We start from the raw sequence: 121,026 nt of genomic DNA on the forward strand, positions 1-121,026 counted from the left end.
CGATATCTGTCAACTTTGAATTTTGCCAAAATAAAATTAAAAATTTACCCGACTATCCTATAGGTCATATTGCACAAAAGGAAGGACTTTTAACAGCAAACAAAGGACAGACCTTGCAAGCCTCTCTATATATCCAGATGGGATAGCAAATTTTTTTGTTTGAGAGAGAGGGAGAGAGAGAGTGCGCAAGCAGGGGGAGCAGGAGAGGGAGAAGTAGGTTCCCCACTGAGGTCATGACCTGAGCTGAAGGCAGACGCTTAGCCAACTGAGCCACCCAGACGCCCCTGGGATGGCAAATTTTAACAATAAGCCTGGAGAATTCAGAAAGGGAAGCAGCATGCATTATTTGATCATCTCTGTTGTCCTCCAAAAAGTAACAAAATTGACTCCTTACTTGTTACAGTTTTAAGATGTGCTATGTGAAAAAGCTTTCAAAATAAAGAACAAGGAAGACGGGGCGCCTGGGTGGCTCAGTCAGTTAAGCATCCGCCTCCGGCTCAGGTCATGATCCTGGGGTCCTAGGATCGAGCGCCGCTGAGCCAGGAGTCTGCTTCTCCCCCTCCGTCCGCCTGTTGCTTCCCCTGCTCATGCCCTCTGTCAAATAAATAAATCAAACTTAAAAAAAGAAAGAAGAGAAAAAAGAAGGTAGCTGGCAGAGCATCCATGGGCTCATGATGCTGCTTTCTGTTTTCATGAAGTCCAAGTTCAAAATTTTCTCGAATAAAAAGCATCGTTCTTTAGGAAATATGACCCAGTGTTAAGATTTGATAAAGCTGCGTATTGTGTACGCAAGTGTCTATTCTGTACCTTTTGAATGTACTTTTTGTCCTTGCCATCCCTGCTTGGAAGTTTTTGTGGGCTACATCCAACATCTGGGCCCACACAGTTTCTTCTGATGGCTTTTTTCCTGAGCCTGGGTCACACCTTCTTCTTTGCCTTACAATTTTTTCTTGAAATCTGGACAATTTGGATGATACTGGAGCAAGTACGGTATTCCGCTGTAAAAAAAAAAACCTGATTCGATTTAAAAACTGAGGAAACCGGTCTCCGCCGTGGGAGAGAGCAGCTCCTGGCGTCTCTGGTGTTTTTATATTCTTTTTTTTCTTTTCATCCTGTGCTCTGGCTTCTCAGAGGTTGCGGCTGCGTGGCCTAACGGCCCGCAGAGCCCGTGCGGCTTCCATCCCCGGCCCGCGGCCCTGGGCGCAGACCGAGAAACGCTCTAAGGCCAGTCCTTCCTTGGCTTTCTCAGTTCAGAGTCTCCCCGCTTCGTTCCCACGGGTCGGCCCCTCGCCCTATCTGGAACTGCGATCCGAAGAAGGGCAGACTGTCTTTTCGCCATGTTTCCTTCCAAGTTCAGCACTTTTAATGGACAAAGTCGCAGTTTGTGCATAGTCTACTCCCGCGCACCCCCCCCCAATGCAGCCCACCCCCTCGGGCAACAAAGCTGCTGGTTTGCATGATTAGCTTTTGCTAGCTTTTCATGATGGGCTTGGTGCGAGGAAAACTGGGAGGTTTGGGGAGCCCCAGGCAGGAAGGCCTACAGACTCCAGTGGTTCTTACCGGAAGCTCTAGGTGTTTTTCAAAAAACAATTTTCAGTTTCTTGCCTGTTTCTGGTCAATTACCAGGGCCCCCAAAAGGTTGTTTTTGACCATTTTAGTTTCCTACTTTTTTTTTTCTTTCCAGGGAGGGATGGGCTGACCTCGTCAGTTTCTTGCCTGTTTCTGGTCAATTACCAGGACCCCCAAAAGGTTGTTTTTGACCATTTTAGTTTCTTTTTTTTTTTCTTTCCAGGGAGGGATGGGCTGACCTGTCCCACTGCTATAGCCAGATGTCTCTAAATATCCTTAAGGTCTATTCTTGAAATATCTGACACACAAACACACACACACATTAAAGGATGACAGCAGAAAATTATTTTTCACCAAGTCAAACTAATGGCCCAAGAAGGGGGGTAAATAAAAGGGGAAAGACTTCTAAAAACTGAAGTCTTCGTTTCTCCAGTGGCAGTTCTGTGGAGAATTGATGTTTACCCTCTTGAATATTTTCCAGCACAGGAGCTGCAATGGGCAAGGGCAAGCGTGGAGAGAGCAGCCCAGGTTGAGCCCGCGCCTCGGCTGCCTCTAGGAGCACATCTACACGTGGTGTGGTAAATGCTTTAGGGAGACGACTTTGAAATGATCCCAAAAATTCCAAAAGACTACACATTCCATGTAAGTTTTCAAAAATAAAAAATTACCTCATTAGTCTAGAACTTGTGACTCCATCACCGTCACCCTCTTTATTCACAGAGTGCCTGAAAATCTTTTTTTTTTTTAAGAGTTTATTTATTTGACAGAGACATAGCGAGAGAGAGAACACAAGCAGGGGGAGTGGGAGAGGGAGAAGCAGGCTTCCTGCCGAGCGGGGAGCCCGATGCGGGGCTTGATCCCAGGACCCTGGGATCATGACCTGAGCTGAAGGCAGACGCTTAACGACTGAGCCACCCAGGCGCCCCTGAAAATCCCTTTTTTGAAGGGATTAATGTGCTACCTCACAGATGACAGCACGGGTTCTTTAGAAACACACCTCAGTGGAAGGAGCTGCGCAGGAAACCTGAAGCAAGTATTTAGGACTCTGGTTTCCAAGTCTTTTCTTGAAAGGAAATCATGTTTCCCTTTCACCATCTGGGATGGACTGGCCTCTGGGAAGTGTTTGCACTTGCCCTGGGTCAGGAAGGGCTTGAGGCTGATTGCCCATTGCTAGAGGAAAGTGTCTCACAATACAAGGTCCTTCAACATCTAATTGCTGTGTATTTTATTTTATTTTATTTTAATTTTATTTTATTTTATTATTTTTAAAGATTCCATCCATCTACTTGAGAGAGAGTACATGAGAGGGGGGAAGGTCAGAGGGAGAAGCAGACTCCCCGCCAAGCAGGGAGCCTGACACAGGACTCGATCCCGGGACCCCAGGACCATGACCCGAGCCGAAGGCAGCCGCTCAACCAACTGAGGCACCCAGGCACCCGTATTTTATTTTTTTAAAGATTTTATTTTTAAAGTCATCTCTCCACCCAACGTGGGGCTCAAACGCACGACCCCGAGATCAAGAATCGAACGCTCCCCAGACTGAGGCAGCCAGGCATCCCCAAATGCCACATATTTTAGAAAAAATGATGTCGCTTACATTTCTAACAGGCCAAAGATATCTGGGAAACAACCTTACGAAACTCTTAAGTTCACAGTATTTTCAATCGAGACTTAATTTCTGAGGGTCAGAGGACGCTGGAGTTGAACAGGAGAGGATCTTGTGAAAACAGCCACAGATGAAAATGATCACAGTTATGGTATCATGATAGAGCAAATCATTCATTTCTTAACCCCAGGAGGGCTGAAAGCCTGATGCAAAGAAGAACCAAGGCAGAAAACCAACTAAGGGTTCAAATATTTGCCTTAAGTTTTTATTTATTTACATTCTTGAATTTTTATCTCCAAAGCAAACACTGTTGTAATTATAATGGACGATTAATTCACTAGATGTATTAATTATGGCAAAGGCGTGCTGTAAACCCCGCAGATATATCCTATGTTCACATGACCTAAGTCCCAAAGACAGGAAAACAAGGTTCAGGTTCGTAACATTTTATATCCCATGATTGCTGGTTAAGGGCAAGAACTGTTTGCCTCTTCTGACATTTCATTTGCTAGCTTGCTTCCTTCTAGAGTGCTCAAATCTTGCTCTAACATGTGCTTAACCACCATTCCCCCTGGCCCCATTTGGCCCCTGCCCATGAGGCCTCCAAGTGCTTGGCACGTCTCACATTCCTCCAATGATCTGCACACGTCTCTCTCCCACTTGACTGGGTTTCTCCTGCCTCAGACCCTCCCCACCCCCTCATTTTTAGCAGATAAACTCCCTGCCAACGTCACCGAATTAAATTCCCACAACTTCCCTCCACCTCAATCCACCCGCCACCTGCCCTCCTTTCCCTCACTCCCGTCCCAAGAAAGGCAGCCTTCCTCTCTCAGGCCAACCCTCCGTGTTCCTTTTTTTTTTTTTTTTTTTAAGATTTTGTGAGAGAGCGAGCGAGCGAGCGCACAAGCGAGCACAAGCAGGGGGAGCAGGAGGCAGAGGGAGAAGCAGGCTCCCCGCCACGCAAGGAGCCCAATGTGGTATTCAATCCCAGGACCCCGGGATCATGATCTGAGCTGAAGGCAGACGCCCAACGGCTGAGCCACCCAGGCGCCCCCCACCCCCCGCCGTGTTCTGCTTCTATCAGCTCCCCCTTCTCAGAAACTCTCTGCATGGTCTTCAGCCTCTTGGTCTGGCCTAAGCTGTGTCCTCCCAGAAGCACTCACACAGGCTTCAGCCTCCCATCCTAACACAGCTTTCCCTCCACCCAACTCATCTACTCAAGTCCTCTTTCCCCCTCACAGCCTGATTTCTCAGAGTCGCCTACAAACACATCTTTACTTGCTCATAACCCACTTGACAATATGGCCTTTGCTTCCGCCATTCCATGAACGCGGCTCAAGCTCAAAGCCAACAACTTCCCAGTCCCTAAATCCAATGGATTCTTCTCAAAACATACCTTGCCAGGGCAGCAAGTACTTCCACACTTTTGACCTCTTCCTACCCTCTTGAACAGCCCTTGGCTTCAGTAACACCCCCACCCCTGACATTCTTACCCCCTTTTTGGCAGTAATAATCACAACTTCTAAAATCCGTGTAGAAGTATAGGCTTTATAAATAAAGCACTTCCACAAGTGATACGTTTATTCATTTAATATTGTGAATGAATATGTTATCTGACCATTTACTATGTGGGGGTTCGAAGATGAAAGAAATCAGTCTCATAGTCAAGGCAATTTTGTTAAAGATCACAGAGAAAGGATCTATCAAAATCAGTACTCCATCTCCCAACTCTAAAAACCATGCTCCTTCCAATACCACCATCACATAAACTGTTAAAAATATTCAAGTTCCATATCTCAGAAAAAAATGGAAGACATAACTGATTATCTTGTTGAAAAACCAAGAGCCCAATGATGCATATTACCTCTGAAAAAAAATTAAAAGGCTGACTAAAACCTCTCAGATCCTCTTTTCATACAAAATCTTCGGCATCTATTAAATTGTTCATATTTAACATTTCCAAGGCTCACACGGCATCCTAACAGCAACATCCGGTGAACACTTGAAGACGTTAGCTTCCGTAGCTCAACTGCTGCTATAAACAACATGTGTAAGTCATTTCTCCCCCTCCTAAAGAAAAAGTCAGCAGCTGTTTGCTAAAAAAACTTTTTTATTGTGGATAAAGACATTGCCAACTTACATATATCATTTTTATTTGGAGTATTTTTTTGCCTTGCAGTGCTCCTGAGAAATTCAGAAATGCATTGACTTTAGCTCTATAAAACACAACCCAGTATTAAGGTTGGGTTGTAAATTTCCCACATTTAGATATTTCCCTAAAAACCAAAAGACAACTTATCAAGTTTAATTAGAGAAACCTTAATAAGTTAAAAAGTAAAGACTGGCAAATAATCACAAATGTCAGAACATTAAAATACCATTACTTTTTCCATAGGAATATATAAAATAAATATCAGTTATACTTACTTGATATTTACAAAATTAAAGGAAATTTTTGTGGATGGGAAACATTTTAAATACGTTGATGTATGAAAAACTTCATTGGTGTTGAAAAATCAGATTCAAATGCTTTAAATCTGACGCATAATGGCACTCTCCCATTAATTCTTTATCACTCCCCTATCCCTGAAGACAAAGTTTGTTTTCCATCTACTAATTGGATAAGTATTTTGAGTCTTTTCCCCCTTTTTCAATTAACCATTAAAAGGTTAAAATAAAGGGGAGGCTTTGTTTGCAAAGGATAGTTAATGTTTTAATTGGCTGGTTTTAAGAAAGTCATTCCTTTTTCCCCAAGTTTTTGTTATTTTAGTTTTGTTTCCTTTTTTTTTTCTTTGAAAAATCGATAATGGCAGGGTCAAAAACTCAACCAACCATGATATGGGATTATATTAAAATCAAATTCAATGGCTGGATGGCTTTTCTACTATATTATAGCAGTTGAAAACCATTAGGAATGTTGTGAAAAACTGGCAGCTAAAGCAAAATTCAACCACAAATTCTAGTAAGTTTAGAAAGAAGTAAACAGTAAAAGTACTGTAGTTAAAATATTGCAGTAAAAATACTGTTTGCCATGTCCTATTGCTAACATAACAATTATATGCTTCATCACTGTATGGTTACCAAGATTCCTTAGGCAGATGGCTCATCTCTGACACAACTTGGTTTCAGAAAAGTAGATGAGTTATGTCTGGTTTAGATCAACACACACTTAGTATGCATACCAGTGAGCTATAGTTTCAACCATGATACAACTGAAACATTAGGTACCACAGCTTGAAGACAAAGTCACATACTTAAATAGCAGCCATGAAAGGTCATGCTGTATGTTAGATATGCAATCCACCCATAACCGCTTTCAAACTTGGAGGGGAGGAAATGCTCAAAATGTCCTCAAAGGCCTTTAAAATATGATGATATGCTACTTAAATATGTAGCATGCATCTCCTTTTCAAATTAAAAGATGAAACTTTTTTGCATGTTCTCTTTCTTCAAAATGAAGGATCATGTGTCTTTTTTTTTTAACTTAGAAACTTTTATTTCAGATGCTCCACACTGAAATGAAACTTCAATGGCAAGCAGCACATAATTTAGGATGGCCAGTGAAAGCATCTTTGGAAGGATCATATAAAACCTAAAGGTAATAATTTCATAGAGAAATAATAATGGGCAAAACGGACAAGAGGCAGTTTGACAGTTCTAATATAGAACCTGTACAACAGCTTCCTTTAAAGTGGAATGAACAAAGAACGGCGATATAAATACATTAGCTCGGGAGACAGATGATGTTCTGAAGCAGCGATGTCTCGGCTACTAAACATTTCAGAAAAACGAGCTTTACCCATCCACACATGAAGACTTCTAATCTTCCAATCTAAACACAGTAGACAGTAGACAGTTAATCACAGCAAAATTTACAAACAACCAAACTGAGCCCTGGCCAGGGCCAGGCCTATTTACATATTTGAATTAATATTATTTTCACCTTTCCTTGTTATACAGATGTTTCTATTTTCAAGGTATACTGAAATTTACAAAATTCGCAAGAAATGTCTTCAAATGTACAACTCCAACGACTAATACAAACACAAACATCCCGATATAATTAAGTTCCAGGTCAAGATTTTTTAGGATGGGTTTGTGAAAAATTAAAGAACTACTCCCTTCTTCTTTAGTTGCAAACACCCGGTGCTGGTGCTGTTGACGTCACTACCCTCAGTGACCATGAGGATGAGAACCGGGGACTCCTGGACCAAGGCGCCTCTTCTACCCCTCCGCAGAAAGGGCAGGAGGTATCCCGTTCCGTGATATTGCCAACTGTAGGTACGTAAATGCAGCTGTTCAACTTAACACTTACCCAAAAGCTGTGTGCATGTGTGTGAGCAAACGTTTTTGAGATGTTACCTTTAAAAAGATACCTTGGCTCTTAAAACTAAATCATATCTCCACCGTATGTAACTCAGCATTAAAAAGGAACAAATCATGATACATGTAACAACTTGGAAAGGTCTCAAGGGAATTATGTTGAGTGAAAAAAGCCAATCCCAAAGGTTACATACTGCACGAGTCCATTTACACAGCACTCTTGAAGTGACCAAATTACAGAGCTTGAGAGCAGTCAGTGGTTGCCAGAGATGAGGCGGGCACGGGAAGGGAAGGAGGCCGCGATTATAAAATACAATAGGGCAGCTCGAGAGAGCCTTGATGAAACTGTTGGGTATCTGCACTGCACTGTAGTGCTGATCACAGTGATCGACAACGTGTGATAAAATTGCATAGAACCAAACACACACACATTCCACGTCTGGACACCTATGATCTCCGAGGCACAACCCTGTTGTTGGCCTGTCTATACACAAAGTCCTCTCCAGAGGACTAATGAAAAAAAAAAAAAGACGACCAATATATGCTTCAGATCAATTGTTTGCACTATACAGATAAGCCACCATTATTTTCTCCTTTTTTGTAAATTTGATTATCTTTAAAAGATAAACCACATGTCTCTAGCTTAAATGAGCTTGAAAATCATAGAAATAAAGAGCTGATCTATAGCTACTAGAAATTTTTATCTCTCTTTATATTTTTCTTATTTTTTGTAAATTAAGATGAAAAATCAAATGTTTCTAGCTTAAATTTGGCCAACCAGAGAAGAAAAAAAGCATATACTACAGCAAACACTTCCCCCTGTGACATCTGCAATCTCTAAAAGCAAAAAGAATATTTTTATTAAGTTTAGAGAATGTACAACTGCAAACAAATACATGACTGTTTCTGAAAGGCCACTTTGTGGTAAAGTACATACATATAGTGTTCATGGTTTCTTTAAAGTGCTACATATGTTGTCTCTGGCTTGAGAATCACCTATTGCTTTAAAAGGTCTTTCAACACAACTCCAGCGCTGTTGTCAGGTGACACTGGCAAAGGTGTAAATGTGGGCAACACATCTGAGATGGGTTTCAAAAGAAGATGCCCAGGCCCCCCAGGTCCAAGTCCAGCCGGGTTAATGAGAGGCACAGCCGCAGAGCGGGGAGCCAAGAATGGGTTCACATCTGTTCTGCTCCCAGATCTGGATTCTGTGGTATCTAGATGATAAAATACAAGTTAGTCAACCTCCTATATATTATTTAGTTAACACTATACTTGTGTTTTGGGTTCCTAGATTTGGCCCCCGAATAAATTTAATTCCTATGCTGCTGGGTTCTGGTTCCCCTAAGCTGGGTCTATGACATATAAAGGGTAAAAAAAGACAAGACAGGAAGCAAGAGGAATGGACAAAGAACTGGGGAGGGAGGAATATCTGTATGCACAGATAATACTTTATTAAACACATTAATATTGTTTGATATCCAAATAACAGTTATATAACTGATGAACTTCATTTACTTTAATAACGGCTTCTCAGAGGGTGTTTTCTAGGTTACAATGCAAATTTTCTACCTATTCACCTGAAACATGGAAAGATTTGAGAACTCCTTACCCCCAATAATTATGAGGGCCACGAAAAAAACCGGCACCAATTCCACAATGATAACAAATTTAATATTATTTACCCAAAGAAAAACAATTTTTTCGCATTACATTACCTGATCCTCCTTTTTTAGACATTCAGAGGTTTGAAACAATTCTCCATTAGGTTATTTCTCTATCAAGTTACGTTAAAACTAGTTTTTTACTGGAATAGGTATCTGTTAATTCCCTAATGTCCTGGTGGATAGAATTCTGCTTTATTACCCAAGACGACTAACAACTTTCTTGTTAAGAGACAAGCACCACTCAAGCAATGGGAAACTCAAAATAAAAAGAAGCCTCTAATACAAAGAAAGCATTGAGACAAATTCATCCAATCAACTTAACTGGTTTACTGGGTCCCCAAGCTTTACTTCTCCATGAATGACAACTTTCCAAACTCTGGAAAAGCTTCTGGTGCTCCTTAGTAAGCTCTGACCCTTGTCACACACTTCCAAATCCAGCATTAAAGACTAAGCTTGTCTTTTGTTGTTGTTTTTAAATGTAAACCCTGTACCAGCTCAGAATATCACTGGCTTTTTGTCTCTGATCAATCCAAACCAAGCTGGGCACATGTCTTGATAAGTGAAGAGAGGGAGAAAAGGGAAGAAGAGCGGGAAGAAGGGGAAGGGATGGAGGGGGTAGAGATGGAGACGGAAGGGAGGACAGGGAGCAGGAGACATTGCCATCATGAATTCTGGAATCCACTTGAAGATGCTACAACCTAGTGTAGCAAGAAAAAAAGTATGGTTTTGTTTTGTTTTTAAGGATTTTATTTATTTATTTGACAGAGGGGGAGAGAAAGAGTACAAGCAGGCGGAGCAGCAGGCAGAGGGAGAGGGAGACGCAGGGAGAGCCCGATGTGGGACTCGATCCCAGGACACTGGGATCATGACCTGAGTGGAAGGCAGATGCTTAACCGACTGAGCCACCCACGCGCCCCAAGAAAAAAGTGTTTTCAGTATAGTCTGTGGCTGTTAAAGTGAAGACTCTTTATTACATTTAGGAACCACACCTTTTATCCAAACAAATTTTACCATTTCTTTTTATATAAAAGTTCAGGAAAATAAAAATATTCAGCTAAATTAGACTTTAAGAGAGTTTTTTAAAATTTCAAAATATAAATTCTTCAATATTTTATCCAAATTTAAGTATCTGATGTGATATAAACTTGAGGGTATATAATAACACACTTTTACAGTCCAACTAGTGAACATTTTAGTCTGTATTAAAATACGAAGATTTCAGATAAAAGAGAGACTTTCTAATAAACAATCCGTTCATAGTCTAATGGACTATACTGCAATTTCAACTCAAGAAAATTTACTGCATGCCTGTAATATTGGGACATAAATATAAGTAAGGCCCTTTTGACCTAGTGGGATAGAAAACCATACATACAAATCACAGAACCACCAAACCATTTGTTTCTAGGCAGACCTTTTAACATACAAGAATGCTTCAATACATTCTTGGATGTCTAAGCCAGTTTACTAAACCGCTCTTATAAATTATATTACTAACATACCAAGGTTTGGTTATTGAATGTTCACACTTAGATGTGTGAGGGAGAAAAACCTTTCTCTAACTATAAACTACACTTTTTTTTTTGAGGGTAATTTGCCATTATATTTTAATTCTTAAGAAATGTCTACATGTAGGTATTATACTTACAAAAATTAATCTTAAGGGAAACATTAAGGACGTGTGCAAAAATTTATCAAGGATGTTCATCACAGCAATATTTATAAGAGAAACTGAAACAATCTGAATATAAACTACACTTTTAACTCTAATTTAGCAATAAGCACCTTTAGTGTGAAAGAAAAACAGATGACCAAGCAAAGGTTTACTGGTTCACCAGCACTTCCAAGAATAATTCAAAGTGGCTTATGCAGAGAGAAGAGTTATTTCAATATACAAAGGAAAAATATTTCATATTGTGTAGGTTAATCTAAGCTAATTAAGTATCAGATTGCTACAGAATATATGAAGCCAAAATCTAATGCCTTACTGGAATTTTGGAAGAAGTCACTGCACGTTTTCAAAAACACTAAAAATTTAGTTAAGATCACGGTAAAACATAATTATAAATTAAACATTCAATTTTTTAAATTGTAGAAAAAATAAATATCTGGTTTTACCTTTAAAACTTTCTGGTACATTTGTGACTACTTTTCTCCTTCCTGGTGAATCCAGAGGTTTCATATCATGAACAGAAAGCTTTGGTGGTGGAACAGATGGATGAGATTCTGTTTCTAGAAATTTAACAAAAAGTTCTGAAAAAGACTAAGGAAATAATATTTGGGTTATATATTAGGCAGATATTAAATTATACTTATTACAAGCAAAAAAATGTACCAGCTACTCTAATTAAATATCAAAAACTAATCATGCCTTCTGAATCATTTCTTTATAATTAAGCTTTATGAACCATTAAAACTACTAGTGCTTTAGTTATGTTTATCAATTAAAACCTTTAGCAATATAATCAATAATGTTTGATGATAACATTTGTTACAAACCTTAGTCATAATTAGCTACCTGATGACAAATTTCTTGCCACTGATGTCACTTAAGACATCATCTTAAATCATTTTAGTTCTATTTACATGGACATGAAACACAGCATCAAAAACAAGTATTAAAAGTCATATTTAATCAATGAATATAGCAAAAGCTCACCAGTAATATTATCAGATTAAAATAATGTAGTGTAAACCTTTCCTTTGTTTTTATAAGATTTTATTTTTAAGTAATCTCTACACCCAACATGGGGCACAAACCCACAACCCCTGCTCCACCGACTGAGTCAGCCAGGCACCCCTAGCCCTCTCCTTTAAAATAAATTTCATGCCATCCGATTTAAACTAGGGTATTTTTTTATCTTCAGCCAGCTCTGGGTATGTTACCTATCCTCAGTTTCTTCTTTATTAAAAAACAAAGTAAAATAAAGAAGCAAACTCCACATTATAATTCACAGCTACTCAATTTATTTATTTTTAGTTTAGTTTTTATTTATTTATTTAAGTAATCTCTACACCCAATGTGGGGCTTGAACTCATGGCCCCAAAATCAAGAGTCAATGCTCTTCCAAATGAGCCAGCCAGGTGTCCCGAGCTACTCAGTTTATTAATGTTCATTCAGACTACTAGGCACTGTGTTCTCATGTTTATTAACTTCTTCCTCCTGCCAAGATGTAAGTTTACTGAGGGCAGGCACTTTGTCTTCTGGTTTGCTGCTGCATCCCCAAAGTTGAGAACAGTCTGGTACACAGCAGGCGCTCAGTGCTGAATGACCAGGTAGATAAAAACATGCATAAAATAAAGCCTCTGTCTTTAAGAATCTCGTAATTTAGTAGTAAGACAAATGATGCTGTGCCTATAGCAGCATGATCAAATACAAAAATACTTAATACTTTGAAAAACAAAAGTACTGTATAAATAAAAAGCTAAAATAAAACATATATGCAATAAATTTATTTAAACTGGCTTAATGGGGCGCCTGGGTGGTTCAGTCAGTTAAGCGTCTGCCTTCAGCTCAGGTCATGATCCCAGGGTCCTGGGATTGAGTCCCATATCGGGCTCCCTGCTCAGCGAGGAGCCTGCTTCTCCCTCTCCCTCTGCCACTCTCCCTGCTTGTGCTCTCTGTCAAATAAATAAATAAAATCTTTAAAAATAAATAAACAAGTAAAATAAATAAACTGGCTTATTATCCTTAAGCTAATCACCTCTCTGGATCTCAAGTTTCCACAACTCCAAAATAAAAGGGCTGTATAATGAAATAATCTAAAAAAGAAATCTGATTTTCACAAATGAATGTGAAGCACAACCATTTCACCACTCATATTCAAAGCAAGAATAAAACTGGCTCTTACACTATTAAGCACAGATTGTTGATTTGGTCTCAGAGGCGTGTTGGGGACACTTTTTGATCCTCCTCCAAGCCACCCAGTCATCCACCTGGTAACACCACCCTGATCTTCATGAAGCAACTAAAAGATTATTTTAAAACAGAAAAGTTTTATCAATACAAGAAAAGAAAAAAGTAAGAACTATTTTTACTTGATTTCAGATGGTAGCACACTATGCTTTTCAAGTCCAATTCCTAGTAAATGTTTCTTACTGGGAGAGGCTACACATACAATAAAATGTCATCCTAAGCACTATCTCAAATCAGAGCTGGGGCTTGTCATGTCTCAAAATTTAGCATTTTGACAGGAGACGTGACTTATAAGTGACAAAACTAGTATTACACAAGTTGAACAAATCCACCTCTTCATGGTAGTATGAACTGGTCCATTTCCCCATTACTGAGAAAAAGGAAAAGCTGTATAATATAGAGTAAAAGAAGACACTTTTATATGATGCCACTATCTGAGTTATAAAAATATTGAGAATGGCTTTCCATTGTTCAGTTACCTGCTCCATTTCCTCCCTCTTGATACCCAGGATGCTTCCCATTAATCGTAGCACCTCCTGGCGCTGATGTTTTGGTGTGTGGAAATGTCCAATGAAGAGGTTTCTCATTAGGACTCTGTGAAAATAAAGGCAGAAACAACTCAGGCTAACTCAATAGTTATCCCCATATTTAGTGTACCCACACAATAAACACTAAACATATATTATACTTTAAAAAGTTACCAAGAAACCACTAACCAACAAAAGATTTTGAAGTACTTAAAAAAAAAAAAAACAACACAAAAAAACCTCTTGACAAGTCTAATCAAAGACATTTCAAACAATCTAAAAATGCATACCTTTTAAAACATCAATTATTACCCACTTACTTTCTCCAACCGAATCAATCAACTGAGATGGTGCTCAGTGACTCTCAGTGTCTGTCTGGCTTCTGCCTTAAGATACTCCCGATGTCTCCCTCCCCACCTCAAATGGTGAGGACAGCTCTTGTGCTTCACACGTATGCTTCTACTCCCACACTCACATTTATTAAAAATTTGCTAATAATATCAAAATCTTTAAAATATTAATGATATATTACATATATACCTAGGTTTCAGACCTAATGCACTGAAGCAAGGTATGTTCTTTAAGGACAGCTAGAGAGAGTTAAGAAGAATGCTAAGAATAAAACTTTTTATTTTCTACACACTTCCTATTATGGTGATGTTTTAACTCTTCCACATGGTTTTAAGAAAAAGAATTTGAGCTGGGAAAAATCCATTTAAAAACCAAGAGAAGTTATTCTACTGACTCCTCATGAAAACAACCTACATCTCATCACCATACAAGAAAAGCCTTTTTAAAAACTTAATCACATATAAACATCTACATGTAGAAGTTCTTTTTACTGTAAAGGTAATCTCCATAAAATACATAAAAGTTAAAAGGCAGAGCATACTTGTCCACTTTTCCTTCTGTGCTGTTTACTAAGTTCATCAATTTCTTTTGTACATCATCCAGCATTTCTTGTCGGAGTTCATCTGTTTTAAAACGTGAATAAAGATAGTCATTAACTGATTAAAATAGCCTGGATGAATATATAATGAGATTTATAACATCTTTCCTATAAATTTTGAATATATACACTTATTCTAATTAGTAATATTTAATAACTTCCATCTCTTCTTTGGTTCAGGAACTGGGCTTTCTGGTATAGAAATTACCTGGCAGCCAGACTATGCCTTTATTCACACAGTTTATCCCCAATTAAGTAATCGATTCTTCAACAGAAAATTTAAAAACCGAAAAAGGGTTTTCATTCTCTTCAGAAACTTAATAGCAAAAAAGAGATTTTTCACCACTGCTTCCGTGCATAAAACATTTCCAGAGCCACTCTTTAATGGGGGAGAAATGGAAAGGACAATTTTAGATTTTCCTTTTCCATTTTCCTGGCTGGACTCTGGTTTTTGGTGAGCTAAGAAGGATATTTAATACAACTAAGAGCACGGCTCGGGGTGCAGCTCATAGGACAAAGTATTCTGAGGTATATAGGTTGCAAAACCCAATTCAGATCACTGGTTCTGAACTACTAATCAAAATAACGATAGCTTATGTGACTAATTCAGAAGAATGCTGGACTTTTATAATTCTTATTTAAATCTGTAAAATCTTGGTGGAACAGCTGGAATCCAAGCAGTATTACAGGCAAAGTCTAGAATTACAACAGGAGATACCCTGTTCATAAATCCAACTGTGCCACAGGGCCAACAATTCCCAGAGTGAAGGAACTCTCAGCCAGACCCAGGGAGCTTTGATACCTGTCACCTCAGGAATGGATAATTTGAGCTGAAGGAGATGCTTACCCAAGCTAGATTACAAGTTTGGTTCTGAAAGAAATGAAGAGATTGCTCTGCAGCAGCACTCTACTTTTCAAATCAAGAAACACTCCAATCCAAACACTAGACTCTGACCTCTTTCCACAAAACTATTCTGAATTATGCTGCATTTTCCTGGTGGTAGCTGAACACAAGTCCCCTTGTCAGATATAGGACTCACTAATATTTTCTCCCATTCCGTGGGTTGTCACTTTGCTTTCTTGATGCTATCCTTTGAAGTACAAGAGTTTTTAATTTTGATGAGGTCCAACTTTTTTCTTTTGTTACCTGTGCTTTTAGAGTCACATCAAAGAAATCAATGCCTAATTCAACTAAGATTTATTCCTGTGTATTCTTCTAAAAGTTTTATAATTTTAACTCTAAAATGCAGGTCTGTGATCCATTTTGAGTTAATTTTCACGCATGGTGTGAGGTAAGGATCAATTTTGTTCTTGTGCACGCAGATATCCAGTTGTTCCAGCACCGTATGTTGAAAAAACTGTTTTTTTGGTACCCTTGTTGAAAACCAACTGATGAGATATGTATGGTTTATTTCTGGACTCTCAATTCCTACTACAAGACTTCTGCAGATATTTTTTCTTCTACCTGAGAAGCTCTTTTCCATCAGGACCGCCTATTAACTTTTATTCACCTTTACATCTAAGTTTGTAGGTCACTTCCTCAAAGTTTTCTCTAAACCCTACAGATTAGGCCAGATCCATCTGCTTTATGTTTTCAATCTGCCTTGCACAATGCCTAATAATTCTGATTTAAAGTACTAAGTGTATATACAAAAATGTCCAGTTTAATTGTTTGCAATGGCTTGTGGTTCTTCTAAATTGCAAAAATCTAAATTGCAAAATGTAATTCATGTAACAGGCTAACTTTACCAAAATAGAGATGGTTGCCATAACCATATTATAAAAGCAAGATTTGTGTTTGGAAAATCTACTACAAACGTTTCCTTTCCTGTCTTTCCAGTAAGGAATTTAAGCTTGGACATTAAGAAAAAAGAGAGAGAACAAGATTACTATTAAAGTCTGAGTCAGTAAAAGACATTTTAGATTCTTAATGTGCACATATATACTACGAACACATGGTGCTATTTGGGCCCTTTCTATTACTACATTCTGAATGTAAATAGAATTCTCAACTATTCAGAGGAAGAACAGCAAATAAATTAATATTTTGTTGATGTTCTGAATTAACCATTCCACTCATGGACTACAGTAAGAGCCAGAGTAACGATGGGCACAGTCCTCTGTTTCATCCTCCCCCACTATGGAAAGGCAGCAGAGAAAGAGAGGTCAAATTTACCTCCACCTTCCCTTTCTCTCAGATCTCCATCTACTTTCTTCTAAAATTAGTGATGTTTTATATTGATTATATATCAAAATAATAATATTCTGAGCTATATAAAATGTTACTAAAATTAACTTCACCTGTATCTTTTTATTTTTAACATGGCTACTAAACATTAATAATTATACATGTGGCCTGCATTATATTTTTATTGGACAGCACCGCTTTGGAGCATAACCAGAATGTAACCACTACAGTATACTGTCTCTTATTAAAAAAAAGAAAAGAAAGATAAAACTGAATGATAGACATCTTCAGAGTAAAATTCATAGAGCAAAGAGTTGATTTTGCTCTGATTAAAATTTTAATAAAATAAATTAGAAAAATTTAATTTTGCTCTATAAAAAAACAGATCAAGAAATCTATATTAATAAAGTTCAAATCAAGGGGCGCCTGGGTGGCTCAGTCAGTTTAGCGTCTGACTCTTGATTTTGGCTCAGATCATGATCCTGGGGTCCTGGGACTGAGTCCCGCATCCAGCTCTACACTCAGCAGGGAGTCTGAGATTCTCTCCCTCTGCCCCTCCCCTCCCCTGCCCCGGACCCCCCATTCTCTCTCTCACAAAATAAATAAATCTTTAAAAAAAAAATAAAGTTCGGGGTGCCTGGGTGGCTCAATGAGTTAAGCGTCTGCCTCTGGCTCAGGGCGCGATCCCAGGGTCCTGAGCCCTGTATCGAGCTCCCTGCTCAGCGGGGAGCCTGCTTCTCCCTCTCCTGCTCCTGCTCCCCCTGCCTGTGCACTCTGTCAAATAAATAAAACCGTAAAATAAATAAATAGATAGATAGATAGATAGATAGATAAATAAAATAAAGTTCAAGTCAAAGATATCTTCTTAATGAAATTAATATTAGTATAATTTTGATTAAAATCTCTGTTCTGAAAGGTAGGGTCAAAACAGCCTTATGGCCAAAATTATAGAATAAAAATTTCTTAAACTCATCAGAATACAAGTTAGTCCTAAACTATAATGTGATAGAGAACTGATAACTCTGCATATCCTTGCAGGCATGCAGAGGGCTGTTTCAATTTCAAGTAGTAGTTTAAACATATTCTGATACTGAAGTCTATGAAAAAACCCTCAGAATTTGGAGGGAAGGCTTGGAAGAACGGTATTAACTAGGAAAGGTTTAGAAAAGAAAGTCAAATACTGACTTCAAAGGTCCCTACAGACTTCTCTTTTTCTCCAGGCACCCTTATTTTCCTCCCATCAGAGATTCTGAATATTTCTCCACAAAAACCGAACACTAACTCAAACCACAATTTGAAATCAGAACTGTATTTATATGGGTAGACAAAATAACGGTTATTCAGAAATGGGTCTTTAGCCAAATATAATATCCCTGTGAAATAATCTAACATGCCAAAATAATTCTTTGGAAGTTAAAAAAAGAAAATAAAAGGCATGGGGATATGCTTTAAAGTTGAGCAATAAAGCAACTGAGAGTTAGTCTAGTTTAGGGGAAGAGTTACTCTAAATATATGCCATCCTAAAACCTGCCATATCACAGCCTCTTCTCCATAATGCCTAGAGAGGACACTGCGGACCTCACCACTTGATTTAAAATCAAAACTGAACATTAAAATGTACTGACTACAACAAATAAGTCCATCATAACTTTACATTTTATTTGTGATTAGTAACACTGCATTATCATACTGTCTTCAGAGCACATCGTAAAATTAAGTCACACTCCTTACAAAGTCATCTGGCTGTTGCATGACTTAGCTCCCTTGGACAAGACTCAAGTCAGATTTATTTAACAGTCACCTGACAGAGAAAAGAAAGGTGATTGGAACATGACTTGAGAGTCAGAAGACCTGCATATGAGTCACAGTCCTTTCACCAGGGCCAGACGCTGTTGCCTATTTTGTAAAATATGCATGCTTAATCTCAAAGGATTTTCAATCTACTGATTAAATGTGACTTTTCTAAACAGTGAAGTGCTGTATTAAGCAGTAGTACTCACTCATCTGATCTCTTAAAATAACTAAAGAATTCATCTTTTACCCCTAACCAATACCAATAATGCATCATTTCAGCTACTATTAACACTGATAATTTTGCCTCCATTTTCTCTTGTCCTCTTTACGAACCAAGGAGCCAAGAGAAGGAAGAAAAAAATGTTAGAAGATGATTTCATTTATAGATATGTTGGTAAATAAACTGGGTCTAGTGTCTTACTTGCACAAGCGACCTAAAAAATAAATGTGAATCTTAATACATTAAATCCAATATAAGGAAACTTAGCCTCTTCATTTAATTAAATGTAATCTAAGCAAAGGCTAGAAATTAGATGATCTTTTTATCACAGAATTTCAACTTCTACAAGATCAATTTCTTTATAAACACCAAATAATACTTTTTAAAGGCATTTTATATTTAACATTTGAAGTTAAGACATACTGGCATCTGCTTTGTCTTTTAACTCAATTCTTTTCAACCATATCATAGAATTTTAAGGTCTGAAGTACATGGTGAGTGCTTTCTCATTCCCTAACTGTAATTAATAATTGATGAATGAAAAGTAATTTTTGAAATTCCACTTCCTAGCAATGAACTCACATGAAAAGACTTTATTAATACAATATAAGCTCATTAATTTGAATTTCACTAGGTCCGAATCTGTGACTCCATTAAAATAGCAACACTGAGGTCTCTTGGATTATTTGTACAATTAAGTTAGAGTTACTATATGCATTTACAACAGGTCTTATATAAATATCTTTAATGTAACCAGATCAAATTTATTTTCCCTCTCCACCCTCCTCCTCCCTCAATCCTTTAGTATGAATTCAGATAATTTGTACTGCATTTTTCCATATCAAAACAAAAATTTTTTAAAAGACTGAATACTGTGAATCAAATTACGTATTTAATTTTAAAAGGTGCACACAGACCAGCCATACCCCAAAAGGGCTGCAATTTTGTCAGAGAAAAGTAAAGCCATTATAATAATTTTGCCACTTACTGAATATCATCACCACTATAGAAAATAATGACAAAAGGCTTTCTAGGCTTATGACTGAACCTCAACTCATTTCTGAAAGCTCCCTGTTGCAAATGGCATGGACTAAATCTGGCCCAAAGAAATGTTTTTTCAGCCCACACAGGGTGTTTTAGATTTGGTATCACATAAAAAAATTGGAATATTTCACATAAAAGTCTACATTTCCCGTGTCTCTTGAAAGATCTGGAGATTTGGCAACATTGGGCCCCACAGGCCTGCATGGCAACAGTCGAATGGAGCCGAGAATTTGCTGCCTCCCTAAGAAACTCTTCAATTCACCACTCTCTCTACTTGGTCCGATTTGTTCTCTTATATTATTTCTTGGGCCCCAGTTTATAATTTATGTTTGTGATCCATACTTATAGTTTCATTTCTCCACATAACAACCCACTTCCACCACCACCTCCCTTTGGTCACTACCAGTCCACCAGATCCGCCAGTTTCCGGATTAAGCTGCATAGATTTATATGAATTTCTCCCTCTATCTAGAATGCTGTTTCCCCAACTCCCTGCCTGCTTAGCTGTACCTATTCATAGCTCAAGTGAGGTCAAGTATTCCGTTCACTAGCCTTCTCTACCCTTCCATGTCACCATCACCAAGTAGAATGAATTGTTCCTCCTTTTCAAACAACTGGTTGCATGTATGTGATTACATGTACTCTTCCCCTTCTTGTCTGACTCTAAGCCTCCTGAAAGCACCAGTCCCCTATATCTCTGTATCTCCAGTGCCTATTTTAGTGCTGGGTACATAGCAGGAAACAATGCATTTTTGATAAGTAAATGAAAGAATGATTTTTCTCTAGGAAGGGAGAGTATCTGGGAAGAACAGAACACAGGACAAAAAGAATAAATGATTTATGTTCTGACTCTGTCCATATGAGGGAAAATACACAAAACATAATAACTCAAAACATTCCCATCTCTACATAATTTATTTTTTCCTTTGTACTTTAGAAGAATTAATAAAACACACATTTAAAATATAACTATTAAGTTTAAAAGGGCTTAGTTATTCATCTAATTGATATAAACTTTTTTCTTAACTAAAGTCCTGGCATTGTCTAGTATACCCAGATGTTTATATCATCACAAATAATTTTTTAACCATTTATGGCAATTCAGAAAACTGCATCTGGTATTTCTTATATGTTTCCTCTAAAATCACCACTTCTGCCAAAAACATCTATAAAGAAATCCCTCAAAAGGTTTGGGTAACAAAGCGTCTGGGAATGTATTTGGCCTATGTTCAACAGGACATTATATGTTTTCTTGTATAAATCATGTCCTGGAAAACGGAATGTCTTTATTTAAAATAAAAACTCTACCATCCAGCACCATAAAGGTAGTTCCATGGAAAACATTTTAAACCTCTTTTATATGTGTAGTTTTAAAACATATTTTTATGCTTCATATTACACTAGGTTTACTGGGGCTTATTTTATATGCTCTTCTAGATTTTCTTCAAAAAAACAAAACAAAACAAAAAAAAAACACTGTAAGGAAACTTTCCATTCTCAACTTATAGACTTTTTAAAAAGCAGTCACCTTCTTTAAAAAAAAATTTTTTTTAAATGGGCCAAAAACCTTAACCTCACCAAAGAAGATATACAGATGGCAAATACGCACATGAAAAGATGTTCCACATCATATGTCATCAGGGAACTGCAAATTAAAACAAGCTATCACTACACACCTATTAGAATGGTGCACTGGAGCTCCAGCACCAGCAAATGCTGGTGGGGATGAGCAACAGGGACTCTCATACATTGCTGGCAGGGATACAAAATGGGACAGCCACTTTGGAAGCCAGTTTGGCACTTTCTTACAAAACTACCATACGTTCCAGCAATTGCACTCCTTGGTATTTACACCAAGGAGTTGAAAACTTATGTCCACACAAAAACCTGCACATAGATGTTTACAGGAGCTTTACTCATAACTGCCAAAACCTGGAAGCCCCAGCCAAGAAGTCCTTCAGCAGATCAATGGATAAATAAACTGTGGTCCATCCAGATAATGGAATGTTATTCAGCACTACAAAGAAATGAGCTAACAACCTATGAAAAAGACACGGTGGAACCCTGAATGCATATTACAAAGGGAAAGAAGCTACTCTGAAAAAGCTCCATCCTGTCTGATTCCAACTCTATGATGTTTTGGAAAAGGCAAAACTATGGAGACAGTAAAAAGATCAGTAGTTTCCAGAGGTGACGGTGGAGGGGGGGTGAGGAAAAGATGAAGGGACACAGAGGATTTTTAGGGCAGTGAAAACACTCTGCATGATACTCTAATTTTGTAATTCATTATAATCTGCCCAAACCCATAGAATATATAACACCCAAGAGTAAACCCTAAGGTAAACTGTGGACTTTGCATGATGATGATGTATCACTGTAGGTTCATCCTTGGTTAAAAATTAAAAAAAAAAAGTACCATTCTGGTAAGTGATGTTAATAACAGGGGGAAAGGGGCTATATAGGAAATGTCTATACCTCCCTCTCAACTTTGTCACAAACCTAAAACTGCTCTGAAAAGTCTTAAAAAACTAACAACAAAAACAAAACAAAAAATCAGTTATGGGATCCTTCAAGGTGCAGCTCTGTACTGGCAGACATACCAAAAGATACTCCCAATGCTAGAATCGAAATTTGTATTGTTTATGAAAGCTTATTTCTGTGTATCATAAAATAATTGGTATCAAAATGAGAACTATTTTGTGCTATTTCCAATTTTATCCAATCATTTTCATTTAGGCAGGAATTTATCTCAAGGACGATGGTAGAGAACAAGAAGTGAAAGAAGTAAAACGTCAAGTCTGGCCATAAATACAGCAAGATGACACATCTTTTAATGGTTCAGCTGTAGTCTAGGTTTCCACAGGTGTGTATTTTCCCATGTATGACAATTCCACAGAAATTCTGAACTCTGATCAACTCAAAATAGTGAAAGAAAGACTCTTCCTATCTGCTTCACAGAGGACTAGCATCTTAAGTTTGAAAAATCAGTAATACAGGATTGGCATGTGAAGTGAGTCTTTGGAACTATACTGAACAAAAACGCTTTCAGGCAAAATGATTATAACTTCTAGTAGGAAGGAAAGCAATATTTCTTCTACCAGACACATTATCTATCAAAATATAGCACCTACAGGACCTTAGGGTTTCCTTTTCTTCTTATTTTATGGGAAAAGGGGGTCATGCGGGGAAGGGAGACAGAAGTTCTTATATTTTAGGGGTGAAATCTTCCTACTAGTTTAGGGCTCTACTCAAGTTCCTTTCCTCCACGGAATGTCCCTGACACTTAAGGAGATTCTTGGGAGAGGTAAATATGCATGTCTCGTGACCACTGCCATGTGCCACTAACTTATGCCGTGAACCTATGCTGGATCTACGCCATGTGTTACTTCCTATCTCGCTCACAAAGCATCTAGCATGAGTCCAGGTAGCCGGTTCTCATTAATTACTTAATGCCTGATAAAGTATCTTCATATTTTTCATACAAGGCCTGTAAATACCTGAACCTAGAACTATAGTTCCAAGTACATACACAACTGTGTACTCTAAGAATGAGCGAAATCATCAATGATCTACTGTTTTAATATTGGTGTTGTAAGTAATGGCTCCCTTTTCGTATGTTTGACCAAAATGAATCATCTCATCTCCGGTAGCAAGAGCATAACCAAGCATTTTGAATAAAATGCCACTTTTAAAGTGAGTTTCCCAATATTGTTTAAATGTTGAAACTGCATATCAACTAATCATCAGTCTACAGATGCTTAGAAATAAAACAATACTTTGCTTCTACAATTTAAGTCTCTATGTACTTTCTTGCAACAAAAGCCAATCTGTCTCTTTCAAAATTGTTTCTCCTGGCAAATATTTTCGCTGTCTGGCCAAGTTTCGTGTTAAAAATAAAGTACAGTATTACAACATCAATCAACATTTAAAGTACTTAATGATCTATGAAAGAAAATATACAGTGATTCTTTTGAAACAACCAAGCCAATCAAGGTTTATTTATATTATCAAATCAAGAGTGCAGCTTTGAGAAAATAAAATCACATTTGTGTTTACAGATATAAAAGCAATATTAAGCACTGAGGTAACGAAAGAAAACATCGTTAAGAAGAGACAAGAATGACTTAAAGACACAACAGAACAGTCTCTTCACTCCCCTTCCTGTCTGTGTGACACTGGCCTCTTGCCTGTCCTCTCAAACACTAGTTGTGTTTGAGGGGACATAATCAGAGTTTCCTGCAGCTAATATTTACCCCATAAAACGAGTCCTAAGTTTCTATACATTTACACTGAATGGTAATTGTCATTTTTTTTTTATATCAATAGGGACCTCTAAGTCTTGTCAGATATAATCTAAATCTGAAATATTCTACTACTGGGGGTTTAACTGAGTGCCTGAACAAGTACTAAGTAGTGTAGGGACTCTGATAATATTTACCAACTACAATAAGTCACAGAATTTTTTATCTTAGCATCATCTACTGGAAATTACTCAGGTAGATATCTAAAAAGGGATGTGGCCTTAAACATTATATAGCAGCATGCCACAGAGCATCGTGGTGTCACAGGACCAATGAGCTGGCTCAGAATACTGTTCACTTCCATTAGTGCAATGCTACCCTAAGCTATCAATTCTCTGGCTAATTCTTGAGTAACCAGTGCATCTTCTCTGGGTTGGCCATGTCTGCGGATAATGCTATAGTTGCTCTGGCATTTTCCCAATAAATACTGCCTCCCCATAAGGGCAACCATATCAACATTTAGGGCACAATATAAAGGATGCTGCCCTATCTTTAAAGGAGATGGGGATACACAGAACAAAATACAAGTCAGACTATAAATAACCATTTTCCTGACAGGACAAAATAAAGTAACATGGAAACATCATGAGCTTTGGTCAAGGGTAAGAAGATCAGAGCTCAAATCTCAGTTTCCTTGACTTATAAAATGAAACTCATATCACCTATTCTAGAAATGCTTGTGAAGAGTAAATAAAAGAAGACTAAATATAATGCAGTATATGTTACATAAAATGCCCATGATACTCAATATGTAATTGTTTCCTTGCTGCCCATTTCTGGCCTCCTACGAGATTTAGAGTTCCAAGGCTGGCCAAGTCTGACAAAGTAAGGGCAGTGATTTGCTCAGAATCAAACTATCTTGAGGACACCTACCTCACACGACGTAGCTTATTGTTTTTTGTAGTCCTGAAAATCTCTCGTCTGCTCTCCGCTGTTAAGATTCAGGACAACTTCCTCTGGATCATCCGTTGGTACCCATGCGTCAGGGGTTCCTGCTTGTTTGCCTCCTTACTGTCCAAGTCACTGTTTCTGTCATCTGACAGCATCTCTGCTATGCCATCTCCTAATTTTGCCTATTTCTAATTTCTATTTTATGTTAAGTAGCACTTCTTAATTCCTTAATTACGGACCTTGGCACTTACTGTGCCCAACCCAGATACCCAAAGGTGGTACATTTCTAGGTTCCATGATCACCTTAAATCATTACCTACTGAATACAGCTCTAGAATAGCTCAACTTCCAGGGACCTTTAAATCAGAGATTAAACAGAGACATGCAATCTTAGTCAGCTGTTAGATTCAACAAAGCATTCTGAACCACCTGATTACTTGAGGCCCAACTGATAATGCTAAGCATAGGACTCACCTTAGGGAATTGGTTAGGCTTATATCTTACCAGCATCACACAATCACATAATGAGTGCCTATACGTAAAGCACCATCTATAATCATAAAAAGCTAGTTATACTCATTCATTCCACAAGAAGTTACTCTTTTTCTTGAGAATATTGTCCTACTACATCCCCTGGATGAACACAGAATGAGCAGAGAGAAGTCCTAGCCATAAAAAGTCGGGTCAGTAAAATCACTTCCCAATGATGGTCAGTAGGGTGACAACCAACACAACTGGACTGCCTCCATATGCAGGAAACTTAACTGGCCAACCAGGGCCAACTTTCGACTCTGGTTTCACTAGGACCATGTTAAAATTGAAGCAAGCTGGTCACGGGAGATGGAAATGGAAGTCCCACCCAGTGGAAGCTGGGCTCACTCAACTACATGGATGCCCGGGAAAAGACTACATCTGATTCAACACTAGTGTTGTAGGGGAAAAAAAATGGAAAAGAAAGAAACACATACTTTGTTTTTTAAGTTCTTCAATTTGTTCTTCCTTTAAATCTAACTGTTCTGTAAGTCTTGATGCTGAATCCAATGCAGCATTTGCTTCATCGAAACGCTCCTGAGGAAGAGAAGTTCATTAAAAAGCAGCATGCAAAAACTATTTCACAAACTACAGAGCTGGAAGCCAGTCAATCGATCCTCTTCTGTTCAGCTGACGAAGCTCTGCTTCTGTGACCTTGGGCAAGTTCACACACTGACTATCAAAGACAGAGCCCATACTTCACAGCACAATACTGTCTCCCTCAGAACTAAATCAAAAAGAGGATGCCACTAAAAGACAATATGGTGACAAAAGTTTTAAAAAGTGACAATAAGAGCATAAACACTACAAAAGGCAGACACAAAAAGTGAAGAAATACAACAAAAATTCTTTTTAATTTTTGCAAGTCTGATGAGTATAAAATGACATTTCATTACTACTTGATTATTTTAATTTTTATTTCCCTAACTGCTAGTGAATTTGAGCATTTTTCCATGTTTACAGGACAGCTAGAGCTGCTTTTCTGTGAAAACTTATTTGCATACCTTGTCCATGTTTCTCTTGAGCCTTCTCGTCTGTTTCTGAGCGTACCTTGTCACCAGCGCTACAAGTATTATTTGCCAGATCTGCCATTTGTCTACTGACTGCATGATACCTTTTGCCACGTAAAAGTATTTAAACATTGTATACGGTTAAATACGTCTTCCTCTGCTTTCACAGCTTCTTGAGTTTTAGTCTTGGTTAGGTTCTTCCTTTAGTCTTGGTTAGGTTCTGCCCCTAGGCTCTACATGTACTCTTCCAGATTTTCTGGCAAGGTTTTTGTTTTGTTTTGAGCATTTACATCTTTCAAATAGTGTTTCTCAATGGGAGTGATTCTGGCATTCCTGGCCCCTGCCCAATAGATCCAGTCACTGTAATGAGCAAAAACAGCCCCAGATTTCCAGCACCACTCCCAGGTGAGAATCTGAGCTTTAATACAATTGGAATTTATTTTTACACATGGTATAATATAGGGATCCAATCTTATTTTCTCCCATATAGATAGCCAGCTGTGGCAACATCATTTATTAGATAATCTATCCTTTTCCCATTAAATTGAAATTAGTTTAGGGTTTCATTTTAAATTCTCAAATATATCCTAGGCTCTATTTCTGGATTCTCCTTCTGTTTGACTAATCTAGTCAATATGCTATTGATTAATGGCTCTACTTTGATATTTAGTAGGAAGTCGCTCCTAACTGTTGTTCTTTCACACAGTTTTCTTGGCTATTCTAGAGTATTCACCCATGTAAATTTTAGGTCAAATTTTACCATCTTGAATCAAAGTGACCGTTTTTTTGATGTGTCATCTTAGATAGGCTATAGTCCCCAGTTATTCAATCAACCATAATCTAGATGTTGCTGTGAAGGTATTTTGCAAATGTAATCAAAGCCCCTAATTGGCTGAATTTAAGGAAGACATGAATAATCAGAGTGGGCCTGACTGAGCTAGTTAAAAGTCCTTGAAAGCACGGATGAGCCTTCCCCAAAAAGAGAAAAAATTTCTGCCCAACTGCAACCTCAGCCCCTCCCACAGAGTCGTATGTCCTGCTTGTGATTTTCTTTCTTGACCATCTGTGGAGAACAACTCTGGCCCATGCCTGTGATGGGATCTTCCCATTTTGACTACCAACTCCCAAAATCGCACTGCCAATTCCTTATAATAAATCTCATAGATGTCTATCTCTATATGGCATATCAATATGTGTGTGTGTGTCTGTGTGTGCGTACTCACAACACCCCCTCCCCGCTGGTTCTGCTCCTCAGGTTGAACCCTAACTGATACACAGAGGGACTGAAACAAAAAACTTTAAATAAAAATTTAATATTCCAAATTCCACAAAACTAAATTTAGTATAAAGGAAATTTAAATAAATCTTCAAGTAATTTTTTTTAATCTCACAGCATTTCTATTTAAGAAATTATTAAATCTCACGGGCTCCTGGGTGGCTCAGTCGGTTAAGCGTCTGCCTTTGGCTCAGGTCATGATCCCAGGGTTCTGGGATCAAGTCCCACATTGGGCTCTCTGCTCAGCAAAGAGTCTGCTTCTCCCTCTTGCTCTGCCTACTTGTGTTCTTTCTCTATCAAATCAATATATAAAATCTTAAAAAAAAAAGAAATTATTAAATCTGAAAACTACACTAAGACTTTTTCTAAAATTAAGATTTAGACTTAATTATTCTTTCTACCATTTGCTTGGGTTTTATTTCACCAATTTCAGCTTTTATTTTTACTAATTCCCTCTTGGTTTCTTCTGATTTGTTTTCTAAGTATATGTCACATTTTACATTAAAAATAAAGCTAGTTTAAAAAGAAGATCTGCACTTCTATTCTAATAATGTGGCAGACGACATACTCTGGACCCATTAGAAACAACTAAAAGTATTGGATAAAATATTTTTTTAAACATATTAATGAGCAGACCAGAAAGTAAGCATAAATGGTCAATGAACATATTAAAAGATGCTTGCTCTTGTTAGCAGTCAGACAAATGCAAATTAAAACCATAAGAAGACAGCCCTACCCACTACACTGGCAAAAACTTTAAAAATTCTAAAATGCCAAGTATTGCCAAGGATGCAGACCAAGAACTCTTATGCACCACTGTTAGGAGACATTAGGACTACCGCCATAAAACAACTTGCCATCATCATATAAAGTTGAAACTGCCCATATATATCTCAGGACTCAGCAATTCCGATCAAGATACATGTCTGGAGGAAACGCTCGTACGTGTGTACCAGGAGATGTAAACAAGGAAGTTCAGAACCACACCGTTTGTATAGCAGATGATAGCAAGGTCTATTATCAGTAAAATGGATAAATTATACATTCATGCAATAAATACAGCAGTGAAAATAATAAGCCATGCACACATAACACACAGTAACACAGCTAAAACTCATGAACATAGTAACTAAGTGAAAAAAGCAAGTTTCAGGAGAATTACTGAATTTACATCCATTTCAAAATTCCATTTACACAGAGTTCAAAATTATGCAAAACCATACACTGTATCATTTGGAGATGCAAATATATGTGATAAAACCATAAAGAAAAAACGGGGTGCATAAATACATTCTGGACTCGTGGTTCTCTATGAAGTGGTAAGAAGGGGATGAGAGGGCGCCTAGGTGGCTCAATCAGTTAAGTGTCTGCCTTCGGCTCAGGTCATGATCCCAGGTCCTGGGCCTGAGGCCAGCATGGGGTTCTCTGCTCAGTGGGGAATCTGCTTCTCCCTCTGCCCCTGCCCCCTGCTCGTGATTATCTCACTCCCTCTCCCTCTCCCTCCCTTTACCTCCACCCCCGCACCCCCCAAAATAAAATATATAAAAAAAAAAAAACCAGATGAGAAATGGATGGTATGCCAGGACTTCCAAAGATGACACTGTTCTTATAATGGGCAGGCAAGTACGAGGGTACCTGCTCTACTGCTCTTCTTTTATTTTATATGTATTATCTATATACTGTTTTACAGCCACTCAGTATTTAATAAAAATTTCAAAACTTTAAAGGAAATATGTCTTCCTTTATTAGAAATATTAACAAGGCTGAACAGTATATTCACCACTAATGACAGGTAAACAAATTGTATTACTTTCCATCAGGTGTCGACAAAGTCTACTTAAACTTAGAAAAGTTCATCCTAAATTCTAAAAGCAAGTCACATCTCTTCATGGGGATTCATTTTATTTATATTTTATATATAATTTTTCTACACGTGAACTGTAAGAAAGAAAGATATTTTAAAGAATTATGCTGCAAAAGAAAAAGATCTAAAGAATAATATACTTTATTTTAATCCATGTGAAATAGAGTGCTCAATATATCTTGTTGAAAAGAGAAAATTATAAAGTTACAAGTGTAAATTAATTTTTTTAGTGGCCCCTGAAATACTCATCTGTGCTAAAGAATTAAAATTTCCCATCATCTCATATTTGTTGTGTCTAAACTATAAGCCACATGGGGAAAGTCCTGAATATCTTGTTCACCATTACATCCCAGCATAGGGTAACAAGTAACCAAACAGTACTTACTAAAACTAACTGTTTAGGAAATTATTTCAAGATAAAGATTCTACAAGTAATTGTTCATGAATAATAATATTTGTAAGAGAAAATTATTTCAACCAACCTGTAATGACATCAGTTTTCCTTCCAGATTCTCTGCCTTTTTCTTCCATTCAGCTACAAGCTGTTTGTACTTTTCTAGTTCAGCAGAATACATAGCTTTTTCCTCTAAAGAGAAAATAAAAGTTACATTAGTATTCTGCAACTGTGTGATAAAATTAGAATTTTATTCCACTTGAAATTTTAAGAATTCAACAGAAACAGTTCAAGTCTCTCAACAAGAAAATTATATATGCCTTAGATCATGTGAGCTGGAATTAAAGAAATTAAGTTTCCTCTGCCTAAAACCTTCTCTACCTTGTTCATCATGCAAACTCTTCCCTCCCTTCAGAACTCCAATCAAATATTTCATCTTTGGTAAAACCTTCCCTACAGACATACTACTTTGTACATCTGTCCATTCTAGTATGTATTACATACAATGGACCTTGAGAATTCTTATTTTAAAATTCAAGATTTCAACCATGAGTAAGCCTGAAGACTGAGATATGTACACATTCAAAGTTTTGCTTAGGCACAAAAATTAAAACCCCTATTACTTCATCACCCTCATATCCCCCAATCACTTGCACCCTACTAGCAGTTAGTTCACTGCCAATCACTACTGAATGTATGAATAAACAGACAGATGGGTAAAAGGAATGATCTAAAGGAGGTACATGTGAGGTGGGAGGTAGATGTGAAAAAGCATACTTGGTCATCAGAGTAATACCTGCTCTCTGGTCATTGTGTCTGTGTCTCCAGAAAAATATTTTCCACCTGGACTAGAAAATGTAGTTGCCTCAAGGTATATGAACAGCTAAGAACAAGTCAATCAATATTTCAAAGGACAGTAATTACTGATGATTAACTCTCTGAAGTAGATTTAACCTCTGACCAGTATCTCAAAACCTAAGTATTGCTTCTACATGGTCCCCTTTTATCACGTGATCATCCTTCCTATGTCATCCTTATTAACCTTCCCCAACTCTCACCTTCACTGGTCATAATATGATACTAAAACGTATCTTTAATAATTCCTATATACCACATTCTCTAGTCTTAACTGTAAAAGGAGTCTACATTAACTTGTTGATGGCAACTTATCTTTCCCTCCTACAAGTGGGTAACCTTTCAAAGATTTCCCTGTGCCTATTTCAAAATAGCACCAAAATAGGCCAGAATTCCCAATAACTACAATAATTTTTCTTCACTGAAAGACTGACCATACAACTCACCTTGCTGGAAATGCTCTAGTACCATCTGGAGGTTGGAGAGTGATAGAGCATACTGCTTTACTTGTTCCCGAGAGACAGAAAGCTGCAGTGTGGTTTCATCCCTTTGCTTGGAGACCATATTCAGTTGCTCCTGCAGTGACTCTACCTGCAAACTGGCCTGATGGCTTCCAACAAAAAGAATAAAAGTCAGGGGTGCCTGGGTGGCTCAGTTGGTTAAGCGTCTGACTTCTGATTTGAGCTCAGGTCATGATCGCAGGGTTGTAAGACTGAGCCCTGCGTCAGGCTCCATGCTAAGCGTGGAGCCTGCTTAAGAGTCTCTCTGTCCCCCCACCCCCCAAAAAGAAAAAGAATAAAAGTCAAAGTGTTTCTATTACTTTAACAAGATAAAACCACTTCCCTACTTTTGTGTGTGTGTGTGTGTGTGTGTGTGTGTGTGTGTGTGTGGAAATACATACATAACATTCACAATGTTGTGCAACCATCACCACCATCCATCTCCAGAACTTCATCCTCCCAAGGGGAAGCTCCACATCCATTAAGCAGTAACTCCCCCTTCCCCCAGCAACCACCATTCTACCTTCTGTCTCCATGAATTTGACCTTCCTTACATTTCATTGCATTAAATTCAAGTTAGATTTCAAAGAAACTTTGTTCTCCCTGTTTTGTTAGTTCATTCTTCCCGTGAAAGTGACTTTGAACAAATGGCAGTCATTTTAAAGATTAAAAGTTGAACTAAACAAGAGACATAAGTATAATAAAAATTTACAAACAGTCTGCAACATTCATGTTTCCAGGCTAAAACTCTAAGATGTAATTTATCATAAAATTGTAAATTGCAAGGACCTTGGAAGTCATTTTGTCCAGCTTCCAACCCAATAAGCAATGGATTCTGAAACCTTCTTCGCTTTTGACACTTGCAACTATGGTGAACTCACAACTTTCCAAAGGCTATCCCATTGACAAAATGCTCTAATTATTAATTATCTTTCACTATCATCTTTCTTTCTCTTTAAATACAATAACCCCTATATCTGCCCCAAATAATAAATCAGAAATCCCTTAGAGATTTATTTATCCAGGTTTGTGTCACTGATGTACTTCCTTAATGTATAATGATTACAAATAAGATACTGCAATAGCCTTTCCTGAGTTTTTAATATCCAGTTAATAAATTCTTATTCAGGAGCCATCCATTAAAAAGCCCATTAAGCACTGCGCACTTTGAGGAAACTTTACCCAATAGCACCCTCTTGTGGGAAGAGCAGTAAATTGACAATCAGGAGACAACTCTGCCCTCAAATATCACTGGATTTTATGCAACCTTGCTGGTTAGCATGTCCCTGAACGGGTGGCTACAAGGATGAAATGGGCTATGAGGTCACTCAAGAAGTTAACACCAGGTATTACTACAGTTAATAAAGGGTTCAAAACACTGTAATCTGGTTTGTAGATCTGAGTCACTCATTCAAAAGTATTACTGAACATTTGGGACGCCTGGGTGGCACAGTTGGTTAAGCGTCTGCCTTTGGCTCAGGTTGGGATTGAGCCCCATGTTGGGCTCCCTGCTCCACAGGGAGCCTGCTTCTCCCTTTCCCTCTGCCTGCCACTCACCCTGCTTGTGCTCACTCTGTCAAATAAATGAATAAAATCTTATGAATGAATGAATGAATGAATAAACAAACAAACAAACATCAATGCCCACTCCCAGTGACCTTATATTTCACTGGATGGGAGAAGATATAAGATGGGTCAACAATTACTTTTGTACCCTAAAGTAAAATGGAAGTGTGCTACCAGATTCAAACAAAGCATTATGCAGGTTCAAAAGAAAAACATCACACCGGGGTTTGGTTTTGAAACTGAGGAATGGGATGCTAACTAAAGCATTCTTTACAAAGGATATGCTATTTGAAGAAGGTGGGACTAATAGAAAAACTGTTAGGAATCAGGCCTACTCTAGGCAAAAGAATATGAAATGAAATGTAGAAGATGGGGTGCCTCGGTGATTCAGTCAGTTAAGCATCTACCTCTTGATTTCGGCTCAGGTCATGATCTCAGTCAGGGTCGTGAGAGCAAGTCCCACATTGGGCTCTGTGGGGAGTATGCTGTAGATTTTCTCCCCCTGCCCCCCAACCCTGCTCACGCATGCGCCCTCACATGCTCTCTCTCCCTCTACCTAATAAATAAATAAATCTTAAAAAGAAAAGAAAAGCAGAGGAAATAGGAAAACAGTATCTCTAGCTAAAGGACTGAGTAAGACAGTTTGGCTGGATGTATAGCGCGAAATAAGGCTAATGAGGGTGCAGATAGCCCAGACACTATTTTAATTAGAGAAAATAAGGACCCAAAAATTTGAAGGAAAGATTATCTAATTTTATTGCCTGAGAAAGTTCTGGCATTTCTGTCAATGTGAAACACACACACAAATGATCACTCGTTTTAATTATCATTTTAAACAAGTTTTCTTTATGAGACTGAAGGTACAATAATATTCCCTGCAAAGCACTGGGAGTGCACCTCAGAAATACAGTCTCCACTGGCCTATAATCTCTTTGCAGAGGTAATATCTACTATGTCCTTATATCTCCCTCAGCATCATACACAGTGAAAAACAAAAAGATGTACATACCACTAATGGAAATATAAATGGACATGATATTTCTGGAAGATTATTTGGCAATACATCTCAAAAGTTTTAAAAATGCCCTTTGAACCAGACCTGCCATTTCTGAAAACCGAAGCTAAGAAAATAATTTGTCATCAACCCAAAAATATCTATCTTGGGATATCATGACAGCATTCTTAGTAATTCTGAAAAGCTGAAACACTTCTAAATGTCCAATATTAAATGACTGGATTAAAGTAGTTAAGGAAAATCCAAATAATGGTATGCTATGTAGCCATAAAATGATAATGCAAAAACATGGCTTAACATGTGCTGATACTCATTAAGTATGGAAGCAGATTACAAAACAGTATCAACAGTATGACCTTAATTTTGCTTTTAAAAACACATATAATATGGGGCACTTGGGTGGCTCAGTCAGTTGAGCAACCAACTCTTGATCTCAGTTCAGGTCTTGATCTCAGAGTCGTGAGTTCAAACCCCACTTTGGGGCCCACTTAAAAAATATATATATGTAATATATACATACATATATAAGAAGCATGCAAAGGCACCAAAAAAGGATTATCTCTGGATGGGACTGTGACTTTATGTTCTTTTTGGTTTATGTAATTTTCCTGAAGTGCAAAATAGGTTTTTATAATAAAAAGGGAAAAAAAGAAAATACATTATTTTTAAAAGTTTTTTTTAAATTTATTTGAGAGAGAGAGAGCACAAGCAGGGAGAGCAGCAGAGGGTGAGGGAGAAGCAGGCTCCCTGCTGAGCAGGGAGCCTGAGGTGGAGCTCAATCCCAGGACCCTGGCACCCCAAGAAAATACATTTTATTGAGAGAAATAAAATTTTAAAATATATAAGCAGGGAATCAATCATGCCTCCGTAATGAAGCCTCCATAAAACCTCACAAGGAGAGGGTTTAGAAAGCTTCCAGGCTGATGAGCACTGGGAGATGTGGAGAGGGCTGCCTGCTGGGAGGGAGCTGGAAGCTCTGCACCCCTACCCCATGCCTTGCCCCTACCTATCTCTCCATCTGCTGTTCCCTGAGTTAAGGCCTTTTATAATAAACTGGTACTCTAGTAAAAATAAAATAAAAATATAGAAGCAGGGACCTAGCAATTCAAAAGTTCCAACAAACCAAGAGCTAATTCATACTGACTTAGGTCTTCACTAGGCTACTTCCTTTTTTTTTTTTTTTTTTAAGATTTTATTTATTTATTTGACAGAGAGACAGCGAGAGCAGGAACACAAGCAGGGGGAGCGGGAGAGGGAGAAGCAGGCTTCCCGCGGAGCAGGGAGCCCGATGCAGGGCTCGATCCCAGGACGCTGGGATCATGACCTGAGCCAAAGGCAGACGCTTACCGACTGAGCCACCCAGGCACCCCTACCTTGCTACTTCCTTTACTCTCTCCCTTCTAATACCCAAACTTTATTCAACCTTAGATCATTTGACCACGAATAAAACCACATATGTCAAATTAGTTCTCTGGGAGCATGACAAAGTCAATTAAAATCCGTCAGGAAAAAAAAAAAAAGAAAATCAGAATTTAAGTCTAAACTCTTAAAACAATGAGAGGCAATTATCTAGGGTGGTAGTTAAGATTCAGAGAGAGCTAGTACACTTATGATAAAAAATAAATAAATAAAATTATTTTTTAAAAAAGGAAAAAAGAAAAGACAGGTTCAGAGAGAGATGTTTGAATGCCACATCTGGTCAAGAGTTACAGACCCAAATGTGAAACTCACACACATACTCTGCGTCTGACCTTGGGCAGCTTACTAAACTTCTTTACCCTCAGTATCTTCATCTGTCATTTGGAGATAATGAATTTCATAAGAGTAAAATGAGGTAAGCCAGGAAAAATGCTTACTGATTCTGACACTCAAGAAGTGTTCAACTAATGTGAGTGCTAAAAACAGGGAAAAGTTACCTTGCATTTTCCATTGCATTGGAAGATGAAACTAGCTTTTCCTCCAATACTGTGACTTTCTTTCTCAGTTTGGCCTCTCTATCTTCTGCAGCCAAAGCTTCGCGGGTGTAAGAATCCTCTGATTCTAAAAGATGGTTACGCAATCTCTCTAGCTCCTGGTTTAAGCGTAATTCTTTGTCACGTAAATGTTGAACCTAGGCAGAGGACACCTCTTTATTTTTCTTCTATAAAATGCTCCCCTTTCCCCTCTACAAGCCACTTTGTTATCAAATCTTTTGCCCATTACTGAAGTATATTAATTATATACTAATTACTCATATTGTAAGATGTATTTATATTAGGAAAAAGGTTTCCAAAAACCAACTTTTCATCTGGAAGTTTTATTTTGTAAGAGCTCATGCCCTGTGGCTGTAATGAAAAATGGAATTGTACCAAGTACAAGGCTCTTTGTGACAGACCACTTTTTCAGTAAAAATCTCACTTTTTCATACGTTATGGGTGAGAAATTTTTTTTAAACTGAAGTATATTTGACAATATTATACTAGTTTCAAGTATACAACATAGTGATTCAACAATTCTACATGTTACGCTCTGCTCACCACGGTCAGCGCAGTTATCATGTCATCATACGTTATTACAATATTGACTATATTCATTATGATTTATTTTTCAGCCCTGTGACTTATTTATAACTAGAAATTTTTACCTCTTAATCCCCTTGACCTATTTTGCCCATCTTCCCTAAACCCCTCCCCGCTAGCAACCACCAGTTTGTTCCCCATGTTTATGATTCTGTCTCTGTTTCACTGTTTTTTTAGATTCTACATAAGTGAAACCACACTGTATTTTCCTTTTTCCGACTTATTTCACTTAGCATAATACACCCTCCAGGTCCATCCATGTTGTTGCAAATAGCAAGATCTCATTCCTTTTTATGGATGAGTAATATTCCATTTATACACCACTTCTTTATTCATTCATCTATCAAGGGACGCTTAGGTGGCTTCCCTTAGTTCAGTAAAAATAAGGATGCATGTATCTTTCTGAACTATGTTTTCATTTTTGGAGGGTAAACAGTAATGGACTGCTGGATTATATGGTATTTCTGTGTTTAATTTTTTGAGGAACCCGCATACTGTTTTCTACAGTGATTGCATCAATGGGAAATTTTTTTTATAACCAAGATATGCCATGGGGGGTGTGTGTGTGTGTGTGTGTGTGTGTGTATAAAATATATACTCTGGGAGGTCAAGATCCTACAGTATAACACATCAGAGGAATACTGAGAAAAAATCACCCAAGAGACAAATTAATTTTACTAATTCATTCTAGCTTTCTTAACAATTAGTAAGCCTATTGTTTGAATCAATTTCTTTAAAGTAAAAGCATACCTCATTCTGTAAAGCACTGTTTTCCATTTGTTTCTGTTTCAGGGCCAACATGACCTGGTCTCTCTCCTGTTGAAACTTAACTGTCTTCTCCTGCATTGATTTAACTGCATTTAAAAGCTGATTTAACTCCCCAGTCTTGCCCTTTTGGAAAGAAATAACTTTAGCTTTAAGAAAAACACATTTAAAAAGACCCAGTTTCTTCATTAAATAATTAATTTTGAGATACAGGTAACCGTAACAAGATCATCAAAAACAGAGTCTGAGAAACTGTCTAGAGAAGCCTAAGGAGACATGACAACTAAATATAATGTGTTATCCTGGATGCCATCCTGAACAGAAAAAAGACATTTGGTAATTTTTTTGGTAAAAAAAAAAAAAAAAATTAAGGAATTTTAAAAAAGTAGGAACTTCAGTTAACAGTAATATATCAATATTCGTGAATTCATTGTTACAAGTATAGCATAGTAATCTAAGATGTTAATAAACAAGGGAAACTGGGTGTGAGGCATATGGGAACTCTATTATCTTTTCAACTTTTCAAATAAACTATTCTGGAAGACAAAGTTATTAGAAAAGTTGTTAAAAGAATTCTCTCACTCTCAAATAAAATAAAATCTTTTTAAAAAAAGGTTTTAATTCAAAAGACACAATCTCTTCAAATTTACCCTATACAACAAAGCGTTCACAGATCCCAAAATCAATCAAAAGAGTATGAGAGAGAGTTATGTGTGTGCGTTCATTCATCAGGCCTGCACAACTGTTCCTCAGAAAGTACAAGTCACTGGCAAAGAAAAGACAGGGAAGTCATTTCAACACTTCAACACTTTAGTAGTCAACAAGACTACTAAAGTCTTATTTCCTATTTAAATTAACCTGTTGCTAAAAATGTTTGGAAAGATCTAGTAATTTAGGGGCGAAACCTCCAGGTACCTTTGAGGAAAATTTCATAAAACCCTGAAATGAATATTTCTGAACGAACTTCACATTCCCGTTCAAACATAATTATCTATAAAGTAATCAACCCATTGGAAAATTTCTCCACCCCAATTTTCCTCTATAAAATTCCATCCCCAACATACCTGCTCTTTTTCTTTCAGTAGCTGCTCAAACGCGAGAGCCTTTTCCTTCATTGAATGGCACTCAAACTCTTTTTCTCGAAGCATCATGGAAAACTTTGTATTAGTCTCCTGTAATGCTTGATACTCCGTTTCCTTTTCCCTGGTTGTTTCTACTATTTTTTCATTTTCTTCTTTTAGTTTGCAAATGTCCATTTCTAAAATTAATATCCGCTCCTTCAGGTTGGTTACTGCCTGCCTCAAAAGTTCATTTTCATTCACTTTGTTGGTGAAATTTTCATTTAAAGAAAGCAACTGATCACTTTTGGCTTTGATTAAGAGGTCTTTCTCCTTAAGTGACTTTTGTAGGACATCTTGTTTCTCCTTTAGCTGCTTAATTTCTGAATCCGTCTGTTCCTGTTCTTTTCTTTCTAGCTCTGAGGTGGCAGCAATCGAATCAGACAACCTGTGATTGTTTTCCTGGAGCGTTTTAATTGTTGCATCTTTTTCCTGCAGTGACTTTCTTAGCTCTTCCAGCTCCTGTTTAGAAGACTCGCTCGATGTATCGGGCTTAACTGTTCCAAGAGACTCTGCTGGCTGGGAAGGAGGCGATGATCCGGAGGAGAGTTGAGGTGAAATAATATCAAGTTTTCCTAAAAGAAGATCTTTGGTACTGCACAGCTGCCCTATGCTGTGCTGAACCTGTGCTAGCTCCTGCCCAAAACTTTTGAGTTTGGTTTCATTCTGCTCATAACTTTGGATCAGGCCAGTGTAGTCCACTTGTAATTTAGAATTATTATCACTGTCAACCAAAACTTGTGCCTGAAGCTGATGGAGTTCCTCCTGAAGCTGGGCGGACTCGTGCTGCATATTCTGGACCGTGGTCATCACCTGCTGTTTCCACTCTTCCATCTTCTTCACTTGTTGTTTTAATTTGTCGCGTTCCTGTAGAAGCTCCTCAAACTGATTGCTGTTAACACCTCCAACCTCATTCCCAGTGCTGGATGTTTGTAAAACCGTCAATAAGGTCTGGCATTTCTGACTTAATGCATCTATCTCAATGTCTTTTTCTCGAATGATACGTGATAAATTCTGAACAGTTTCTCTAAACATATCTTGGCCACCACCTTCAGATCTAGCGGATAATTTTTTATTTTCATCTTGCAGCTTCACAAGAGCTGCCTCTTTGGCAGCAATGATATCCATCATTTTGTGGTATTCCGTTTTCAGGTGGCTATTCTCCCTAGTCTTCTCACTCAAAACAGCTAATACCTGTTCTCTCTCCATAGCGTAGGCCTGCAGCTGCTGCTGAAGGTAGACAACATCCTGGGAGTAGGAAGCTGAAGAAATTCTAGCGTGAAGAGCTTGTATCTCCAAGTCTTTCTGCTGGATGATCTGAGTGAGTTTACCAACCTCATCTTTGGACAGCTGATCAATCTGTTTCGTTAAAGATATATTCTTTTCATTCAGAAGTTTAATCTCCAATTCTCGTTCTTTTATTCCTTTTACTAATCTCTCAGTTTCGGCTTTAGATAAATCATGTTTTTCACTGCCATTTTCTATGTTAAGGCTCTGTACTTTCGTTTCTTGAAAGATCTCACAATTCTCCGTTTGAACGCCCTGTCTTTCTTCACGCAACTGGGTTTTGATTTGTTCAACTGTTTTTTGCAAATTCTTAATCTCTTCATCTTTCTCTAAGAAGAGTCGGGTGTGGGTGACATTCATCTGCTCATGCTGGCACTTAAACTCATCCATTTCCTTCTTCTGTTCCTCTAAAGACTGAAGCAGCTGCATTTTACTCTGGTTTTGATCTTCAATAATCTTCTGATGATGTTTTATTTCCTCCTCAAGATTCCCCTTTATAATATTCAGTTGCAACACCTCAGACTCCAGCTCAGTAACACTGTCAAGGGGTTTAGGCTCCACCACAGGTGCAGCTCGACTCTGCTGCTCCCGGAGCCGTTCCAGTTCTTCTTTTAGATGATTGTTTTCTTCTTTCATGGACCCAAGACTTCTGTCTTTTTCCTCCATGGTTTGCTTCAAACTTTCATTTTTTCTTAAGGCCTCGGTATATTTATCTAATTCCTCCTGAAGCTCTGAACTTCTTTCTTTAAGTTTTTCAATAAAAATTTCCTTCTCACTTATAAGTTGTGTTAAGTGCTTCTGCTCTTTTAAACTAGAGGACAAAATTTCCTTGGTTTCTTGATGATGAGTATTCATTTGTTCAATGTTCTTTTTGAGTTCTGCTATTTCAAAGTCTTTCTCTTGACTGAGTTTCATTAAACGCTGCTGTTCCAGCTGTAAAGCAGAGGTGCTCAAATCACGTGCCTTTGACAATTCTTTAATCGTCTGCTCGTACTTACTGGCTTCTTCCAACAGCCTCTGTTCAGCCCGACTCAATTCTGCTTCTAACTGTCCTTTTTCCATTTTTAGAGCCTCCACAATAGTGTTTCTTTCCAGAGAAATCTGATTGCTACCAGCAATGGATTCTTCCAACTGATGTCTTACATCCTCACATGCTAAAACCAACTTTTCATTTTCCATTTTGAGATCAAAAGCAACTTTGTTTAAACTGTCATTGAGCTTTTCTATTTCTAAAAGAGTTTGCTTTAAATTTCTGACTTCGGCTTCCCTTTCTTTGAGTAAATCATCCTTAAAATCACTGCCAGAGTTGCAATTTAGAGACTGAGTTAACTCATCCCTGATTCTAGAAAGCTCTTCCTCATTTTGTTTAATATGTTCCTTAAGTCCACAGTTCTCCTTCTGCATGTTTAAATTACTTTTTTGTGATTTATTTAGCTGATCTACTAAAGCTTCTACTTTTTCCTCAAGCTTCTGCTTGGCTAAATGCAAATCATTTAGGACGAGTTCACTTTGAACTAACTTCTCTTTCTGCACATCTAGCTCTGTAGTCATGTTAATTTTATCATCTTCAAGTTGATGGACTCTCCTGTTTTCATCATTTAGATCTTTTCTCAGTTTACTAATGATGCTGTCTCCCTCATTTTGTTGTTTTGATAGCTGATCTTTTATCAGAATCATGTGCTGAAAGAAAAATAATTTGCATGGTAACTTTAAGACATTCTCTCATTTTAGTACCTAACAAAAATTCTGCAAAATGTCATAAATAATAGAAGAATAATCCTCAGATACTTCTAATCCTTCTTAAAACAATATTTTTTAAAAAAATCCCAACATTTAGGAGCACCTGGGTGGCGCAGTTGGTTAAGCCTCTGACTCTTGAGTTTTGGCTCAGGTCATGATCTCAGGGTCATGGGATCGAGGCCCACGTCAGTCTCCATGCTCAATGCACAGTCGGCTTGAGGCTCTTCCTCCCTCTGTCCCTTGCCCTGCTCATGTACACGCCCACACACACTCTCTCTCTCTCTCTCAAATATTTTTTTTTTAAGTCCCATCATTTAAACCCAACAAAATTACTAACATCTTAGAGCAAATCAATTTCATTATTTAGAGACTAGAACTTAAAACCAGAGAAGGTACATGACATATGTTGCTCATTTCCAACTCTTCAATACTGGGGTAGGAGTCATACAGCCCATGAGCCAAACCCGGCCAGCCACCTGTTTTTGTAGATCAAGTCTTACTGGGCTACAGCCACGCTCATAGTTTACATGTCACAAGAGCGGAGCTGAGTACAACTGAGACCACTATATGGCCTGCAGAGCCAAAAAATATTTACTATCTAACCCTTTACAGAAAAAGTTTGTCAACCTCTATGATTAGATTATCAATGAAGCAAAAATATTAATTGAATCACGTTGTAAATCACACCCATCACTTTCACTTGTTACTCCAGTGTTCAGTGTACTGAGAAGAGCTCTGGTTTTCACATTGTGTTACCTTTGTAGCTTCTTGGTTCTGTCTGTCCAATTCCTCTAACTCAGCTACAAGTATTTCCTTCTCAGTGAGACTCTGATTAAGTTCCTGCTCCTTTGCCTCCAAAGTCAGTCTTAAGTCATGTAATGTTGACTTTAAATCCATCTCTCTCGCAGCTGTACTTTTAATTACTTCATACTCACTGTTCAATTTTAAAAGTGATAGCTGAAGCTCTTCCTTAAATAATAAAAAGGGGGAAAAACAACATATACTGTCAACTGGAAGAAGACACTAAAAGATTAAAAAAAATATATATATATATATATACACACACACACAAAACTTGGGAATCTATTCTCAGATGCCTGTGTCGGAAACATTACTGAATAAGACCTCCGTAACAATACATAACATTCAACAAATCGGGGCGCCTGGGTGGCTCAGTTGTTAAGCGTCTGCCTTTGGCTTGGGTCGTGATCCCAGAGTCCTGGGATCGAGCCCCATGTTGGGCTCCCTGCTTGGCGGGAAGCCTGCTTCTCTCTCTCCCACTCCCCCTGCTCGTGTTCCCTCTCTCGCTGTCTCTCTCTCTGTCAAATAAATAAATAAAATCTTTAAACTAAATAATAAATAAAAATTCAACAAATTACAGCCTTCACTCATGTGCAATTTTATGTGTAGCTTCAAGAAAAACATTTCTGTAACACCAAGACAAGATGGAATGACTGTTCAAGTTCATCCAGCTCCAGCTTCTTTATTTAAAAACTTTCCCATTTGGGAGCCTTCCTGATCCCACTCCCACCGCTGCTTCCCTTCTGTCTGCTGCTTCTCTTGCCCCACACACACTCTTCAAAATCTTCCGATTCTCCCGTCTCTCTGCACTTCCGTTCCCTAATGTCCAGTCACCAACAACCATAAACTAAATAAACATCTATAAAAATCAACATTCATTCGCTCTCTAATTAGAAAACAAAAGGCTTCTTTTCCCTTATTAAAGGAATTTCCCTTATTACTGGCTCCTGTCAGCACATGAAACTTTTCTTTGACCCAAGAAAGTAGACTCCTTCCTTCCTTTGCCAACCAACCTGAGCAGAGACTAGGTTCCCCTCTCTCAACTCTTAACAGTCTTAAAGATCTATCTAACTATATATGATTTTTAAACTATATTTTATGTTCTGTTCTACTGGTATTTAATGCTTTTACTCCAAACTCCAGAAGTGGGACAGTTCTCTACGCTCCGACACTGTTGCAACCTCTGATTGTGATGTTTGTGATACAAGAGTTTAAAGCCTTCTTTCACTGACAGAGAAATATCAAACTTCTATGGAATCTACTTTAAAGCAAATAAGAATCTTAAATTTCTACAAATAAAGAGACTATACATACCTTACAAACAGACCAGTGAAAACTAGAACATCTGCCTCACGATTCTCATTTTAATTCCAATTGAAAAGTTTATTCTGAACTACAGTTGATGAAAACAGCATTCTCTTATGCCTTTCTAAAGTTATTATATGTGCTGGGCGCCTGGGTGGCTCAGTCGTTAAGTGTCTGCCTTCAGCTCAGGTCATGATCCCAGGGTCCTAGGATCGAGTCCCACATCGGGCTCCCTGCTCAGCGGGAAGCCTGCTTCTCCCTCTCCCACTCCCCCTGCTTGTATTACTGCTCTCGCTTGTCTCTCTCTGTCAAATAAATAAATAAAATCTTTAAAAATAAATAAATAAATAAAGTTATATGTGCGAGGGGACATGGGTGGGGGGATGGGGTAACTGGGTGATGGGCATTAAGGAGGGCATGTGATGTGACAGGCACTGGGTGTTATATGCAACTGATAAATTACTGAACTTTACATCTGAAACTAATGACGTACTATGTTGGCTAATTGAATTTAACTTAAAAAAATAGTTATATGTTCAATCAGGAGAATCACAAGTTTCTTCTCAGGTAGATGTTAAGAACATGCACGGCCTTGCAGGTACATTTGGCATTCTTAAGCAGTGAGCAGACCCGTAACAGAGAAAATTAAAGGACAAGTTATGAAGGATTACTTAACATCAAAGAAAGGAGCAACAGCTATCAGGCCTGGCTACAGAATCCAAAAATATCATGGCAAAGTTACAGATCTATCAGATATGCGCAGAGATCTGCAAACTACGAAGTACACCTAGGAGAGTTAGGGAAAGGAGCAGAATGCAAAGGGAGCAGAAAAGAGCAGAGAAAATATAGGTAATATAAGAATTAAAAAAGAGTAGGAGACACTGGCTTTTAGTAGATAGAAAGGGTGGGGGCAAGGATCCCACAATGCATACAACAGTGCATAAAACTAAGAAATTTCCATGCTGATAACATCCCTTTGAGAAACACTGCGTATATGCTAATGTGGAAGGATACTGAAAATATGTTAAGGTATATATGAATAGTATGTATAGTATGCTAACAGTTGTATTTTTTTAAAGTTATTTATATAGGGCGCCTGGGTGGCTCAGTTGGTTGAGCGACTGCCTTCGGCTCGGGTCATGATCCTGGAGTCCCAGGATCAAGTCCCACATCGGGCTCCCTGCTCAGCAGGAAGTCTGCTTCTCCCTCTGACCCTCTTCCCTCTCGTGCTCTCTGTCTCTCATTCTCTCTCTCTCTCAAATAAATAAATAAATAAAATCTTTAAAAAAAAATAAAGTTATTTATATAATCATACATACATAAGTGTAGTCTGGAAGGATGGACATACAAGAAACTGGTAACTGCCTTTAGGGGCGCCTGGGTGGCTCAGTCGGTTAAGCGTCTGCCTTCAGCTCAGGTCATGACTGGGATCGAGCCCTGCATCAGGCTCCCTGCTCAGCAGGGAGTCTGCTTGTCCCTCTCCCTCTACCCTTCCCACTGCTTGTGTGTCTCGCTCACTCTTGCTCTCTCTCCTCTTTCAAAGAAGTAAATAAAATCTTTAAAAAAAAAAAAAAGACTGTTTTTGGAAAAGAGGCCAATCAAAAGAGGTGCAAAGGATACTCCATTTGTACCATCTAAAGGTTTTCCATATGAATTACTGAATTTGTACATCAGTGAATATTATTTTTTATAAATTAATTTTTTCAATTGAGTTAAGACACTGGCATATAACTTAATAATACCAGCTTAGAACTATCCTGCATTTAAGCACCTGTCTTAGCCAGGGAATTATCCCCGAGTACTATAAACATAAAAAATACCTCTCCCCATCCCCAACACTGCATTACAGAATTTTATTCCAACACTGCTACCAATACACACAAAGACTCTATCTCTACCACTGAGAACGTATCCCTCTTCAGCCCTCACCACTAAGAAATTCCACCACACTAGAAGGTTCCAGAACATACGAGCAGTTGATAGATTCTGTAGGACGCCACTACAGCCACTCCAGACTCTAGAACCACCTGTGTATGTTGCTGCTGTCAGGACTTCATCGGAAACCAAAACAGAGTCTTTACCTATCTTTTTTGCTCCTATCTGTATGCTTACTGGCTGCCTTATCTGTAAATGTGAACTCTGGTCAGCCTCTCATACTCTGAACTTTGCCCAAATACCTCAGCCTGGTCTGACAAGCATCAATGACACCAGTTTTATCCTCAGGACTCTCAAGACCTAAACATTCCATTTTGATATAAACTGGCCCTCGGCTGTGACCTGTAATACACACATTTTAATTCTGCCCCCATTTTTACTGTACCTACCTTTTCTTGACTCAATAAGGACTTCTGTTTTTCTAAAGTTTCAACATGCATTTTAAGTTTCAAATTGTCTTCAGTGAGACTGTTGTCCTACAAAATGTTAAAACAGTGTGTTTTCAGATAAATTTCAAGTTTACAAAAAAGTAGGCAAGCTGTACTATTGTGCATTTTTACTCAGCCTTTCTCTAGTGACACATAAACATTATAGGCATGCAACCCTGGACCATCTAAAGCCAGTCACTCATTTTATAAATATTCTTAGAATTTTATTATATTTCAAAAAATATATAAATACATTTACAAAATAGCCTGTAATCATTAGTAACAGAAGCAACGCTGAATTCCTTAAGGGAAATCAAAATGCATTCCTCACTGTGGTGGAAAATCTGCTTCCACTATCCATAAACATAATGTCTGTCAAATTAATCTTGAAAGTGATATACTTGCATTTTTTAATTATGTAACTTTTAAAATTATGTCAATTTATGATTCAAAAAGTTTGTTATTAATCAGCAAACATAAAATTACTAAGATGCAAGTTCCTAGGATAAGTTCATGTGAATTTGTAAAAAACACAAAACAAGCAATTACAATAATCAAAATATTTTTTCTTAATAAATCAAAGCCAAAAGCTTTTTCTCTTTAAAATTAGTTTACCTGGCACCTGAATGGCTCAGTTGGTTAAGCGACTGCCTTCGGCTCAGGTCATGATCCTGGAGTCCTGGGATCGAGTCCCACACTGGACTCCCTGCTCAGCAGGGAGTCTGCTTCTCCCTCGGACCCTCCCCCCTCTCATGCTCTCTATCTCATTCTCTCTCTCAAATAAATAAATAAAATCTTAAAAAAATAAAAAAATAAAATGTTTACCTGGTTTAAATTACTCAGTCTCAAAATTTCATTTTCAGCATCTGTAAAAACAACAATGAATCTGACATTAAAATTCTTCAACTTAATAATTACCTCCTACATTAAACTCAGGAATAAAACTCAATTAAAACTTGACTGTATCAAAGAAATCAAAATATAAATAAATGCCAGTAGACGCTCCATTAAAATGCAGTCCTACGGAACCACAGAAAAAAGAATTATAATTGTATTCTGGATGAGTTATAAGTTATTGCCTTGATAAAAACATTAATAACAATGTTTCAAAATGAGTTGATTAGTTTGTGTAGCAGGAAACAGTAAAGGGACTGAGACTGGGGAGAAATGGTTAAAAACAAAAATGTACATTTATACCACAATGATACAATAATCTCTCAATTCTCTAAAGTGACTTAGACATGACGACAGATAAAAGGACCATTCAAGCTGATATTACAGATAGACCCACATACAGAAGCCGTTCTAGGAGAACACAAAGACAGAATACCATTAGTTCAACTAAAGTAATTCATTCAACTTTCATTCAGATAATAGTAGCCATTTTCTATGAGATCAGTTAGTTTCTGGACAACAAGATGAAAACATTTAGTCTCTGCTTGCTCTCAGGGAGCTTTCAATTCAGAGGGAAAGGAAGCACACGACTCCAGTACTGTGTGATACAGGGAGCACGAGGTGCTACTAGAGCAAAAAGGGCAAACACCTACTCCAGACTGCGGGGTGGGGGCTAAGGAGGGCCCGAAAAGCAGTAGCATAGGTACCTCCCAGCAGATACAATACCTGCAATGAATCATAATATACTTAAGAGTCAGCAGAGAGAAACAGACACACTCCACACAAATAGCAGCAAATGCGAAAACGAGAGAGCTAACAGACAAAGTCACTGGCTTAAGGAGCTATATACGAAGTTCAGTATGGCTAATGCTTAGCATGTTAGGAGAATGGGAAGAGGTGAAACTGAAGAGGGACACAGGCACCGGATCGTGAAAGACATCAGATGTCCAACAGGAAGTTCAGACTTTATCCTGAAGTTCACAGGGAGCCACAAAGTACTACCATCAGGGGAATTAAACCTGTTTTGTGTTTCTGAAAAACCTTTCTGGCTACAGAGAGAAAAAAGAAATTGACTGAAGGAATCATGGAGACCAGAGAATAATAACAGCTAACGCTTTTATAATGCTTACTGTAGGATAGCCCCTGTTCTAAAGAGAACTCTGCAGCTAGTAACTCTCAGAATCCCCATTACTACTACTACAACTATTTAGAAGATAGGAGTATTATCCTAACCAGAGGGATGGAAAAACCAAAGCATAGAGATGTTAATTAACTTGCCCAAGGTCAGCTAGTTAGTGATGATATTCTTAACCACTCCACTATTTTGATCCAGTAAGAAACGGCTATAGTCGGGACACCTGAGTGGCCCTGTGGGTTAACTATCTGCCTTCGGCTCAGGTCATGATCCCAGGGTCCTGGGATCGAGCCCCGCATCGGGCTCCCTGCTCAGCGGGAAGCCTGCTTCTCCCTCTCCCACTCCCCCTGCTTGTGTTCCCTTTCTCGCTGTATCTCTCTGTGTCAAATAAATAAAACCTTAAAAAAATAATAATAATAAATGAAAATAAAGCAAATAAACCCATATGAGTCATCCAATATGCTAAATAAATGGAAAAATGTATTTTGAAAGGAGCAGAGCTACTTGGAAGTCAAATGAGAGAGAAGTCTAGAACCCTAGTGAATGGCCTTCTCTTTGCCTTCACGGCAGCTCCCAGGACTGAGGCCCTTCTGAGAAACCCTAGAGCTCCTCTGGGATACAATCCTGAAATATTACTGAACCAGAGAAGCTAAGGAAACAGAACTTACAGGACATGCTGGGTGATGACTTCAAACTTTCTGGTGAGTCACCGAGGTAAGGAGAGGAAGAGGAGGAGGAGGACATGGTGACTTTGAACCTAACTCTAACTGGAGTTTATAGAGCTGGCCATCCAGGTCAGGAGCCCACGAGAAACAACTAGCCAAGGGGTGTGGGGAGCACAGCACACAAGGGCTAGAAACCCCCAGAGCAGCAACGAAACAGTTCATAAGGTGAGAGTTTATACTGTGAGAAGACAAGAGTGCAAAATAAAATCCATCTTCACAGCTAAGAGCTCCCATTACGTGCTCCCGGCATGAATGAACACCGGTGTTTGGCCTATCTCATTAAATAACTTACTTTTTCTAACACAGAACACAGGTAACTAAATATCATCTTGGGCATGGAAAATGGTGAAGGGCCTATGGCTCTTATCACTCTCATGTCTGCTTCGATACAGGACATCATTTCAAAAGGAAATACAGAATTTTGAAAAAGGCAGGCTGCGTTCCCTCATCGGAGGGTCTGAAACCTAGAGTTTCGGAAAGTATCTGGTTCCATGCAGACTAACAGAAATAGGCCCATACCGCCTCCCAATAAACAGCTATATATACATTTCTCAGAAAGCTACATGGCTTCCTACATCAATGATTCCATGTAACTACTTAAAGGATGAGAAAGGGAGGCTGAGAGACATCCAGCCAACAATGAAGACTTTTTAGTAGAAAATTCCATTTGTGAGCCATTAATTATGGCACCGAATCCAAAACCAAACAATTCTATTCCACTTCTACAGTCAATTACAGGAATACTCCACTTCCATAAAGTACTCAGTCTGTCTCTAAAAACTAGTACGTAATAAAACACCAGTCATAGGTGAGTTCCAAACCTTTTACACCAGACAGTGCTCGCTGCAGTTTGAGTACTCCCTCTCCCACCGATGTACTCTGTGGAAGGATTCGTTCTTTTTCTATCACAGTATCACTTTGCTTCACAGCTTCGGGCTGCAATTTCCTACATTCCAGTTTCCAGCTTTCACATTCTTCTGTTATTTGTCTGTTTTCAACATTTAGGCGTTCTTGTTCCTTCCTCAAAATCTCCCTGTCATTTTCTGTAGAAGATAATTTTTTATTTATGTCTTTTATTTTATCCTCAAGTTCTTCAATTCTTTTTATAGATGCTACTTTTTCATTTTGTAGATCCTGTATAGTTTTCTGCATATCATGGATTTTTGAGTGATGAGTTATTACCCCTGAGCCACCTAGAACATAAACAGAAAATCAAGGACAGCCAATGTCAACTACCGAGAGATAAATAGCTTGCTATATACTACCGAGAGATTTAACAGACTTGAGAACTTGGAAAATCTTAAAAAGTTAAGACAACAATGAGATATCATTACACTCCAATTAAAATGGCCAAAATTCAGAACACTCACAACACCAAATGCTGGTGAGCATGTGAAGCAATAAGAACTCTCATTCATTGCTGGCAAAATGCAAAATAGTAAAGCCACTTTTGGAAGACAGTTCAGCAGTCTCTAACAAAACACACCCTTAACATATGATCAGCAATTGCACTCCCCAGTATTTACTCAAAGGAACTGAAAACTCTTATCCACATGAAAACCTGAACAATGACATTTATAGCAGCTTCATTCATAACTGCCAAAACTTGGAAGCAAGGATGTCCTTCAGTAGGTGAATGGATAAACTGTGGTACATCCAGGCAATGGAATACTATTCAGCATTAAAAAGAACTGAGGTATCAAGCCATGAAAAAACATGGAGGAAACTCAAATGCACATTACTAGGTGAAAGAAATCAATCTGAAAAGGCTACATACTGTATGATTCCAACTATGTGATGTTCTGGAAAGGGCAAAACAATAGAAACAGTAGAAAGATTGTGGGGGAGGGTGGGTGGGAGGTGAGCAGGCAGAGCATAAAGGATTTTTAGAACACTGAAACTACTCTGTGTATTATAATGATGAATATATATCATATGTCTGTCCAACCCAGAGAATGTACAACACCAAGAGTGAACCCTAAGGTAAACTATACACTTTGAGGGATCATGATCTGTCAATATAGGTTAAAAAATATACCATTCTGATGAGTAATGGTGATAGTGGGGGTGGCTATGCATGTGTCAGGGCAGGGGTATATGGGAAATCTCTGTACTTCCTTCTCAATTTTGTTATGAAAAGAAAGTCTTTTAAAAAGTTAAGTTACCAAAATAAAGCATTCTTATTTTAGATTTTTTTTAAGTAATCTCTAGCCTCAATGTGGGGCTCAAACTCATGACCCCAAGATTAAGAGTTACACACTCCACTGACTAAGCCAACCAGGCACCGCCATAATAAAGCATTTTTAAATAAATAGTTGAGGAAAAATATTATTTGAATCAACTACTAAAACACTTATGTATATGAGTTTGAAAGAAAGTGAAAATATTTCTAATCATTTATTACCAAAGTATCATCACCAAACAATGCAAAAAAAATCTATATATTGTAACTATTTGTCACAAAGACAAAAGGACCTTACCATTTCTGCATAATCTTACAACAGTGATGCCATTGCAAATTTCAGGCAGATGAACAGAACGAGTCATTCACTCATTCTTTAGAATGTAGTCCAAGTTTACATCAGTGTGTTGGTCTTACAGTACTAGGCTTGTCATTTAATTATGTTATCTAATCCATTAAGTTAATAAAACGAACAACCTTGGGGCGCCTGGGGGGGGCTCAGTGGGTTAAGCAGCTGCCTTCGGCTCAGGTCATGATCTCGGGGTCCTGGGATCGAGCCCCGAGTTGGAATCTCTGCTCAGCGGGGAGCCTGCTTCTCCCTCTGCCCTTCCCCCCCTTGTGTTCTTTCGTTCTCTCAAATAAATAAAATCTTAAAAAAAAAACAAAAACTAACAACCTTGTTGTAACAAGTTTTCCAGTTCTTCAATTTGTTCTTCATAGTCACTTAATTCTTCTCGATGACGACGACTTATTTCTGTCAATTTCTGTTGGTATGCATTTTGTAAAACTGACATTTCATGTTGATGGTCATCGATTTCCTGACTTCGAGTCTGTTTGAGTTCCTTAAAAAATAAAAACAAGGTTAACTACATTTATAATCAATGACATACCTAAGCCATTTCATTGCTGTGCAAAAGTCTGTATTAAAAATAATTCTCTGAACATGCTAAGGCTATAAAGAATTTAAACACAGGCCCCAAATCTGGACAAATCTGAAAAATTCTACTCTTTCCTTTCTTGGGTCTTAAGAACAGTTTTTCTACTTTAATGAGAGAATACCAGCAAGAAAAAAAATGAAACAAAAGATGAATAAAAATATCTTGGCTACCCAAGTTAAGACCACCAGTCTCTCTCCTAAGGAATCTGGATCTTGAGCTTAGTCCTTCAAAAAAGGAAATTGTTAGGACCACAAGCACTGTGATAGCTGCACCCAGAAAAGTCTGTCCACTGTGTCCCACTATCTAGATCCCTGATCCTATTCCCATTCCTGTTCTGCCCAAGACCAGAATGCTCAATTCTTCTTTTAATCCTGGGGACAGACTACCCTGGGTCCTTCCTGTAAATCTTCTTTTGCTTTATTTAGCCAGAGATGGTTTTTGTTGCTTATAACCAAGAATCCTAATCAATAAATTAACTTCTATTTCCCGAGAAGACAAGTTATTCTTTAATCCTGTGCACTTACTTATGTGCCAACAGTTGGCAAGCAGCTTCACATTTAAACCTTAAAACGATCCTACAAGGAAGGTATGATGAAATCTACTATACTGATGATAAAATGGAAGCTTGGAAAGATTAAGTAACTTGCTCAAAGTACAACAGCTGGTAAATAGCAGAGTCAGGATTCATATACAAGTCTGACTTGGGACCCCACCCACGTTAGTATTGTAATAAAAATAAAACCAAAGACGAAAAATTCTACACCTGACGATAATTTTTTTTTTTTAATTTTAAAGAGTTTATCTGAGAGAGAGAAAGAGGGAGAGAGAGCATGCGCCTGTGTGCAAGAGAGGACAAGCAGGGTGGGGGGGGGGGAGGAGCAGAGAGAGTGGCAGAAGTTGACTCTCCACTGAGCACAGAGCCCAACATGGGGCTCAATCTGGGACCCTGGGATCATGACCTGAGCTGAAGGCAGACACTTAACCAACTGAGCCACCCAGGTGCCCCATATGCCTGACAATAATTTATACACTAAAAACAATTCATTGCCGTATGATACAATTATGTAACTAAGACTTTTCTTGAAATAACTGACAAAAAGTAGCAAAATTCCACCAAAATTAAGGGAAAATAATTATTTACAATGAACAGTATTAACATTTTATTTTGTCAATATCCTTTAACCCTAAACCCTGAAACTTTAACAACCTCGGAAATGTTTGAACAAAGACCATTTTGGTGAGCCTCAGTGGTTAATCGTCCGACTCTTGATTTCAGCTCAGGTCATGACCTCAGGATCATGGAATTCAAGCCACACATTGGGCTCTGTGCTCAGTGCAGAGTCTGCTTTAGATTCTCTCTCCCTCTCCCTCCCACTCACTCTCTAATAAACAAAACCCTTAAAAAAAAAAAAAGACAATTTTACAAGACGCAAATCAAGTAGAAACTAATGAAATATAAACTACTTAAAAAAACAAATGTTCAAAACCAAGTGATTTTGGAAAGAGACATTTTTATATACCTTGCTGTCGTAAAGGATGAAAATACAAAATGGTAAAAAGAAACAATCATAATCTATATAGTTTTATAACTGAGCCTTCTATTAGACTTATACTTTTTTTTTTTAAAGGTTTTTATTCATTTATTAGAGAGAGAGAGACAGAGAGAGCACACAAGCGGAGGAAGAAGCAGACTCTCTGAGCCCCATGCAGGGCTGGATCCCAGGACCGGGATCATGACCCGAGCAGAAGGCAGACGCTTAACTGAAGGAGCCACCCAGGCGCCCCAGACTTGTACTTTTACTTTTAATAAGCAAATTTTAGGTGTATAATGCCATTGTTCCAGGGCGCCTGGGTGGCTCAGTCAGTTAGGTGTCTGCCTTCGGCTCAGGTCATGATCCCAGGGTCCTGGGATCGAGCCCCACGTTGGTCTCCCTGCTCAACGGGGTGTCTGCTTCTCCCTCTCCCTGCTCCTTCTCTCTCTTGCTCTCTCTCAAATAAACAAGAAAATCTTAAGAAAAAATAGTCATGGGGCGCCTGGGTGGCTCAGTCGTTAAGCATCTGCCCTCGGCTCAGGTCATGATCCCAGGGTCCTGGGATCGAGCCCCGCATTGGGCTCCCTGCTCCGTGGGAAGCCTGCTTCCCCCTCTCCCACTCCCCCTGCTTGTGTTCCCTCTCTCGCTGTGTCTCTCTGTCAGATAAATATTAAAATCTTAAAAAAAAAAAAGAAAGAAAGAAAAAATAATCATTGTTCCAACAACCTCCTTACCTTAATGATACTTTGAAGTTTGCAGATTTCGCTTTGATCAGAGTTATTTGATCCTTGTGCTTTAGAAGTCTAGATCAAAAAAACAGAATTAGAAAATAATTGTGTTGGCTTTTTGTAAAAGAGAAAGTCACAAACTAATTTTATTAAAAAGTATTTTTCAGGGGCACTTAGGTGGCTCAGTCGGTTGAGCATCTGCCTTCAGGTCAGGTCATGATCCTGGGGTCCTGGGATTGAGCCCTGCATCAGGTTCCCTGCTCAGCGGGGAGTCTGCTTCTCCCTCTCCCTCCCCCTGCTCATTCTCTCTCTCTCTCTCAAATAAATAAAATCTTTTAAATATATATATATATATATATATATATATTTTTTAAGGGGCATTTCCCAGACAAATTCTGATTAAAGAATGCCAAGCACCTTTTAAAGAACTAAGTCCAATTGTGAGTAATACACAACAAATAAAAGATAATTTTCAAAGGACATCCAGGCTGTCAGTTAAGCATCCGACTCTTGATTTCAGCTCATCCTAGGCAGTGTTTCCTAAAATGTGTATCAGAATCACCTGAGGAATTTACTTGTTTGAATGCAATTTCCAAGGCTCTAAAATAGGCTATGAAATCCTAATTTCTAATGGTAGGACAGAGAATCTACGATTTTATAGTACTTTAAGAACTACTATATTTTTAGAGATAAGATGGACAAACTCATCGTTCTAAGATTTATTTTGGATATTGGGAATGTCTAGCAACTTGGGAAGCAAAAAGGTAATTTTAATTGGTAGGGTTTCTCCTTTATATAACTAGATCGCACTCACAAAAAAAAAAATAATTTCTTTACTTATATACTTGTTCTCCACACTGATGAAATGAAATCCAAATGTACAATGTTCCAGTTTCCTTTGGGTCTCATGTTGACTGACATCAATAGTATACAGAATCTGATATATACAGTGAAAAGTGTCCCTTGAAGGAAAGTTTATGCCCCAAATAGCAAGGATTTAATTTCTAATGTACAAAAAACATAAAAGTTTAACGTATTTTATACCAATGATCAGATTTTCATTTTACACATAACTGTTAAGAGGAACCTCAGAGAACATCTACGCAAGTAGTTTCAAATCTGGGGTCTTGGAGCCATGGAGTTGCCATCAAAGAAGCCTCAGGGACTCCAGAGGAATAGATGCTAGTTCAACCACAGCAACTCCATTTTTCTCTCTTTTAAGTCCTGGACTTTTAACTTTTCATTTTAAAACATGGTTCTGTTGCTCTCAATATATATATATATTTTAAGATTTTATTTCTTTATTTGGCAGAGAAAGAGTATAAGCAGGGGGAGTGACAGGCAGAGGGAGAGGAAGAAGCAGACTCCCCGCTGAGCAAGGAGCCCAATGCAGGACTCGATCCCAGGACCCTGGGATCATGACTTGAGCCACCCAGGCTCGCCAGCTCTCAGTTTTTTTGAAAATTTCTTCCAAATATTTTATAGAGGAGGAAACAGAGGCTAAGAAAGAAAAATGACCTGACCAAAATCACTCAGAAAAATCACTGGCAGAATTAGAACACAGGTTTTCAAATTCCTAGTCCAGGGTTCTTTCTGATACCAAAAGTTCTACATAGAGAACCACTATTTTTCCTCACTAATAGTTTTCAAAGACTCATGATAATTTTACCTACCTGAGCAATATGCCTCCAATGACCAACTTCAGATTCAAGTCTTGCAACTTCATTTGACAACCTGTTTATTTCTTGTTGTGACGAAATTATGTCACCAAAGTCCATGTCATCGTCGTGGAAAGCTGAAGCAGGGTGACTGACCCGACAGCCGAAGGGAGAGGAAGCAGGGGCTGCTGGTACGCCACCAGCTCCTGAATGTGTGGACTGAGCAGCTGACTGCAGCTTCAGCAGCTGATCCTGCAGTGCGATCTGTCTTGCTTTAAGATGGCTGATTTCTACCTACACATTTATAATCTGTATTTTAGAGAAGGTACTTTAAAATAACCATACTGATGTCTTTATAGACTCATAATGTTAAAAGTTATAATAATTTGTTTAAGATTATCCAATGATGGTAACTCTTTCAGCTGAATCCAAGTCTTCTATAACAACCCAACCAGTACATTTTTATTTAAAAACCAAACATGACTACCAGTTAAAGCATAGACAATGTTTCAAATAGTACAAAGATCAGAATATCTCACTCATATGTCAACTAGAACAATGAAATTCTCAGTTAAATATGGCCTTAACTATCTTCATGTATCAGGTAGTACAGGCAATTTCCAAGGGTTCTATTTGTATTATCAGAGCATAAGTGATGGGAAAATGAAAGCTGCAGTAGTCTGTGTGTTAGAAAGTTTCTTTGGAGCATCTGTTGGAATAGTCTTATGTTACTGATTATGGCGGAATTTAGGCTTAAAGTGCACCAGAATCAGGAGTAACTTTGTACTGGTCTGTACAATAGCTGGAAGAATGCTTTATTAATCCATTCTTAGGTAACAGTAAGCCTGTGGTTATTATTAGCCCTTGAGTCTTAGAAAGAAATCATATAATGAGAGAGGCCTTGGCTTTAGCCTTGGAAAAAGGAGCCAGTGAAAATTTGACTTTACTCAGGGAAAGAATAGTATAAAAATTCTGAGACCCTTAGTGGAGTTTTGACTAAGGTCTGGCAATACTAACTCACTGTCCAAAAGAAATTACGAACATATGGACTTACCACAATGCCATATCCATTCTCAGTGAGAGATTACTCAAAATATAAAAGTGAGTAAGCTAGGTAGAATTGAGATAAACTTTCTGTAAAATACCTACCCCAAAAGACATGCTGCCACAATGGAGACTATGATACTGGGAATTAGCCGACCAGTAACAATATTTCTACACATGTAAAGCCAAGCAATTAGACAAACAAAAACCAAACACAATTATGTCAAGTGTCATAACAAACAGGTTTCTTGTACCAAACCCCTTCTCTAAAAAAAAAAAATTTGAGAGACAGCACACATTTCATTCATTTGCCCATAACTGACATGAGTTAAATTGCATCTCTGAGGAATATGAACATCATAATGAGGGCAGAAAACAGCAGAACTTAAGTATATTCATATATTATCTTTCATTCTAGTACAAAATACTGAAACCCAAAATTATTTTCAAGTGTAGCTTTAATACAAAGTTCTCATTATAAAACTAGTATTTATATCATCACGTTAAAAAATGCAAGCTAATAACAAAGAGGCATTTCTAAACTAAAATGCTTAATTTGCCCTCTAATATCAACAGTTAAGTAGAAAATAAAATGCCAGATTTTCCACAGCAGTGTTTTCAATTAGGACGTAAGCATGAGAATCACCTATGGAGTTTCTGAAAAATACCAATACCAGGGCCCCTTCCCAGTACACCAAAATCAGAATCTCCTGGAGGACACAAATGTGTGTATTTTTTTAAAGTATCATGGATGATTCAGCTGTAAATCCCTGGGTGGGAACTACTGCACTACTGTAATATTTGTAAGTCAGTGCTGATCAAAGTGGTCTATGGACTGAAGGTATAAATGTTTACTACCAGTGGGCTTTTACCTTTAACTTGAACTTGTAATTTTCTTTTCTTATATTCATTTTATTTTTGTAGTAATTTATTTTTATTGTATTTTATGAAATCAATTCCCAACAGATTGGGAATTTAAGCTCTAGTTTATATTTATCTTTAACGTGGCTTGCTTTTATTTTTCATCTTAGTATGTTACTGAAAGAACTAAAAATCAATGCATGTAAATTTTAAAAACTCATATATGGGGATGCCTGGGTGGCTCAGTCGGTTGAGCATCCAACTCCTGGTTTCGGTTCAGGTCACGATTTCAGGGTCGTGAGTTCAAGCATGGTGTGAAGCTCCATGCTCAGGGCGGAGTCTGCTTGAGATTCTGTCTCTTCCTCTCCAACTACCCTTCCCTCCCCCACTCTCACACATGCTCTCTCTCTCTAAAATAAATAAATCTTTACACTTCATCTTAGCCAAAATGCCAAGAAGTGATAAAAATAAATAAATCTTTTAAACAAACAAAAAAAACCCAACTCATATGAATTTATGGTAGAAATGAATATTTAATCAACAAACTAAAGAAAACCCAAATGATCTGGATAATAAAACAAGAAATAGCTCAATTCCTAGGAGTATTTACTGAATTCCATTTATGTACTACACACTGAAGATAATTTAACAAAAAAATGAAACATGGAAACATAGTCTATATTTTAAGGATTCATTTTAGTGCTGTTTAAATTACATAATATCTACTACCAGCACTGCAAAGAAAAGATAAGCCAATTCCAAAATAAACATTTCTAACAAACTGAAGGGAAAAAATATTTATAGAACAACCTAAGTCAACTTAATATACTTAATATTCTGTTTTTCCATGGAAAGTCAAATAAATGCCAATTCAATATATATGAACACTGGTAGTCAAAATCATTTTTAAAAACGAAATGTCATTAGCAATGATCACATTGAGTCACAATTTTAAGTAAATAGAGGAAAGATTAGGTGTCATAAAATCAGAAATTATAAGCAACAGATGCCTGAAGATACTTTATTGGAAGAGTTTTCCTCTTTTGGAAGTAGGAAGTAAAGGTTAGCTTATAAAATATAAATTTAACAGAAAAGCTTAGAGTTCTTGTTAAAACAGCAGTATCAAACTGAGTTGGGAATTACTAACTTCATCACCCTTTCAGTATTTTTATGGATCTGTATATAGCTTGATTTATAACTCTTAAAAACCTTCCTAAAAACATTACTAGGAAATAAATATGAAGTAACTGTAATAACTTTTACCTCCTTCTGTTGTAGTTGATTCCGATAACTTGTAGATTGCTGCTTTATTTGAAGCTCTGACGCTTCATGCTTCTCTTCTAAATCAGTACAAAGTTTTTTGAGTCTCTCATTCTAGAAACAAAGAAAAAAAGTATTTTCAACAAAAAGACTAAAAGTAAAATATGTAAGTTATCTGCATGGCATCATGAAAAACAGATCACTTTATCCAGAAAAAGATATAAAATACAGAAGTTCTCAGACAGAATTCTGGCCTTTGAAATATAGTTTTTATGAAAGCTACAACAGCGGGGTGCCTGGGTGACTCAGTCGTTAAGCGTCTGCCTTCGGCTCAGGTCATGATCCCGGGGTCCTGGGATGGAGCCCCGCATCGGGCTCCCTGTTCCGCGGGAAGTCTGCTTCTCCCTCTCCCACCCTCCTGCTTGTGTTCCCTCTCTCGCTGTCTCTCTCTCTGTCAAATAAATAAATAAAAATCTTAAAAAAAAATAAAAATAAAAAATTAAAGCTACAAGAGCAATAAGCATGTTTATAGGAGATTATGCAAAATTTTGAACCAAAGTAAAAAAAAAAGTAAATCTTGTTCAGTTTGATTTTCTGCTAAAAAAAGGCCAATGATCAATGTTTCCCCCACTCTGCATATCCAGGGTCTAGCATATAATGGGCAGTATATGTCTGGTTAATGAATAAACTATATTACATTACACATTTCAACTTGTGTTTTCTTCCCAAACATAACTTTTTAAACGCAATCTTTTTAAAAAAGACTTCTTGCTGAAGTACACATAGGAGGCCAAAGCTTCATATTATCTATCATGCCTTCCACACTACCTATGTGCCAGGCTCCTGAGGCACCTCTGAAAAATCCAATTTGAAAACCATACTAGAGATCAGTTCAAAAACTAGTTAGAAGTACACAAAATATTCTAATTCAATGAATCTAGATATCATAGTCTTTTGTTCTAAGATTTTGGAAAATACGTTTAAAAAACTACTTAAAATTTTGGGACACCTGGTGGCTCAGTCAGTCAATTGTCCAACGTGGTTTCAGTTCAGGTCATGATCTCATGGGTCATGGGATCAAGCCCTGTGTTGGGTTCCCTGCTCAGCGGGGATTCTGCTTGAAAGATTCTCTCCCTCTGCCCCTCCCCCCACTCATGCCAGTACGCACACGCTCTCTCTCAAATAAATAAATCTTTAAAAAATTTACTTAAATTCTACGTACTCAAATATTAAATTACCTTAACCTATTATCATTCCTTGAGTTTCAATGAACAAGGACATTATGGAGCAACATAAATGGGCACTAAAGCTTTTTGCAAAAGAATTTACAAATTATCACAGATAACTTAGTAAGACTAAGAATTCCACTAATTTATCTACAAACACAATTTAACAATGAAAACTGAGAGAAAGGTGACAGATGTGGTGGGAAAAAAAGTTCCTGCTAGAAGGTAAAGACTTTTTCACTTTGAGAATATCACCCGTTTTCTTAGAGTCTAGGAATTTCTTACATCAACAGATGTGAAAGTTATGATTCAGGGAGATTATATAAATACATAGAGAAAAATCAAAGGAATAAACATAAACCCTAGTTTGGGAGTCTGCCTCCAGAAATCTAATACAGATTTTGGTTATGAAATAAGACACAGGCCCATGCAACTAATTATCTTCTATTCTTCTGGTGGCTTCTGCATGACTTTCTGTGAGCTTTTAACATGAAAAACACCAAACATAACTGAAGCAACACGATATAGTGAAGTCAAAACCCAGTCATAAAAGCCCACTCTAGGCTTTTTCAGATAAAAATAACTAAGGCTATTTGTTGAACTCTGGTTAATAACTAGAACTTGAAAACTTCCAATTTGGCCAATATCTAATTGCTTGTCTGCCCTCACCTCCCTAGCCATGTGAAGAGTCACAGTTAACAAAGTACATGAAGGACAGATTCTCTTCACGTGGCTGATCTATGACATTACTTGTGAGTGGCTGTATTTTCTATTATATGGAATACAGAACTAGGAGGGCTTGTCTGATGTGAAAGGAAAACGAATAAACACACATAAAGAACAGAGGAGTAAAAATGAGAGAGAAATCCCTGGTGGTCTGAAGTTTTGCTTGCATCCCCTTTCTAAAACCTGGTTATGATTTCTGCTCATGAAATCCATGAGATTCTCATATCCTTATATTATTCCATCATGCTCAACCTCTGTTATACCATCAAGGTCTACTGGAACCAACTTTACTTTTTGAGTTTCTTTTTTGAGCAGTCCTAACTATCTGTAAGGACAGATGCTTAAGACTTTATTCTTTCTTAGACGTCTTCTAACAAACAAAGAAAAATTACTTATTTTTTAAATAAAATAAAACTCAGAGCGCCTGGCTGGCTCAGTTGGTGGAGCGTGCAACTTGATCTTGAGGTTGTGGGTTTGAGCCCCACATTGGGAGCAGAGATTACTTCAAAATAAAATCTTCAAAATAAATAAATAATAAAATAAAATAAAATAAAACTCATTCTATCTTGCAATTACCATTAAGGGTCATTGAGCCCCTTATAAATCTAAGAATATTCACGAGGTTATAATGACCTTGTTTTTCTGTCTTTGAAACATTTTGATATTTTATCATCCTAAAAATTATTTTATCATTATTCACCAATTATTCTCAAGTAGGTTTAAAAAAAGTCTTATATAATAAGAAAACAGAAGCCTGACAGAATCACTCAGAAGAATGACGCAATAGTGAAATAACCAGTTTTCTGACTGCAGTGCACAAAGCACTGTACCACCTTTCAAAAAGGAAAAAGCTAGAGACACCCACCTAAGTAGCGTCCTTTTGGTTTTATTGTTTTTTGCTTTCAGGGAACACAAGAAAATTCAGAACTTTTGTTTCCATAAAGAAAAGAAAACCGACAGAAGAAAACATTTCATAGTTATTAAGACAACTTAGAAGACAAATGTGAAGAGACAGAAAACAGCAACCAGAGTCTGATGGTTGTGGTGAGCAGGCTGCAGAGGCAAAAATCCCAGCCAAGTCTGGAAGTAAAAATACCCTAGAGGAATCTTCTCAAACTCCAAAATTAATGAGTGAACAATATATTTCTAAGAACAAAAAAGAAATGTGGTGTTCTCATCAAGTTAGTCATTCAACAGGAAAAGATTTTACCTCACAGTATTTTGTGACAAGGCCCTGAGCCATCCCACTTTGCTAAATGGCTTTGTGACAGTATTCTTTTACTATATATGATACTTGAACACCAACATTTACTTGATATAGTTCAAACGTGGACAAATGCTGTAGGCAGGTGTGTATACAAAGGTGACTGGGAAGAAAAAGATGACATAAAGTGAAAAAAATTCAGTGGACTGATCATTCTAACTGGTATTTATATATCTAATTGGTATTTGTAAATCTGATATTTATAAATTGGCTTTGTAATTATGGAGCAAAGATGACAGTCATCATCTTTTCAACAAAATCATAAGCCATCAAAGTTTTCAAAAATACTGGTTTTAGTGACATGAGAAAAACCAAAGTCATGATCAGCTGAAACCTATTATAGATGTAACCGAAATTTGGAATCAGTATTTACAAAATAACATGCATTTCAGTTCATGCATAAGAGTTAAAAAGCAGTTAACTGCAAAGAACACTATTTTGAGTATATATGTTTTCAAAACCAGAAATATATGGAATAAAAATATGGACTTGCCATAAATAAGCCCTTTTTTTTAAGATTTTTTATTTATTTTTTTTTTGAGAGAGAGAGAGAGAGAGGACAAGAGCGGGGGGAGGGTCAGAGGGAGAAGCAGACTCCCCACTGAGCAGGGAGCCCGATCTGGGGCTCGATCCCGGGACTCCAGGATCATGACCTGAGCCGAAGGCAGCTATTCAACTGAATGAGCCACCCTGGCGCCCCGCCATAAATAAGTTCTTATTAAAATTTCTAATAAAGTTTTTCACTATCCATTTTACTCCTACTTCTGTAAATTACTTACAAAATGATTTAATACAAAAAAAATTGGGGGCGCCCGGGTGGCTCAGTCGTTAAGCGTCTCCTTCGGCTCAGGTCATGATCCCAGGGTCCTGGGATCGAGCCCCGCATTGGGCTCCCTGCTCTGCGGGAAGCCTGCTTCTCTCTCTCCCACTCCCCCTGCTTGTGTTCCCTCTCTCACTGTGTCTCTCTCTGTCAAATAAATAAAATCTTAAGAAAAAAAAAAATTTAAGAGTTCACTGGACCCAGATGGTAAATGTGATGAGACTTTTTCTTGGCATAGAGGGTTAAATTGAAGAAACCTAACTAACTCAGTCAGCTTCAAATATTAATGTCTGTAAGCAAATCTAATTTCCTCCGGAAAACACAATGACCTCTGTCTATACTAAAACTTTCTATTTAGGGCTGCCTGGGTGGCTCAGTTGGTTAAGCATCCAACTCTTGGTTTTGGCTCAGGTCATGATCTCAGGGTTGAGGGAACGAGCCCCACAGCTTGGAGCCTGTTTGAGATTCTCTCTCCCTCTCCCTCCGCCGCTCCTCCACTCACGCTCTTTCTTTCTCTAAAATAAATAAAATCTAAAGACTTTCTAAATAGAATTTTATATTTTTTAGTTTCCTGATGGCTTTAATCATAGCTTCACCTTATTCCCTTATTGCATAGTCATATATGGGGTGAGGGTATGAAGTGTTTTTGTGCTGACACACAGCAAGAATCAGTCACCTTAGAAAACAAAGCCCTTGGATAATCCAACAGTCTCTTTTCTTGTAGCAGGTGAGTAGCTCAAGCTACTGTGAATAAGCATCAAATGAGGAAGGTGGCTTTCATTTGGGGATGCATTATATCAAAAATATTTCTAAACACTAGAATCATGCTTGCATTAACCCCCCATGAGAGATTTGAAGTGAGATCAACAGGGGGACAGAAGAGTTCTCTCTTCCCTCTCAAGCTCAATAGAGAGCAGACATTCACTAAGCAGGTTCACCCTATTTATTTTTTCCCCCAAATGGACACTGGCGAATTTACCTAAATTAATGCCACTACACACATCTCTGCCATTTAATTTTTCTGGATGGGCCTGTACTAATTAATGAGTGCCTTCTCAAGGATTTCTTAGGGATTAAAGGAAAAATTTTCTCTCTCAGCCATACAAAGAAGTATTAAGTTCATCTGTCACCGAGGCATCTACTTATTAGGTAATTACACCTAATGCCTCAAGTGTCACCAAACTGCCATCTAGAATTGAGACAGAATACCATGACAATCCCTCTTGAGAGGTCCCTCTACATCCACCTTAGTAATCTGGGCCAGAGTTCAATAATGCTTGTCAGTAAATATTTTCTGGTATTTTAAATTCAATTTTCTCTGTTGATGGGCTCAGCAAAGAGGAAAACATGCTTACCACAGTCCCCTAAAAATATATTTTAATGAAATATTAAGTGTTCCCTCATTGTTCTTATCCATAGGCTAAACAGTTGAGTGTCATTAGTACTTTACAGTAGATCCCATTTTAAATCATTTCATTTTCTTTACAGCTTTCCTTCGAGCCTTTCCCAAGTTTTCCTCATCCCCATTAAGTACAATGTCCAGAGGTAGTCACCACGAGGCACTAACAACTGGGAAATAAATGGTAAAATTAGTTATACCTATACTCTTTACTTCTTTGTGTACAAATACCACTTTTTTTCATGTTAGCAGATTAAAAAGGTCTAGACTAAATAGAATTGCATTCTTCATATTATACTTCAATAAATGTACTACTGCAATTGAGCACACTGTCAGAACACAGTAATTCCTTGATAAATCGTTGCCACCAGTATTTCTACACTAGGCATTTTCCGACTTCCAGCATGTAAAAGATGATGGGAATGTTAAACAGCAAAGTGGAATAACATGTAAATATATTCTTCATCTAAAAGATGATGATAACACTGAAAAAGAACTGGGATAAAGGGGAAGAGATAAAACTGGCAAGCACTGCAGTAAAAAGAGAGAACTGAAAAACAGTGTAAGTTACTGTCATGCCTTCAAAAAAGAAAAAAAATCTTAAGTTCAATAATAGTCTTTAATTTTCCTTACCTCTGATCTTAAGACTGTATGAATGGCTTCAATTTCCTTTCTTCTAGAATTAGGTAATTCTGCTATGAAAGAAACAGCATATACTGAATGTATGATCAACACCATGTAAATAAACAGGCATTTTAAAGTACATATATTTCACTGAGCTTTCAAAAGAATGGTATGCTGATCTGAGAATAAACTCAGAAGACATATACCACTTGATTTTTATCACAATTTCCTATTGCCACATATGTGCTTTATCATCACGTAAGTCATTCTTTTTGCCTATCTTTTGTACCTAGGTAGGACATCTACATTTCCCCCTTGGAAGTGTTCATTAAAATTTTATTATGGAAAATTGAGTTTTACAAATTAAATCTCTCTCTGTGGGCTTAGTTTCATTTTAGATGAAACTTACACAACTGGGGTTTAGGCCTTACTTCTAACTTCTGCTCCCAATCTATCAAATAATAATGACTCCTAAATAAAGAATAAAAATGCACTAAAAAAACACTTATGTCAAGTAACATGGGCATTATTTAAAATGGGAATGAGCTCAGTCTGCTCTTGTACATTTTCATTTAAAAAGAGAGTCAGAGGGCGCCTGGGTGGCTCAGTTGGGTAAGCAACTGCCTTCAGCTCAGGTCAGGATCCTGGAGTCCCAGGATCGAGTCCCGCATCGGGCTCCCTGCTCAGCGGGGAGCCTGCTTCTCCCTCTGACCTTCCCCCCTCTCCTGCTCTCTCTCTCATTCTCTCTCTCAAATAAATAAATAAATCTTAAAAAAAAAACTATTAAAAAATAAAAAGAGAGTCAGAGGGTGCCTGGGTGGCTTAGTCGTTAAGCATCTGCCTCCTTTGGCTCAGGTCATGATCCCAAGGTCCTGGGATTGAGCCCCACGTCGAGCCCGAGCCCGTCGGGCTCCCTGCTCTGCGGGAAGCCTGCTTCTCCCTCTCCCACTTCCCCTGCTGTGTTCCCTCTCTCACTGTGCCTCCCTCTGTCAAATAAATAAATAAAATCTTTAAAAAATAAATAAATAAAAATAAAAGGAGAGTCAGAGACAGGGCACCTGGCTGGCTCAGCCAGTGGAGCGTGCAACTCTTGATCTCAGGGGTCGTGAGTTCAAGCCCCACACTGGGTGCAGAGTTTACTTAAAAAAAAATAATAATTTTTGTGGGGCGCCTGGGTGGCTCAGTCATAGGGCATCTGCCTTCGGCTCAGGTCATGATCCCAGGGTCCTGGGATCGAGCCCTGCATCGGGCTCCCTGCTCCGCGGGAAGCCTGCTTCTCCCTCTCCCACTCCCCCTGCTTGTGTTCCCTCTCTCGCTATGTCTCTCTCTGTCAAATAATAAATAAAATCTTTAAAAATAATTATTTTAAAAACTAAAAAAAAAACAAAAACAAAAAACAGAGTCAGAGGTCAGCTCTGTCAAAATGGCACTGTTGATGCAACCAGAACATCATCATCAGTTAAGATTTTTCTAGGTGCTAGTATTTTTCATTAGTCACAGCACTTTAATGCCATAGAAATAACTTCTCTGATTTACAGTTTAAATCAAAAGAAAATACAAGTGACATCCAATAAAGAAAAGTGACAAACCCACTTTTCTTGTTTTGAAAATCACCAGGTGCAGGTGCTTCTGTGGTTGTTTATACTTCTTGCTTGAACTCTGACAGGATTGTCTAATTGCTACTCAGAAGAGAACAAATTATAATCTAGTCTGTTTAGGAGGGTCATTGTTAGAAGCAGAAATTGTTTCAAAGAGGGATAAAAATAGGTTTATGCAACCCTCCTCTCTTACCTCCCTCCAAAAACCCCCCCCAAAAAAACAAAAAAACCTGGTCTTTTTAAGAATAAAGGGGAGATATTATGCAGACCAAAAAAATTCTTCCTCGCTGAGGGAAAACAAAAACAACAGCTACTCTTTATTTTTTTTTTTAAGATTTTATTTATTTATTTGAGAGAGAGAGCGCACATGAGAGGGGGGAGGGTCAGAGGGAGAAGCAGACTCCCTGCTGAGCAGGGAGCTCGAGGTGGGACTCGATCCAGGGACTCCAGGATCATGACCTGAGCTGAAGGCAGTCGCTTAACCAACTGAGCCACCCAGGCGCCCAACAGCCACTCTTTATTAATGCTTACCATCTGCTAGGCATTTTACACTCATGATTTCATTTAATCCTCCCAACCCCATGACAGGTATGATTACATCTATTTAACAGATAAGGAAACTCTGCTTTATGAGGTTAAGTATTTAAAAATTTGCCAAAGACCCACAATCTATAATGCATGGAAGTGGAATTTCAACCCATGTCTAATTGAAAAGCCCAAGTTTCTAACCCTGATAAATCAGTACAGTTTTGGTACAAGAGTAACTTTCTGGTATGTACAAATATGTACTTCAAGCTGTACCAACAGTGCTATTTTGAAACTGTTATCTTGTTCACTGCTGGCACAGGGTAGACGCTCAATAAATACCTGTTAAATGAATAAATGAACTGTACTCTGACCCTTTAAGTGATTTATAAAATCAATAAATTAGGTGTCAAGCAAGTCCCATTTTAATAGAAAGGGAAATAATAAAAGCATTAAGCAACTTTGCAGATTTTTAACACTCAGCAATTTTTTTACTTAGCATCTACTAGGTACCAAGGAAGGTGCCAAACACTGGTAATATAAGGATAAAAAAATATATATAGTCCCTATCCTGGGCATCAAGAAAAGAGGTAAATTATAACTCAACATGGTAAGTGCTCTCAAAGAGAGATCCACAAGATCACATGCAATCAACTCAGCCTGCCATGGACTGAGAATGGTTTCACCAAGTACCTGGCACGCAAGCAAAGTCATACAGGAAAAAACTGTTTTCCAAGCAAAGAAGGGTAGAGGAGGAAGTAGAAAAGGAAGGCCCTTCCATGCAGAAGCTTGGAGTTGTGTAGGGACTTCTCAAAGTTCCATGTGGCAAAAGCTCTGTGTGCAAGCGCATGTATGTGTGAACATGCATATGTATGGCAATTTGGAGAGAAGAGGAGGTAATAAGAGGTAAGACTAGAAAAGGGAGGTTGACCTCAGGATAGGTTTCTGGTCTCCCAAAACTAAGAGGTTTGGATTTTATCCTGTAAGGAACAGAGCTAAAAGATTTTAAAGCACCTATGTTTTAGAAAACTGGCAGCACACAGAAAATGGAAATGGAGTACGGAGAAATGGGTGACAGGATGGGAAGGAGAAAGTGCATGGGAGGGGGGGTTCTGAACTCAAGGAAACGGGTAAAAAAGGAAAGGACGAATATAAGAAACAATTCTGGCAGAGAATGAACAAGATTTGGTGACCAACTGGAAACAGGAAATGGAAAAGAGGCAAAACAAAGGTGACAACGATTTCTAGTTCAGCAGATTGGGGAGATGATGAAACCATTAAGAATGAGAATACAGGAGTACATTTGACAGGAAGAACAAATGCATTCCACCTTAAGCCCATAGGACAGTCAGGTGGGGGGGGGGCATCATATTTTCTAGGAATAGCCAACTGTTTTCCCCTACCTAGGCTACAAGGAGAGACTAGTCATTTTCCATGTCAACCAGCTCTTTTCTGTTCTAAATTTCAAGGTCACACGATCCTTTACCGAACACAGGGAGGGAGAATCCCTTTCACTCTCATCCCCAACCTGTCCCACCTAATGCAACTCCCACCCAAGGTGTACTCCAAGCAGTAAAATGGATTTCAGCAGCTCTCCAATGCTTTTCCTTTCTAAAGACAGAAATTCTAAATATACTTTTTTTCCTCAAACTATGTTTCTCTACTTCAACCCAATAAACTGGAAGTTTCAATTATATCAGGATAAAAAAATAAACCAGGATGCTAATTAATTTATAAGAAATAAAATTATCCAAGGAAGTGCTCTCATCCAAAAGAGCAGCCCATCGTCTCTGGGGAGGCAGACTTCCACTGAAATTAAAGTACTCTTGGGGCGCCTGGGTGGCTCAGTCGTTAAGTGTCTGCCTTCGGCTCAGGTCATGATCCCAGGGTCCTGGGATCAAGCCCCGCATCGGGCTCCCTGCTCCGCGGGAAGCCTGCTTCTCCCTCTCCGACTCCCCCTGCTTGTGTTCCCTCTCTCGCTGTCTCTCTCTCTGTCAAATAAATAAATAAAATCTCTTTAAAAAAAAGAAATTAAAGTACTCTTTAATTAATAAAGAACTCTTTAGATCTAAATACTACTTGCGGAAAGAAATGTCAAGAAATCAAAATATTAACGTAACTATTACTATGTAACTCTGGGTCACTATTCATTAGTAAAACAAAACAAGGACTTCAAAAATGAGTGAAAGTTGCTATGGATTGGTAGAGTATCTTCCTTGTTTTATTGTCGAAATGTGGGTAGAATGGGCAATTAGGCACAAAAATACATTTCAGCTGGAACGCTGTGTCACCAGAATAAGCAAAAACATAACTAACAGGAAAAACTTATAGCCATGTTTAACAATATATTCAAGTCAGAAAGGGCTTAAGATTCACTAAATATTTTAATGAGTTGTTTCAACTGTTACAAAACTCGAGGCAAAAAAGTAACTGTGTCACGCACAGATACTTTTTAATTGTGTCAGTATAAAGGAAAAGGATCAAAATCAGATCCGCCCCCAAGCTAAAGGCAAAGTAAGCGGTGGGCGTGGAAGAACCAAACAAAAATAAACTACTCGATGTAGGAGCGGTTTCCCTCCATTCTGAGATACCCACAGTATTCAATGGAAGAAGAACCAGAACTCTTCCCCGGACCCCAGTGTCTTTCATCAGAGAAAATCTGTTAAGAAGAGGCCAAAGAAGTATAACGAAAAAAGGGAGGACTGACACTCCCGACGGATGTAAGTGGGAACCGATCGGGGCGCTCCCAGGGTCCCAGAAAAGCACTCCCTCCCATCGCTCCAGCTGTTACCTTCCACTTCCTCCGTGCCCTCCATTAGCATATCCTTTGTAAAATTTGAAATCTGGTCAGTGAGGGAAGCCAGGCTGCCTCCGACTTGACCCAGAGACTGGCCCAAGCCGGAGCCGAGGCCCCCAAGCCAGGACGACATCGCTGCGGTTTAGAGAACGCGATGGTCCGCTCCGAGAAAATCGTCCAGCGTCGTCGGACGATCCAGCCAAAGCTCCTCGAACCGCTGCCTTCACGGGACCAATCCAAATCAAAACACTCAAGATTCGGTAACACAATGGGGTTCCTAGGCAACGCCGGCTTCGGGGGGCTCCCACCAACTGCCGGACTCTGCCTAGAAACGCAGAGGCCTGACCTGGGACGTTACCAGGGGCCCGTCTCCAGTGCCACTGTCAGCCCCGCGAGGCCTCTGCTCATTCCCACGACTTCCCAACGTCCAGGTTGGGCCACTTCTTCCCCTGTTTTAGTGACTTTCCCCAGCCCCGAGGGCAACTCCTGCCAACTCGACGCCGGCCGCCATGACACCCACTAAGAACGCGGCGACAGATCATAGAGAGGCGCCGCGCTGGCGTAGACGGGCTCTGCGGAGCTGCCGGACGTGTCCTTGGCGCAAGGGAGCATGGGATAGCGGAGGACCGAGAGCGGCGGCCTGAGGCCGCATACGTCCTGCGCAGGGGCAAGGTCAGCCTCCACGTAGCGCGCCGGCTTTGGTCTTTGAGGGAGCGGTCTCCAGAGCCAGGGGTGACGCGGCGGTTCCCGCCTGCGGCACTTGCCGTTCGGGCAGAGCCGTTCGTCAGTGGGTGCCTCTGGAAGCCGGCGTGGCCCGGGAAGCCCCTGAACCCTCACGGTGTCGGTGAAACCTGAGTGTTTAATTCTGACTACACGCGCAGCCGGCGGCGCAAGGGCACTTGGCAGGGTCGCTGCACTGCGCAGCAAGCGGTTTTACTTATCACAGTTTCGGTGTTGATTCTGCAACAGCCTGTCGGGCTGCTCTGTGCCCAACACTACGGTAGGAGCTCGGGATTCACAGAAAGGATGGGCTGCAAACTCGTGTCCAGGCAGGAAACACACGTTGGTTACTTTCTGTAGTATTTTTCCTGGTGGCTTTACAGCTCATAGTTGAAACCCTGCCTTCTCTGATATACCAAGAGCTTTGTTCATGAAGCCGATATAACCCATGAAGTTAAAGCATAGACCACCTTAAAAAAAAAAAAAAAACTCATTACAGGACAGCAGGACAACTTATTATGAAGAAATGCTGTTCTAAAAGAAACTCTCCTATGGTGTTGGTGGCACTAACTGTGCAAGTGCCCACCCCTCTCCCAGTCCTGTTACACGAGTGGGTGCACACAGCAGAGTGTCCTGCGAGGAAGAAAGGTCACATGACTTACAAGTACTTGCTGCAATGGTCTGGGAATGCATTACCCGGCCAGAGAGACTATCACGTTTTTTGCTTTAAATAAAAAGAATAGGTCTGCAGTCCTTTTAAGCATAGCACTACATATACTGGCCTCTTTCTCTTTGATTTTGTTTACAGGAGGGGTCACCGCAGATTACACTATTTGTGACTGGAACATTGGGAATGCCTCCACTGTTTAGAATCTGATGGCACCAGGCAATAGCAGCTCTCCCTGAAATCTGAATGCTTTTAAGAAGAAAATTGCATCCCATTCTGGAAGTGTTTATTAAATGTTTTATTTGTAAGACATCAGTGCCCAAGGGTTAGATGTGCAGACTCCAGGCCCTGACTGCCTGGAGCTGTTACTTATTAGCTGTACGACCTTGGGTGGGTTACTTAACCTCTCTGCGCATCAGTTTCTTTTTTGTAAAACGGAAAATGATAATAATAGTGTCTACTGGGTGGGGTCGTTAGGAGGATTAAATAGGGTAATATTTTTAAGTGCTTGGAACAGTGCCTGGTACCTGGTGAGTTCTATTTAAGTGTTTGTAAAGTTTCAAAAATGTGGCATACAGATGACCTGCAAGTTGATGTGTCTACCGTTATTCTGGGCATTGGGAGTACAGCAGGAGAAAAAAAAACCATGTAGTCCCTGGTCTCATGGAGCTTGCATTCTACTGGGAAGGGACAGATGATAAATAAAGTGTAATAAATATAGACAAGGAGTGACGACTGCTTGGAGGAAAAAAACACAGGGTCAGGATCATATGGAAAAGATAGGAGAGGGCACTTGTTATAGGAGGTAGTCAGGGAAGGCCTCACTGATAAGGTGATACTTGAACAGATACTCGAAGGAATTAAGAGAATGAGATATGTCAGGGCACCTGGCTGGCTCAGTCGGTGGAGCATGTGACTCTTGATTTCAAGGTTGTGAGTTTAAGCTCCACATTGGGTCTAGCGCTTGCTTAGGGGGGAAAAAGTGAGATATGTGGGTATATATGGAAAAGAGCAGTACAGGCAGAAAGAAACAGCTGCTGCAAAGGTCCTGAAGCAGGAGGAGGGTCCTTGGCAGGTTAGAGGATTAGCAAAAAGGCAGTGATGGCTGGAGCAGAGTGGGGTGAGGAAGGGTGATTAAGTGATGAGGACAAAAGAGTGGGAGAGCACCGATCACATAGGGCCTGGTAGGCCGTATTGTAAGGGCTCTGGCGTTTACTGAGTAGGATGGAGCACTACTAGCAGAGGGGAAAACTGCTTTGAACAGAGGAGTCACATAAACGTGGGACCTAACTGGGTTTCTGGACCATAGTGAAAAGTTTAGCTAGTGTAAATCAAGCTTTTATTGCCTACAGCTGTAAATTCTCTGGCGCACCATCCTATAAATTCATGTCATGCCATAAAGATACTGAAATTAATGAAGAAAACAAACACAATTCCATGCCTTTACATCATTTTTTAAAAAGACTTTATTTATTTGTGAGAGAGAATGAGAGAGAGCAGGGTCAGAAGGAGAAGCAGACTCCCCGCCGAGCAGGGAGCCCGATGTGGGGATCGATCCCGCGACTCCAGGATCATGACCTGAGCCGAAGGCAGTCGTCCAACCAACTGAGCCACCCAGGTGCCCGCCTTTACATCATTTTTAAAGTAACATAAAAAGCTATGTCCTAAAAGTTCCTTTTGGGGTATTTTTTTTTTTTCCTCTGGGATGAACTATGGCCCAAGAGACTTAAAGAATGATTCTGATAAATAACATGATGTTTGGGATGTGCTTCAAAATAATGGGAGCAGAGTAGATGAAACAGGAATTGCCAGGAATTGATCATTGTTGAAGCTGGGTACATAGAGGTTCATTATACTAGTCTTTTACTTATGCATATATTTGAAATTTTTTATAATAAAAAGTTAAAAGACATCCAAGTTTGATGAAGGTTGGGCTGAAGATCTCCTTTTCCTGCCAAATATCCCTGTAGCTAACATGGATGTTCATTATCACATAATGAGTAGCAAAACCAGCCCTGCACAATCAAACATTTCACATCAAAAAGAACCTATGAATCTGAGTGGCTCCAGGGGATGGGATCTAAGCTGCCTAGCTGGAATTCTGAACCTAGGATTTTTTTAAAGAGAGATCCAGCACACTATGGCGGGGGTGGGGGCAGGGGGCTCAGAGGCAGGGAGAGAGAATCTTAAGCAGGCTCCATGCCTATCACAGAGCCCCATGTGGGGCTGTCTCATGACCCTGAAATCATAACCTGGGCTGAAACCAAGAGTCACACACTTATATGACTGAGCCACCCAGGCGCCCCATGAACCTAGGATTTTTGAAACCTCAATAGCTAGAAACAAAAAAAGCAAACAAAAATATTATTGGCTGGAACCTGGTTTCTGTTTCTCAAGTGGTGGGATCAATACTTCTCCAGAAAAAAACAGTTCCTTTCTTGTGAGAAAACTGTCTAAATGGGTTTATTTATGCAAGGGTAAAGCAAAAAAAAAAAAAAAGTTTTATTTTTTAAGATTTTATTTATTTATTTGACAGAGAGAGACATAGCGAGAGCAGGAACACAAGCAGTGGGGGGTGGGAGAGGGAGAAGCAGGCTTCCCTCTGAGCAGGGAGCCCGATGTGGGGCTTGATCCCAGGACTCTGGGATCATGACCTGAGCCAAAGGCAGACGCTTAACGACTGAGCCACCCAGGTGCCCCCATTTTGTTTTATTTTAAAGATTTTATTTATTTATCTACTTATTTATTTATTTATCAGAGAGAGAGAGCACAAGCAGGGGGAGCGGCAGGCAGAGGGAGAAGCAGGCTCTCCGCTGAGCGGGGAGCCTGATGTGGGGCTCGATCCCAAGACCCTGGGCTCATGACCTGAGCAGAAGGCAGATGCTTAGCTGATTGAGCCACCCAGGTGCCCCTGATGCTCTGAAACGTGTTAATGATGTGTTTTGCGATGGGCTGTTTGTAGTTTCATTCATTATGCTGGGCATTCTGCAAACGCTTTCAAAAACCATGTCTTTTAGTTCTGCAAATTATTTGAAAGGGTGTTTTTGCTTGTTTGTTTTTAAAGATTTTATTTATTTATTTGAAAGAGAGAGAATGAGAGATAGCACGAGAGGGAAGAGGGTCAGAGGGAGAAGCAGACTCCCCACTGAGCAGGGAGCCCAATGTGGGACTCGATCCCAGGACTCCGGGATCATGACCTGAGCCGAAGGCAGTCGCTTAACCAACTGAGCCACTCAGGCACCTGTTTGTTTTTTAATTGATGAATGCCTCCTCTCTGGGGAATCTGCTCTTTTCAGAGATTTGTAATCAGTCCTCTTGATTTCAGTCCACATCTCACCCCCACCTTCCAAGATAGTTGTTGCTTTCGTTTCCTGTTTGCTATTGGGTGTGCTTCTCTTCAACACAATATTCAGCTTCCTCAGCTCTGCTCGCTCCTGTACAGACTTTCCATCTTTGCCCAAAACGCTACATCTTGCTTCTGCTGTTGCCTCGCTTAGCAGTGGCTAATCGTTCCCCGGAGTCTGATCTCCCCTTCGTGCACAGTTATTGAACCCTAACTTTTTGCCTGGATGCACGGTAGAGCAGAAAATGCCAGGGCCCCCTCCTGATCCCTTCATTCCTTTACCACTTTTGTGCACACCTTTTCTTGGGGTCCTTTCACTTTCAACGGGTGTTCCTGTCTGGCAGAGGACTGCCTTCAGGCTCCCAGAGCCCACACTGCCTGTGTGCCCAGAGATGCGGAAACAACCTTGTTTAGTAGAATTTAAAATGATGCAGCTCCCCTGCCCACGTTGTAACAACTCCAAGATGTGAATATACTGTGTGCAGCCGGACCTGTCTGCAGGATTGAGGCTTTGCTTATTGTTATACCCTTGCTTGGCTTCCTTTCCTTATTCCACTTTCTTACCCCACCATGCCCCTTCCCTTACTTCCTGGAAATACTTTTTATTTTTTTAAGATTTTAGTTATTTGAGAGAAAGAGTGCACGAGTAGGGGTAGGGGCAGAGGGAGCAGGAGAAGCAAGACTCCCTGCTGACTGGAGAGCCCAATGTGGGTCTTGATGCGGGGTTCAATGGGGGGCTCAATCCTGGGACCCTGAGATCGTGACCTGAAATGAAGTCAGACGCTTAACTGACTGAGCCACCCAGGTGCCCCTGAAAACACGTTTTAAAAAATTTTCACAGGAGGGCGCCTGGGTGGCTCGGTTGGTTAAGCGACTGCCTTCGGCTCAGGTCATGATCCTGGAGTCCCGGGATCGAGTCCCGCATCGGGCTCCGTGCTCAGCGGGGAGTCTGCTTCTCCCTCTGACCCTCTTCCCTCTCATGCTCTCTATCTCTCATTTTCTCTCTCAAATAAATAAATAAATAAATCTTTAAAAAAAAATTTTTTTCACAGGAATCCTCATCTTGGGGTCTGCCTCTAGGATGCCCAAGCTAAGACTCATGACCACCCAGAATAAAAACCATTTTATAGCTGGGAGTGGCCATGTGATTCAGTTCTGGCCCATGTAAATATAAGTGGAAATGGCATATGCAACTTCAAGGAGGTAACCTTAAAGAAAAGGCACATGGGGGCACCTGGCTGGCTCACTCAGTAGAGCATGTGACGCTTGATCTCAGGGTCGTGAATTCGAGCCCCACTTTAGGCTATAGATATTACTTTAAAAAAAAAGGGCGGGCACATGGCCTTCTTCCATCCTCCTTTTGCTTTCTGACTGTTGGGATGCAGATGTAATCATGGGCTCCGCAGCAGCTTTCTTGAACCATGAATTGATCTTAGCAATGAAGCCATCCATGTAAAGGAAGAATACAGAGAGCAGATTCTTTTAAAGTTTTTTTTAAAATTTATTTATTTGAGAGAGACACGGAGATATTGATAGAGAGCACGAGCTGGGGAGGAGAGGGAGAAGCAGGCTTCCTGCTGAGCAGGGAGCCTGACATGGAACTCGATTCCAGGACCCTGAGATCATGACCTGAGCCAAAGGCAGACACTTAACCGACTGAGCCACCTAGGTGCCCCCAGAAAGCAGATTCTTAAAAAAAAAAAAAAAAAAAAAAAATCTTTGTGTGATGCCCAATCAGCTCTGATTTCCTTAAGATGAGAGAGAAAAAACTTAGAGCTTATAAAGTCATATATTAAGTTTTTCTAGGACAACCAAATCTAAAGGCTGAAGTCTAAGTGAAGAGCTATGATATTGTTGCTCATGCTTCTATAATATGATGGTGTCCTGGACAAAAAGGGGCTGAGAGAGACAGAAGGAGAATAACTGGGAGATATCTGGATATTAATCTCTACAGTTGATGATGTGGATTAACAACCAAAATATGCTGAGATTTCAAAATGGAAGTATAATCGTCTGATAGTGATGAAAACAATTGCAGAGATATAAGAGGAAGAAAAACAAAAAGCACAATTGGGGAGTGGGAGCCTTGCCTGAAATCCTGATCTGAGGAATGTTAAGCAGTGTCTTTAATGCTAAAAATAACAGCCAGTTTTTTGGGTTGCTTAAGGTGAGCACTGGCATGCTCTTTGTTAGATGTAGTTACTAACCTTTTAAAAGATTATTTTTTCGGGGGCGCCTGGGTAGTTCAGTCAGTTAAGTGTCTGACTCTTGATTTCAGCTCAGGTCATGATCTCAGGGTTGGGGGGATTGAGCCCCGAGTCGGGCTCCGTGCTCAGCTGGGTGTCTCCTTGAGATTCATTGTCTCCCTCTGCTCATGCTCATGCAGGCACACACCTCTCTCTCTCTCTCGCTCTCTCTCTCAAATAAAGCCTTAAATTTTTTTTTAAAAGTCTTGGGAATATTCTAGAAAGAAGTGGGGAATATTTTAGAAAATGGAAGCAGATGTCTTGGTATAATGGCAAAAAAATACCATACACACTTATCTGTATTTATAAAAGCTTACATAAATTGTCTGCATCCTAATTCCGTCCTTCTTCACTACCTGGTAGCCTCTTTCAGCCTTCTCTCTGTTCCCCTGACACAAGCAGCCACCCCTCATCTCAGAGCTGCTGTGCTTGCTGTTTCCTCAGGCCGGTATCATGCCCCTCACCTCTGCATGGCTGCCTCATTTTTCAGGTGTCGGTGTGAAGGTCACCTCTGCAGAGGCCTTTCTTTTTTTTTTTTTTTAAGATTTTATTTATTTATTTGAGACAGAGAGAATGAGAGAGAGAGAGCACATGAGAGGGGGGAGGGTCAGAGGGAGAAGCAGACTCCCCGCCGAGTGGGGAGCCCGATGCGGGACTCGATCCAGGGACTCCAGGATCATGACCCGAGCCGAAGGCAGTCGCCCAACCAACTGAGCCACCCAGGCGCCCTGCAGAGGCCTTTCTTGAATCCAGTACAAAAACGGCTCTCCCTCTCAATCACACTCCATTACATCATCCTGTTTGTCTTCTATCTCACAGAACAAGCACAGTTCTTTACGTGTTATGAAGTTATGTTCCTTAAAGGTCTCCTCTGTGTAACAGCCAACCAGAATGCAAGGAGCATGAGAGCAAGGTATCTTATTCATGACTCTGTTTCCAAGGACCCCGAACCATGCCTGCGCTCAAATGTTTTGTTGAATGAGTGAATGAATGCCACAGTTGTTTTTCTCTAGCAGCCCAAGACAGGGTGGCAGTGGGTTCCCAACACAGAAAGAACTGGAACAATGGTGGGGGAGAACAGGGCACAGCAAAGGGTGTTAGTCCAGTTGAAAGAGTCCTCCCAGCAGGGGATGGCCAACAAACTTCTGGGGCTGGGATACCAAAAGAGAGAAGGGAAGGGGGTGAGGAGAATGTGAGGGAGTACCTGGGGGTGGGAAAGACCCGCAAGGAGGCCTGCTAGGACCACAGTGTGTAAAAGGGGACGTGTCAAGAGAACAGGGCAGCCTGACCCAAATTACTTAAAAAATGAACTTTTGAGCATTTGGTGACACAGATACAAAATGGTTAAAGGGTCCTCAAACATGCAAATCTTCAGGATAAAGACAACCCTCAAATTCCCTTTTACAAAAGATAAAGTTTTTAGCTAAAAGTTTTTAGCCATATAAAATGGTCCTTCGAATCAACTTATATTTCACGGGGCCCACAGGTAGGTGTTGATGAGATCAGAGCCATTTGGTGCCATTCAAAATCAATGAAATGGTCCTTTTAAAGCATTAAGTTACGAGGTTTTGCTAAGAAGATTCATGTAATCAATTTGAAAATTTTATATTTCAATATTTGTGCCCAATCATAATTAAGGATAAAATGGATATACAACCCTCATTATGATCTGAGGATTCTAGAATCCCATCAGTCCAAGTGGATTCCAATTACTGCAGTTGGATTCTGGTGTCCAGAGTTGGATGAGGAAAAAACAGCACTCATAAAAATTGTTACCGACATGGGATGCCTGGGTGGCTTAGTGGTTACACGTCTGCCTTTGGCTCAGGTCGTGATCCTGGGGTCCTGGGATCGAGCCCCGCATCGGGCTCCCTGCTCTGCAGGAAGCCTGCTTCTCCCTCTGACCCTCTTCCCTCTTGTGCTGTCTCTCATTCTCTCTCAAATAAATAAAATCTTAAAAAAAAATCAAATTTCAAGTAAAAATTTGGACTTAGTGTCTCTTAGAAAAAAGATGAGAGGTTCCAGTAATAATGGGTCCTTGGGCAGCCGTGAGCTCGAATGGAGTTATCAATGCTCCCGCCCATTTTACTCATCACTTGCAGCCCATAAAGCCATGCCTCTCAAACTTGAATCTGCATGTGAACTCCCTGGGGGTCTTATTAAAAATGCAGGTCCTGAGCCAGTAGGTGTGCCCTGAAGCTCTGGAACATTTCTGAAAAGCTCTCAGGTGGTTGCAGAGGCTGCTGGTCTTCCCACCATCCTTTGCGTAGCAAGGCGAGGAATTAACAGTCAATACAAATAAAAACAGAAATAAAAAAGCAAACATTATCTTTATTTAATAATCTTTGATATTTAAAATACAACTCATGGAACATCCACATTAACAATAGAATCCTCAGTGTTCAACAGTGCTTTGGAAGCCCGGCTTTTCTACGGACCAGAGAGGAAGGCCTGTGTGTGTAGTAACCGCAACAGAACTTGGAGGGGGGCACACACGGAGAGGGCTGCAGAGTTGGGTCCTGAGCAAATGGCACTGCCACAGAGCACTGGTGTCATGGCCAAAAGACAATGCTCTTTCAGGTGTTTTTCGTACTTGAATTTCAAATAGTTTATACAGAATAGTAATTTTTACAAAGTTCTTTCTAGTAGTCCAGTGTTATAGAAATTAATTTTTCACATTCAAATGTATATTTTTCTCTTTAAAAAAATTTTAAAAAGCTCCTGGAGACATTCGCCTTTGATCTATGCAAGAAACAGGTGAAGTGCTTCCTAAACGAATTAGGAATATTCACATATATTTCACTATTGCTTCCCATTCCTTGTCTGTGAATCCATAGTTTTAATTAAAATATTTACTGATACACTATTGTTAATTCAACATGCCAATTACTGTAAACTTAGAAATTATGTTACTAGCATCAATTTTTAAAATGTCAGAACATTTTGGAAAAAAAATAGCAAAGATTTTCTTCAAATTAAAAAAAAGTCAAAATTCAAGAATTAACCATGTCAATAATCTTTTCATTCATAAAAGTAAAATGGAACAAAGCGTTTTCCCTAATATAAGACTTAATACAAGCCAGTTCATCTTTTTAGCAAAAGAAGCTGATTCATAAAGGGACCAGGAATAAAGGAAAGTTTTTCTTTTGAAAATATGAAAAATTATTGACACTGCTGAAATGATTAGGTGATCCAATCTGTTTTTCTTAATTAAGATCACATATATAATATCTCCATAGTTGTTAGGGCCCAGATACAACAAACTATTTACTTTCAGGGCAGTGGTCATTGGGCTCTCCAGCTGCACATAAAGTTTTAAATAGGAAGTCATCAATATTAATTATTGAGTTCTCTTGAGAATTTAAAAACATTGAGATTTATTTCAACTGGAGATATTTTAATTTCTGTCACTATATTTTGCTTATGCCCTGACTCAATCTTCTTTAAATTTGCATGGGACCAATAGGCCAATTTTAAGACATTTAATAAATCTTGGCACTAGCATGATACTATTTAAAAAGAGTATCAGACATGCAGACATTCAAAATGTGATTTAGGCTCTGACAGGAATAAAATTTACTTTATTCAACTTAATATTAAATGAAAAAAACACAGACTATTGGTAGTTTTGAACTTTTTTCCTTACTAACTTTGGCATGAATAAAGTCTTAATTAAGGAAAATAAAGTTTTAAAGAAAGAAAAAAGCACCTCCTTAAATATTCTGGACTGTAAATTATTTGACCAAGATCTTAAAAGTTTAAATAGTTTACCTGCAGCAATCTTTTCAATTTACATTACTGAAATATTTGTATGTGAATTACTGTAAAAAATGTTTGATGGTTTTAGAGCAGAGGTTAACTACTGTTAATTTCTTTTAACTACTGTGAATTTTTAAAACATAAATAACTACTTATTATATCCATGGCATCTCAAAATATGAAAGTGGTGTTTCCAAAACTTGTTTAAACGCTAGCATCACCACTGTACGTATTTTATCCTGGTAACACAATTTATACATTAGAAAAATGACACCAACAGTTTAAATATTAAACATTAAGGTGTTCCCAATTGGTGAAACAGAATGGAATTCTTTATATAGAGTTCTTAGCAGACAGTTATCGTGAATTTCATTGTTTCTAACTTTCTTGCAGGTTGTTTACAGTAAATAACAGTTCCTGATGTGTGAACTATACCTTTGTATAACTAAGTTTTCTGATACTGTAGTTATGAGCATTGGCATCTCTTCATACTGGCCAATGAATTAAGGAATGGAATCTAAATTAAGTTTAAGCCAATCCAAACAAGTTGGCAGTTCTCTAGTCATTCTGGGTCGGCCTGCCAAATGCAACATTCATAAGAAATTAAATAAACACATTCAAATGTATCCAGTGTGTGCTCAGCTCTGCTGTAAAAAAAAAAAAAAAAAAAAATCCCTAAGTGAAGGTCAACATGCCATATTTCCTTAAGTGCTTTAATAAAGGCGTGTAATATAAGAACTTTATAAACTCTAAGGTTAAAACTTTCAAATGCATATTTCTTTTCTCATTTTTATATTAGGTAACTCATCCATTCAAGTGTATGAAAAATTTAATGTAATTTTTCAATGGGACAAGGTAAAAACTAATATCCATGGAAAATAGGACAAGCATATTGGGGACAACTACAGAAAAGTTCAATCTTAAAATATTTTGGTTTATAAATCTTGAGGGAGCAGTACTAAACTCCAACATCCCTTGCAATTCTAAAGTTTTAGAACTCTTCTGAAACATTTTCGATTCTCAAAAGAAAACTTTAGATTTTAAAGTGGTCTACTTTTGCAAGGGAAACTTCAGAAAATGTTATTTGGCACAAAATAATGACTAAAAAAAAATCTGTCTCTATCCAAAAAAAAAAAAGCTATATCATAATCATAAAAGGCATTTTTTCATCTCTTTTCACCTCGGCAATAAATCCTAGGTCAAAAAAACTTCCCTGATAAAATGTGTACAGCCATACACTAGTCATGGCAACACATCATACTTTAATTTTCTATGTTGTTGGCTGAAATTTCCTAACTTTTAGCTTATGAACAATTCAACATTCCAAACGGCTTCAAAGGGCGTGGAGAATGAGGGATGGGAAATCAGTGACAGAATCCGAAATGTCCATCTCAGAGAGACATAGTTAATTTTCACCAAAATCATACCACTGTATCAACCCAGCAAGAAACTCTCTGTGTATCCCAATTAAAGAATGTATATCAAAACTAAAGGCTTTATTTACAGACCCATTAAGTACTGTGTGACTTCTGTAATTCTTAAGCTACTTAAACATGATGTGAGTGTCAAAACACAGTATAAATGTAAATGTACTTTTGTTAGTAGATTATTTTCATGTTCCAGAGCATCATCTCTGGTGAGTGATACCTACTACAAGATACGCAGAAGCAGACATCTACGTTCCGTGACTCCACCGTAACCAGACAAGAGAGAATAAAATGAAGCTGCCGCTAAATCGAAAGCCAAATTTTGTCTCTTATACATTCATGGTGGGTATTATTTGTTAAGTCTGACACAGAAGGAAACTTGCTTGCATACTGTGCTTCTCCTATTTTTCTCAACTGGAGAAAAGGAAATATCAAGGTGCAGGAGAAAAGGTCTCAGCAGAGCTGTGACGGTCTAACATAACTGAGAAGACATTCATAAAACATCTGGAAAAGGATGTGCTCACACATTAAAAAAAAATTCTCATTTATTCTCAAATACTTGTGCAGAGTTGATTTCAGAGTTTCAGAATGCACCAGTATCATGAACTAATGATCCCATCTTAGAGGGCTTCAAAAAGCAAAACCTCAAGAAAGATTACCATCTTTCAAAAGAGCTGTAGAAAAGTAAGGAAAACCAAGTAGCAAAGAAATTGTGATCAGAGAAATAACATGAGAAAACATCCAAGGGCAAGCCACATAACTGGAAGGAAAGCAGCGAATCCTCCTGGAACCGTTACTACTATCAACACAGAAAAGAGACACTGTCCTAAATGGTTAACTTGCTTAATGAGAAAGAAAAGCAACTATGAGATGACGGAAAGTGAGTCAAGCAACCCGAACAGAAAGGATGAGAAGAACATGTATGGAAAAAGTTCTGTGGCAAGAGCTAATTAGTTGGTCTGCAAAAAGATCCAAGAAAAATGCCCTAATTTTAGACATGTTAGATATTGCACACTCAAAAAGAAAAAGGAACATTTAGAAAACTATTTTAAATTTCTTTAATTGCTAAATGCCTCTTTGGCTAGTCTTTGTGGAGGATCACTATTTAGTCCTACAATTGACTCATTTTTCCACTTTCTCATCTTTTTGTTGCAAACCACCTAAAAGTCTTATCTCCTCTGTTGAACATTGTTTGACACATTACTAAAATGGACCCTCTATGCTGTAACCACACAGAATAATAATGTTGGAAAGTATGAATAAATGATTTGTAAAAGGTATTATTTTTTCCCATCTGTTTTGAAATTATTTCTAACAGTTTCTAAAGACATGGTCACAGCTGCCTGAAGCATGTCTTCTTCACTCATAGCATCTCCTGTTGGGAAAGAAAACAAGTATCTCAGACATTTCTGGAAAATTCTTAAAGTCATCAAAAGGTAAGCTCTTAGAAAATGTATGTTTAACTACTATAGCTTCCTTTTTTGATTTTTAAAACTTACATAAAGCAACATGCCCTCTTTTACAGTTTTTTAAGTTTTGACAAATACATAGAGCTGTATAACTACCATCACCACCCAGATACGGAAATGCTCCACCGCCCCTTTGTGGTCAATCCCCATAATACATTTATTCTGTATTTCAAAACAAGTGCATTACGCCAAGGAAAAGATTTTACTTAGTTGTGCATATATATATGTGTGTGTGTGTGTGTGTGTATGTGTATATATATATATATATATATATATACACATATATATATAATTTGTTAAATTTTGTTTTGAAATAATGTATTTAGAGGAAGTTGCAAAGATAGTTCAGAGGGACCTTGTGTACATTTCAGCTCAATTTCACAGACTAGTTAAATCCTAGGTAACTACAGCTTAACCCAAAACTTGGATATTGACATTGGTACAAAGTTGTGTGACTTCTGTGCTATTTCATCACACATTTAGATCCCTGTAACCACCAGCACCACAATCAGGACGGAGAACTGTTCAAGTATCACAAAGATCTCTTTCCTGCTGTCCCTTTTGACTCACACCCCCTTCTCTGCCCCCACCCTTCCTAACTGCAGGCAGCCACTAATTTGTTCTCCATCTCTACAAATCTGTCATTTTTATTTTTTATTTTAATTTTTAAAAAAAGATTTTATTTGAGAGAGAGAGAGCACAAGCAGGGGGAGAGGCAGAGGGAGAAGCAGGTTCCCTGCTGAGCAAGGAGCCCGATGCGGGACTTGATCCCAGGACCCCGGGATCATGACCTGAACCGAAGGCAGACGCTTAACCAGCTGAGCCACCCAGGTGCCCCCAAATTTGTCATTTTTAGAATGTTACATAAATATAATCACACTGTAAGAGATCTTTCCTGCACTCAGCACAATGCCCTTGAGACTCATCCAAACTGTTGCATGTATCAAGAGCTGGTTTCTTTTTAGTCCTGAGTAGTATTCCACAGATGTACTACCATTTGTTTAACTGTTCACCTTCCTATAGGACATTTTGGTTGTTTCCAGATTTTGATTATGACAAATAAAGCTGCTATGAACATTTGTGTACAGTTTTTGCATGGACAGGTAAGTTTTCATTTCTCTGGGATAATGTCCAGGAGTCTTGGGGCGCCTGGGTGGCTGAGTTGGTTGAGTGACTGCCTTCAGCTCAGGTCATGATCCTGGAGTCCCTGGATCAAGTCCCGCATCGGGCTCCTGGCTCGGCGGGGAGTCTTCTTCTCCCTCTGACCCTCCCCCCCTCATGTGCTCTCTCTCTCATTCTCTTTCTCTCAAATAAATAAATAAAATCTTAAAAAAAAATGTCCAGGAGTCTAACTGCTGGGTTGTATGGTTAGTACAAGTTCAGTTTTTAAAGAAATTGACAAACTATTTTCCAGAATGACTCTAACAGTTGAAATGAAACACAGAAACCTCACCTCCTTTTACTCTACCATTTATAATGTAATTGCCTTAAATATTTTCTACATATACACTAACAACAAAATCAATATTCTAATTCTTCCCTCAATCATCAAATATAATTTAGAAAACTCAAAAGGAGAGGAATATCTATTGTTTACCCATATTTTTACCCTACTATTCTTTTTTTTCCTTCTGATGTTCCCAGATTAATTCCTTTAGCCATTATTTTAGGATGGGTCTACCAGTGAGAAATTCTAATTTTTCTCTTCATTCCTGAAATTTTCACTGGGAATTCTGGGGTGTTTTTCTTTTTTTTCTCCCCCCACCCCTTTTTTTTAAGATTTTATTTGAGAGAAAGAGGGAGAGAGAGCGAGCACCATCAAGGGGGAGGGGCAGAGGAAGAGAGAGAAGCAGACTCCCCACTAAGTAGGGATCCCGACTCGGGACTCAATCCCACGACTCTGCGATCATGACCTGAGCTGAAGGCAGATACTTAACCGACTGAGCCACCCAAGTGCCCCTGGGTTGTTTTTTCTTTCCAGCACTTGAAAAATGAAGGGCGCCTGGGTGGTTAAGCAACCAACTCTTGATTTTGGCTCAGGTCATGATCTCAGGGCCACGAGACTGAGCCCTGCGCTGGGCTCTGTGTTCAGTGGGGAATCTGCTTGAAGATTCTCTCTCTCTCCCCCTCTGCCCCTCCACCTGCTCGTGCATGCATGCGCATGCTCTAAAATAAATAAATCTTCAAAAAAAAATGTTGTGCCACTTCCTACTGATCTCCATAATTTCAGATGAGAAATGTGCTGTCATACAAATTGCTATAGGCAAGATGTTTTTAGCTGGTTTTAAGATTTTCCTCTTTTGTTCAGTTTTCAGAAGCTAGACTATGATGTCTTGGCATAAATTTTCTTTGGGCTTAACCCATTAGAGGTTCACTCAGCTTCTTAATTCTGTAGTTTATTTATTTTTTAGGCAGGGAGGGGCAGACAGAGAGGGAGAGAGACAGAATCTTAAGCAGGCTTCATGCGCAGTGTGGAACCCGACATGGGGCTCGATCTTACAACCCTGAGATCATGACCTGAGCCAAAATCAAGAGTCGGACGCTTAAACTACTGAGCAACCCAGGTGCCACAATTCTGTAGTTTTAGATCTTTTGCCAAAGCTGGGGATTTTCAGCCATTATGTCTTCAAATATTTTTTCAGCTGCACCCTCCTTCTCATCTCCTGGGATTCCCATGGCACATTAGATCTTCTACTACAGTCCCACAGGTATCGAGGCTTTGTTAATTTTTTCCAGTCTAATTCTCTGTGTTGTTCACAATGGGTAATTTCTATTGTCTTCAAGTTCACAGAGTCTTTCCTCTGTCCTTCCATTCACCTATTGGATCCAACCACTGCATTTCCAAATTTCAGGTATTGTTATTTTTCAGTTCTAAAATTTCCATTTAGTTCACTTTTATATCTTCTGTTTCTTTCTCGAAGCTATTTCTTCATTTCTTTTAAGGAGTTCATAATTGCTCAGTTTAGCATTTTTATGATGGCTGCTTTAAAAATCCTTGTGAGATTAATTCTGGTATCAGTGTCATTTTGGTGATGGTGTCTATGAACTGCCTTTTCTCAATTTTCCCTTGCTCTTGGTATGGTAACACTTCTGACCAAATCCTGAACATCTGCGGTGTTGCATGTTACAAGACTGTGAGTCTTACTTAAATCTTCTCTATTAGCAGGCTTCTGACACAGCACCATGGGGGGAGACGGATGCTGCCCTGCTGCGGCCAGAGAGGGGGAGCGTGTGTGTGATCATCACTGCTGTGCACACGTGGGAGTTCTGGCTCCCCACTGTCCTCCACTGCTATCTCCCTGACCAGAAGGGGTAGGAATGCCTCCTTACTGCTTCTCACTGACCTTCTGGGTGTGGCCTTGTTACTGCCTCGAATCAGTAACTCCTGATTCTCCATTGGGCCTCTTCTGAAACCACCCAGGCAGGAAGCCAGAGGGATGCCTCCATATTGTATTGGTGGGTGGAAGTCTAGGCTCCCTATGACCACGGACACCAAGGGAAAGGGCCCTTCCTTGTCTCCTAGAGGGAACCGAAGTCCCAGCTCCCCACTTGGCTTTCTCTGACATCACCCTGGCCAGGGGAAGCAGTTGGTACACCTTGCTCCTGCCAGGTGGGGTACCAGTCGACGCTCCTACTTGGCCTGTGCCGATGCGGTGGGGTGACAGTCAAGGCCAGTTTATTTACCTAATTCTGTTTGGCTACAAGAGAGTATTTATTATCTAATTTTACTTGCTAGGTAGTACCTTTTGACTACATAGAACAGACTTCGTCTCTGCTGTGGCTTCTTCAGCACCAAGTTCAGAGTATGTGAGACACACACACACACACACACACACACAAAATCCAGGCTACACACCACTACGTCATTCCTCTGGTCATCCAGCCTCCTATACAACCTGTCTTCTTTCTACCTTTCAGATTTTTCTTACATTTGTTTGCTATAAATGTCCACGGTTGTTAGCTGTAAACAGTAGGAGGAATAGGAAAAAGCACCAGTTCATTTTTTTTATTGTTAAACAGGAGTCCATTGTTTGCAAGTACCACGGTTTGTGCATCCATTCACCCCTGAAGGACAACAGTTAGGTAACTTCTAGTTTTTGACAATTACGAATGAAGCTGCTGTAAGCATTCACCTACAAGTTTTTCTGTGAACTTACTTTTTCTTTTTTCTTGGTTACATACCTAGGAGTGGGGCTACTGAATCATATGGTTAAGTGTACATTTAAGTTTATAAGAAAATACTAAACCGTTTTCCAAAGTTGCTGTGCCATTTTATATGTATGGGTGTCTAGCTGCTCTGATCCTAGACAGCATTTGGTACTGTCAATTTTTTTTATTAAGCCATTCTTATAATAAGGTGTGTAATGGTATCTCTTTGTATTTTTTAATTTGCATTTCCCTAATGATTATCAATTATTGACCATATTTTCATGTGCTTATTTGTCAACCATATGTTTGGTGAAGTATCTATTCTAGTCCTTCACCCATCTGAATTTTCTTCTTTCAGTTTTGAGAGTTCTTTACATGGTCTGCTTATAAGGCCTTTGTCACATACAGTTGTTTTCTTACTCAATTTGTACTACCAATAATTGGCCAAAGTTTAAAACCTATTAAACTGAGGCCTGATAAATAATTCTAGATTGCCTATTATTTAGACTACACTTGGGTGTTTTAGTTTTCCAGGTGGTAAAATCTATTCATCTTCCACCTACTAATACCCATTATCTCTGAGGAATTTTTGGAGAATGTATTAATTACTGTAAAGTTGCAAGTGTTGTTTATAATTTTAAAGCAACATATTCACTGAGTGCTCTAGTCTGCTGCTTCTTAATCGGAGGATATTTAGTAGATTACAAATTCATACAAGAGTTTCAGTATAATTAAAGAGGGGAGAAAAAAGCCTGTAAAGCCAAAATCACAGGGAGCCTATGTCTGGGCATGGTCGGAGACGCATACCTGGATCACTGCCTGGTGCTCCTGAACTTGTGGTCGGCCTCTCACTTGGTTGTGAAAGCTGCCCCGGTGGATCCTGTTGCTGCTGCTGCCTGAAACAGTCCAAAGTGATGTGCATTAAAAAAACAAACCCTAAGAATAAATATGCCATGAGAGAAAGTATTCACATGGAAAATACAAGGTTCCACAAACAAGAGTCATTGCCACGAGCTCTATAGAAGAATGCCAGAGCCATCAGTCTGATTTATGTTACTTAAAGGTATCACAGCGCCGATCCTAGGAAACCTAGATATAAAATCTGAATTATCAGACAATAGGTAAAGATTTTCACAAGATAACACATAAACACAAGCATTCGCTGGGAGCTATTCTTATGTAAATGTGTTGCTTTACAGATCCTTAATATCGTTGGAAGTCACTAAAAATAAGCACCTTTGAGAATATAAAGCATCCCCATTACCATGCAAGTTAACATGCTCTTTCCATGGCCGGCTCCTCCTTGTCATTCAGCTCTGAGCTTCAGCATGTCCTCGGAGAGACCTTTGCTGACCAGCCACCTGCAGCAGCCTCCAGGCATCCTCACTATCTCATCGCTGCTCCCTTTCAATTTCCAGCATCAGCTTATCACCATCTGATATTGTGTCTCCCTCTTTCCAGAATCAGCTAACAAGAGCACAAACCTTATCTTGTTTCCCAAGTGCCTAAAACAGTGCCTGTCACATGGTAGACATTCACCAAATACTTGATGAATGAAAGAATTACCTTTTGAAGATGTATGATCAAGCTTCAGTACCATTTATTGCATTAAAATAAATTTTCCCTGTATTTTTTTCCAGATGGAAAAACAATGTCAGAAAAATCCACATTTTAAAAACTTTTAAACATGATGGTTATGATGTAAATATGTAGGACAGTGTCCTTGTAGTAAAAAAATACACACTGAAGTATTGAGATGAATGGGAGATCAGATCTGCAAGTTATTCTCAAATCCCTCAGAAATGTCAACAATTGGGGAATTTGGGCAAAAAGGTATAAAGGAGTTCTGTGAACTATTTCTGCTTGTACATAAATTTCAAATTATTTCACATCATACACACATATATGTTGAAAATTAAAACTCACAAACAGCTGGTACTCTGAGAAGCCATAGCTTGAAAAAAAAAGCTTGGAAGGATTTTTTAAAGGAACCAGTATTTTAAATTTACCAGTAACACTATTAATAGAACAGCGTACTTTTTTCCCCTTAGAGTCTCAATCTTCTGTTTTAAATATGAGTACCAAAGAAAACCCAAGTACGCTGACGTTTGTCTCGGTTTATTCTCAGGCATGCGTGGCTAATGATGCACAAGAGGGCAGGAGGCTCCCATCAGCACACCCTGAGTCTGAGATGTGCATGAGAGAGAGAGGCTGTGAGGCAGGAGGAATCCTGGCCCATCAGATCTCTCTCCATGCCCTTTCCCCCTCCAATCAAGACAAAATGTCAGAACACAAGAGCATGGTAGGTGAGGCAGTGACCTTAGAGGGATAACCTTTATTCTACTTTAAATTTATGAAAAGTGAGAAGTAAATGAATTGCCAAACTTGAAACAATTTTGACACCTTTCATATTTGATGACACAGTAATATGCAACATGTTCAAACAGCAAGTCAGCACCATTCCCACTGTGGCTTTGAATGTGCCCTCGGAATCACAGAAGCCAGAAAGCTAAAAACAACATCTTAGGTCTCTCAACAGCTAGGATTCTGGTTATCAATTAAGCCCTCACAGAAATGAGACACAGCCATCCCCCTGCTGCTTTGGCTGTTCTCTGCTGGCAAGTAAAGTCAAGGAGCTGCCAGTCCCAGGATTCTGCTTCATGGCAGCTGCAGTCGGCACTAGACTTCGTGTTCCCATGTCTAGGCAACTGTGGTGGCAGCTTCCTGATCCTTGGATCACAGCTAGAGCAGTGTGTTCTTCAACTCCATATCCCGACTCCCCATCATGCCAACTGGGGCAGTGGACGCAGCTCTTCGAACAAGTCGGTCTGTGGAATTCTGGAAGCCTGGCCTACAGCCTGCACCTCCAGCTCTTCCTGAGACTGTGTAAGCCCTGAGTTTCTGTACTGCTTTCCTGTTTAAAATACCTCTACTAGCTTGTTTCTTTTTTTAAAAAAAAGATTTATTTGCTAGAGAGTGTGCGCACACGAGAGAGAGAGAGAGAAAGAGAGCACAGCAGGGGGAGCGACAGGCAGAGGGAGAAGCAGGCTCCCCACTGAGCGAGGAGCCCGATGCGGGACTCGACCCCAGGACCCTGGGATCATGATCTGAGCCAAAGGCAGATACTTAACTGAGTGAGCCACCCAGGTGTCCCTACTAGCTTGTTTCTTAAACTGAATCCTGTTATGCCATGCCACTGAGGTGGTGGCTCAAGTGTTAGACAATCAAAAAATCACAGCAATCCATGACCATAAAGACAATGCCCAGTAATTCCTTCTTTGTTAGCAAACACGTTTTTAGTAACAGAAGAAAAGAATCTGCATCGTTTCAGAGCTACACCTGGAGAAGACATTAAAATACTAAGATATCTGTGGAATACTTTATGGTTTACACAATAGTTTTACACAATAGTTTTACACACATTGCCTAATTTGATGCTCAGTTTGTGAGTTTTTAAGGTAGGTTTTATAGTGACATTGCTGATATAGTAAGAGTTTTACTTGGGGTTTTATAATAGGTTTTAATAGGTTTTTTAAATAGGTTTTAAAATGGATTTAGAGATTACTACTGGAAAAATATATCTCGGCTGTGAACATGTTACTTAACACTCATTCATTAACTATGACTTTGTTGTCTTTTTTTAGGATTTACTTTAGAGAGAGGGAGAGAGTGCATGCATGCGCGAGTGGGGGCAGGGGCAAAGGGAGAGAGAGGGGGGAGAGAGAGAATGAGAGAAGCGGACTCCCTGCTGAGTGGGGAGCCCAATGCAGGGCTGGATCTCACAACCCTGAGATCATGACCTGAGCCGAAGTCAAGAGTTGGGACACTCAACCAACTGAGCCGCCCAGGCGCCCCCATTAACTGTGACTTTGTAACAGGTAGGTGTCTAAACAGTATTTTTATGCTTGATGCATGAATACTGCGGTTACTACATTAGGCATGAAGCTTCAAATACTGTATAGGGAAAAAAAACTATTTGAATGAGTAACAAATAAACCATTTGAATGGGAAAAAAACCTTATTCTGAATTCAAAATTTGTTTGAATAACAAGTTAGCACCAGGGTCAGTTTGGAGAAGGTCAAAAACAAAAAATTAGCTCAATAACCTTAAAGCCAAGTTCCCAAAGATTGAAGCTAGAGAGACAAGGACCTTGTAGTTTTAATAATCAGGAATTCTAGTGAAAGGCCTCATATTGGAGACTAATACTGTTTCTCAGCTCCTTTACTAATGAGTCCTACAAGATTCTGAATGCTAGACAATGCTGAAAAGAAACACCAAGAAGTTAGCTCTTAACGCTTCTCAGCAACATGTGACTCTGTAAAATATTCTCTAGTTCTCCTTAAGTTCCCAGCAGTATTTTCAAGGACAGACCAGGAGGCAGAGGATGAAGCTGAAGCTGGAAACCATCACCGCACACCTTCCTCCCCAGTCAACTATCCTTCAACCGGGAAGGAGCTGCACTGATGCTCAAACACTTTAAATCCTTTCTACTATAAAGATTAAATGTATTAAAGTTCTGTATTTTCAATCTGCCTCCCCCCCCAAAAAAACTAAAAAATATTTTAAATAAAAAAGGGATTTGTTTTTTAAAGTATAAAAAATTTTCTTTTTCTTAGATCTACTTGTGAATTTTGTAGTTTTGCTATAAAGTATGTCTGTTTGGACCAATGTGATCTGGCAAAAAATGGAATGTGAAATAAGCATGATAGAAGTATCATTTGGGAACGTTCTGGAAAGCAGTTTAGAAATCTGTACCAAGACCTTAAAAAATGTTTCTGTCCTTTAACCCCAAAATTTCAGAATAATTGGAAGAAATGATGAGAGGTTTGAGGCATAGGGTTAGTACAAAGATTGTTCATTGCACTATTAATTGTAATAGTAAAGATCAAAGGTTCACATATAAATTATGATATATACCTTCATTTTATGAAATATCACACAGCCTATTACAAAGACTATTTACTATGATGGGAAAATGGATGTAACTAATATACATTATATGTGTCTGTGTGACTAGAAGAGAATGTGTCAAAATACTAACGTTCATTATTAAAGGACAGGATTGTTTTCTTTTAATTTTGATATGGCTTAAAATAAATTTTCTAGAATATCGGTTTTTATCTAATTAAACAGTTTTAATTTTTTTTAACAGATTTTATTTTTAAATAATATGTACACCCAATGTGGGGTTCTAACTTAAACAAGATAAGAGTTGCATGCTCCACTAAGTCAGCCAGGTACCCCTTAAGTTACTTTTTAACATTACCTAGATGTTTGATGATATTGTAGAATTACCAGTAATTATTGTGTGATAATTATTAACATTACAGTGTGACAATAACACTTTTCTATATTCCAAAAAAATGAATGAAAGGATACAATAATTTAGATTTGTCACAAAATAATCCCAGCTTGGGGGTGGGAGAGGGGAAAGCAGGAGGGATGCGGGGCACAGAAAACCATGACTGGCCATGTGCTGATATTTGTTAAAGCTGGGCAATGTTAGGTAAACAGGGGTTCATTATGCTGGTTTCTCTATTTTTTTTTTTAAAGATTTTATTTATTTATTTCAGAGAGAGAGAGAATGAGAGACAGAAAGCACGAGGGGGAAGGGGGTCAGAGGGAGAAGCAGACTCCCCGCCGAACAGGGAGCCCGATGCGGGACTCGATCCCGGGACTCCAGGATCATGACCTGAGCCGAAGGCAGTCGCCCAACCAACTGAGCCACCCAGGCGCCCTGGTTTCTCTATTTTTATAGATATTTGAAGTTTACCATAATTAAAAAAACTAAAAAAATTAAAAATCTGAAAGGAAGTGAAGCACTAATAAGTAAGCACTATTTTGAAATTTTATATAATTAAATCCATTAATCTATCACTGAATAAAGACTAGAAATATCTCACATTAAGAGGATGTCAGCTGATCAGAACTTTCCTCCATATACTTCTGAGTTGTGACTTAAAAAAAAAAAACAGAAAACAAGGTAAATATTATCTTCATTACACCATGAAATGTAAAATGCTCCAATACTGTAGATCCCACTAATACTGCCAATTATGATTTTAAGATGCTTCTCAATTGCAGAGATGTTGAAATGTGAAAATATGTACATCTCAGAATTGAAGAAACACAGGGAAGAGGCCAGATTCAGTCTCGGGCCTTCTGGTTTCCGATCTGGGATCAGAGGGTCTGAATATCTACCTAAAGATTACTGTGTAACCTTTAAAATAGTTTTCTCCTTAAAAAAAGAAAAAGGGAAGACAACTTGTGAATGGTAGTTACTGAAAAGGATGACATTTTTATTTTCTAATTTGAGAGCACTTACATAGTGTAGTTGGGTTTTGGGAGCTGATGATTCAGATTTATGGTTTGTCCCCACGTCCCTGTGCCGACAGGCCTGCAGTAACCCCTGAAGTGGCAATAAGAGGCAATAAGAACAATTAACCACCACCTCTATCTGGGATGGGAGACTGTTCCCTGACCACAATGCTGTTTTTCCTTTTAAGTGACAGAAGAACTTTGCTGGGTTGGTCAGGTAACCAAGAAGCACATCCAGAGGATCATTAGGCATTGTTCTTGCTTTGGTGCAATTCCATTTTCTTTTGATGACATAAATTTTACTGGGTTTCCTTCACCTTATTTCATATAAACTTAACTGGTATCGAGGCAAAGGTATTCCCTAAAACTCCGTATCATTTCACTTCATTTGCCGTAAATTTAAAAAAAGAATACACTCAGATGTTCAAAGGATTCAAGTGGTAACCAATCTTTTAAAAGGAGAGAATCCTAAGTAAAATAGTTTAAACCAAAGCTCTATGTGTAGAAACTGTAGACAAAACAAAGTACACATTAAATATGCAATTTTAATATTGTACCAACTACTTTACTTTTCAAAGTAGGCTTCTCTTCTCTTCCGGAGCTCTTCTGAAGTAAGATGTGTACCTGATGTCTGTGGAATATCTTGAGATATACTTCTGGAACTACCTGAAAACAAAAGAAAACAGAACAAAAAACTAATCATTTTATTTACCAATTTAAGCAATGCTATGTTTGTACTTATTTGAGCAAGTTTTTCAAAGTTTTCTTCTTAAAAATATTGTGCTACTATTTCTGTAAATATAAGAAAGGCTCTGAAACGCTCAAGGACAAATCTGAATAAGTTAGTTCAAATATAACCTGTGTCCACACCCATCTCTGATATAGCGGATGTGAGGATGTAAGTCCAACAACCAACCTGGAAGGAAGAGCCATTAATACCACACCTGTGGGCCCTCTTTAACTTATGAGAAATGAATGGGCACTTTCAACTAGAAACAACTTAAAGTGGGTGACCGTAAACCCATTATCTGTATTCCTCTATCCTAAAATACTTGCATGCTATACCAACTTAAGTGTGTGTCCCTGTTCTCACTTAATAACTGCACCAACCAGAGATCCTGCCCAGATGGTGAAATAAAGCGGGAAGAAAAGTGAAGGACATGAAAATATCTAAAATTATAAAAGCTGTTGCCTGTTAATTACTGGCTAATCCAGCAGGGCTCTACTAATCAAAAATGGGATTGCACATATGAAGCACTCCAAGGTGTGCCAGGAGGCATGAGAATTCGGGATAAAAAGCATAATCTTCATATTAATGTAAGTTCAATTTTATTTAGATATTTAAGAAATTCCATTGAGTAATCTCATTAAGTAAAAGGCAAATTCACATTAATTAGATGAAAACAAAACTGCCAAAGAAAACCACGCATACCTTTCAGTAAGCCTCTTTGAGCTACATCCCTGACAATTCCCTCTGCCTGGATTGCCTAAGGGATACATCTTCATTCTCCTCTGCTAGCTGGCTTATGTCACTATCATGTGGGCCCATCAACGTGGGCTTAAGTTGTTAAGTTGCAAAGCCACTAAGTGTTAGACTTTTTAAATATTTTCTGCCCAGGCCTTCCTTTGTATATAACGGCATACATTTGTAAAACAGCTGATCTGGGTAAGGGCCTCCCCACTTTCTGCCCACAAAGATTAAGCTCCATTTATTGTTATGTTAGTATAGTATTATAACCAAATGGAAAAACCAGAATAAAAATATAACTAGTCCTAATATAACTTACGCTGTAAAAAGTTATTTGTATTATAAGAAAGCTGAAAGAATAGCTGATTGTATGTCCATAATTACTGCTTCTACAGTAATTGTCAAAGAACTTCTACCAACGGTACATTAACTTCCAGGGGAAATAAGAATAATCTGAATCAATCCTTCAACAACAAATGAAGTACACATCCAAATGTCGATACCTTGCATACTGAGCTGAATAGCCCTGCGGAGATCTGCTTCTTCATCTTCCATGTCAATTTCTTGGCGACTTAGTGCCAGAGCCCTCTGCAAATCTTCCTCATCTTCGTCTAACACGGTTGACCCATCATTTGCTTCTAAGACTCGTTCCAGATCTGTTTTCTGGACTCTAAAGAACAAAAACAGATAGCAACTGCAGATCAGTCTTCTATTTTAAATAAAACATAGAGACACTTATAAATCAAAGATTTTTTTAAATAATTTTTTTAAGATTTTATTTTTAAGTAATCTCTACACCCAACATGGGGCTCGAACTTAGATTGTTTTTTTTGTTGTTGTTTTTTAGATTTTGTTTTTTTAAGTAATCTCTACATCCAATGTGGGGCTTAAACTCACAACCCTGCGATCAAGAGTTGCGTACTCTACTGACTGAGCCAACCAGTTGCCCCCAAAGAGTTTATGTAAGTCAAAAATTACATTTTCTGGCAGATAATCTAATAATATGAAGATTGTGCTGTGATGTGCATCTAAGCTAATTAAGTAATTCAAAGAGTTGATTCAAGTTTGAACAAAAAAGCTTCACTAAAAATAAAAGAAAGCTAAAAAAAAAATCACCAACAATAAAAGGACCACACATCCAATGTAAGCATGAAAATGTAATTCTTGGGGCACCTGGCTGACTTAGTAGAGCATGCAACTCTTGATCTCAGGGTTGTGAGTTCAAGCCCCACACTGGATGCAGAGATTACTTAAAAAAAAACAAAATCTTTAAAAAGAAAAAGAAAAAGAAAGTGCAATTCTTGTAATGAAATACTATCATATACTCCATACTGCAGGCTTAATTTTACCTCTGTTCTTTTAGTTGTGCTAATTCTTCTCCAATGAGTTTTGGTCTATGCATCTGTTGGACCCTGATCATCTGTAAAAGTTGGTCAGCTTCACAATCTGGCAGATCACCCTTAACAACAAATATAGAATAACCTAAAAAAAAGGCAAAAATAAACTAAAACAGCTAGTAAGAGATTAAAAATAGGTTAAAATGATAGCAGATGGAAAGGCAGCACAGTAGAGTGGAAAGAATACAAGCTGAAGAGTGAGAAAGACCGGGGTTCAAATAATGTCTCTTACACTTACTGGCAGGGTGATCTAGGACAAACTACTGAAAGTCTCTAAGCCCCACTTTCTTCATCTGTAAGACAGGAATAGCCATCTCATAGAATGACTGTGAGGAATAAATGAAATCATGTCTACAAAGGGCCCTACCAAAAAAGTACGTGAACCAAGGAGACTACTCACTAGATGGTAACAGAGAGGCAGGTAAAGGAGTGGGGAAGAGCAAGGAATTTGGAATCAGATGGCCAGGGTTTTGGTCCTAGCTCTTCCAATTCCAAGACTGAGCATGGTCTTCGGTAAATCACTTTACCCAGCTATGTCTTGGTTTATGCAATTGTTAGACTAATGATACTGGTACCTTCCTCAGAGGGCTGTTGTGAGGATACAATCAGATAATGTGTGTAATAATGTGAAATACAGGTAAAATGAATCATCTGTAGAAACAGCTGCCCTCCCCACCCTGACACACACGCACACACACACACACAACCCCCTCCTCACTGAAAACAGGAGTAGGGAAACCAACGCTCAAAATCTAGTCAAGGTGTTGCTGATATGGTTCATATTTTGAAAGAATTACACTGATTCAGTGTAATTTTTTATAAATATGATTTACAGCCAGAGTTTTCCCAGCTAAATACTCCACATAAAAACTGAACATGGGTGGACTATACCTAAGTCATTCTAAACAATATAAGCTTTTCTACCATAAATTTTTCTTAAACTTTGGTACTTATTACTGGATATCCTTTGTGAGCGTTAAAAGATAATGAAACAAATGAACAGAGATCAAAAGAACTGTTAATGGAAAAATTCAAAACAGTACAATATTTATTTTTTGAACAAGGACATAATATGATTAATATACTTTTTAAAAATAAGGACAAATGTGCTCAGAGTTCAGATGGTCTAGCGTGTCTTATGACAGTAAAATTGTTCCCAGATGTTAAAGTAATTGTGTCACCACCATGGCATTCCAGGAAGAGCATCATGAAGAACAGAAACTGTCTTGTTTAGGTGGCACAGTAAATACCTCAGGTTTTATTCAAGATGTTAGCTTTCATACTAAGTATGCTGGGAAGAAACTGAAGGATGAAGAGAGCAAGTGCCATAACATGCATTACACTGTTTAAAAAGCACTCTGGGCTACTTCATCAATATAACGTACAGGAACTAGAGTACAAGAAGAGAGAGCCTGACTAAAATGGAAAACCTGAGGGACAGCATATATTGGGAGAAGAAAAATCAGTCTTTTGCAGACACGTTCAGTTTGAAATGCTTCCTGGACGTCCCAAGTGGAGAGGTCAATGTGAGGAGTTTGGTGTTCAGGGTAGATGTGTAGGCAGAAGACAAAAGTTTAGGAATTATGGGCATACAGATTTTTTTAGAGATGGTATCTAAAATAATGGGATAGCGACAACAACAACAATAGGACAGCACATAATCAAGAAATTGTCCAAGGACTGACCTCTGGGTCACTTCAGCCACAAGAGATCAGTAAGGGTAAGACCCACAGAAGCAATCTGAAAGAGGCCAATGAGATGTGAGGAAAACCAGAGCACAGTGGCCCGGAAGCCAAGTGTAGACAGTATTTCAAGAAGGAAGGACATACTTAGGTACCAAGGTTTAGGCATAAAAGAAAAAAACATACTAGTATATGAAATCAAAGAAATAAAGATACTATAATCCTAAATGTAAATGGGAAAGAACAACATGACAATAAACCCAGTAGCAATAAGCATGCTCGTACCCAGACTGATCTTTCACAGGAACATAAAGGGCAAGAAACACACAAGGTAAGCCTGACACGTCTTGTCTAATGAGAAAGAAAGCCTTCAAAAAGCTACAATGGTCATTTCAGAAACCTAGGACTCAACTTCAAAAGGCTCCCCCTTGTCCGCGTGGGACAATCTGAGTATCAATATGAATAATAATTACAATGTACTGAAACACATGAACTATGTTTTGATGGATTAGTTTACCATGACATACAAGAAAACCCCAAACTAACTGGTTACCTTTGGAGGAAGGACACTATGAAACTCAACTCATCCTAAAAAGTGATAAAAGGGAAGAAAACGTATCCTGCTTTTCCCATATGAACTCTACTTCAGGATAACCAAATCACTGATCAAAGCTTATCTGTGTACAAGTATCCAGCTAATACAGGAAGGCACAATGGGAATCTAACACCACCCTTTTGCAACCCTTAATGAAATGATCGATCTAAGAACTGATCATCAATAGTTGCTCATATCACAAAGAGAGACAACCAGACATCAAGTGCCACACCATCTGTGAAGTGTTCCACTGTCTCCCCACGCTGCCCCCAAATTAACCTGAATCTAATCAGGTCTCAAACTCTAAAGGCCAGTCTGTTGGGTATCCAGGACTCAGAGGAAAATAAAGATGTAATCGGCAAAATTCAGAGCGTGGGAAAGAACAAATGACCCATTTTCTTAAAAAAACAAAAACAAAAAACAAGGGGGAAAAAAAAGAGAAGAGGAAACCTATAGTTAGACTTGGAAGACATATCAATCAATGCAATTAATGAACCTCATTTCAACCCGGCTAACCTGTGAAAATCCTAAGACACAACCAAAGAGATTGGAGAGGTGAACACTGACTGCGTATCTGATGTTATTAAACATTTTACAGAGAAAATAAGATGCTCAAAATAAGCAGGGGAAAGAAAAGGGTGTAACAAGATTGGCCATGAGATAACTGCTGAAGCTGGGTAAACGGTACATGATAATCTATCACATTATTTTCTCTATTTGTTTGAAATTTTCAATGAAAAAGTTTTGTTCTGTTCTATGTGAGGGTATAATCAACTATACCCTCAAGTGGTGAGGTCAAATAAAAGGCAGGCTGAGAACTGAATACAAATGTGGAGGTCACTGGTAACCTTGGGAAGAAGGCTTTTTTGGTGAAATGCTGGTTATGACAGTGTGACTGGAAAGAGTTCAAGAACAGGAGACAACAAGCCAGAGGTGAGTCTAAGGGGAAAATAAAAATGGCAGGCAGCTGGACTTTCCTGGAATCAAGAGAGGCTTTTTCTTTTTTGGTCAATAGAAATAAAAGGTTTATTTCTCTGCTGATAGGACTAATACAGAAAGGGGGTGAAGTGATCATGCAGGAAAGCAGAAAGGCAAAAGCAAGAGCAAAGATCTCGAGTAGGTGAGAGGAGCCGGGATCCCGTCCCAGAGTGAACAGGTTGGTCTTGGTCGGGAGCAGGGGACAACTGAGCTACTTTGCTAGGCTCAACACACAGGCTGACATACAGACAAGCTGACAGATTTGCTGGTAGAAAGATGGGGAAGTTCTCTTTTCTTTTTCAAGATTTTATTTATTTGTCAGAGAGAGAGAGAGAGAGCGAGCACACACAAGCAGGGGGAGCGGCAGGCAGAGGGAGAAGCTGAGCGGGGAGCCCGATGCAGGACTTGATCGCGGGACCCCGGGATCATGACCTGAGCAGAAAGCAGGCGCTCAACCGACTGAGCCACCCAGGTGTCCCAGGAAGTTCTCTTTTAATTGCTTCTGTTTTGTCAATAGAATACAAAGGAAGGTCACAAGCTAGGAGTGAGAGAGAGGGGAGTGGTCAGAGGTTTGAAGAGAGGAACTGGGAAATAAGCATCTTGGAGAGTGACAAGTGAACTTACTACAAAAACACAGTAGGAATGTCAAGTAGCCCTAAAGGATCCTCTGAAATTTGTGATCATAAATTTAAAGCAAAACCAGTCATCTGGTTTTTTTATGTTATCTGTAGCCATGTTCAGCTGCTCTGATGCCGGAACGGACAAGCCCAAGATCTTATTTTAACCAGAGCTTGCGTTTTGTCATGAAAGTATGATAGAAGGAAAGAAAGAGGAGTTGAGGCATGCATCAGATTGATTATAATGATGGGTTACAGAAATAAGCAGGGGCAGACAGGAAGTAAGGATGTAAGGGGAATGTTGGGGTAGGGTTTATTTTTATTTATCTTTTTAAAAGATTTTATTTATTTATTTATTTGAGAGAGAGAATGAGAGAGAGAGAGCATGAGAGAGGGGAGGGTCAGAGGGAGAAGCAGACTCCCTGCTGAGCAGGGAGCCCGATGTGGGACTCGATCCCGGGACTCCAGGATCATGACCTGAACCGAAGGCAGTCGCCCAACCAATTTAGCCACCCAGGCGCCCCTGGGTAGGGTTTAAAGAATTGCTGGATACAGACAACAGAGAAAATATGGTATAAAAATAGAAGGCGACTGTCAAAGAGTAAAATGTCTGTGATTGGGATTTGATGGTGGTACAGTTATTAGTAATGGCAAGGCAAGAGGGAAGAAAATGACCTTTGAAAATAAAAAGCAAGGTACTGAATTGGGTGAATTTTTGATGTAGAAATCACTTAAGAATGATGAAAGGAGTTCAAGTTGAGAGAACAGCGAGTCAGACTAAAAATCTGTGGAAAAGGAGGATCACAGATGAATGCAAAAGAGCAGGAGGGAGAGTTTACTCTAGTGTCAGGTGTTTTATTTTAGTTTTTTAATTGTGTGTGTGTGTGTGTGTGTGTGTGTGTGTGTGTGTGTGTGTGGTATTTTAAAAGAGCTGGAGTTTTCAGCGAAAGATAGTGGCCTAGGAGAGGCAAGGAGAAGCAAGAAGAATACCCACCCCCCACTCTTAGCCATGGGGTCTGTGGGGTCTGGAAGGAAAAGAGCCATCGCTTAGTGGGGCTGCTAAGGAAACAGCATCCTCAGGCAAGGGCGAAGTGTCAGTGAAAATTCTGCCCGGACGGTGTCATCCAAATCACAGATTAAAGTTCACCAAGATGATTTCACTGCCATAAAAACAGCTATTTTTATACTTACACCTAATAGAGCTAGTTTTCTTTAGCTACTTTGAAAGATAACACTATAAAAATGTCAGTCTTTATTTACCTTCCTGTTGTAATTGAGCCAAGAAAAGTGCAAGGTATGTGTCTGATATTAATTCTGGACCCGTCAAGAGAGAATTCAAGTTGAACCACTGGAAAAAAATTGTAAATATTTAAGTTAATGCACATTATAACTAATAAGGAAGTTCCATATGTTAAGAATAAATATAACCCATCTAAACTTATTAAGACTATCTAAATACCGAAAACACCGTAAAACCAAGATCTTTTAAAAGTAATTAAGTGATTTTTTAAGAACTGAAATAAGTGTTGCAGATTTATCGGTATTAAATGCCTTTAAAAATGTTTTAAAAATAAAATTTTGCATTAAGTCATAAATTTTTTTTTTTTAAAGATGTTTATTTGACAGAGAGACACAGCGAGAGAGGGAACACAAGCAGAGGGAGTGGGGGAGTGAGAAGCAGGCTTCCCGCCGAGCAGGGAGCCCGATGCCCACGGGGCTCAATCCCAGGACCCTGGGATCACGACCTGAGCCGAAGGCTGACGCTTAATGACTGAGCCACCTAGGCGCCCCTAAGTCATAAATTTTAAATCTCCCACTCCCAAAAAGAGTATAGAAATTGATAGTACTTTAAAGTATCCTTATTGATAGGTGTAATTAAATCTTTTTTCAAAGTATCAGCCCAGCAAAATCCTAATCACATTATACTGAAGAAAAATGAAACTACACAAAATTTTCCCAGTGCTGATTAATTTTGGTCAAAAGATTTCAGTGGTGCCTGGGTGGCTCAGTCGGTTAAGTGTCCAACTCTTGGTTTCAGCTCAGGTTATGGATTGAGCCCCATGTTGGGATCCAGGCTCAGTGCAGAGTCTACTCAAGGATTCTCTCTCCCTCTGCACCTCCCCCCCCCGCTCCTGTGCACGCTCTCCCTCCCTCTCGCTCTCTTAAATAAAATATAAAAATATTTCAATTGTGAGAAAACTAGACATTCCAGGAAGAGAATTTATAATTCCCAACTGATTTTACAAACATCACTAAGCCACTATCACATGTAATTAAAGTCATTTAGTCACTACTTCATAGGACTCCTAATTTAACCCACAAGATACAGAAGTTTCAAAAATTAGTGTCAGCATCATGACCGATTACTTTTCCCTGATTTTGACAGGGATAATGCTTTTCCAGTCATTCATTTCTCCAAAGACAATATGCAGATGGCCAAAAGACACATGAAAAGATGCTCAACATCACTCATCATCACAGAAATGAATATCAAAACTACCAGCAGCTGTCAGAATGGCTAAAATAAAAAACACAAGAAACAACAAGTGTTGGCAAGGATGTGGCGAAAGAGGAACCCTCAGGCTCTGCTGGTGGGAATGCAAACTGGTGCAGCCACTGCGGAGAACAGTATGGAGGTTCCTCAAAAAATTAAAAATAAAACTACCTTACAATCCAGTAATTCCACTACTGGGTATTTACCCAAAGAATGCCAAAACACTACTTTGAAAAGATATATGCACTTCTATGTTCACTGCAGCATTATTTACAATAGCCAAATTATGGAAGCAGCCCAAGTGTCTACCTACAGATGAATAACTAAAGATAGAAGACACACACACACAGGAATATTACTCAGCCATAAAAAAGAATGAAATCTTGGGGCACTTGGAGGAGCTCAGTCGTTTAAGCCTCTGACTCCTGATTTTGGCACAGGTCATGATCTGAGGGTCAAGAGATCAAGCCCTGAAGTCGGGCTCTGAGCTTAGCTCAGAGTCTGCTTAAGATTCTCTCTCCCTCCCCCTCTGACCCTCCCCCACAACTCATGCTCTCTCTCTAAATAAATAAATCTTAGACTTGTTAAATCATTATATTGTACACCTGAAACTAATATAACACTGTATGCTAACTATACTGGAATTAAAAACAATACACAGAAAAAAAAACTTTTCCAGTCATCTTTTTCATAATACAAGGAACTCATACAAAAGAGTGTGTAATGAAAAATATAGCTATAAACAAAAATATAAATTAGAGCCAAAGATAAGTCAAAACATAACATTTCTTGTATTTGTCAAAGATAAAACTAATTTAAAATGCAAAAATTCAGTTTTATTTATTTATATATATTTTTATTTTATTTTTTTAAAGATTTTATTTATTTATTTGAGAGAGAGCGCATGAGAGGGGGGAGGGTCCGAGGGAGAAGCAGACTCCCCGCTGAGCAGGGAGCCCGCTGCGGGACTCGATCCCGGGACTCCAGGATCATGACCTGAGCCGAAGGCAGTCACTTAACCAACTGAGCCACCCAGGCGCCCTATATATATTTTTAAAAAGGTCTATTTATTTGAAAGAGAGAGAGAAAGAGTGTGAGTGGGGGGAGGGGCAGAGGGAGAGAGAATGCTCAAGTGTGCTCCTTGCTCAGCAGGCTGGATTTCACAAACCATGAGATCAGACTTGAGCCAAAATCAAGACTTGGACATTTGATCAACTGAGCCACCCAGGCGCCCTGAAAATTCAATTTTAAAGAACTAAAATTTTGGGGATGTCTGGGTGGCTCAGTCAGTTAAGCGTCTGCCTTTGGTTCAGATCATGATCCCAGGGTCTTGGGATCGAGTTCCGCACTGGCTTCCTTGCTCAGTGGGGAGCCTGCTTCTCCCTCTGCTTGCCGCTCCCCCTGCTTGTGTGCTCTCTCGCTCTCTTTCTCTCTCTGACAAGTAAGTAAATAAAATCTTAAAAAAATAAAGAACTGAAATTTTTAAAACCTCTCAAAATAATGATGTTAAGTTTACATGCAAATCAATATAAAGGAACTTCTGGGACCAAAGTCTTCAGATCTTAAAAACATCCAGTGATTACCTTATACAGACAAAGGAATACTTGATCTTATTTTTTTTTTTAAATATAAATAAAAGCCAAAGGTTAAATAATCTTGGCAGTGTCCTCCCTGGTCCTTCCTTATAGTTGATCCCCACTCAGGTCAGCCTCTACTACGCCACACTGCCTTCCTTGCTCTTTGTAACTCAGGAGGGACCTTTAGAAATAACCATGTCACATGAAGCTGCTTCTAGGTGGCTGACTTATAAGAGTAGGGTTTCTGCTTTCAAATGATCTCTTATTGATTTAATCCAATGCACTCACGCTTGATTTCATTTTCTTTTTTGCTCTCTTTAGTTTTAAAAACAGTTTTACAGGGATGTAACTGACATGCGAGAAATTGCAACATCTAAAATGTCCAATTTGAAGTTTAACATATCTATACACCCATGAAACCATCACCACAACCAAGAGAGTTTCTGGCACCCGTTATGATCCTCCTCTCTCACTGCTCCTTGCTTTCCTCATCCCCAGGAAACCACTGGTTGATCTGCTTTCTGTCTCAATAATTTGCATTTTCTAGACCTTTATGTAAATGGAACCATCCAGTATGCAGTATTTTGTGTCTGGCTTCTTTCACTCAGCTTAATTATTTTTAGATCCATCCATGTTATTGAACACATCAAGAGTTCATTTCTTTTTATCAGATCATTTATAATAACTCTTTTTCGAAAATTCAAAATTCTAATAAAAAGGACTTTAAATAATTGTTTCAAAAGTGGCACCATGTATACAAAGATCTTTGGTAATTGTTTACAAAAATGACATCTTAGGTACATTTCTTGATCTTAAGAAAGGCTTGTTCAAGACACATTCCATGTTCTTTTTTGAAAACAAAACAAAAACAAAAACAAAGGAAAAAACCCAAAACCAGAAATGACTTTACATAGATGTATGTATTACATGGCATTTTGGCATGTGAATAATCTTGATATGCTAAAGCTAACATGACTGAAAACTTTTACTCATGCTGGACGTTGTTTCAGGCTTCATGACACTACTATACGTTAAACACAAATCTATAAAGTCACAGTTAACTGGAAAAACATCTTTATCACATAAAAACCCACTAAAAGTAACCACATCTGTATTGTATTAAATAGAAAGTTCTTATGATATAAATTGTGCAGTTGACCCTTGAACAATGTGGGGATCAGTGGTGCTGACCCTTTCCACAGTTGAAAATCCACATGTAACTTTTGCCTCCTCAAAAAACTCAACTACTAATAGCCTACTGGTGACCAGATGCCTTACTGCTAACATGAACGATTAACACATATTTTGTATAATGTATCATATACTGGTTTTTTTTTTTTTTTTAAGTGGGCTCCACACCCAACATGGGGCTTGGAACTCGCAACTCTGACACTAAGAGTTGCATGCTCTATGACCAGCCAGGTGCCCCTTATATATTTATTTTTACAATAAAGCCAGAGAAAAGAAAATGTTACTAAGAAAACCATACAGAAAATACATTTACAGTACTGTAAAAAAAAATCCACATATAAGTGGACCCATGTAGTTCAAACCCATGTTGTTCAAGAGTCAACTCTGTATGGTTGTTATAAATAAATCTATAAGGGAAACTGATATTGTCTTTTAAAACAGCAAATCTCTATCAAGATTAAAACCGTACCACACACACACATTACTGGTAAGTTTCTTCATCTTTAAGGTACCGATCCTTTACATTTTAGTGGCAAATGGAGTGCAAAATGAGAAAAAAGACAGGGAAGGTGAGAAATATTACCTGTTTCCCTAATTTTCTAACTGTAAACCAGTGTTCTTTGTAATTGCATATAAATGATCTTTCATTTCTAGAAAAAGAAAAAAAATACATACACAAGTTGAAATAGTAGAGTTCATATTCATTTACTTTATCTACTGGCAAGTATTATAAAAAACATTAGGATTATGCTTATAGTTAAGGATCACTGGTTTTTAAGAAATTACAAAACAGTATAAATCTCCCTGCAGATTAGTGGTGCCAGGCAAAAGTGCTGGCATCACACGTTATTTAAGGATCAGCTCTGTGCTGTGCTGTCGGACACTGAGGTGTGGGGGAGGCTCAGTGGGCAGATGTTCACGGACATCTCCAAAAGATGTAATAGGAAACTCTGAGGGAATGAAACAGGAAGTATCACAACAAAAACATTCAAAATATACTTTTCTTCTTTAAGAAATTATAATTTTAAAAATTAAATTTAGGAAAAGCAAAAAAAAAAAAGTCTTACATGGGATCGATCCTGAGCCTCTGATACTCCGGACTGTTGAAGAGAATTAGTTCTAAACCCCAAACTTTCAAGGCATTGCTTATAACCTGTTAAAAAAAAAAATAGCAACTTTCCATGAGCTAAACCATCAATTCCAAATTTAAGTAGTACAGTCATGTCTGGTGTCTGGTGTATAAGCAATTGTACTTTATATATAATTTTCCCCAGAAGGTTATGGTTTTTAAAAAAGTCTGTGTATATAGATACACCACTAAATCCATAAAAAAAAAAAAAGCATGAAAAGAGCGCTATTTACACTAGATTTCTGGAATGTTCCAGAGAAGCACACAATTCCTAGATAAAACTGCCTGAAAAATCCAGATGTACATTCTATTCAGTGGGTACTATTCTTTTTTTTTTTTTTTTAAGATTTTATTTATTTCTTTTGACAGAGAGAGACATAGTGAGAGAGGGAACACAAGCAGGGGGAGTGGGAGAGGGAGAGAGAGAAGCAGGCTTCCCGCGGAGCAGGGAGCCCGACGCGGGGCTCGATCCCAGGACCTTGGGATCATGACCTGAGCTGAAGGCAGACGACTTAACGACTGAGCCACCCAGGCGCCCCATTCAATGGGTACTATTCTTAAAGCTAGTCCAATATAGGGGCACCTGGGTGGCTCAGTTGTTAAGCGTCTGCTTTCGGCTCAGGTCATGATCCCAAGGTCCTGGGATCGAGCCCCGCGTCGGGCTCCCTGCTCCGCGGGAAGCCTGCTTCTCCCTCTCCCTCTGCCCCTGCTTGTGTTCCCTCTCTCGCTGTCTCTCTCTGTCAAATAAATAAATAAATAATCTTTAAAAAACAACAGGAAACTAGTCCAATATATACGTACGATAACTTGGCTGCTACAGGTCCTGCTTTAGAAAAGTTATATTCAACTCACTATCTGGGATGTCAGTAGTGACAAAAATTTTGTCTATTAAAAGGAGTTTTTCCTGGGAATTTAAATGGAAGCTTTCAGAATTTAAGCTTCTATTATCATGGGTTTGTAATCTGTAGGGGAAAAAAAATCCCACAGAAAACAAATCTGATTACTTCACACTGAGAAAACAAAAGGATTTCTGAGCACTCACTCTCTGCCCTCCCAGGGGAGGGGAAAGCAGGAAGTGAACCAGGTACCAGCACGGAGCTGGGAACAAAGCAGGAAGTGAACCAGGTACCAGCACGGAGAGGGAACGCAATGCAGTAGGCACATGTGAGTGGGCGCCGAGGGCACCACTGCATGCACAGGCACCGGCGGGTGCCCGGCCTCTTCCAGCTCTGCGGCAGCCGCAGTGGGCTGCAGTCCACCATGGAGCGCTGGGCGGAAATGCCGCTGGGTGAGGAGTCCAGCAGGACAGCACAGGGGAGTGCAACAGAGGCATGTGTAGAAACAGGCTCCTCATGAGAGGTTCTGAAGGAACTCTGGACACATCTCCCAGGGGTCAGAAACAGAATGAAAGACCCACAGATAAAAGGATCTCACAAGTACATGTACAATTACCCACAGAATTCAAGGGGAGATGTAAGTTTCAAAAAAAGAAAACAAGCCAAAGCCTTAGACCATAATAAAGGAATCCAATCCTGATAGGTGGATTTAAATGGTAGGTAGTGAGGTGTTGCATTTTCTCAAATTTACACAAGTAGTAAGTTTGAAATACTGTGACTTATTGGAATTACGGTTATCAGCATCCAGATGTAAATCAGTCTCCTTTCAAAAAGCCCTACTCTAAAAATGAAGGTTCTGGGGCGCTTGGGTGGCTCAGTCGGTTAAGTGTCTGACTCTTGATCTCAACTCAGGTCTTGATCTCAGGGTTGTGAGTTCAAGCCTCGTGTTGGGATCCAGGCTGGGCGTGGAGCCTACTTAAAAAAATAATAATAATAAAATAAAATAAAATAAAATGAAGGTTCTACTATCCTAATTTTCATGTTTATCTCTACAAAAATCTAGTACTCTAGAGTATAATCTTACCCTTTTTTTCAGTTTTTTTCCTTGTGCTCTATAGCTCATTTTTATTTTTTTAATAATCTTATCCTCCTTGACACTATCTATTGGAGGAATTTCTGAAAGTCGTACCATTACAAGACCATGAAAGGCTGTGAAAAGATATTCACACCAATCATACCCTCAGCTTGAACAGTGCCTGGGACATAATCCTTAGTACACGCTTGTGACTACTTACTTGAATAGAGAAAAAACCACTGTCATCCATATTTCCAGAAGGCTGCTGTTTAATTTAGATAGGTAGTTGAGGCGGGAGTTGAGGGTGGGGAGAAAAGGATAAAAACTGTCATTAGTGTGCATATTTAAAATAACATCTTGTGCGTTCCCATTTATACAGTCAAGAGCACAGTTATAATTAACAAGTCAGAGCCCCATAGGAAGAATGGTGCATCCTTTATCTAAACAGTACCCACATTTAAAAAAAAACATTTAGGGCGCCTGGGTGGCTCAGCTGGTTAAGCGACTGCCTTCGGCTCAGGTCATGATCCTGGAGTCCCGGGATCGAGTCCCGCATCGGGCTCCCTGCTGAGCCCTCGGACCCTCCCGCCTCTCATGTGCTCTCTCTCTCTCTCATTCTCGCTCTCTCAAATAAATAAATAAAATCTTAAAAAAAAAACCAAACAAACCATGATTTAGTGAGTTTAAAATCAGTACCTGTAAAAATGTGCGATAGTCTTCACTAGTAACTCCTCCTTCTGCCATTCTCATCCTTTCCTCTTCATCTAGCTGATGTGCAATTGAAGATAATTCCACAGGGCTAAAATATTCTCCTTGCAATAGATTATTCAAGCAATGTTGAGCACAAAGTGAGCCTTCTTGCTAATATTTCCAAAAGAAAAAATTCAAATGTGACTCGTTAAACAGATTTGTACAGTAGCTTCCTCTAAAGAGGAATTTAATCATTAACTTAATGCAGCCAAACGGAACCTTTTTGGTTTTAGATAAGCATGATTAACGTAAGTGCATGAGTTTTTATTTGTTAACACTTATTTTATAATTTTACCACTAATGGAACTACAATTATTTAGTTCTATGATCAAAAGCTTAAGAATGATTTATATTAAACAAATATCATTTTCTATCAGATAAGCCAAATTTCACACTTTACTAGAAACTACTCTATAAAAAACATTAGCACTTCTCATTTTCAGTACCTAAAATACATACATCTTTGGAGGTTCCACGGCAAATTAAAAATGCTGAAATGGAAATTTTAACCCCTAGAGCATTTGTATTCTTTTAACAAGACAATCTACTCAATCTAAATGCTTACTCAAGGAATTTGAAATCAATGAACAAAAGAATCTCAAGAACAGATACAGGTAAGAAAGATCCCATTTGACGTTAATGAAGACTTGGAGCTAAGAAAGCCAAGGTTCTCTTCCGGAAACTCAGCACAAAATGTGTATGTAGTACAGTACAATGAGAAAAACTTCCAAAAACCACCCCTGGAGCTCATTTCCAGACAAGCCAGCAAGGAGAGCTGCATCCGAGCAACCATGGGATCACTGGAATCACTGGCTTCCTATGTGGGGGGTGGAGGGAGTACAATTTCCCATGGGCCCCAGGGTTTTCAAGTGCTGGGCAGCTGGCTCTCACACAACTGGCACCCCAAATCTAAATCCAAGCTGCCTGGCACTGAGCAGTCTGTCTATCACCCTGCTCCCCACAACAATGCCCCTTTCCCACGCCTGCCTTATAAAAAGGGAGATTCACTGGCAGATGAGCTCCCTTCCTGTGAACACAGACCCCTCTGCAGGATGATGGCAGAAGATGAGAACACTTTTCTTCTGCTAACCCTGGCCCTCTAAGTTCTCCTTTCCCCCAGTTTCCATGCCTCAATCCAGCCTGTCTTACCTTGTGCAATTTGTTCTGAGCTATGTTACTCAACTGACGGTGACCCCAAAGAGCAATACCTGGCAAGACACATATTTTTCCTGATGAATTAATTTTCTAGCAACAAAATTCAGCTTCTGAAAATGATACAGGGTATATGTACACAACAAATAGGAAGGGAGCACTGAGTCTGAGTGTGAGACAGGGGACTGAGATAAGCTCATCTTCACATTTTGGTACAGAATAAGTAGCCTGAAGCTGAAGACACAATCTCTCCCTCAAGTCACAGCCACATAGTGAGAGAGAACTTGTCTCTTATCTTTTTTCCTTCTACTGTATTCCCACTGCCAGAAAGCAACTCCCTCTGAACAATACAATGTGAACTGAAGGGACACACAGACATCCTGCTAATATTCTACTGAAAAATGGGCAAGACAAACAAGTATTCACAAGAAAATAGTCAAATGGCTAAAAAACACAAAAAGATGCTCCACTTCATTAACCATCAGGGAATGATATATTAAAACCACAATATGTTATTCCTACACACTCTGCAAAATGGCTAAAGTGTTAGAGTTTAGAGACATTAAAACTACCGTATACTACTTGTAGTCATGTAAATTAGTACAACCACTCTGGAAAACTCTTTGGAGTATCTACTAAAGCTTAACATATACCAACCCTATGATCTAGCAATTCCACTACTAGGCGCATAATGCCAACAACAGAAATGTCATCATACATTCATCAAAAGACATCTATAAAAATGTTCACAGAAGCACTGTTCATAATGTTCCCAACCTAAATCACCCAGATGCCCATCACAGTAGACTAGGTAAACTGTGTTATATTCACAAGGAAATGCTATATGACAATGAGAATGAATTAACTACAACTATCTGCAACAATATGGATGCATCAACATTAAAGAAGACAAACTCAAGGGGCACCTGGGTGGCTCAGTTGGTTAAGTGTCCGACTCTTGATTTCAACTCAGGTCATGATCTCAGGGTCATGGGATCGAGCCCTACACTGGGCTCCACGCTCAGCAGAGTCTGCTTGAGATTCTCTCTCCCTCTCCCTCTGCCCCCCCCTTGCTCGCTCTCTGTAAATAAATAAAATCTTAAAAAAAAAAAAAAGAGACAGACTCAAGAGAGTACACATTATATGATTCTATTTACAAAAGCTCAAAAACAGGCAAAACTAAACTCCGATGTTAGAATTCAGGATAGTGATTACCCTTGCAGGGGTGAAGGTACGGAAGAGAGTGTCTGGAAGAGGGCCTAAGGGGAGCTTATAGAATGCAGGTAAATGTTTTGTTACCTGATCTAAGAATTATTTACACATGTGTGTTCACTTTGTGAGACCCCACTGAGCTGTACTCTGATGATCTGTGTGCCCCTAACATGTGACTGTTACACGTAAAAAAATTCAAATAACAACAAAAAGACCTCTTAGCTATTTCACATTATCAAGAGCTACCAACTATGGTGACCAGACACTGGATTTTCTGGTAACAATTCTAATGCAAATTTTCTGTCTGGCTGTCAGGCTACATGCCTCAACTTGGTACTCTCAAACTACTCACATTTAATACATAGATTGAAATTGTGAATCCAACTATTTGTTTAAAAATTCTCTCTATAAAAAACTCTGAAGAAAGTCTATAAAAAAGCTTTGAAATACAAAAAAATGAGCACTTAAAATCAAACCTTGTCTAAGTAAAACTGTACTGCTATATGAAAGATCAAGTTCTGTACTTCTAACATGACTTAATGGAAGAAAAGAACAAATTGTTCAGTCCAAATTTAAAATCATTTTTTAAAGTCACAAGATGAATCAAATTCTATATGAACCAAAAAAATTTGTACAAGGGCCCCACCTAAGATTATGCATTCCCTGCGCCCAACTTATCCCCACCCTCCTCTTTCTCACGGAGCTTTAACCAAAGTTGGATAGAAGTTTATCTGTGCCATAGTCAAATTTCAGCAGTATTGAAATTCCATGATTTCAGGCCCAGACTTATTGTGTTGGGATCAGAGGATGAACAAACTGTAGGTTCAGCTTTACCAAGATATTTTATTTTACTTTTATAAAGATTTTCTTTATTTATTTGAGAGAGAGAGAGAAAGCACAGGACAGAGGCAGAGGGAGAAGCAGACTCCCTGCCAAGCAGGGAGCCCCACGCAGGGCTCGATCCCAGGACCCTGAGATGATGACCTGAGCCGAAGGCAGACGCTTAACCAACTGGGCCACCCAGGTGCCCCTACCAAGATATTTTATAAAACCACAAATGGTAACTGTAACCACATCATTCCCTCACTGTCCCCAAAGTCTTTAGGACCAACCTGCAACTAGTTCAAATTCCCAGAAATACTACTGATTACAACAGGTTACAACAGAAACCAGGCATAAACCTAAGAGTGTGTTCTCGGAAATGGTCTAACCTAAAGGACCACACAATCAACCTAGCAGATCCTCATCTCATCTCAGTGATGATAAGGTCTCACCCCCTATTATGAGGTTCAGCAAACACATCTGAATAACAATAACCAGCATGTCTATATTGCTGGCCAGGAAGCATTCCAAGTGCTTAAAACCGAGGTAGACACTTTATTATCCTCACACCACAGAGCAGGAAACTGGAGCAGAGAGACAGAATAAGTAACTTGCCCAAGATCATATGGGTAGTAAATGGCAGAGCTGGGATTCAAAGCCAGGCAGAAGTTTCATGTCTGTGACATTACTACTTCCTCAGGGCACTCATTTGGAATTTGGTTATTCCTAAACCTCAAATATCCTAAAGACAATTAGAAACCAACAGTCACCAAAGGGCAAAGTGAATATCACAGTCAAAGCTCAGCATCTTTTTCCATTAATTTTAAACACAATCCCAACAAGTCTGATTATCATTCTCAGTTCATATTACATTAAAAATACCAATTGATGGGGCGCCTGGATGGCTCAGTCGTTAAGCGTCTGCCTTCGGCTCAGGTCATGATCCCCGGGGCCTGGGATGGAGCCCCACATCGGGCTCCCTGCTCAGCGGGAAGCCGGCTTCTCCCTCTCCCACTCCCCCTGCTTGTGTTCCCTCTCTCGCTGTGTCTCTGTCAAATAAATAAATAAAATCTTAAAAAAAAAATACCAATTGAGATAGCACAGTGACTGTACCAAGAGCAGGCAGCAACAGAAATGGTAACAAAAATGACAAAAAGCAGATACCAGAACCAAAACAAAAAACAAAACACCCAGCAGTTAGTGGCCATTTAGTATTAGGATTTAAGTTAGGGGTTGGCAAACTCTAGCCTATACGCCAAATACAACCTGCTCCAGTAGCTAAGAATGGTTTTTATGATTTTATTTTTTAAAGATGTTTTTATTTATTTTAGAGAGAGCAAGCACGCATGTAAGAGGGGAGGAGGGGTGGGAGGAGAGGCAGAAAGAACCTGAAGCAGACTCCATGCTCAGTATGAAGCCCCATGCGCAGCTGGACCCCACAACCCCTGAGATCCTGACCTGAGCTGAAACCAAGAGCCAGATGCTCAACTGACTGAGCTACCCAGGCGCCCTGGTTTTTATGATTTTAGATGGTTGGGTAACACACCCAAACACACATACAAACAAGAATACGTGAGAGACCATATATTACCTGCAAAGCCTAAAATATTTACAGAAAAATTATTTACTTTAATAAATAGCACCATACACATCTTAGAAGCTCAAGAAACTCTCAATTCAATAAAATATTTATTGAGCAATTACTATGTGCCAGGCACTATCTTAGGCACTGGGGACAGATCACCAAACAACTGTTAAGTTTACATTCTAACTTAAAAAAGGGCACTCAAAGTGATAACTCTAAGAACGGGGAAACCAACATCCCAAGAGGAAGTAGTTGCAAGGGCTGTTGTAGGTAGGTATCTCTCCATACACAGCTTCCTTAGAACCAAAGCTGGTTCTCTGGCTCTAGCAAAGGTTAAATGTGTGTGGCAGAGGGGAAGGGAGTGTGCTAGAAAATAGATTACACTAAAACATTCCCAGAATGGGCTGTATATGAGATCAACAATGGGCCCTATGGTTACAGGTGCTTTCCATTCTTGAAATATGCCCAAAAAATCTTACCAGCCTCATCTATAAAGTACATTTAAGCTGATGATAAAGGTAAATTGTGGGTGCCTGGGTGGCTCAGTTGGTTAAGCGACTGCCTTTGGCTCAGGTCATGATCCTGGAGTCCCAGGATCGAGTCCCGCATCCGGCTCCCTGCTCAGCAGGGAGTCTGCTTCTCCCTCTGATCCTCCCCCCTCACGTGCGCGCTCTCTCTCTCTCTCTCAAATAAGTAAATAAAATCTTAAAAAAAAAAGGTAAATTGTTCTTATTTATTTGACAGAGAGAGACAGAGCAAGAGAGGGAACAGAAGCAGGGGGAGTGGGAGAGGAAGAAGCAGGCTTCCCACTGAGCAGGGAGCCCGATGCGGGGCTCGAACCCAGGACCCTGGGATCATGACCTGAGCCGAAGGCAGATGCTTAACGACTGAGCCACCCAGGCGCCCCGGTAAATTGTACTTAAGTATCTTTAAGCCTAGTGACTGATGCTGAAGGTGACTTTTTTTTTTTCTTAAGAATTTATTTATTTGTCAAAGGGAGAGCGGGAGCCCCATGCGGGACTCGCTCCCAGGACCCCGGGATCATGACCCAAGCTGAAGGCAGACGCTCAACCAACCCGGCCACCCAGGCATCCCTGATAGTGACTTCTTTCAGAAAGTACACCTTTATGAGGCTAACACCCAGCTTCTTTTGATCCAGTGGTTCAGTCGTTACCTTCACTGAAATCTATCCAAATAGAGCCCCATATCCGCCAATCAGTATTTATAAAAACATATTATATGAATCTCAAGAGGTGGTGTGGAAATGTTTAAAGTCTTCCATCTGAAACATCTAGCCCTACACTAAAGCTTTTGAAAATTAGTAATAAAAATACGTATATGTAGGGGTCTCTTCATCCAGTCTCCTTAGCCAAGCAACTGAATTTCTCTTGTCCAAGATTCATTAATCATGTCAATCAAATCAAAAGGTTAGTGGTAACTATACCACTGAGTCCTTCCCCACACATAAAAACTGGTCTACTGCAGGGCCACAACGTGTTAAAATGTTTTCTATAGGGCGCCTGGGTGGCTCAGTTGGTTAAGCGACTGCCTTCGGCTCAGGTCATGATCCTGGAGTCCCGGGATCGAGTCCCGCATCGGGCTCCCCGCTCAGTGGGGAGTCTGCTTCTCCCTCTGACCCTCTTCCCTCTCGTGCTCTCTATCTCTCATTCTCTCTCTCTCAAATAAATAAATAAAATTAAAAAAAATAAAATAAAATGCTTTCTATAAAGAAAAGCATTCCATTTAACAATTTGTTTAGATTTATACTGTGCCTCTTTTGTCTTTGATGGTTTTGACTTGTGTTAATTTTTATTTTTAATTTTTATTATTTTTTTAAATGTTTTATTTATTTATTCATGAAAGTCTGAGAGAGAGAGAGAGGCAGAGGCAGAGGGAGAAGCAGGCTCCCCGCCTAGCAGGGAGCCTGATGCGGGACTCGATCCCAGGACCCTGGGATCATGACCTGAGCCGAAGGCAGACGCTTAACCATCTGAGCCACCCAGGCGCCCTGACTTGTGTTAATTTTTAAATGGATAAGTGATCGTTTACAAGTATTTAACAAAACAAAATCCCTTTGCTCCTACTAAATAATAGCCTCACCAGCAACCCTTTCCAAACATGAAACTATTGGGAAACAACATATCATGTGCCAAAGTTGTCCTGAGGAAGGTATCACTCACACCCAAACAGCTTGCTGATGTATGTGAGAAAAGACGAGGGAGTTTCTCCACATGCCACAAACAGCATCTTCAAGTGCGTGGTCATCCAAGAATAAAAGACAAACACTAGGCGGACAACAACACAATTATTCCAGTCCACCCCTAATAAACGAGCCGGCCTCCCTATCTGGAAAGATGCAACTACCAAAAGAAACGAAACCTAAACATCCCGTAACAAAAACTCTTGTGACGACTTCCCTATTTAGGGACGCGGAGGATTTCCTACCTCACTTCCTTAAGTGTCAGGCCCTACATGGGACGAGCCAGGGACCCCGCCCTCGGGAGGCTCCTGGACCTAGGGCAGGAGGACAAGAACACAACCCCAGAGATCCAAGTGCATGGGAGGTTCCAATATAGAATTGAGGAGCCCAGAGAAGGAAAAGTTAATTCTGCCGGGAGTAGGACTGGGGGAGTGGGGTGGAGTTGGGAAGGGTCGAGGGACTTGTCCAAGAGATGACTAGCTAGACACCGAGGGAGAGTGGAGAAGGGACTGGAGAACGAATCCCACGGAAAGTGGAGGGCAAGCGCAGAAGCTAGCCCATTCGGTGCCACTCTTCTCCCGTGCCCCATGGCGCCCCCGGCCCTGCTTCACTCCCTCCCAGCTCCGCGGGGCCCCCGGCCAGGGACTCCTCCGGCACCCGCCTCCGGGGCACAGGGTGCTGTGGGGGCGTTGGTGAAGCTCCCCTCCCTATGAAGCTCCTCCGCCCGGCGAGACTGGGATGGGGGCGACTCGGGCCCCCGCCAGCGCTCCCGGAAGAGGAGGTACCGCGCCCCACCGCAGCCACCGCACCGCAGACAGCTCCCCACCGAAGGCGGACACTCACTTTCTCGTGGAAGATGGACTCCATGTTTATTTGTCTGGAGCCAACGGCCCCCACGCCGAACCACCCCCCCTCCAGCCCCGCCCCTCGGCCCCACCCCTCCTCCCACCCTGCCCCGCCCCGCCTCGAGCCGCCCCTGCCCACGTGCCTCGTACAGACCAATCATCCCCGAGGATATGAATCACGTGGAACGAAGAGCGAGTGAACGCCGGGGCGGTAAATGCGAGCGCACGTGACCTTTGTAGCGCGTCCTCCCGTATCCCTTTATTTGGCCGGCTGGGGGTGTTGCAGCGCCACCTACGGTCTGGAGGAACTTCTCTGCTTCCCACCCATTGCTATGGATTTTTAGGCTATTAACGGGTCTGGATAAAGAACGCCTGGGTTCTATGTTTTTTTGTTTTCCACTTTGTACTTTCTGCTTATCATATCTGCATAGAATTATTTAATATCTTTCTCCTCTTTCCCCACTGAAAGCCTGATTAAGAAAAAGATATCACTGTATCCCCCAACACCTAGCACTTGTGTAAAAATGTAATTAATATTTATAAAGAGCTTACTGTAGGGTAGGCTTTCTTTTTGAACTACTTTGCATATATTAAAGAATTTAATACAACAACCTTTGATGTAGGTGTTGTTATGATCCCTATTTTACACATGAGGACACTGATGCACAGGGAGGTTAAGAAAAGAACCGTCTCCAAGGTCAACTAGTGAGTTGCCCTTGCTGGGGTCTAAATCCAGACACCTTGTTACTAAGAGTCTGCATTCTGACCCTGAAGAGGAAACATGACTTGGGGGAACTGAAAAGTCCAGTAAAGTGGGGGAAGGGATTTGATGAAGCTGGAGGAGTAGGAAAGAAGCAGATTTTGCACCTTGAAATTAGGTTAAGGAAGGTACGCTTTTTAAAGACAGCTGGGGAGTTATATAAAAATTTTTAAAGAAGAGACGCTCAGATTTGCATTTTATAAAGATCACTCTAGTTGCAGAAAAAAGCTGATGCTGTGGAAAGAATCTTGGGAGAGATGATGGTGTTTGGGCAAGAATAATGACCTGCAGTGGAGAGGAGACCGTTTTGAGAGATGATTAATAAATGGGGAGACTCAACAGAACTTGGTGAGAGTGGGGAGTGAGGAACACAGAAATGTTAGGGATGATGTCTGGGTTTCTGCCCTAGGCAGCCACTGTGGCAGGAATAGTATTCACTAAGATAGGGAATAGTGGAGGAAGGGGCAAGGTTTGGGGAATACCTATGATATGTAAGACAAGTAATGAGTGGAGGTTATCTATCATCTATCTATCTATCTATCTATCATCTATCTGTCTATCTATCTATCTAAATGGTCTGGAGTTCAGAGGCTTGGTTTTGCTGTAGAATGGGGAGTTATTCACAGGAGTGAGTAAAATCATCTAGGGGAAAAGGAAGAGATTGAAAAGAGGATCTAGAGTAGAACCCTGAGGGTAGAGAAGGAATAGCCAAGGAGAAGAGAGGAAAAGCAGGAGAGTGAAATCATCAAAGCCCTGTGAAGGGAATGTTTCAAGAATCAGTGTTGGTTGCTGCCAAGAAGTCCAGCAACATAAGGACTTACAAGAGTCCACTAAATTGTGTTGCTATGGAGACCATTGGGGACATTGGTGAGTGCAGGCTCAGAGGAACAGAAGGGGCAGCAGGTGGTAAGGAAATGGAGAGTACCAGTGCCGACCAGGTGCTCAAGGGTAGGATTTAGTTACCCTTTTCTGAATGCCGCTGTGTGCACAGTCCACACTCCTGCATTGGGGAAACAGTCCATGCATGTTCTTAAGGAACTGTGGCCTAATTGGGAAACAAATCACGGTCTCATGAAGTGAAAAAATATGCAAACCATTTTTTCCTGATTTATTTTTAAAGAAAGTGTGTGTGTACAGAAACACGTATCTATTTTTTGTTGTTTTTCGTATACACTACAAATCTCTGGAGGAATATACAGGAAACCCAGAGGTTATGTATGTGTTTGAGATGGGAAGGGAACTAGGCAAATAGGAGACAGGGATGGGAAGGAGACTTTTCACAGTATACAGTTTTATTCTTGATTTTTAAACTAATGTATTATTCAGAAAAAAAAGTGCTTGTATTCATTTCTTATGGCTGCTGCAGCAAATCATCACAAACTTGGTGGCTAAAAACAGAAATTTATTCTCACTGTTCTTGAGGCCAGAAGTCTGAAGCCAAGGTGTCAGCAGGGCCATGCTCGATGGTCACAGGGAGAATCCTTTCCTCACTTCTTCCAGCTTCTAGAGGCTCCTGGCATTGGTTGGCTTGTGGTTGCAGAACTCCAGCCTTGGCTTTGGTTTTCACGTGGCCTTTCTCCTTCTGTGCCTTATAAGTACCAATGACTGGATTTAGGTCCTACCCTAATCCAGGGTGATTTCATACTGAGATCTTTAATTATATTGACGAAGACCCTATCAGTGATAATTAGGGAGTATCATTTTATTGTAATTTTACTTCTCCTAAATTGAGTATGACCTGAAACAAAACGTTTTCTGAGAAGAGGTAGCTGAATACAACAGATGACGTGTGCATATATGGAACCAACAAGCAAGAAAATGAACAACCTATACCCCAAAGTTTCCTTGTGTCCCCTTGTAATTATTACCTCTAACCCCTTTCTGCCCCTTGCTCCTCCAGGCAACCACTAGTCGGCTTTGTTACTATAGTTTACAGTGTCTAACATTTTATATAAGTGGAACCATCAAGTGTGTGCTATCTGGCCTCTTTCACCCGGGATAATTAATTTGAAATTCATCAATGTCAGAGCAATAGATCATTCCTTTTTTTAATGTAGTATTCCATTGTATGAATTTAACACAATTTATCTATTTGTTGATATACATTTGGGTTAGCTCTAAGTTTTGGCTATTATAAATAAAGCTGCTATGAACATTCATGTAAGTCTTTGTGTGAACATATGCTTTCCTTTATCTTGGATGAATACCTCAGGGTGGAATGGCTGGGTCATATGGGAGGTGTTATTTTCATGTGGAACCACTAAACTGATTTCCAAAGTGGTACAACTCCTGGCAGCTACATTTTACATTCCTGCCAGCAGTGTGTGAGGTCCAGTTGCTCTGTACCCTTGCCAACACCAGGAATAGGATCAGTCTTTTGATTTTAAACATTCTAATAGGTGTGTAGTGGTATCTCATTGCGGCTTAAATTTGCATTTCCCTAATGACTACTGATGTTGGGAGTCTTTCCATGTGCTTTATTTACCATCCTCCTTTTTTTGTGAAGCGTCAATTAAAATCTTTTGCTTAGAGGTGTCTGGGTGGCTCAGTCGGTTAACCTTCAGTTCACGTCATGATCCCCAGGTCCTGGGATCAGGTCTCCCACTGGGCTCCCTGCTCAACAGGGAGCCTGCTTCTCTGTCTCCCACTGCCCCTGCTTGTGTTCTCTGTCAAATGAATAAAT

The 121,026-nt window shown here is 39.3% G+C and overlaps 2 protein-coding genes across 16 annotated transcripts; both read right to left on the reverse strand.

Annotated features, from left to right (window-relative positions):
- Positions 1-8,334: 8,334 nt before the first annotated feature.
- On the reverse strand, positions 8,335-70,412 carry TRIP11 (thyroid hormone receptor interactor 11). Of its 4 annotated transcripts, none has more exons than XM_073895750.1 (21): positions 69,874-70,405; positions 64,969-65,027; positions 58,904-59,014; positions 55,751-56,029; positions 54,084-54,152; positions 51,553-51,721; positions 49,519-49,890; positions 46,769-46,809; positions 45,905-45,991; positions 42,231-42,443; positions 38,394-41,414; positions 37,315-37,455; positions 35,923-36,116; positions 31,372-31,535; positions 30,159-30,262; positions 25,964-26,063; positions 14,501-14,582; positions 13,561-13,675; positions 13,017-13,133; positions 11,284-11,428; positions 8,335-8,715 (listed from the first exon to the last, which is right to left on the reverse strand). In XM_073895750.1, the coding sequence occupies exons 1-21, from the start codon at positions 70,010-70,012 to the stop codon at positions 8,495-8,497; spliced, it is 5,943 nt and encodes a 1,980-aa protein (XP_073751851.1). In that variant the 5' UTR covers positions 70,013-70,405; the 3' UTR covers positions 8,335-8,494. The 4 variants fall into 4 exon arrangements, 3 of the variants coding, with proteins under 3 accessions (XP_073751851.1, XP_073751850.1, XP_073751852.1); XM_073895749.1 differs by having other exon boundaries at positions 64,969-65,030; XM_073895751.1 differs by lacking the exon at positions 49,519-49,890 and having other exon boundaries at positions 51,556-51,721; positions 64,969-65,030; positions 69,874-70,404.
- Positions 70,413-79,166: 8,754 nt separating this feature from the next.
- ATXN3 (ataxin 3) lies at positions 79,167-118,025 on the reverse strand. Of its 12 annotated transcripts, XR_012379133.1 has the most exons (13): positions 116,721-117,572; positions 109,714-109,878; positions 109,238-109,282; positions 107,045-107,130; positions 106,561-106,627; positions 101,976-102,063; positions 96,796-96,928; positions 95,950-96,116; positions 94,548-94,644; positions 93,986-94,069; positions 93,564-93,617; positions 88,467-88,555; positions 83,306-83,416 (listed from the first exon to the last, which is right to left on the reverse strand). XR_012379133.1 is itself a non-coding variant. In XM_025869451.2 (12 exons), exons 1-12 carry the CDS (start codon positions 117,603-117,605, stop codon positions 83,322-83,324), a joined length of 1,140 nt encoding a protein of 379 aa, XP_025725236.1. In that variant the 5' UTR covers positions 117,606-117,986; the 3' UTR covers positions 79,167-83,321. The 12 variants fall into 12 exon arrangements, 9 of the variants coding, with proteins under 9 accessions (XP_025725236.1, XP_025725235.1, XP_025725239.1 ...); XM_025869451.2 differs by lacking the exons at positions 93,564-93,617; positions 116,721-117,572 and adding an exon at positions 117,582-117,986 and having other exon boundaries at positions 79,167-83,416; XM_025869450.2 differs by lacking the exon at positions 93,564-93,617 and having other exon boundaries at positions 79,167-83,416.
- Between the last annotated feature and the right edge of the window lie 3,001 nt (positions 118,026-121,026).

Source organism: Callorhinus ursinus, unplaced genomic scaffold, assembly GCF_003265705.2.
Source record: "Callorhinus ursinus isolate GAN/ISIS: 27379988/994484 unplaced genomic scaffold, GSC_fseal_2.0 scaffold8, whole genome shotgun sequence".
Taxonomy (NCBI): domain Eukaryota; kingdom Metazoa; phylum Chordata; class Mammalia; order Carnivora; family Otariidae; genus Callorhinus; species Callorhinus ursinus.

Bases quoted from the DNA above. Each gene is read 5' to 3' on its own strand.
- TRIP11 (XM_073895749.1), bottom strand. From the start codon at position 70,012: ATGTCGTCCTGGCTTGGGGGCCTCGGCTCCGGCTTGGGCCAGTCTCTG. The intron at 56,030-58,903 runs GTAAAAGTTATT...ATAAATGTGTAG, and splicing joins ATCAACTACAACAGAAGGAG to GTAGAAATCAGCCATCTTAA. The intron at 49,891-51,552 runs GTTAGTTTTTGT...TTTATGTTCTAG, and splicing joins AAACTTGTTACAACAAGGTT to GTGGCTCAGGGGTAATAACT.
- ATXN3 (XM_025869450.2), bottom strand. From the start codon at position 116,771: ATGTGGAGAAACTCCCTCGTCTTTTCTCACATACATCAGCAAGCTGTT. The intron at 106,628-107,044 runs GTAAGACTTTTT...TTCTTTTTCTAG, and splicing joins AGGCTCAGGATCGATCCCAT to AAATGAAAGATCATTTATAT. The intron at 83,417-88,466 runs GTATGCGTCTCC...CTTTCCCAACAG, and splicing joins AGCACCAGGCAGTGATCCAG to GAGATGCTATGAGTGAAGAA.